The sequence below is a fragment of the Bos indicus genome, chromosome 1 (genome assembly GCF_029378745.1).
Source record: "Bos indicus isolate NIAB-ARS_2022 breed Sahiwal x Tharparkar chromosome 1, NIAB-ARS_B.indTharparkar_mat_pri_1.0, whole genome shotgun sequence".
NCBI classification, from domain to species: domain Eukaryota; kingdom Metazoa; phylum Chordata; class Mammalia; order Artiodactyla; family Bovidae; genus Bos; species Bos indicus.
The window spans coordinates 60,676,191-60,820,369 of record NC_091760.1 but is presented as its reverse complement, the minus strand read 5'-3'; the positions used below and the strand labels follow the sequence as shown (position 1 = coordinate 60,820,369).

Sequence of the window (144,179 nt, the reverse complement as noted above, 5' to 3'; positions counted from 1 at the left end):
TTAGCTCTTTATGCTGTTCTGGGAACATAGGGAGCTTCCCAGGTGGCATTAGTGGTAAAGAATCTGCCTGTTAAGGCAGGAGACATAAGATCCCTGGGTTGGGAAGATCCCCTGGAAGAGGGCATGACAACCCACTCCAGTGTTCTTGCCTGGAGAATTTCATGGTTGGAGGAGCCTGGTGGGCTACAGTCCATAGGGTCCCAGAGAGTCGGACATGACTAAAGCGTCTTAGTATGCAGGCATGCTTGAGAACACAGGTGGTGCTCACTGAATACACACCTATCTTTCTCTCTCTCCCTCATTTTCCTTATTTTTTTACCCAAGTTTCTTCTTAATATCCCCTTCACTTCATTTTTTTGCACTTTCTCATCTTTTTTTTTCCGTTTCCCTTGCCCTTCTCTGTATGTCTTTCTTTTTTCCTATCTTAAAGGTTACATCATAAAACTGAAATATATTTACAATTATTTCTTTCAGTCACTGAGTTAATTACACTCTAATCTTAAATGATAATGCTATGCGTGTGTATATACACATACAGTATATTTTCCTTTAGGAACAAAGACTATAAAACAATTGATTTTACATGAGGGCACATTCCTCTGTGTTTTGTTTGTTTGTTTTGTTTTTCTTGTTTCTTCCTGTGGTTCCTCCTGTTACTCAGCCTCTTGGCTATTCAGAAGTAGTACCATAACCTATGAATGTGCTGCTGACCTTTCAAACAATCAATACATCTCCACGTTAGACATTTTTTAATCCTTTGAAATGGATGGAAACTGATGCCAAACTTTCCCTTTGCAAGTGTAAGCATTTTTAGAAGGAAAGAGGAAAGGAGCTGTTCAGTGTTATATTTTACACAATTAAACAACGAGCTATCTTGGCACAGAAGTCCAGGGAAATACATCACGTCTCTGAGAGATTCTTTTCTAAGGTCATTATCTACTCCAGCCACACAGCATCTACCTTTCTCTCCCATCAGGAGAGTCCAGGGCCCTTTGCACAATGCAGAGCTATCACATTGCACCGCTTCTTATCTCACAACCTATTCAGGGCTCATTTGTATGCCTGCAAAAGTGGGGTTCTGTCCCTCGGAGAGCTGGTGGGCATCCCATGGTCTGATTCTTCTTATCCTTGAACATTAGATACTCTGCTGCCATGGAAAAGCCACCAGGGATGTCAGTTGATCGACAGTCTTGGAAATTCCACTTTTATCTCAGTCGATTAGCAAGTTCTTTTTTTTCCTCTCTTTCCTACTGTCAGCATGAAAAGATGACAAGTTAAGGAAAATGTAAAGTTAATGCTGATGGAAAGGCAGCACAGAAATAGAGAATTGTGCTGTTCAGTATTCAGTAGTAAAAAGACAAATTTATACTACTGGTTTCCCTGCCACAAAAAAAAAAAAAAAAGCTATAGAGGCTCCAGCAGATACAGTTCTCTTAGATGAATTTTACTTTTCTATTGTCTTTTATTATGAAACCATGGGTGTGTTATGCTGGAACACTTCAACTTCTCCCTTCTTAGGGCCAGAGTTCTCATGTTAATTGCCTTCACTCACATTCCTGCCTAAGTGTTCCCTGAAATCTGTTCCTACATTTTCTACCTTATTGAACTCTCTCTCAAGTGTCACCGATGATCTCCAGTCTCTCCTCAGGTTTCATGCTTCTGAATGTTTTCAGCCTCTTTATGACTTTTGACACTATTGAGTACCTGCTCCTTCATTCTTGGCCTTCTCTTGGTTTCCATGACATTGTGCTCCTTTGTTCTTCGACTTCAGTGAATAGCTCTTCTTTGTTTGCTTTCTGGCTCCCCTCCCTCCTGCCATGGTCAAACTGTTTTCATCAAAGCTATTGTCTTGGCCTTCTGCTCTTCTTTATTTACACTATTCCATCTTCCCCTTTTCAATGAATATTCTTAAATATAGACTCCAATTGCCAACCCCAATGCTTCTCAATGAAAAGACAATATCTTAATTCAAACTGTCAAAGGAGTGTATTTACTTGGGTAATCAGTCAATGACATCTTAAATTTACCTTTTTTTCAGTACAATGAAAGTTTACCTCCTCATATTCTCTTCTCTCCTCCCACTAGGAAGCTCTAACTCCACCAAATACCACACCTCAAAACCAAATTACAAGAACAATTTTCAGTTCAGTTTGGTCACTTAGTCGTGTCCAACTCTTTGTGACCCCATGGACTTCAGCACGCCAGGCTTCCCTGGTCCATCAACTCCTGGAGCTTGCTCAAACTCATGTCCATTGAGTCAGTGATGCCATCCAACCATCTCATCATCTGTCGTCCCCTACTCCTCCCACCTTCAATCTTTCCCAGCATCAGAGTCTTCCAATGAGTCAGTTCTTCGCATCAGGTGGCCAAAGTATCGGAGTCTCCACTTCAGCATCAGTCCTTCCAATGAATATTCAGGGCTGATTTCCTTTAGGATTGACTGGTTGGATCTCCTTGCAGGCTATGGAACTCTCAAGAGTCTTCTCCAACACCACAGTTCAGAAGCATCAATTCTTCGATTCTCAGCTTTCTTCATAGTCCAACTCTCACATCCATACATGTCTACTGGAAAAACCATAGCCTTAACTAGATGGACCGTTGTTGGCAAAGTAATGTCTGTGCTTTTTAATATATGCTGTCTAGGTTGGTCATAACTTTTCTCCCAAGAAGTGTCTTTTAATTTCATGGCTGCAGACACAATCTGCAGTGATTTTGGAGGCTGCAAAAAATAAAGTCAGCCACTGTTTCCATTGTTTCCCTATCTATTTGCCATGAAGTGATGGGACAGGATGTCATGATCTTAGTTTTCTGAATGTTGAGCTTTAAGCCAAATTTTTCATTCTCCTCTTTCACTTTCATCAAGAGACTCTTTGATTCTTCTTTGCTTTCTGCCATAAGAGTGGTGTCCTCTGCTTATCTGAGGTTATTGATATTTCTCCCGGCAAACTTGATTCAAACTTGTGCTTTCTCCAGCCTCTCAGTTCACATGATGTACTCTGCATATAAGTTAAATAAACAGGGTGACAATATCCACCCTTGATGTACTCCTTTCCCTATTTGGAACCAGTCTTTTGTTCCATGTCCAGTTCTAATTGTTGCTTCTTGACCTACATACAGATTGCTCAAGAAGCAGGTAAGGGGGTCTGGTTCCCATCTCTTGAAGAATTTTCCAGTTTGTTGTGATCCACACAGTGAAAGACTTTGTAATAGTCAATAAAGCAGAAGTAGATGTTTTTCTGGAACTCTCTTGCTTTTTCTATGATCCAACAGATGTTAGCAATTTGATCTCTGGTTCCTCTGCCTTTTTTATATCCAGTTTGAACATCTGGAAGTTCACGGTTCACATACTGTTGAAGCCTGGCTTGGGGAATTTTGAGCATTACTTTGCTAGCATGTGAGATGAGTGCAATTATGTGGTAGTTTGAGCATTCTTTGGCATTGTCTTTCTTTGGGATTGGAATGAAAACTGACCTTTTCAATCTGTGGTCACTGCTGAGTTTTCCAAATTTGCTGGCATATTGAGTGCAGCACTTTCACAGCATCATCTTTTAGGATTTGAAATAACTCAGCTGGAATTCCATCACCTCCACTAGCTTTATTCATAGTAATGCTTACTAAGGCCCACTTGACTTTGCATTCCATAATGTCTGGCTCTAGGTGATGAAATGTATTAGTTCAAGAATTTTATAACACTACAGGGAGAAGGAAATGGTAGCCCACTCCAGTATTCATGACTGGAGAAATCCATAGACAGAGAAGCCTGGTGGGCTACAGTCCATGGGGTTGCAAAGAGTCAGAGGGACACGACTGAGTGATTAACAAACACACCCACATAACACTACAGTGCCTGCTACATTAAATTCAAACTCCTGTGCAGGGCTTTCAGGATTTTTCACATATGGCATTGATCTACCTGATTTTGGTTTCCATGACTCCAGTGTGAGCCCTCACTGCTGGCCACAACTTTTTGTGGACATTCTGCTCCACCTCCTCCCGTACTAGCTCTATCTCTCTAGGTGGAATTACTTTGCCTAATCAATGTATCTATTTGCAGATTCTAACTTTCTAACAGTTGTCAATAACCAAGTATTATCTGGCAATAATTCAGTTCAGTTCAGTTCAGTCGCTCAGTCATGTCCGACTCTGCGACCCATTGAATTGCAGCACGCCAGGCCTCCCTGTCCATCACCAACTCCAGGAGTTCACTGAGACTCACGTCTATTGAGTCAGTGATGCCATCCAGCCATCTCATCCTCTGTCGTCCCCTTCTCCTCCTGCCCCCAATCCCTCCCAGCATCAGAGTCTTTTCCAATGAGTCAACTCTTCGCATGAGGTGGCCAAAGTACTGGAGTTTCAGCTTTAGCATCATTCCTTCCAAAGAAATCCCAGGGCTGATCTCCTTCAGAATGGATTGGTTGGATCTCTTTGCAGTCCAGGGGACTCCCAAGAGTCTTCTCCAACACCACAGTTCAAAAGTATCAATTCTTTGTCCCTCAGCTTTCTTCACAGCCCAACTCTCACATCCATACATGACCACTGGAAAAACCATAGCCTTGACTAGACGGACCTTTGTTGGCAAAGTAACATCTCTGCTTTTCAATATGCTATCTAGGTTGGTCATAACTCTTCTTCCAAGGAGTAAGCGTCTTTTAATTTCATGGCTGCAGTCACCATCTACAGTGATTTTGGAGCCCAAAAAAATAAAGTCTGACAATAATTAGTGCTGTACAATAGAAAGATATTATATCTCAGTGGTTAAGATCTCAAAGTTGTGTTGAAACACAACTACTTATGATGTGACCTTGGGCAAATCACTTAACTTCTCTCAGCTCCTGTTTCTTCATTTATAAAATGGAAAGATATACTACTTACCACATAGTGTTGTTGGGTGGAATATACAAAATAATACATGTGAACTGAGCACTTAACACAGGGCTTGACCCTTAATATATGTGTGAATTTGCTCAGTCGTGTCCAATTCTTTGTGACCCCATGGACTATAGCCCAAGAGGCTCTTCTGACCATGGAATTTTCCAGGCAAGAATATTGGAGTGGGTTGCCATTTCCTCCTCCAGAATCTTCATGACCCTTAATAAGTGCTCTTTAAAATTAGTTATTATTGTTATAAAATGTATCTGTCTTCAACCAGCTGACTCGGATTTCATAATTTTTTAATGTATTAGATCAGTCTAGGCGGGAATGAAGATAACAATAAGCATGTATTAAAGACTAAACACATATGAACACAGGATACTACTGAGTTACCGGAAACGGGAGGGTCACACATGCATTAGATGGCAGGTAGCTGATGGCACCATGAGGGCAAGCTCTCTCTCTATTTTGCTCACCATTGTATCTAAGGTGGAGCACACTGAAGAGAAGAGAGTTGGTTCTTCATACATATGCAATGAGTGTACTACATAGAATCTGCAAATTCAGAATTTGAATCTAAGATTTAATGAATTTCTCAAGTAATTCCAGTTAGTAAGTTGAGGAGAGCCCCTTAAGAGACAACAAGATCTCTTCCTTGTTGGGGATCACAAGGAACTCTTCCCAATGGGTGACTGAAAGGACAAGAGTCTGGGCTTATGGTTTGCTATCTTCATTCACCAGCTTGGCCTCCATCTTTATTCATATTGATAAGAGATTCTCCTTGAAAATGGTGCAGCAATAATGCTTTATAAATGGCTATTAGTTCTGAGTAATCCCTTAGGAAAAAACATGACGCAGCCACAGAAACAGCATTAGGAAAACAAATGTATATGATAAAACTTAAATGATTCCATATATAATGTGTCTATTAAAGTATCTTCAACATCAACATTAAGGTAATAATATATCCCCACTGATTTTCTAATTATATACAGGCAGCATAACGTAGGTATACAAGAAGATCTGATCCCTAGATAAAATTGTGAAATGAAATAAATTTCCTTGGTATTCTCCGTATCTTCTCCCATACTTTCTCCCACATCTTCAAGTTAACTATTTTTCTTTCATCTTACTCTTGGGGAATAATTCTCAAGCAGACCGAAATGAAAACTTACCCAGTACAGAGCCAAACACAAGGTCTCCTTCTTCCAAAGTTTTTCAGGTTCAAAAATCACATTTTATTTTTGTCCCACCTATTCTCTTGCTTATATCTCTCATTTTCTACAACAGCTAAACAAAAAGAAATCAATTATCAAGGTAAAAACTATGCATAGTATGAATGACTGAAAAGCTCAGTATTTTCAGAGATGCATCTATTTTTAAAATATAAGCTAATTAACACACCTGATGGTTAGACAGCATCACTGACTCAATGGACATGAATTTGAGCAAACTGGGAGATAGGGAAGGGCAGGGGAGCCTGGCGTGCTGTAGTCCATGCGGTCACAAAAAGTCAGACATGACTTAGTGGCTAAACAACAACACACCTGAACCTCTGATTTTTGAGTTGTTAAAATCTTAGATTTGGATACCTCATGTAAGTCCTCAATTGGCACCTCAAAACTTAATCACAGGGAAAAGGTTCCTCTATTTTCCTTCCCCTTAATATCCCTGAAAAGACAAGCAAATGACAGCATTAGCTGTCTTTAGTAACTGTAGTCATCAATTAGTGATGGGTAATCACCAACATTAAGTTACTCCTCCATCTGCCTCTAGCACGGTAGTATATTAAGTGCCATACAGTTTTGTCAGTTCTATCTCCTGTTTGCACTTGCAGAGAATTTTTCTCAAGTACTATTGTAAGTGATTAGTAAAAAATATATAATAACACATGGTCCCTTCCCTAAAGAAAAGAGAGTCAATTTTCCATTTCCATTGTTCTCAGATGGAGGTTAGCAAACATGTTTGAAAAGGTCCAGATGATAAATATTTCAGGCTTTGTTGACCAAGAGGCAAAATCAAAACTATTATGCAGGTACTCATATGACAAGAAAGAAAACAAATTTCCATATATATTTTATTCATGAAATTATAAACATTATTTATAAACACTGAAAACTGAATTACATATGATTTTTATGTGTCACAAAATTTTTTTTTTTTTAATTTTTTTCCTCAACCATTTAAAAATATAAAATCCATTCTTTGCTTGTGGTCCTACAAAAACAGGCTGAGGGTGTGGGTTAGAGAGGGAGGGCAGGAGGGGTAGCTTTGGCTATAGCTTGTCAAAATCTGTTTTAGGAAATATCTAACATGGAATCTATTAATCTAAGTTTCTAACTTTAAAAGGAAATAACATTTAATATCAAATATCTTTGAATTGAAGAGAAGCGAAAAGCAAAGGAGAAAAGGAAAGATATAAACATCTAAATGCAGAGTTCCAAAGAATAGCAAGAAGAGATAAGAAAGCCTTCCTCAGTGATCAATGCAAAGGAATAGAGGAAAACAACAGAATGGGAAAGACTAGAGATCTCTCCAAGAAAGTTAGAGATACCAAAGGAACATTTCATGCAAAGATGGGCTCGATAAAGGACAGAAGTGGTATGGACCTAACAGAAGCAGAAGATATTAAGAAGAGGTGGCAAGAATACACAGAAGAACTGTACAAAAAAGATCTTCACAACCCAGATAATCACGATGGTGTGATCACTGACCTAGAGCCAGACATCCTGGAATGTGAAGTCAAATGGGCCTTAGAAAGCATCACTACGAACAAAGCTAGTGGAGGTGATGGAATTCCAGTTGAGCTATTCCAAATCTTGAAAGATGATGCTGTGAAAGTGCTGCACTCAATATGCCACCAAATTTGGAAAACTCAGCAGTGGCCACAGGACTGGAAAAGGTCAGTTTTCATTCCAATCCCAAAGAAAGGCAATGCCAAAGAATGCTCAAACTACTGCACAATTGCACTCATCTCACACACTAGTAAAGTAATGCTCAAAATTCTCCAAGCCAGGCTTCAGCAATATGTGAACCGTGAACTTCCTGATGTTCAAGCTGGTTTTAGAAAAGGCAGAGGAACCAGAGATCAAACTGCCAACATCTGCTGGATCATGGAAAAAGCAAGAGAGTTCCAGAAAAACATCTATTTCTGCTTGATTGACTATGCCAAAGCATTTGACTGTGTAGATCACAATCAACTGTGGAAAAATCTGAAAGAGATGGGAATACCAGACCACCTGATCTGCCTCTTGAGAAATGTGTATGCAGGTCAGGAAGCAACAGTTAGAACTGGACATGGAACAACAGACTGGTTCCAAAGAGGAAAAGGAGTACGTCAAGGCTGTATATTGTCACTCTGCTTATTTAACTTATATGCAGAGTACGTCATGAGAAACGCTGGACTGGAAGAAACACAAGCTGGAATTAAGATTGCCGAGAGAAATATCAATAACCTCAGATATGCAGATGACACCACCCTTATGGCAGAAAGTGAAGAGGAACTAAAAAGCCTCTTGATGAAAGTGAAAGAGGAGAGTGAAAAAGTTGGCTTAAAGCTCAACATTCAGAAAACGAAGATCATGGCATCCGGTCCCATCACTTCATGGGAAATAGATGGGGAAACAGTGGAAACAGTGTCAGACTTTATTTTTCTGGGCTCCAAAATCACTGTAGATGGTGACTGCAGCCATGAAATTAAAAGACGCTTACTCCTTGGAAGGAAAGTTATGACCAATCTAGATAGCATATTGAAAAGCAGAGACATTACTTTGCCAACAAAGGTCCGTCTAGTCAAGGCTATGGTTTTTCCTATGGTCATGTATGGATGTGAGAGTTGGACTGTGAAGAAGGCTGAGTACCGAAGAATTGATGCTTTGGAACTGTGGTGTTGGAGAAGACTCTTGAGAGTCCCTTGGACTGCAAAGAGATCCAACCAGTCCATTCTGAAGGAGATCAGCCCTGGGATTTCTTTGGAAGGAATGATGCTAAAACTGAAACTCCAGTACTTTGGCCACCTCATGCGAAGAGTTGACTCATTGGAAAAGACTCTGATGCTGGGAGGGATTGGGAGCAAGAGGAGAAGGGGACGACAGAGGATGAGATGGCTGGATGGTATCACTGACTCAATGGACATGAGTTTGAGTGAACTCTGGGAGTTGGTGATGAACAGGGAGGCCTGTGATTCATGGGGTTGCAAAGAGTCGGACACGACTGAGTGACTGATCTGATCTGATCTGATATGATCTTTGAATTGGGTACCCATGATCTGTGAGATGCAATAGATAAAGTACAGAGTATTTTTATCAAGACTGTATGCAATGATTGCAGCTATAAAAGGCTAAATTAAGTCCGCAAAAGCAAAAAAAAAAAACAAAGGAAATGTGTTACAGGCTCAGATAAGAGGATCAGTGGTAGAGAGTTGAAGGGATAAGAGAAAAAGGTAAAGGAGATTAAGAGGTATAAACCTCCAGTTATAAATAAGTCATGAGGACATAATGTACAGTATAGGGAATATTGTCAATTGCACTACTAACTTTGTATGGTGGCAGATGGTAACTAGACTTATGTGGTGATCATTCTGCAATGTAAAGAAATATCAATCATTATGTTTGTGTGCGTGGTTGCTTTGGACCTGTCCAACTCTTTTTGACCCTGTGGACTGAAGTCCACCAGGCTCCTCTCTCCATGGGATTCTCCAGGCAAGAATACTGGAGTGCATTGCCATTCTCTACTCCAGAGGATCTTCTCGACCCAGGGATTGAATCTGCATCTCTTAGATCTCCTGCTTTGGCAGGCAGGTTCTTTACCACTAGAGACACCTGGGAAGTCCATGTTTGTGTATCAAGGATTAACATAGTGTTATAAGTCAAAACTTCAAAAAAATCAAGCATACTCATAGACAAAAAGATTAAATTTACAGAGGTGGGGGAGGGGTCTCAGGGAGGGGGAATTGTTACAAGTAACTGACTACTAAAGATGCAATGTATAACCTGATAATATAATTATAACTGCTATTGTTTTATCAAAGTTGAGAGAGTAAATCCCAAGAGTTCTCATCATGAGGAAAATAGACATCTTTATTTTTTTAAATTTTGTAGTTATATGAGATGGTGAATGTTCACTAAATACTGTGTTAATAATTTCATGATGTATGTAAGTCAAATCATTATGCTATACACCTCAAACTCAAACACCATTCCAGTCAATAAAACTGGAAAAGAAAGAGAGGACTACTGGTAGGCCTGATTGTCAGAGGTGTTAGTAGAACTTGAAACAGTATTAGGATTTTTTATCCCTGTCTTCTCTCTGCTTCTCTCTGAGTGCAGATTCCATTCTAAACTACTACAGAAGGGTCTTCTCCACAAGGTGGAGAATATACCTACAGGCAGCCTTTTCACCTTCATGCATTGGAGAAGGAAATGGCAACCCACTCCAGTGTTCTTGCCTGGAGAATCCCAGGGACTGGGGAGCCTGGTGGGCTGCCGTCTATGGGGTCGCGCAGAGTCAGACACGACTGAAGCGACTTGGCAGCAGCAGCAGCAGGCTCAGGCGCCAGCCTGTTTATCTCAAGGGGATGGTTTTTCTGTGGTTGGCTCAGTAAATACAGTCCCAGGGAGGACCACAGCAGCAGATGCTGTCAGAACTTCACCCATATCCCCTCAGGGGCAGGTCTATTTTTTTTTTTCTTTTTCTTTTTTTTTTATACACATGTCTCCCAGTGAGCTGTCACTCTCAACAGCCAAAACCTGCATCTCTTTGTTGGAGGACTTGCCCTCAGGCAGCTGAAACTAGCTTGGTCCACCAACACCGATTTCCAGAAGTGTCTGGAGATTTATGTCCCTGTCAGATAGTCTTTAAACAATGACTGACAGGTGTGGGAATAGTCTTATCTCCCTTACCCAAAAGCCAGGTGTAGCCTACACAGTTTTCAGGGCTTTCCTAAGGGATTGAAACAAAGGTATCTGTGTAGGAAAGAGTTAACACGGTAAGACTGAAACTGCTAGCCTTAAAAAGGTCCACTTGCAAGGCTGGCCCTTGGTTGGTATTTGGGAACTGGGATTTCAGAAGGGTCTCCACTATTACCTGATAAGAGCTACTGTACCTAAACTGTACAAACCATGTGGTTCTTGCTGAACATCTGCTCTCCTTCTGGGAGTTTGGAACTTAGGTAAGTGCCAGGCTGAGGGTGCCAGCCCCCAAGAAAAGGCTTGGGCACTGAGCCTCTAATGAACTTCCCCGGTTGACAATGTTTTATGTGTTGTCGCAATCCATTCACTGGGGAAACAGTATATCTTGTGTGATTCTACTAGAGGAGGATTCAGGAAAGTTTATGCCTGGTCTCCTCTGAGCCTCTTCCTATACATCCCTTTTCTTTGCCCATTTTGCTTTGTATCATTTCACTGTAATAAATCATAGCTGTGAGCCTGATTGTATACTGAGTCCTATGAATCCTCTTAGTGAGTCAGAAAACTTGGGAGTGGCTTTGGGGACTCCTGACATAGCATCCTTCGTGGGACCTTGCTTGGTATTCTTTTTTCCCAATACCATATCCTTCCTCTCTAAATTTCTTCTAGATGTTTCTTGAAATATTTTCTAATAAATCATTTTCACAGTACTCTTCTCAGGGTCTACTCTTGGGGAACCCAATTTAAGACAGGTTCTATTTCAACCCTTAAGTAATGACTGTGATCAGGAAAACAAGGTGTTCTGATTGACTGTCCAAATATTGACCATGTGCTCATATGTGTTGCCAGGGAGAAAGGGGCCTTTTCACCAGAAGTGGGTGAAAGAGAGGGCAAGTGCTACACAGACACTAAACCACAGAAAACATGGCCTTTTCCTAGATTGAAAGACTTGTACACTAACGTAACATGAAGCTCTTGAGTGAACATCCTCATCTAAAAATGCCTTTCATTTATTGATCATTTTTTACAAAGTGAGATTTTATTACTTTATAATTGGTACAGTATAGCTATAGGATATGCAATTAGACAAAACTTAAAGCTTTCTTGAAATTAAGGTGCTTGCTCTTTTGCAAACGTTGCTCCTAGCTAAGGGACTTGTAGCCCTAGCTAAGCGCTAGGGCTTGCTCTTTTGTAAACTTAGCTCCTAGCTAAGTGACAAACAAGCTTTTCAGCACCTAACTCAAGTTTATACCTTGGAAAAAATGAAAAGTTATTGTATCACAAAGTTTCAGTGGAAATTCTGAACATTAAATCTGTAAAATCCAAAGATATATTGTACCTCATTTATTAAGCTAAAGTCTCATCTTGAGTTTACTGATCTTGCAAAAAATAATACTAACTAGATGGAATGTCACATCGGCCAGATGCATTCCCATATTCATAAACATTTTCTCAACAGGTGTTTTCCTCTCAATACTCAGCACATGTATTCCTTTCAGAAATATATTCCTGGAGCATCTCCCCTTTTATGTTTTTCTCAACTAGGGTTTCTTTTATCCTTATGTTTAAATTTCTGATTATAAAATACATTTACATTAAAAACATTTCAAAAATTATAGACATGTGCAAAGTGTAAGGGCCAGTCATTCACGATTTCACCTACCAGAGATAAGCACTGTTAAGGCTTTTAGATAAATAAAGACGTGCCTGCTTACTAAGAAAAAAGGTTCATATGACTAACACACTTTGTAATTTGTCCTTTTTTGCACTTAAAAAATGTCACAGGCATCTGCCTAGGTCATAATAATTGCATAGAAATCTACCTCATTTTTTATAATGGCCTTATAATATCCCATGCTATAACATCACCATTTATTTAACTATTTCTATATTAACAGTAGCATTTAGGTTGCTTCCAATTTTTTATTACCCAAACAATTGTTCAATAAAATATCATGGTACACATTTCTTTAAGAATTAGTAGTAGTATTACTGTAGGATAAATTCCTACAAGTTGATTGACTGTAACAAAACATATGGGGCTTCCCAGGTGGCTCTGTGGTAAAGAATCCACCTGCCAATGCAGGTTAGATCCCTGAGTCGGGAAGATCCCTGGAGAAGGAAATGGCGACCCACTTCCGTATTCTTGCCTAGGAAATCCCATGGACAGAAGAACTTGGTGGGATGCAGTCCATGGGGTTGCAAAAGAGTTAAACATGACTTAGTGACTAAACAAAAACAAAATATTTGCACATTTAAATTTTGAGAATAATTTTGAAATTGGCTCGAAAAAAGGCTAGACTCATTTTAATCCCCTCAATAATGTACAAAAGCGTTGATTTCCTTGAATCTTCACCAATGTTAAGTATTTTAGGCCTCCAAAAACTTTTCCAATGTGAAATGGAAAAATATCTTGTACTTTCAATTTACATGTTTTGATAATCTGTCTTCAAGTATCTTTTCAACTGTCAGTTATTTACACATCTACCATAATACATTAACTTGTCACATAATTTTCCTATTTTATAAATAGACTAATAACTTTTTTCTAATAAAAGCAATCATACATTTTCAATATTAATCCTTTATCATTCATATGTATTAATATTTTTCCTCTTTTCATTTCTTCTTTACTGTTTTTAATGCCAATGACTTTTTATTCCAGACACTCATTCAATTTGTTCATTTTATTCTCATGGTTTCTCACTTTGTTGTCATGTTAACAAAGGGCTTTCACCTCCATATTACAAAAATATTTCCCTGTATTTATACTAAGACTGGTAAGATGCATCTTTTCCTTTGTATCACTTTACTTCTACTTTGAAGCTTCACCTTTAAAATATGTGTCCCTTATCATCAAATCCCACTTAATCATCACGTAGTCTAGCTAAGTACATTTCTTTCCTTTCATCTTTGCTAAAGCCAATCTTCCATTCTCATAAATTCCTTATCTGAATTTCACCCAATTTACCTAATTGGTTCTTCTCTATTCATCTTAGACTTAAGGTGGTGAGCATGCTTTTTTGAGTGCGGATTCATTAATTACACACAGAGGTTGAGTTCTGCCCTTTTCACATAATGCGTTCTTTCCCAGATAAATTAATGGGGCCATGTTTCTTGCTCTATCACACAAAATTTCCAATTTACATTCATGTCTCTGTTTCTGTCCATGGGATTCTCCAGGCAAGAATACTGGAGTGGGTTACCATTTCCTTCTCCAGGGGATCTTACCGACCCAGGAATTGAACCCAGGTTTCCCGCATTGGAGGCAGATGCTTTAACCTCTGAGCCACCAAGCAAATGACTTTAATATATCATGTACACCCAAAATTGAAACACTGTCCCCTGTCTCTACTCATATAGAGACCCACCTCAATTGGGTACCACCTCTTGGGACATCGAGTTGCTAGCCTATTAGTTTCTGAAAACTAAGTCCCAAACACTGGATGGCTTAAACAACAGAAATTTATTCTCTCAGAGTTCCAGACTCTAGGAGCTCAAAATCAACATGTTGGCAGGATTAGGTCCTTATGAGGGCCCTGAGGGGAAAATCTGTCCCATGCCTCTCTCCTGGCTTCTGGTGGGTTGCTAATGATCTTTGGCTTTCCCTGGATCACTGAAGCATCACCCCCATCTCTGCCTTCATCTTCACATGGTATTCTCCCTGTGTGCTGTGTCTGAGGTTCCCCTTTTCTAAAATATCAATCATAGTGCTTTAGGGGCCCACCCTACTCCAGTATGACCTCATCTTAACTACAAGGATGTATTACTGTGCACGTTAGGGCTGTGGACAACTGAAGCTGATCCAGTTGTCTTGGGGAATCCCTGAAGGTCCATGGAGAAGAGGTCTGAGAAATGCCCACCTGACAGGCAAAAGAACTATGTATTAATTCATAAGCTCTCATCTTCCATATCCTATTAGTTCAAAGTTTGCCCCATTGTGTGTGTGTGTGTGTGTGTGTGTGTGTGAATGGCTGAGAAGATTCTGTACATAGCCCCATGAGGCCTAGGAGCCACAGATCAGAAAGTAAGAAATATGTGGTGAAACTGATTTGACATGCTGTCAGATGATACCTTTGTGCAGGTGGTTGCTACAGCAACGGCTAAAGTAAATGGGTGAGGCAATATGATGTGATGTGGGGCATTAGACATCCAAAACAAATGGGAGAAAATACAGGGTTGTCTTAAAATCAGCTCCTGTTCATAATCTCTGCAGGGAGAATAGGAAGGATCCTGAAGGGACGTCCTTTCCAGCACAGAAAAGAAATGGACAGTTTTGTGGTGCAACATTTGGAAGTTTTATTGGTCACAATGAACATATAGAGTTTATGTCACTGATGCTGGTGGGGTCTTTATAAGAAATAGGGAACACAAGACAAGGAGGAGATGTGTATAATGAGACAAGAAAACAGTTATGTTCTGTCTGGGAAATGGTGAGTTAGAAGTGCCACAGGGCAGTTCAGATAGCAATGTTTATCAGTCAGTCCAGAATTAGAGTTTAGGAGCTTAGGTATGACCTCAAGCCAAAAAATAGGAAGCCATCCATAAAAATGTCTTAATAAAAAAGTCATAAACGTTGAAATTATCAGTGAAAATTGCAGAGGAAAAAGAGAAAGAAGCTAAATAAAATAAAGTAACATTTATATTTAGAGTTTGGAAAGATGAAGCATTAGAGAATGAGTCATAAGATAGATGAAACAACTAGGAGAATCAAAAGAAGACTGGTTATAGAAGTTAAGAAAAAATAGAATTTTGAGGAAGAAGAGGTCAAAAATGTCAAATGCTACAGAGCCACAAAGAAGTTAAAGGAATTGAGTGTAACTAAGTCTATAGTTGGAGAAGGCAATGGCACCCCACTCCAGTACTCTTGCCTGGAGAATCCCAGGGACCGTGGAGCCTGGTAGGCTGCAGTCCATGGCGTTGCTGAGGTCGGACACGACTGAGCGACTTCACTTTCACTTTTCATTTTCATGCATTGGAGAAGGAAATGGCAACCCACTCCAGTGTTCTTGCCTGGAGAATCCCAGGGATGGGGAAGCCTGGTGGGCTGCTGTCTATGGGGTCGCACAGAGTCGGACATGACTGAAGTGACTTAGCTTAGCTTAAGTCTATAGTTATGGGTTGTCTATGCTGGTAAACCAAGGGGAATTGTTGGAGCAAATATCTAGATGATTCCATAGTATGTGTATTATTTGCCCAAAAAGTATTCAGTACTTCACTCAGTCACCACAAAAAACTTATGTTATAGTTGGCAATGCAAGAATAGAACATAATGTCAGATAAGAATACAGTAAAATTAAGTTAGGTCTATTTAACGTTTTAAGGGCTTAGAGAGAGAACTATCTGTATAGTATATGTGTGTGTGTGTGTGTGCATGCGTGTGTATGTGTTTGTGTGTATGTACAGTGTACAGGTGGCACGAGTGGTAAAGAACCTGCCTGCCAATGCAGGTGACATAAGAGATGCAGGTTCGATCCCTGGGTTAGGAAGATCCCCTGGAGGGCATGGCTACACACACCAGTATTCTTGCCTGGAGAATTCCGTGGACAGAGAAGCCTGATGGGCTATAGTCTATTGGGTCGCAAAGAGTTGGACATGACTGAAACGACTTAGTATACAAACATGTTCCATCGTTTTTAAGGAAATTTTTTATTTTGAGGTATTTGGAGGGTTAAAAAAAAGTTGCAAGAAATAATACAGAGGGATGCCATGTGACCTTTACTCAGCTTCCCCTAAATTCTAACACCTTTCAAAGCTATGTTACAATATCACGACCTGGATATTGATAAAGAACATTTCCATTCCTCTTATTGCTCAGTAGTGTTCCATCTTCCAACACCCTCTTCCAACAATACAAGAGATGTCTACACATGGACATCACCAGATGGTCAACACCGAAATCACATTGATTATATTCTTTGCAGCGAAAGATGGAGAAGCTCTATACAGTCAGCAAAAACAAGACCAGGAGCTGACTGTGGCTCAGATCATGAACTCCTTATTGCCAGATTCAGACTTATATTGAAGAAAGTAGGGAAAACCACTAGACTATTCAGGTATAACCTAAATCAAATCCCTTATGATTATATAGTGGAAGTGAGAAATAGATTCAAGGGATTAGATCTGATATAGAGTGCCTGATGAACTATGGATTGAGGTTCATGACATTGTACAGGAGGCAGGGGTCAAGACCATCCCCAAGAAAAAGAAATGCAAAAAGCCAAAATGGCTGTCTGAGGAGGTCTTACAAATAGCTGTGAAAAGAAGGGAAGTGAAAAGCAAAGGAGAAGAGGAAAGATATACCCTTTTGAATGCAGAGTTCAAAAGAATAGCAAGGAGAGAGAAGAAAGCCTTCCTCAGAGATCAGTGCAAAGAAATAGAGGAAAACAACAGAATGGGAAAGACTAGAGATCTCTTCAAGAAAATTAGAGATACCAAGGGAATAGTTCATGCAAAGATGGGCTCGATAAAGGACAGAAATGGTATGGACCTAACAGAAGCAGAAGATATTAAGAAGAGGTGACAAAAATACACAGAAGAACTGTACAAAAAAGATCATCATGAACCAGATAATCATGATAGTATGATCACTCACCTAAAGCCATACATTACAGAGTGTGAAGTCAAGTGGGCCTTAGGAAGCATTACTATGAACAAAGCTAGTGGAGGTGAAGGAATTCCAGTTGAGCTATTTCAAATCCTAAAAGATGATGCTGTGAAAATGCTGCACTCAATATGCTAGCAAATTTGGAAAACTCAGCAGTGGCCACAGGACTGGAAAAGGTCAGTTTTCATTCCAATCCCAAAGAAAAGCAATGCCAAAGAATGCTCAAAGTATTGAACAATTGCACTCATCTCACATGCTAGTAAATTAATGCTGAAAATTCTCCAAGCCAGGCTTCAACAGTATGCAAACTGAGAACTTCCAGATGTTCAGGCCGGATTTAGAAAAGGCAGAGGAACCAGGTCAAATTTCCAACATCCGTTGGATGATTGAAAAAAGCAAGAGACTTTCAGAAAAACATCTGCTTTATTGACAATGCCAAGGCCTTTGACTGTGTGGATCACCACAAACTGGAAAATTCTTGAAGAGATGGGAATACCAGACTACCTGATCTGCCTCTTGAGAAATCTGTATGCAGGTCAGGAAGCAACAGTTAGAACTGGACATAGAACAGCAGACTGGTTCCAAATATGGAAAGGAGTACGTCAAGGCTGGATATTGTCACCCTGCTTATTTAACTTATATGCAGAGTACATTATGAGAAATGCTGGGCTGGATGAAGCACAAGCTGGAATCAAGATTGCTGGAAAAAATATAAAAAACCTTAGATATGCAGATGACACCATTCTATGGCAGAAAGCAAAGAAGAACTAAAGAGTCTCTTGATAAAAGTGAAAGAGGAGAGTGAAAACGTTGGCTTGAAACTCAACATTCAGAAAACTAAGATCATGGCATCTGGTCCCATCACTTCATGGCAAATACATAGGGTAACAGTGGAAGCAGTGGCTGAATTTATTTTCTTGGGCTCCAAAATCACTGCAGATGGTGATTGCAGACATGCAAATAAGGATGGTTATTGCTTGGAAGGAAAGTTGTAACCAACCTAGACAGCATATTCAAAAGCAGAGACATTACTTTGCCAACAAAAGTCCATCTAGTCAAGGCTATGGTTTTTCCAGTGGTCATGTATGGATGTGAGAGTTGGACTGTAAAAGAAAGCTGAATGCAGAAGAATTGATGCTTTTGAACTGTGGTATTGGAGAAGACTCTTGAGAGTCCCTTGGACTGCAAGGAGATCCAACCAGTCCATCCTAAAGGAAATCAGCCCTTAATATTCATTGGAAGGACTGATGCTGAAGCTGAAACTCCAATACTTTGGCCACCTGATGGGAAGAACTGACTCATTAGAAAAGACCCTGATGCTGGGAAAGATTGAAGGCAGGAGAAGAAGGGGACGACAGAGGATGAGATGGTTGGATGGCACCACTGACTCAATGGACACGAGTTTGAGTAAACTCCAGAAGTTGGTGATGTACAGGGAGGCCTGGTGTGCTGCAGTCCGGGGTTGCAAAGAGTCAGACATGACTGAGCAACTGAACTGAACTGACTGAGTATTCCATGGTATGGATTTACAACAGTTTGTTTAACCATTCATCATTTGGGTTGTTTCCAGTTTTGGCTATTACATTTAATAAAGCCACAGTAGACACTGGTAAATGGGTTTTTATATGAATATGTCTTTACTTCTCTGAGATAAACACTCAAGTGGGAGATTTCTGAGTCACATAGTATTTGCAGGTTTTGTTTTTACAGAAACTTTGAAACTGAGTGACTATGGCATTTTATACTCCCACCAATATATTGAACTCCATTTGATATATGAATGACCCAGGTTTTTCCCATCTTTACTACCATTTGATTTAGCCACCATACTTGACTTTAGCCATTCTGATAGATATGTGTTGTTACCACACTATGGTTTTAATTTGCATTTCCATAATGGCTAGTGATGCTGAACATCTTTCTATGAGTTTATCTGCCACCATGTAAAAATCTTTGGTTAGAGACAGTCTGGTCCTGGAACAAGCCTTCTATTAGAGAATAGAAGACATATAGAGAATTCTTTTAGAGAATACAGACATTGTACCTTGCCCTTTCTTTCTTTTCTTTCTTTCTCCCTTCCTCCCCTTCCTTCTTCCTTCTTTCTTTCTTTCTCCATTTTCTTTCTGTTCTTGCTTTGTGGAAGGAAGGAAAAGGCAATCTGAGGGAGTTGAAAGCCATGGAAGATTACATTGGCAGTAAGTTATAATAAAAGAATAATGTAAGCTAACATATAAATATCTTGAAATAAAGAAGTGTCAAGTGCTTTACCAAACTAACTCAAATTTTCACATCTAGCTACCATCCCCAGATGTATATCTCCATCTTCAGTTCCTCAACATATACACCAGTGCCTGGCAAATTATAGGCCTTTGAGGAATATTTGTGAAGTGAATAATTGATAAATGAGAAAAAAAATTAGCCAGATACAGGTATTTTAATAAAATATAGAAACGATATTCTAATTCTATTAAGCTATAGTTGATAATAAATATACTGTTGTATTATATAAGGATATGTGTGTGCGTGTGTGATAAGTTGCTTCAGTCCTGTCTGAAACTTTGTGACCTTATGGACTATAGCCCATCAGTCTCCTCTGTCCATGGGATTTTCCAGGCAAGAATGCTGGAGAGGGTTGCCATGCCCTCCTCTAGGGGATCTTCCTGACTCAGGGATCTAACTTGCATCTCTTGTGTCTACTCCATTGGCAGGTGGGTTCTTTACCACTAGAGCCATCTGGGAAGCCTAATATAAGGGTATACTGATATATATTATCTGAGTAATTAAAAGGGCATAAAAATATAATGAACAATAAGGCCTTTCTTGAAAACTCTTTTAATTTCTTCACTAAATTTATCACTTTCTGACAAAACATTATATATTCATTTATTTATGTTTATTATCCATATCTCTCAGTATTTGAGAAGACCTATAAAGGTAGAAACTTTGTCTTGCTCACTGCTACATTTCTAGCACCTAGAATGATACTGGCATTATGATAGGTGGGCAATAAATATTTGTCAAATGAAAGAGTAGTTGAGGGAGACTTGTATTTAATTACACAGAAAGTTTTTAAACATATTAAAGCAAAATGAAGCTTTTCTTAATATGTGGGTGGGAAGAAAGCTGTGGTCAAATAGATAGTTTCACATTTTAATCTATAGGTCAATGCATTGCTTAAAGTTTTGGAAACAAGAATGTAAGCGAATATTTGTTTAGCAATTTAGAAAACTATGTCTAAAAATTATCCAGTTTTTACCTTGCATATCTATTTTCTAATTGAACTCACACAAAATAAATTTTGAATATAATAGCATTATATTCTATTATATAGACATAAAAGAACCATAGTTATTCCACCTTCTTTTCTCCCATGTTTTTTAACTTTATACTAATGAACAATTTTTGAGAAATGAGAAAACTTGTTCAGCTGTACTTAAACCTGGTTTATTTTATCTATAAATTTAGTCATTCAATAAACACTAACATAAGACACTGCTGAAATCTTTCAGGGATACAAAAATGGAATTGAACTCACACATAAGCTTGGAAAGAACTTGGAAACTGTCATTTGTATCCTCACAACATAAAAAAAAAAAAAAAAAAAAAAAACCACCTGAAAAACATTAAAATTAACTTGTCTTGGGCGGGTCTATCAAAGTCACAAGGCAAATGGTCATCTTGAAGTCTAGAGGGACAAGCAAACACTGAGAATAACAGATCATCTTACCTGGAGTAGGAGCCTCCGGAGTCAGTAAATTATCACAAAGGTCAAAGGGTAAATCTAATGAACTCCCGGAGGCTGAGTGTGGACTATCTTGAGTGAGAAACTCCTGGAGCTATGGTCTTAGCAGTAGTAGGATACATTTTGTGGGTTTACACCTTAAAATGGTTTGCCTTGGAAATGAACAAAGATCATTCTGTCATTTTTGAGACTGCCCAAGAACTGCACCCAAAAAGATGCAAAAAGACAAAACGGTTATCCGAGGAGGCCTTACAAATAGCTGAGAAAAGAAAAGAAGCTTAAGGCAAAGGAGAAAAGGAAAGATATACCCATTTGAATGCAGAGTTCCAAAGAATAGCAAGGAGAGATAAGAAAGCCTTCCTAAGTGATCAACGCAAAGAATTAAAGGAGAACAATAGAATGGGAAAGACTAGAGATCTTTTCAAGAAAATTAGAGATACCAAGGGAACATTTCATGCAAGGATGGGCAAAATAAAGGATGGAAATGGTATGGACCTAACAGAAGCAGAAGATATTAAGAAGAGGTGGCAAGAATACACAGAAGAACTATACAAAAATGGTTTTAATGACCCAGATAACCACAATGGTGTGAATCACTCACCTAGAGCCAGACATTCTGGTGTGTGCAGTCAGGTGAGTCTTAGGAAGCATCACTATGAACAAAGCTAGTGGAGGTGAAGGAATTCCAGTTGAGCTATTTCAAATCTTAAAAGATGATGCTGTGAAAGTGCTTCACTCAATATGCCAGCAAATTTAGAAAACTCAGGAGTGACTACAGGATGGAAAAGGTCAGTTTTCATTCCAATCCCAAAGAAAGGCAATGCCAAAGAATGTTCAAACTACCACACAATTGCACTCATATTACACACTTATAAAGTAATGCTCAATATTCTCCAAGACAGGCTTCAACAGTATGTGAACCGTGAACTCCCAGATGTTCAGGCTGGATTTAGAAAAGGCAGAGGAACCAGAGATCAAATTGCCAACATCCGTTGGATCATAGAAAAAGCAAGAGTGTTTCATAAAACATCTATTTCTGCTTTATTGACAATGCCAAAGCCTTTGACTGTGTGGATCACAACAAACTAGAAAATTCTTCAAGAAATGGGAATACCAGACCACCTTACCTGTGTCTTGAGCAATCTGTATGCAGGTCAAGAAGCAGCAATTAGAACTGGACATAGAACAACAGAAAGGTTCCAAATTGGGAAAGGAACATGTCAAGGCTGTATATTGTCACCCTGCTTATTTAACTTATATGCAGAGTACATCATGTGAAATGCTGGGCTGGAGAAAACACAAGCTGGAATCAAGATTTCCAGGAGAAATATCAATAACCATAGATATGCAGATGACACCACCTTTATGGCAGAGAGCAAAGAAGAACTAAAGAGCCTCTTGATGAAAGTGAAACAGAAGACTGAAAAAGTTGGCTTGAAACTCAACATTCAAAAAACTAAGATCATGGCATCCTGTCCCATCATTTCATGGCAAATAGATGGGGAAACAGTGGAAACAGTGACAGACTTCATTTTCTCGGGTTCCAAAATCACTGCAGATGGTGACTGCAACCACAAAATTAAAAGATGCTTGCTCCTTGGAAGAAAAGCTATGACCAACCTAGAGAGCATATTAAAAAGCAGACATTACTTTGCTGACAAAGATCCATCTAGTCAAAGCTATGGTTTTTCTAGTAGTCATGTATGGATGTGAGAGTTGGACCATAAGGAAAGCTGAGTGCCAAAGAATTGATGCTTTTGAACTGTGGTGTTGGAGAAGACTCTTGAGAGTCTCTCAGACTGCAAGAAGATCCAACCAGTCTAACCTAAAGGAAATCAGTCCTGAATATTCATTGGAAGGACTGATGCTGAAGCTGGAACTCCAGTACTTCAGCCACCTGATGTGAAGAACTGACTAATTGTAAAATAGCCTGATGCTGGGAAACATTGAAAGTGGGAGGAGAAAGAGAATGACAGAGGATGAGACGGTAGGATGGCAACCCTGACTCAATGGACATGAGTTTGAGCAAGCTCCCGGAGTTGGTGATGGACAGGGAGGCCTGGCATGCTGAAGTCCATGGGGTCACAGAGTTGGACACTAGTGAGCAACTGAACTGACACCTCAAAATCAACAAAACAAATGCTGGTTCTTTGAAAATATCATTAAATTGATAAACCTCTAGTCAAGTTTACCAGGAAGAAAAGATGGAAGACAAATTATTGATATCAAAAATAAAAGTAGTTTTCATTATTTCTGATTCATAGACATGAAAAGAATAATAAAGGAGTACTGCGAACAGCTCTATAACCAATCATTTGATAACTTAGATTAAATGGACCAATTCCTTTAAAGATACAAACTGAAAACTTAATAAAATTTTATTTTATAAATAAATGTTTTATTTTATAATTTTTTATAAAATAAAACTTTATACATAAAAGAGAAAAAATAGACAATCACACCAGCCTATATTTATAAATTAAAGATATTAAATCAATAATTAATAGCAATTAATAGCCTTCCAAAACAGAGTATCAGACAGCCCAGATCACTGAAGGAAGGAATGATACAAATTCTACCAAATAAATGATAGCAATTCTCAACAATCTCTTCCAGAAATCAGAAGCAGACAGCACTTCCTATTTTGTTCTGTGAGGCCAGCATTACCCTAATACCCATACCAGATAAAGACATAATAAGATTGGAAAACTATAGACCAATATAGACACAAAAATCCTGAACAAAATATTAGCAAATAAAATCCAACAATATATAAAAAGAATTTAAAACCACAGCCAAGAGGAATTTACTCTACTTATACAACATTGGTTCAGCATTTTAAACCATAGGATTATATCAATTGGTAAAGGAAAAGTCTTTGACAAAATCTAAAGCTTATTCATTACAAAAATTCTCAGTATAAACTATGAATAGAGAGGAACTTCTTCAAGTCTACAAAGAATATCTACCAAAACCATGCAGTTACATCATACTTGATTGTGAGAAGCTGAGGAACTTCCCTCTAACTGAGAAAAGGCAAGGATGTGTCCTCTCACTACTCCTACTCAGCATTTTACTAGATGTTCTAACCAGTCCATTTAAACAATAAAAAGGGGGAAATGTAAACAGATCAAAAAGAAATAAAAATGCCATTGTTCCCAGACAACAAAACTGTCTATGCAGAAAATCCCTAAGAGTTGAAAAATGGAAAAAAAAAATGGAACTAATAGGTGATTATAGCAAGGTGCCAGGATACATCAAATATTTGCTGCTAAGTCACTTCAGTCGTGTCTGAGTCTGTGCGACTCCATAGACGGCAGCCCACCAGGCTCCTCTGTCCCTGGGATTCTCCAGGTAAGAATACTGGAGTGGGTTGCCATTTCCTTCTCCAATGTATGCAGGCATGCTAAGTCGCTTCAGTCGTGTCTGACTCTGTGTGACCCAATGAACAGCAGCCCATCAGGCTCCTCTGTCCACGGGATTCTCTAGGCAAGAACACTGGAGTGGGTTGCCATTTCCTTCTCCAACATCAAATATACACAAGTCAATTGTTTTCCTTTCCACAGGCAATGAACAATTGTAATTTGAAATTAAGAACACAATGCTATTTAAAATATCAACAAGGATGAAAGATCCTGCATGCCGCAAGGAGAATACTGAGTGGTGCAACTAAGACCTGACACAGCAAACAAATAAATATTTAAAATTTTTATAAATAAAACAGAAACAAAGATTGAAATTCTTAGCAATAAATCTAAAGAAATATATATAGGATCCGTATGTGAGAAACTACAGAATTCTGATCAAAGATCTAAATAAAAATACCATGTTTAAGAATTAAAAAACTAAATGTTGTTAAGAAGTCATATATTTTCAACTCCTCTATACATCCAATACAATTCTAATCAAAATCCCAACAAATGGCTTTGTAAATATCTGTAAAGTTATTCTAAAATTTATATGGAAAAGCAAAAGACCCCAAATAGCCAATATAATACTCAGTTCAGTAGCACAGTCATGTCTGATTTTTTGTGACCCCCTGGACTGCAGCACACCAGGCTTCCCTGTCCATCACCAACTCAAGGAGCTTACTCAAACTTATGTCCATTGAGTTGGTGATGCCATCCAACTATCTCATTCTTGGTCACCCCTTCTCCTCCTGCCTTCAATCTTTCCCAGCATCAGGCTATTTTACAATGAGTCAGTTCTTCACACCAGGTGGCTAAAGTACTAGAGTTCCAGCTTCAGGATCAGTCCTTCCAATGAATATTCAGGACTGATTTCCTTTAGGATGGACTGGTTGGATCTCCTTGCAGTCCAAGGGACTCTCAAGAGTCTTCTCCAACATCCCAGTTCAAAAGCATCAATTCTTTGGCACTCAGCTTTCCTTGTAGGCTGCAGTCCTTGGGGTTGCTAAGAGTTGGACACGACTGAGCAACTTCACTTTCACTTTTCACTTTCAAGCATTGGAGAAGGAAATGGCAATCCACTCCAGTATTCTTGCCTGGAGAATCCCAGGGACGGGGGAGCCTGGTGGGCTGCCGTCTATGGGGTCCCACAGAGTCGGACATGCCTGAAATGACTTAGCAGCAGCAGCAGCAGCTTTCCATACATGACTACTGGAAAAACCATAGCTTTGACTAGATGGATCTTTGTCAGCAAAGTAATGTCTGCTTTTTAATATGCTCTCTAGGTTGATCATAGCTTTTCTTCCAAGGAGCAAGCGTCTTTTAATTTTGTGGTTGCAGTCACCATCTGCAGTGATTTTGGAGCCTGAGAAAATGAAGTCTGTCACTGTTTCCATTATTTCCCCATCTATTTGCCATGAAGTGATGGGAGCAGATGTCATGATCTTAGTTTTTTGAATGTTGAGTTTCAAGCCAACTTTTTCACTCTGTTTCACTTTAATCAAGAGGCTCTTTAGTTCTTCTTTGCTGTCTGCCATAAGGGTGGTGTCATCTGCATATCTGTGGTTATTGATATTTCTCCTGGCAATCTTGATTCCAGCTTGTGCTTCCTCCAGCTCGACATTTCACATGATGTACTCTGCATATAAGTTAAATAAGCAGGGTGACAATACCCAGCCTTGATGTACTCCTTTCCCAATTTGGAACCTTTCTATTGTTTCATGTCCAGTTCTAATTGCTGCTTCTTGACCTGCATACAATTTCTCAGGAAGCAGGTAAGGTGGTCTAGTATTTCCATCTCTTCAAGAATTTTGCAGTTTGTTTTGATCCACACAGTCATAGGCTTTGGCATAGCCAATAAAGCAAAAGTATATGTTTTTCTGGAACTCTCTTGCTTTTTCGATGATCCAAGGGATGTTGGCAATTTTATCTCTGGTTAAAGAAGAACAAAACTGGAAGACTGACACTATACAACTTTCTGTTTTATAGACTTATTGTAAAATTATAGTTATCAAGACACTGCTTTTATGAAATAATAGGTACATTGACAAATAGATCAGAATAGGGAGCCCAGATATATTGTCAACTGATCATTGAAAAGGCAGAAAGGCAATTTAATAGAGATGAGATGAAGTCTATTCAACAAATGATGTTGAACAATTGAATGTTAATTTGCAGAAGAAATTAACCAGACATAGACCTTGCATGTTCAGTCATGTCTGACTTCTTGCTACCTCATGGACTGTAGCCTGCCAGGCTCTTCTGTCTGTGGATTTTATCCACAAGAGTACTGGAGTGTGTTGCCATTTCCTCTTCCAGGGGATCTTCCCATCTCAGTGATCTAACCTGTATCTCTGGCATTGCAGGCAAATTCTTTTCCAGTGAGTCATTGGGGAAGCCCAGCTCTTACACTTTCACAAAAAATTAACTCAAAATGGAACATACACTTAAGTATAATATTCAGAACTACAAAATTTGTAGAAGGACACATAAGAGAAAATCTAGGTGACGCTTGGTTTGGTGATGAGTTTTTAGAAACAACAACAAAAGTAAGATCATCCATTAAAGAAAAAAATAATAAGCTGGATTTTATTGAAATTAAAAATCTCTGCTCTGTAAAAGACACTGTTAAGAGAATGAAAAGACATGCCACAGACTGGCAGAAAATGTTCATAAAAAACATATCTAGTAAGGATCTTGTAACCAAAATATGAAAAGAATTCTTAACATTCAGCAATAAGAAAACAAACAATCCAATTAAAAAATGAGCAAAACATCTGAATAGGCACCTTACCAAATAAGGTATACAGATGGCAAATAAGCATATAAAAAGATACATTATAAGGCATCAGGGAACTGCAAATTAAAACAACAATGAAATACCATTACACAGCTGCTAAAATGGCTAAAATCCAAAACACTGACAACGCCAAATGTCCATGAGGATTTGGAGCAACAGGAACTCTCATTCCTTGCTGCTGGGAATGCAAAATGGTACAGCTACTTTGGAAGACAGGTTGGCAGTTTTTTTATGAATCTCAATACAGTCTTACCATAGGATTCAGCAATCACACTCCAAGATATTTAACCTCATTTGAAAATCTACATTCACACGAAAACCAGCATGCAAATGTTTATAGCAACTTTATTCATAATAGCCAAAAAACAGAAGTAACCAAGATGTCATTCAATAGGTGAGTAGAAAAACAAACTGTGGTATATTCATAAAATAGAACATTATTTAGGAAAAAAGAAACGAGCTACCAAACCATAAAAAGACACGGAGGATTGATTTTAGCCCTCTTGTGAGGTCATTATTTCTTAGTTTAAGATTTTAATTATATTCATAGTGTAACTTATCTCAAGTACTTTCAGATCAAAATTTAATGAGATGTAATTAGAGGTATTATTTTTATAAAAAAAGATGCAAAAATATCTGGTTATATTAGATATACAAATAAAACCTATTGAGTCAAAAAAAAAAAAGACATGGGGGAAACTTAGATGCAAATGGATAAGTGAAGCCAGCCAATCTGAAAAAAATACATGTGATCCCAATTATACAACATTCTAGAAAAGATAAAACTATAGAGACACTAGAGCCATCAGTGGTTGCCAGGCAATTGGGGGAAGGGTAGAAGGCTTGAAAGGTGGAATGTGGGAGATTTTTATGGCAGTGAAACTACTGTATATAACACTAGATATTATGTCTTTTCTAAAAAAATGTATAAAACTTTACAGCACAAAGAATGAACATTAATGTATGCAAATTAAAAAAAAAAAAACAAAACAGCTTAGGAGTTTGCTCCTGCTGCTGCTAAGTCACTTCAGTCGTGTCCGACTCTGGGCAACTCCAGAGACAGCAGCTCACCAGGCTCCCCCGTCCCTGGGATTCTCCAGGCAAGAACACTGGAATGGGTTGCCATTTCCTTCTCCAATTCATGAAAGTAAAAAGTGAAAGTGAAGTCGCTCAGTCGTGGACCCTTAGTGATCCCATGGACTGCAGCCTTCCAGGCTCCTCAGTCCATGGATTTTCCAGGAAAGAGTCCTGGAGTGGGGTGCCATTTTTAGTAAACCTCATAAAGGACTGCAGATTGTGACAAGTGGACCTGTTTTATTAATGTATAAAAGAAGCCTGAAGAGAGTGGGTGAAAAACTGCTGACTTAAGCAACTTTGTAAATGAAGGGAGTCTTTAAGACTAGAGGCAAAAAGAACTTCACATAAGCTCTGTACTTTGGTTGATAAAGTTATGTCCCATAACAGTATGGGTTAACAAGTCTGAAATGACTGGAATCAAATAAGTAAGTGGGTGGTGGTTGGTGGGAACCAGGTTTCTCAACATTGGAGTGGGAAGATCTCGATAAACAGGAGGAGGCTAGAATAATCCATGTGGTAATGTATTAAAGTTGGAGACATCAGTATGAACCTACATTTAGCTTAATACAGATATAGATGATTACATATAGAAATAACTATAGATACATGTATATATCAATACATGGGTTAAGATACAGACATATTTCTTTGCTATGTCAGATGACAGTGTCTAGCAACAGTGACATGATCATACTTAGCATCCAGATCTTGTCCTCTAACACCATTTTCCAGTAAGAAGAACCAGGGATCCTTGGAAAAGTGGCTGATTCTAGTACTGAGGCAGGACATAAAGATATGCCTGGAGATTCTTATAGTACCAGGAAGTAAAGGAGTGCTCAAAACACAAACAACACCCCACATTGATGGAAACATATTGAAGAGACACAGAGGCCAACGGAAAGAAGCCCCAATTTGAGGAAATAAAAGTGCTTTTGGACCATAACACAAAATAGAAAAGAAATATCCATAAGTCCGTACTGATGTAAGTAAATGAGTAAATTAATAAAGAGAGAAGACAAATATCTCTTTCAAAAGAATTCCAAAAAGTGTATGTAGATAATCTGCCCTCACGGAGGGTCCATAAATTCCTATTGCCTATGTGTGGGCAGCACACGGTGATTTCCTTCTGAATAACACAAGTTGGAAAGGGGAAGAAAGGCAGTACTTTACAGTGGAAAAACCTGAAAAACAATAATACTTCAGCTAAATGAACAAGATCATACCAATAGTGATGAACCATGCTAAGAGTATGTGTCTTTGATACGATGTGTCTTCCCTAGTAGGTCAGACTGTAAAGAATACAACTGTAATGCAGAAGACTCAGGTTCAGTCCTTGGGTTGGAAAGATCCCCTGGAGAAGGAAATGGCAACCCACTCCAGTATTCTTGCTGGAGAATTCCATGGACAGAGCAGCCTGGCGGACTACAGTCCATGGCATCACAAAGAGGTGGGCACGACTGAGTGACTAATACTTTGATATGATGTAAAGAAACTGGCACTCTATCTCAGGTTTTCCTTCCTCCAAAATGCATAACCCCAGTCTAACCATCAGAAAAACAGACAAATTTTACTACAGGGGAATTCAATAAAACACTTGACTAGTGCTCCTCAAAACTGCCAAGGTTATCAAAATCAAGGAAAGTCTGAGAAATTAGCTTAGCCAATAGTAGCCTAAAGTGTTGAAAGTGCTAGTTGCTCAGTTGTGTCTGACCCTTTGCCACCCAGTGGACCATAACCAGCCAGGCTCCTCCGCCATGGAATTCTCCAGTCAAGAATAACGGAGTGGGTAGCCATTTGCTTCTCCGAAGGATCTTCCTGATCCAGGGATTGAACCTGACTCTCCCACGTTGTAGGCAGATTCTTTACCATAGCCTAAGCACAAGCTGAAATCAAGATTGTTGGGAGAAATATCAATAACCTGAGATATGCAGATGACACACCCTTATGGCAGAAAGTGAAGAGGAACTCAAAAGCCTCTTGATGAGAGTGAAAGAGGAGAGTGAAAAGGTTGGCTTAAAGCTCAACATTCAGAAAACTAAGATCATGGCATCTGGTCCCATCACTTCATGGGAAATAGATGGGGAAACAGTGGAAACAGTGTCAGACTTTATTTTTGGGGGCTCCAAAATCACTGCAGATGGTGACTGCAGCCATGAAATTAAAAGATGCTTACTCCTTGGAAGTAAAGTTATGACCAACCTACATAGCATATTCAAAAGCAGAGACATTACTTTGCCAACAAAGGTCCATCTAGTCAAGGCTATAGTTTTTCCAGTGGTCATTATGGATATGAGAGTTGGACTGTGAAGAAGGCTGAGCGCTGAAGAATTGATGCTTTTGAACTGTGGTGTTGGAGAAGACTCTTGAGAGTCCCTTGGACTGCAAGGAGATCCAACCAGTCCATTCTGAAGGAGATCAGCCCTGGGATTTCTTTGGAAGGAATGATGCTAAAGCTGAAACTCCAGTACTTTGGCCAACTCATGCGAAGAGTTGACTCATTGGAAAAGACTCTGATGCTGGGAGGGATTGGGGGCAGGAGGAGAAGGGGACGACAGAGGATGAGATGGCTGGATGGCATCACTGACTCGATGGACATGAGTTTGAGTGAACTCCAGGAGATGGTGATGGACAGGGAGGCCTGGTGTGCTGCGATTCATGGGGTCACAAAGAGTCGAACACGACTGAGCGACTGAACTGAACTGAACTGAACTGAAGGATATATGAAAACTGTAGTATGGTATTGTGGGATCCTAGAACAGAAAAAAAAAAAAAAGACATTTGGTAAAAACTAGGGAAATATGAATAAACTAAAGGACTTTATTAATACTAACATATCAATACTGGCCCATTAATTGTGGCAAATGTCCACATTAAGGTAAGATGTTAACTGGGGGAATTGAGTGTGATGTGTATGAGAACTCTGTACTATCTCGTTAAATTGCCTGTAAATCTAAAATTGTTCTTAAAAGTAAAGTCTGGTCTGAAAACTAAGTGATATAGTCAAAATAATTAATTAATTAATTAATTTAATTAATTAATTAAAAATTTGGGGGAGAGAAAAAGGAGCAAGCCTCGTTTTGAGGTTTGGACAAATAACTATAGAACAAAATAGTTCTATATATAAAGAGTTGGATACAACTTAGTGACTGAACAACAAAAACAAATTATGAAAAGTCAAAGCAGAACAAGAAAGACGTGAATAATGGAAGGGCATTAACAAAAGAAAAGACATTCCAAATGGAAGAAAACTACCAGTTTAGCTGAAGAATAGTTCTGTGTGGTAAAAAAAGAAAACAAAAAAACACAAAACCAGAAATGTATTTACACTCAACTGAACACTTTGAGTGTCTAATTTAAAAGGTTGATAACTTATTAAGAATTACAGTATTTATACTGCCTATCAATGCTCTTTAAGACCAATAGTTTAAATAAAGCATATTATATTTTTACTCAAATTCAGGACATCTAGAAGAACATTACTGAGCAGAGTTAATACCTTGGTTAGACAAGATGAATGAAGCATTTTGGAATAGATCTCAAAGAATTCTATCTCTAAAGTTATAGGGGAAAATGTCTTAAATTTCAGAAATAAAAAATTGTACAGGCTAATATAAAGTCAACGTATGTTTGATTATTAATATTTCTCTTGTTTATATAACCTGCGCTACTAAAGTATAATGTCATTTTAATACAAAATCAAGAATATCAAGGTTTTATCCAGGTTTCTTTCACTCAAACAAAACCCCCAAGTTAAAAAAAAAAAATCAAACAAGTTTCAAATGCTTACATAGTATCTTAAAAAACAGTTACCTTGAAGACTATATAGTGACTCAATACAGGTCTTTTAAAATTACATCTGGTTAAAGCACAGATTTGGAGTCAAATAGAACTGAGTTTTAAACCTGACTTCACCATCCACAATTTATGTGACCTTCAGTGAGCTACTTCACCTATTTGAATCCCATTTTTCCTCTGCTGTAAATGGCACAATCGTTTTTCCTTAGTTTTCTTACAAAATTTAAATGAAAAAGTATGTATGTATCTCAACTTCTGCCACGTAGTAAGCTCCAATACAAAATACCCAATGTTAGGTATTTTAAAATAATAATTAACAAGGCACTTAGGAGAAGGGGACAACAGAGGATGAGATGGTTGGATGGCATCATCGACTCAATGGACATGAGTTTAAGCAAGCTCTGGGAGTTGAGGATGGACAGGGAAGCCTGGCATGCTGCAGTCCATGGGGTCACAAAGAATTGGACCTGACTGAATGACTGAACTGAACTCGTAAACGCTCTAAAATAGTATTCTTTATTTTGCACCATGCCTTTCCATATGTGAATAGAAAGGACTGTCTTATAAAAGGCATGGGTGAAGACACATCTACATTTTATAAGCCTCACTCAGCAGAACCTTGAACTTCTAATGACCTTAGCCATCATTCTCAGATGGCCTCCTTTTCCTTTGGTCTTTATGATAAATAAAAGAACACAACATTATTCTCTCCCATCTCACCCTGTAGCTAAGATGCTGCTGCTACTGCTGCCTTGCAGGATATGGTGTGGAGTAAAATGCAATTAATTAAGGAAATGTTAAATGCACTTTGATTCCAAAAATATAGGGTGATAATTCAAGTCCAAACTTGTTTTCAAAATGCAGCACCTCAGAAATAATGAAATTGTGAGTGGTGTGAATGAAATATCTGATACACCAGATATTCTACACAGTCAGTGCCATTTTTATAATCAGGGAAAGACCAGGTTTCCAGAACCTGTGAACAGTATTGGATAATCAATAAGCAGAGCATCTATGGAACCAGAGGTTTATCTAAACACCTCCCCACCCACCTTTTTTAAGCATTTGAAATCCAGTGTCTATTCATTGAATACCCAGAAGCTTTTCTTCTATATGAAGCAATTACAAAGTCTGGGCATTACTGTAAGCGGACATTTTTTTATTTTCAGTTGCAGGCTAGCAGCCATACGTTAATCTCACAAATTTATGAGGACATGGCTGCACAGGTGGTGATTCCAGAACACAAACATGGGGTAGGAATAAGCCTAGGTATATTGAAAGAAAGTCTATTTGTTAACTAAAGAGGGGGAAAATGGAAACATAAACAGAGAGAAAGGGTAAACTTATGAAAAGATTATCTTTAAAGAGGTAATTAAGGAGATGTAACAAAAATAAGAGTATATAGCAGAAGGCTTGACATTGTCTGTACCCAGTCACTTATGTGTTGTGTTTGAGACATAAAATACCAAAGAGAAAAATGAGCAAAAGAAGAGAGCATGTGTGTGAAGGAATACTACATTCTTAAAATTGAAGCAATAAATTATACCTGGAATCTCCTCAGAGATCTGTAAATAGGAAACTGAAAACATTTCTTCTATTTATTTTATAAGTATAATAAACTTTATTAGCTTTTAGTATTGGAAACTTGTGCAATATTTATAGGCTGCTTACTTTCAATGTTATTCAGGAGATAGTATCAGGAGGCTAATGAAAAAGAAAATTAGGGTGGGGTTAGGGGTCATTTTTGCTCCTGTACAACAATCGAGATTAATCATAGAGATTTATCCTTTTGCTTCCCAGCCCATTCACCAGAGCCAATAGAAGATGCTGTCCAGCCTGTGATATAATTGGGTGGTTCACAGGCACACAGCTTCCTGGCTCTACAGAAGGTCATTACAGATAGACTCCTTGCACCGACACAATAGCAGCTGTTCTTGAGGCCTCCAATGAGGAGCCATTAATAGAGGAGAGACTGAGCAGAAAGGAGACTTGAGATGGCTTTGTGTCATGTGGCCAGATCAATACATGTTCTTTGCAAAGCAACTCTCTCACAGAACTCTTCAACCACTTGTCAATGGTAACAGTTGATGTGCACTCTGGACCTTAGGTTTAGACTTTAGAACACTTAGAAGTGATAAGGACAGTTCATCTGGGACTTGAATCTCTTTATAAAAGCAAATTTCAAGTTGTGGATCAAGGGCTGTATATTTAAGACCTAGGCATTCTCAAATAACCTTTACAAAATGCCTCCCAGTCATTTCTGGGGTGTCAAAACCTTCTTGTCAAGCACTACGAATTTATATAGTCTTCATGGATTCCCCAAACTTTTCAGGGGCTATATGCGTAGTAAGAAGACTCTTAAGAGTCCCTTGAACTGTATGAAGATCAAACCAATCAATCCTAAAGGAAATCAACCCTGAATATTCATTGGAAGGACTGACGCTGAAGCTTAAACTCCAATCCTTTGGCCCCCTGATGCAAAGACTGACTCGTTGGAAAAGATCCTGATGCTGGGAAAGATCCAAGGCAAAATGAGAAGAGGGTAGCAGAAGATGAGATGGTCAGATAGCATCACCAGCTCAATGGACGTGAATGTGAGCAAACTCCAGGAGATAGTGGAGGACAGAGGAGCCTGGCGTGCTGCAGTCCATGGGATCACAAAAAGTTGGACACGACTTAGCAGCTGAACAACATGGGTAACGGCTGCGTCTACCCCTGAATCTTTATAGAAATTTGTACTCATTGGTCAGCTGTTTTCACCTTTTCATACCATTGGCACTGTTTCGCTGTTTTCTATATAGCAACATTCCTCACAATTTTGTTTCAAACTGTTTCTAAATCTCTCTTAAATATACGTATTGCTCATATTTTAATAAAGATCAGTGTTCTAATAAGTTTAGGAGATTCAAAACAAACAAAATATTTTGCCTTAATATTTTATATTGCTACTGGGAATTTTAAAAACAATTCAAAAACAGTACTTTAAAACCTCAAATTCTTTGACAGTCTGCTTTGCAGAGAATTAAAATTAAACATAAAAATAGAAATTTTATTAGAATAAGCAATGAATATGTTCTATGAACCCAATCTGGAGGCAATTTCAGAGGGAGGTCTAGACAGAAGCCTTACTTGGTGTTATGGAAACATCTGGAAAGGGTATCATGTACCAGAAACCCATAGCCAATGGCCAACTTCAGATCAGTTGATCTGTGCAGAAACAAATATTGCACTTGGGAATTATATAAGACACCGTATTTCAAGTCTCACATACTGGAGTAGAATTGGGCTGTGCTGTCAGTCAAACTAATAACTCCTGAGATTCTAGACAGCAAGAACCAAGTTTCCATACTACTCTGATACTGCACCTGAGAACTACAAGGAGAAAAAAAAGTACACACACACACACACACATTTGGCTGTGCTGGTTCTTTGTTGCTGCGCGGGGGCAGTCGTGATGCGCGGGGGCTCCTTTCTAGTTGCGCTGTGCAGGCTTTTCATTGCAGTGGCTCCTCTTACTGCAGAGCACAGGGATCTAGGCTGCATGGGCTCAGTTGTTGCAGCTCCTGGTTTCTAAAGCACAGGCTCAATGCATATAGTGCACAGGCTTAGTTGCTTCATGGCATGTGGGATCTTCCCAGACCAGGGATTGAACCTGTGTCTCCTGCATTGGCAGGGGGGGTTCTTTATCACTGAGCCACCAGAGAATCCCAAGAAGAAATATATTTAATGAAGTTTTTTGATCTTGTCTTTGCTTCTTTTTTGTTGTTTTTTATTTTATTTTGGATGGACAACTGCACACATCCCTGAGAGTCCACTTCACCAAAACAATCAGAGTAATAGTGGAAGAGAGTGGAAGACTGTATTATATCCTCCACACTTCTGGTTCTTTTAAGACAAAGTTCTCAATCTCAGGTCCATTCCAGAGTCTCTAAGCTCCCAAAAATTAGGATCTCTGCTGGAATTTGGATCAGCTATTTGAGGGGAGATTTGTGAAGTTAGTGGGGAATCCTGTTCAGGGCTCTGCAGGTTCCAATCAATCCTAGGAAGCTGACAGGTCTGATTTCATCCAAATTCCCATTAGAAAAATCCTCCAGGAGGGCAGGGGAATTGTATGAATTTTTTTCAGTATGCTGTATCGCCAGTATCTTGTGCTCAATAAATACTTGTTGAATGAATGAATAAACCCCATGAACTTTCTGGGAGTTAATAAGAAAATTTAATTATATCTCAGGTTTCCTGGGAATTGTGAGAGGGCCTGCAGGCCACAAGGATGGCTGGTTTGGGAAGGAAATGTTGGCAAGTACAGCACTATTTGATGGGGTCACAAGCAGGCATTATTAAGAATACAGCCAACACAGTACAGCTTCTTAGAATACATACATTTAATACATTTTTAAGTTTTGGTTCATATTATATTTTTACTTTTTTATTGCTAGACTGGAAAGCAAAAGGGGCTTCCCTGATGGCTCAGATGAATCTACAGGTAAAGAATCTACCTGCAATGTGAGAGACCTGGGTTTCATCCCTGAGTTGGGGAGATCTCCAGGAGAAGGGAATGGCTACCCACTCCAGTATTCTTGCCCAGAGAATTCCATGGACAGAGGAGCCTGGCGGGCTTCAGTCCATGAGGTCACAAAGAGTTGGAAAGGACTAACGCACACAAGAGAACAAAAGGCGTAAGATTTAGCAGGTAATAAGGAAAGGCAAGGCACATATGAAAATCACTTCTCTTTTGTTCTTAATTTGGCAAGTATTTGAAGACCTAAACAGTAGAGATAGTTTTAATGAATTATCTTTTTGACTGTTTGACCAAGCTTCCCCTGTGAAGATATTTTTTTGATCATTAGTAGATACAACTTTTACTAAAATTACACCAGGTTAGGTCAAGTTCAACCAAAATGAATTCAACCAAATATCACAATAACAGACTGTACAGATATGTAACTGCTGCTGCTGCTGCTAAGTCACTTCAGTCGTGTCCGACTCGGTGCGACCCCATAGACGGCAGCCCACCAGGCTCCCCCGTCCCTGGGATTCTCCAGGCAAGAACACTGGAGTGGGTTGCCATTTCCTTCTCCAATGCATGAAAGTGAAAAGTGAAAGTGAAGTCGCTCAGTTGTGTCCAACCCTCAGCGACTCCACGGACTGCAGCCCACCAGGCTCCTCAGTCCATGGGATTTTCCAGGCAAGAGTACTGGAGTGGGGTGCCATTGCCTTCTCTGAGATATGTAACTGGACAGAGACAATTGTCTGTTGTTTGGGACTAATTTTTCTAACATAACCATTATCATAAAGCCTTTAGCCACGTCATCTAGCTGATGGGCCGCTTCTATCAAAATGGCAGCTATTATCTGAATGCTTCTTAATGTTACCTGGTGGCTATTCTTACCTGAGAGGTTGTCATGTTTTTATTTTCACCTAGGAGCAGATGTGCTATTCCAATGAGAATCTTCAATCATCCATAAACCACATATGAAGAACATTAAGGCACCCTGAAAACAACCACTGTGACTTGAAATATACTAGTTCATAGTAATCTAGTAGAATGACACTGAAACGCTGTATTGAAGCATTAACAATCACAAGCGTGAAGCACCTTCTCCATTTAAGGAGAATTGCTCCTCCAGACATTTGTTTTTTCTAGCATAACCTGTGACTCATGCAGGCTCCATACAGCTGGTGCCATCGCAGTGGAAAAGGAACCCTCAGGAATATGTAGGTCTGTAGCCTGCTGCAGCTGTGTCAGTTTCAAATGTTATATAACAAACCTGGAGTTGGCAGCAGTCTAAACGCCTTCTCATCATATCCATATGCACAAAGTTCTGGGGTACCATTGCCGAAGGTCTGCACATATAAATTTCATTTATACAAATTACACAAATTAGAAGTGTACATAATAGAGTTATGCCTTTATGACCTTCATAATCAATATTGTATTACATTAAATCTAAATGTTACTTGATGATTTAATTTAGAAACATAATTTTAGTCATCTACTCTCTAAAATATCTATTTGGTCAAAGGATATGAGTAAATATATGGATACAACCATGTTTAAGTCTACAGAGCTTAGGCAATAAGTATAGTCAAATATCTGGCAATATAAAAAGAGGGAAACTAAAGAATGAGTCCCAATATGAACAATATTTAATTGGAATGCAATTCACTGACTGACTAAAACTGATAAATTTAGTGAGAAAGTCAAATTCTTGGTTATTTGATACCCAACAGCAACTTAGAAGCAACTGGGCATTTGTCTAAATTCTTCATCTATTAATCCAAACATTTGGCTTTCTGACTACATATTAACATTATAATAGCTCTGGCTACTACATACACACATGGCCAGCCTTGTATGGAAGTAAACAAGAGTGGTGATTTCAAAACAACCATAACTTTGAGGCGAACATGAAGTCAGGAGATTGACAAGCTGGGTGGGAGTATGCTTAAGGCTTGTCCTGCCTACTTCAAGTGACTTTTTGTGCAGTTCTGCCCACCAAAGCTTTCAAACCACATGTGACCTGTAGTGGTTTCAGTATAAATATTTCAACCTCAGGAAATGACATTAGGTGAGCTCCTAAGGAGGCCTTAGGAGTCTGAGGCCATTTTGGCTGAGAGAATTGCAAATGTAGCTCCCAAATCCCTTTCTGAAAGGGACATGCTCCAGAGCCAACTGTGTGTGACTCAGTCCATTTCATTAAGCAGAATTTCCCTTTCATCCGTAATTGATTAAATAATAATCCAAACAGCTCTACCCTTCTTGGACCCAGATAAAGTGCCATAACTCTTTGTACTCAATCTCTACAGTTCCAGGAAATCACTTCACCTAATCATTTGTTCTGTTTAGTCTCATTCAGTCTTTTTAAAATGTTGGTTAGAACAGCCAAACTAACTTTTTCAATTACTCTAAGAGGCATCTGCCATATTCACCAGCAAAAGAAATGACAGCTGTGTTTTAGAAGCCAGTGAGTAGATCTTGAAGGCTCAGATAGTCGTCACTATTTTAAATTTATTATTTGTGAAATAGCAGCTACTTAGGCAGGGATAGACTTAGAAAAAGGCATAGATCTTAGTCAAGAAACTAATGACCTATGTCAGACAGATAGAGCAATTTAATCATAAAATACATCTGCAGAAAGGTGGATCTTAAAACTCAGGTTGAAGTTGTGCCTTGGATTTTTTTCCATTTGGAAGGGGTAGTGGAGAAGAAATTTTAATGATGGAGAGTCAATGAGGCTCTTCACCAAGAAAATGAGGAGTTGAGTTATCCAGAAAGATTGGAGACGCTTTCATGACGTTATGCACTTATTTCATTCCTAGAATTTGTCACATCTTGCTCAATAACATGCTGATTGCATCATATCTCCCTACCCTGTTCTAGAGTACACACAATATATGTTGATTTTCTTCAACTCAGAGGCCAGTTCTTCTTACTAGAGTACATGGTATACATCTCAGTGAATGCTGGTTGAATGAATAAATAAAGTTTAGTCTTTCAAGGATATCATGTACTCTGGGGACATAACAAGTCCTGAACATTTTTGTTTTTAAATGTGTTAAGAGGACAGGCTTGAGCAAGCAGTGTTAGCCTATGGACAAAAAGCTATCAAACAGAGTCCCAGTAAGGCAAAGCATATAGGGATGTTGTTCTATGTTTTAAAATGTAATTTATTTTGCCATATTTTGTTGATATTTCACTAAACATCTAAATTTCTTTTCAGTGATTATAATGACACTAACTTTGAGATCTTTATAAAACTGAGGTTGGACATGAAACAGTCATCTTATCTGAGCCATGCATATGAAAATTAATTTGCATTTGCAATGTTCCTTATTTTAAAGGTTATATGAAGATATCTGCATAGCTATTAATACATAAATGTTTTCACATTTTCATAATGCAGTAAAAAGGACTGTATATGGTTCACCCTTTAGGCATATTATGAGCAATAGGAGCCAGATTGAAGATGGATGGGAATAAGTATAGCCAAGACAGAGAGGGGACACCAAAAGGCAAAATGAGACAAGGATAAAAATAAAATTTTCTGTCTTCTTGGAGGTTCTCTATGCTAGCTAAACATGTAAAAATTGAGCTAAGATACTAAGGCATGTGTCTAAATTGTATGGTTAGCTCTTCTGTGATGTATGGACACAGATCCCCATGTACTCATCAAATGTCAACCTAGCCATACTTCATTTGTTTTCTGGAGTAAACTTGTAGTTTAGGCTCTAGAGGTATACTCATTTATACTCTTATTCCTATTCCCAGAATAGAACAGACAGAATAAGCAGCCTAAGGAATCCACAGCTTAATTGGGTATAAAGATAGGGGCATAATGACAGCTAGCATGCCAGGGCCCCAGTGGTGAGTAGCAAAATAAAACTGGATTGATTTCACAGGGACCCTCCCCGATGAGCATACATGAGAGTAACTCATTTTGTCTGTTTCCTTACAATGCCATTTTTCAGAACTTTGGAGTTGAATCCTAAATATGTCTTTCACGCTGTCTTCCCAACTAATTATGGTGAGTGACACAGGAAGCTGATTTGTGAGAGTCCATTTATATCTTAATAGCATGTCAAGGGAATCTCAACTTGTTGGGATACAAAATTCAGGTTTCTCCTCTACAGGATTCTGACTGGAAATAACACAGTAACCATAGAAACACATCTTCAGTGAATGGTCATGAGAGACACAACATCACAATAACATTCAAAAACAGAAAAAAAGCAAAGAAAATTCCCTGCCAAATTTGATATACAGAAAGATTTTTCTCAACACAAAAGCACTGTAAAGTACTCAGATAAGAGAATTTAGTGTTGTTTTTTTTTTTTCCCTGACTTTCACAAGTAGACACCTTTCTATCTGTCATTCACTCAACAAATATTTTTGGAATGTCTACTACATTCCAGGTACTATTCTAGACACTACAGCAAACAAAGCAGACCAAGTAATACACACAAAGAAGAAAAACACTTGGAAAGGGGATAAAGCATTATGACATTGCAAAGGATGCTGTTTATTAAGGTGTGGCCAAGAAAGATCACTGTGAAAAGGCAACAACTTAGTTGATACCTGAAGCAAATGAGGGAACCAAGCAGATTTCCCATTCTTGCCAGAGAGAACAGTCTGTGTAAAGGCCCTGCTGTGGGAATACTGGTGGGTGATGGAGCAAAAGGGAGGAGAACAATGATGCTGCAACAGTGTAAAGGAGGGTAAAAGAGTTGGGTGACGGGAGTGAGGTATCAGGCTCAGATCAAGTAGGTACACACAGGCCATAGAAAAGACCTGAGTTTTGACTTTGCTAAAGGAATTGATTGGGGCATTTAACCAAAAGAGTAATTAATATGATCTGTCTGGAGTCTTAAGACTTATACTAGGTACAATATGGAGATTATAGTGGGGACAAGGTGAGAAGTATGGATTAAGGGTATTATTACAACAGTCCAAAAATGAGAAAATAGTGACTTTGGGCAGGATAGTAAAAGTAAACAGAGCAGTAGTCGAATTCTCAATATATTTTGAAGGCAGAACTGATAGGATTTTCTGATGAAATGAATAAAAGTGGCTAAAACAGTGCACTTCTGGCAGATAACAAATAAATAAATATTAATCAAATAAAATGTCAAATCCAATTTGCTTGGATTATTTTTTCCAGAGAAAATTGAAGTTTCAAAAAGTAAAATTACTACTTTTTTCCTAACAATGATAACATTTCATGTTTTAATAGTTAGCCCTCTCCCATGGCACTTATGATGTTCTTTTGAAGTGTCGGTTCATCTAGACTACTGCTGCTGCTACTGCTAAGTCGCTTCAGTCGTGTCCGACTCTGTGCGACCCCATAGACGGCAGCCCACCAGGCTTCTCCATCCATGGGATTTTCCAGGCAAGAGGGCTGGAGTGGGGTGCCATTGCCTTCTCCGGTCTAGACTATAGTCCTCAGTTATTAATTAGCTATAAACATATCTTGTAGATGTGATTAAAGCCCATAATTCATTGACTTTTTATACAGGAGATTATCCTAGATAATCTGAGTAGGCCTGATTCTTACCAGCTGAAAGGCCTCAAGAGCAGAGCCCATACTTCCCTGATGAAGAATGAAGAAGAAATTCTGCCTGTGGACATTAGTTTTAGCTTGTGCCAAAGATTTCATGGCCTGCCTTTTAGGTTTCAGACTTGCCTAGCTAGCCTCCACAATCACATAAGCCAATTTCTTACAATAATTCTCTTAATGTACTCTCCTACTGGTCTGCTTCTCTGGTTGAACCCTGACTGATAGTGCTGAGTTAAATTCTTTCAGTGTAAATTTCCAAAGGGAAATAAATTATTAGCCAACTGTATGGCACCCCACTCCAGTACTCTTGCCTGGAAAATCCCATGGACAGAGGAGCCTGGTAAGTTGCAGTCCATGGGGTCGCTAAGAGTCAAACAAGACTCAGCGACCTCACTTTCACTTTTCACTTTCATGCATTGGAGAAGGAAATGGCAACCCACTCCAGTGTTCTTGCCTGGAGAATCACAGGGAAAGTGGAGCCTGGTGGGCTGCCATCTATGGGGTCACACAGAGTCGGACACAACTGAAGCGACTTAGCAGCAGCAGCAGCAGAGCAGAGGTAACACTAACTCTTGCAGTCTGCTCTACTAGTTTGCTGCTGCTGCTGCTGCTGCTAAGTCGCTTCAGTCGTGTCCGACTCTGTGTGACCCCATAGACGGCAGCCCACCAGGCTCCACCGTCCCTGTGATTCTCCAGGCAAGAACACTGGAGTGGGTTGCCATTTCCTTCTCCAATGCATGAAAGTGAAAAGTGAAAGTGAGGTCGCTGAGTCTTGTTTGACTCTTAGCGACCCCATGGACTGCGGCCCACCAGGCTCCTCCGTCCATGGGATTTTCCAGGCAAGAGTGCTGGCGTGGGGTGCCATTGCCTTCTCCGCTCTACTAGTTTAAACAAGCATAAAAAATATGGTTGGGAAGAAAATACAGCCATATTCATACAAATAAAATGACTGATAATATGGTTATGCAATAGTAGAGCCATTATGGGACAAGAGTAAATTTTTTAAAGCTAGCAATAAGTCAACAATTTCTGGTCATGTTTGAGAGAGCCATCTAGAAGGCATAAATCTCCAAACAGAGGTAAGCACAGAGGGCTGAGTGTCTGGACCGTAAGGAACTAGACTGTGGAGAACTTCTCTGAAAAAAAATGATAGCTAGTAGATACTCAACGAAACATTGGTAAGCAGGCATTTGTATGATCAGTAGTTTTTAACCATCATTATATATCAGAGACATCAAGGCAGTGGGAGTGGGGTTGAAAAATACAGATATTAGGACTCCAACCCAGAGACTGCGATTTTCATTGTTCTGGGAGCAGACCCTCAGCATTAACTTTTTTAATGAGTTAAATAATTCTAATGGGAAGGAAGAGTTGTAAGTCACTGGCTTAGGTGAAGCTGAGGAGGATAGACAAGAATGCTTCAAACAGTTATTAGCATGTTCAAAAGCCTGAAAGCAGGAAGAGAATTTACCTCAGGTCCAATTGTCAGCAAAATAGGAAGATACTTGCATGCAGTACAAAGGCTGAACTTTTGTACTCCTGTATCATCAGTTGATTGGTTTGGACTGCTCCAGGGTAAGGCATGTGGCTTTGGACAAGGCAGGTGCCTTCAACCAAGGACAGTTTCAAGAAAGCATATCAACTACAGACTATCAGCAGCCTACACACTCACAGCTGTGGCGTGTATATATTATGAATAATTCTGAAAAGGGATCTAGGTGGTGTAACAGCACAGGTAAGCCCTTGTTACACTTGGAGTCACATGGTGAATTCATCCCACCTAAACTCACGTACAGAGCCAACCTGTCAAAGAACCAAGCATGTCCTTTTCCTTCTATATCAGCTGGCCAAAAAGGAAGCACCTTCCAACTTTTAGAATCATGAATTATTAGAGCAAGAAGGGTTTTTTAGGGTCATCTGCCATTCTGTAATTATGGTGACACTGAGAAAAGCATCAATAACTCTAGTTAACTAGATTGGACTTCCCTTGTGACTCAGCTGGTAAAGAATTCGCCTGCAATGCAGGAGACCTGGGTTTGATCCCTGTGTTAGGAAGATCCCCTGGAGACGGGAAAGGCTACCCACTCCAGTATTCTGGACTGGAGAATTCCATGGACTATACAGGCCATGGGGTCACAAAGAGTCGGACATGACTGAGCGACTTTCACTAAATAACTTAGTTTTGCTGGAAACTAGCCATATAACTTGATGAACCCATTTTTTTTCTCTGACTTGAGTTTTAGTTCTAAAATGCTACCACTGGCCTAGAAGCTATATCATTTATCTTTCTCTCTCTCTTTAGTCTTTATTGATATTTTCTGATTACAAAATTAATATATAGTATTTAAAAACTGGGCTTCCCTGGTGGCTCAGATGGTAAAGCATCAGCTTGCAATGCAGGAGACCTGGGTTTGATCCCTGGATTGGGGAGGTACCCTGGAGGAGGACATGGCAACCCACTCCAGTATTCTTGCCTGGAGAATACCAGTGGACAGAGAAGCCTGGTGGGCTACAGTCCATGGGGTCACAAAGAGTCAGATATGACTGAGTGACTAAACACACCCAGCACACATTTAAAAATTGAAACATTATAAACCATGTAATAATTAGAAAGAAAAAATGCCCCACATCTCTGTTCTGTGGATAGAGCCTATGTTAAATATATTTGACACATATTTAGGGTTCTCTTTTGTGTGTGTGTGTGTGCTAGAAGGAAAGATGTCTTACAGAACAGTTTTAAAGATCTTTTTGAAAAATTAGTTATACTGAGTGATTCCTATCATTCTTTAAACTGATTTTTCTAGAGATCAGTTCTCTCCAAATGTATGTGAACTAAAAGTGGAGTAAGGGCAGCTTTTTCTTCTCTTCTTTATGCCTCCCTGTCTTTGCATTAGAATGTGTCATCTGATTCTACAAAAGTCTGCAGACAAGGGGTAACATACCCTATTTGGCTGATTCAATATGGTCTGAAATACCTGCTGGTTATATTGTGACTCCTAGACCGGAACGCTAATGGGCCTCTTTGGCTCCTATGGCTGTATTTAGTTGCAGTGATATACCTGAACTGATCCAGGCAGATGCCCTGAATTTCCCAGGATGAAGTGTCATGGTGGACAGACACTCCATTGTATATAGACTATGGCTTGGCTACCAAAAGCACATGTCTGGAATGAATTTCTGGACTTTATGTTATAATGAAGCCAATGCCATAGGACTAATTAGCAAATATGAATCCTAACCTGCCTATGTAGTTGTTCTCACTAACTAATGTAAAATTAAGAGAAAAGAGATAAAATGGCAAAATAGATAAATAATTCTATCATACCTGTCTCAGTTACTACAAGAACCCAGGAGGGACACAAAGTTTTATTCAAATGTCAAGCTTAAAATAATTGTTTATATTGCAGTATTGTTTCTTGCAGTATTTAGGAAGGTATTCTGGATACTTCTGTCATTAAATTCTGCCTAAGTGAAATTATCATAGCTGATGTCATGATGGTGTGATCACTCACCTAGAGCCAGACATCCTGGAATATAAAGTCAAGTGGCCTTAGGAAGCATCACTATGAACAAAGCTAGTGGAGGTGATGGAATTTCAGTTGAGCTATTTCAAATCCTGAAGATGATGCTGTGAAAGTGCTGCACTCAATGTGCCAGCAAATTTGGAAAACTCAGCAGTGGCCACAGGACTGGAAAAGGTCAGTTTTCATTCCAATCCCAAAGAAAGGCAAAGCCAAAGAATACTCAAACTGCCGCACAATTGTGCTCATCTCACACTCTAGTAAAGTAATGCTCAAAATTCTCCAAGCCAGGCTTCAGCAATATGTGAACCATGAACTTCCAAATGTTCAAGCTGGTTTTAGAAAAGGCAGAGGAACCAGAGATCAAATTGCCAACATCCACTGGATCATTGAAAGACAAAGAGAGTTCCAGAAAAACATCTATTTCTGCTTTATTGACTATGCCAAAGCCTTTGACTGTGTGGCTCACAACAAACTGTGGAAAATTCTTAAAGAGATGGGAATACCAGACCACCTGACCTGCCTTCTGAGAAATCTATATGCAGGTCAGGAAGCAACAGTTAGAACTGGACATAGAACAACAGACTGGTTCCAAATAGGAAAAGGAGTACGTCAAGGCTGTATATTGTCACTCTGCTTATTTAACTTATATGCAGAGTACATCATGAGAAATGCTGGGCTGGAAGAAGCACAAGCTGGAATCAAGATTGCCGGGAGAAATATCAATGACCTCAGATATGCAGATGACACCACCCTTATGGCAGAAAGTGAAGAACTAAAGAGCCTCTTGATGAAAGTGAAAGAGGAGAGTGAAAAATTTGGCTTAAAGCTCCACATTCAGAAAACGAAGATCATGGCATCTGGTCCCATCACCTCATGGCAAATAGATGGGGAAAGAGTGGAAACAGTGGCTGAGTTTATTTTCTTGGGCTCCAAAATCACTGCAGATGGTGATTGCAGCCATGAAATTAAAAGATGCTTACTCCTTGGAAGGAAAGTTGTAACCAACCTAGACAGCATATTAAAAAGTAGAGACATTACTTTACCAACAAAGGTCCGTCTAGTCAAGGCTATGGTTTTTCCAATGGTCATGTATGGATGTGAGAGTTGGACTATAAAGAAACCTGAGCGCAGACAAATTGCTTTTGAACTGTGGTGTTGGAGAAGACTCTTGAGAGACCCTTGGACAGCAAGGAGATCCAACCAGTCTATCCTAAAGGAGATCAGTCCTGGGTGTTCATTGGAAGGACCGATGTTGAAGCTGAAACTCTAATACTTTGGCCACCTGATGTGAAGAGCTGACTCATTTGAAAAAACGCTGATGCTGGGAAAGATTGAGGGCAGGAGGAAAAGGGGACGACAGAGGATGAGATGGTTGGATGGCGACTCAATGGACGTGGGTTTGGGTGGACTCTGGGAGTTGGTGATGGACAGGGAGGCCTGGCGTGCTGCGGTTCATGGGGTTGCAAAGAATTGGACACGGTTGAGCAACTGAACTGAACTGAACTGAATTGATCTGAACTGAAGTTATTTTGGCCACATTCATTGGGTGAATATAGTTATGGTGTTTCTTACTGCTCGAGGATATTCCACACTGAGGGATTTTAATACTAGTCCCTCTAGTTTTATGATCAGATATACGAGAAGGCGATGGCACCCCACTCCAGTATTCTTGCCTGGAAAATCCCATGGAAGGAGGAGCCCAGTAGGCTGCACTTCATGGGGTTGCTCAGAGTCGGACAGGACTGAGCTACTTCACTTTCACTTTTTACCTTCATGCATTGGAGAAGGAAATGGCAACCCACTCCAGTATTCTTGCCTGGAGAATCCCAGGGACAGGGAAGCCTGGTGGGCTGCCGTCTATGGGGTTGCACAGAGTCGGACACGACTGAAGTGGCTTAGCAGTAGCAGCATACATATGATCAGATATCGGTATGGTGTAGAAAATGTTTCATCCCTTGGGTTTAATAATCAGACAATCAAGTTATGTATTTACTTCTTTATCAGTTGACAATTTGAAAAAAATCCTTAAATTGTTTCTCACATTAAATTAATCCAAAAGTAGGCTTCTTGATGCTCCTGTACCGCTTCCCTCTCCTCTCTCAGTTTTAGAGTTCCTCCTTTTCTATTGCTGAGGCTCACACTCCTTTGGGTATCTAACCTCTGCTTTATTTCAAGTCCCCTGTGTTCTCAGCTTTACTGTCAGGGACCCACTTCCAATTCTGTGTGCCTCTCAGGCCTGTATTATTAATGCTAACAATAAGGAAACTTTTATGCAAGCAGATTTCTAGAACCTGGTAACATTACAAAAACAAACAAACAAAAATAAGGCTGATGACATTTCTATGATTATCCAGTTCCACCTGGTTTGGATTTGATAGCCTGTTTGATAAAGCGCAGCAGAGATAACAGTAAGAGAAGATGGAGGTGTTTGAGAAAAATCACACGGTGCATAGGATCACACCTGCAATTCCTAGCCATGCTCCTCCTGCTAATCAAATTGGTGATGCAATCCTCTCGGAGTCAACTCTCTCTCCAGAATGACAGAGAATACATTTGAATGCTTCTTTCTCTGCTCAGATCCACAACCTCCTACTGCTTGAATAGTCACTACTGCAAAAGAACCCAGTGACCCCAGGCATTCAGCCTCAGCCCAGTAGCTTGTTGGTTTTTTTTTTTTTTTTTTTTTTTTTATCCTTGCTGCATTGAATTGCAAATCCAACCATGCCTCAGTGAAAGCACTTTTATTTCTGACCTGCATCCTAACTCCCCTCCTCCTCAGGGACACCAAAACCCTGAGGAAATGTAGTCAGCCCCAGATAAGGCAAGACTCTGATCAGATTAGCTCCCTGTTTAATAAGACTTTGAGGTAGGCACCCCAGCTGAGCTCCATCCCATTTCACATAAGCAGAAGAATTGAAGAATCGATGGCTGAAGACCCTGATTCTGTCGAGTAGAACCTGTGAAGATAACTTTGGGCCCAGATACTCCATTTTTATCATGAAGATCAGGGCAGAAGGCATATTTGCATGTTTTAATAGGGAGATTTAAACCGTAGAAAAAAGAGCTGAAAAACCTTACCAAGGGGAGGCAATAAAAGTATGGACTAATAAAACTTTGGATCCTGTTTACTTCTTCTAAGCATTTATCCCCAAAACAATTATTCTGATAGCATAGGGTCACAGTCCTTTCACTCTTAAACCCTCTGGCTTCTTTTCCTAATATGTAAAATGTATTGAATGATTAACACAAGATGATTCTTAAAGCCCCTTTCTGCTTTGAACTCTCGTGAGATCCTTAGGCCCTATCAAGTTTTTTTTTTTAACAGATAAATTGTTTTATAAACATTTTTAATTAGAGCACAATTGTTTTACAATGTTGTGTTGGCTTCTCCCAAAGAACAATGTGAATCAGCCGTAAGTATACATATGCCCCCTGCCTCTTGAACCTCCCTCCCACCACCCACCCCATCTCACCCCTCTAGGTTGTCACAGAGCACCAGGTTGAGCTCCCTGTGTCATTCAGCAACTTCCCACTGGCTATCTATTTTACATATGGTAATATATACGCTTCAATGTTACTCTTTCAATTTGTCCCATCCTCTCCTTTCCCCGCTGTGTCCACAAGTGGATTTTCTATATCTGCATCTCTATTCCTGCCCTGCAAATAGGTTCATAAGTATCATTTTTTTTTAGATTCTATTTGCATTAGTATATGATACTTGTTTTTCTGACTTACTTTTCTCTGTATAACAGGCTCTAGGTTCATCCACCTCACTAGAACTGACTCAAATTTGATCCTTTTTATGGCTGAGTAATGTTCCATTGTATATATGTACCACAACTTCTTTATCCATTCATCTGTCAGTGGACCCTATAATGCTTTTATGGAAAAGATATTTTGAAGAAAGTATGAGGAGACTTCAATGTTGGTGTTTATTCAATTCCTGTATTTGGCAAACATTAATTCAGTGCTGATCACATGAAAGCACTCAGGTAAATAACCACAGCACTTAACTGCAAAGAACTTATATTTTACTGGACAGACAGAACCATAAAGCATATTCATAATCCAATGTGGGCAGTATAGAATCAAGAGTACTGCAGTGGGGTGCCATTGCCTTCTCCATAGATGATATTATGAGTATACAAAAGAGAGCTGTGCTACAGTTGGCCCTATGAGATCTCAGAAAAGAGCCTGTTGAATTTGTCTGGTTGTTTTCCAACCCAAGTATGTCATCACAAGTAGAGGCTGGCTGAGACACCTTTATGTATTTGGTTATGTATCCTAAGGGAAAATAGGTAACCAGCAATATTTTAAAATATTAATGTATTGGTTCCTCAAAATATGCCAAAAATTAGGGCTGGAGGGTTTGTTATTGAATGTTTTGCTACTCTTTGACTTTGTAGGTTGTTGTACAGTGTGCTTCCTCAGGTACAGACATAGGCCTTTTCTCTTTCTTAGACAATGTCACTGTGATAGAAAACATACTGGATCACGAATCAGGATACCTGGGTTTTGGTTTTGGCTCTGCCACTAATTAGCAAAGGCACCTTGGCTAAATTACTTAAACTCAATCTTTTCTATTAAATGAAATGGTTGGATGAAATGATATCCAGGTTTCCTTCCAGTTTTGATAGGATAATTTCTGTTTCCCTGTGACTCCCTTATAGTTTCTGATCTCAAGGGTATCTATGAATGTGTTGACAAAATAGGCTCAAAACATCAGAAATTAGTATGCGGATGTGTCCCAGGTTGGGTTCCCTGGGGAGCAGGCTCTGCAGATTATTAAGCAGATGATTTATTGGGAAGGCTTTTGGGATGGATTCCAATGGAAGGAAAAGGAAGGAAGCAGGAATGAGCAGAGTGACAAGTAGAGCTTTGATGCAGTCTCAGAGGAAAACACAGATGGGGTGAAACTTCAGAGATATCCTGAGTTGGACAGAGGGCTATGCCTCCATACCTTGTGTTGAGCAGTCATTGGATACAGCCTGGGATGAAACAACTCTCTTTAGTCAAAATAATTCTCAAAGAGCGCTGACAATCAAGGGCTTTCTGCCAGCAGCACTCTCAGTAGCTGGAAGAAAAAGCCCTTCATTCCTGAAGAGGATGGTACATCACAGCATCTTCCTCAGAATGTCTGCGTGCTCTCACTCTGGTGCACATTGATAGAATATATTTGAAAATACATAACACAGTGTCCATACTCAATAGATGTTCATTTGCCCATCTAGTCCACCCACCTACCAATCCATTCTTGTTACTTTTTTTTCTTCTCCAGAGTTTATAGGATTGAAAGGAGAGAATCAGTTGGTAATTTCTCTTACTAGCAAGAAGGGATTTCTGTTTAAGGAAGGAGATTAGCCCTATTGATTCACTTCTATTTTGAAGCTACCCTCATTCTATGATTCTATACTAATTAATAATAACTATTGACTTGGGCTTCCCTCATAGTTCAGTTGGTAAAGAATCTGGTTCCATTCCTGGGTCAGGAAGATCCACTGGAGAAGAGAAAGGCTACCCACTCCAGTATTCTATGATTCTACGCTAATTAATAATAACAATTGACCACTGCTATGATTTGCAGTTTTTGAAAGGTGCTGTTTTATTTGATCCTCACAACTAACTAATGTGCCAGGATAAGCTAGTATTAATAGCCTCACTGTAAAAATGAAGAAGCTGAGCACAAATCTAGTAACTTGTCCCAAACTGGGATGAAATGTTGAACTGTTGAATCCAGGCCTGTTGATTCCTGGTCCAGGATTGTTTCCGTGATGCCGGAATCAGCAGAGCCTCACAGGCTATGAAGCAGCTGATAAGACCCAGGCCTGGGGTAGCCTGTCTCCCTGGGGAGTCTTTTCTCAGCAGAAGCTGAGTTACTAGGCAGCACTAACTTGCAGGTAGACAGGAGCCCATAGGCCCCTTCGCAGTGTTTCAGTTCCCTACATTTCAGCCTCCTGCAGCTCTGAGCCTGTGCAATCCTATGTGTATACTGTCAGTGGACCCATTAAGCTTGTACAGTAGAAACTGTTTCCTTTGACTTAGTGTGAATTTATGATGAGGAAAAGTCCAGGCAGGAAGATAAAATGTGTCATCATCCCATAGACAGTGCTTCTCAAACCTTAACCTGCATTTGAGTCCCCTGGAAATCTTGTTAAAGTGCAGATTCTGGTTCAGTAGATCTGGGGTAGGAACTGAGAGCCTTCATTTTAAGCACATGCCCAGGTGATGCTGATACTGCTGGCTCAGGGACCATGGTTTCCTTCTCTTCCAATCACAGAAACCTGCGATCTTTCACAAAAGAAGCCCAAGACTGGTACTAGCTTTAAAGGCTAACTGAAGCTGATAATCCTAAAGAAACAAGTCATAATTATATTGTAGTTGTAGTTTCTTATTTCTTACCACTTCTTCCTAACCTCCTGTGCTTTCTAAGGGAAAAAGGAGGAAAAGATGGTAGCAGAGAAGGGAGAAAGGGAAGAAAATAAGAGAGAAGGAAAGAAAAAAGAAAACTGAATTGAGAACGTAGCATGTGGTCAGAACCAACTGAGCATAGATTTCTGTGTTGCTAGCAACAGGTGCCCCTGGAGCCTCTTCTTATTCGTCAGGATCAACATTATCCATTTTGTAAAAGAGAAGAGGCAACCATATGGATAAAACCTGCAGATGCCAGAAGGAAAGATGCTTGTCTGCAGCATCTTTCCCTCTGGTAAGTAAGGGGAGTCCTTGGGGTTAGAAGCCCAATGGAAAGCCCCATGATCCTGTTAAACCAGCTCCAGTTAATGGGCTGTGGCTGGGTGTTTGTGTAGCAAAGTGCCCCTCGCTGCAGTCCCTGGGGTGTTGGTTTGCTCCTTGATGGCTTCTGTACTGGAGAACAGGGCTTCATTTCCGGGCTTCTGGAGGGCTGATGGAGGAGGGGGCGGGTAGAAGCAAATGCTTTTGATTTTTTTTTTTCCCCTAAAACATTCAAATTGCATTTTCCTAAGGGGGATGAAATATTTTCTGAGTTTTTGCTGTATAGTTTCTTCAAGCAATAGAAGGAGGGGGCAGGGAATGGAGGCTGGAAACAGCCTTAGTCAGGAATGTTCTCTGGGGTATTACCCGGCAGAGTTGGGGGGAGGGAAGATTTTTTTCTATGAGGCAAGCTCTCTAAAAGCAAGGAGAAGAAATTTGAAAATTGGGCCTGCTCACCAGGGAAAAACTGTCAATGTGGTGGTAGAATATACATGTGAATGGAATATTGAAAACAGTCTTGGTCAAAGCTCCAGTTTTGTGCAGAGCAGTGTCTTCCAGACTCTCCATCCCAGTCTCAGGGTCGAGCTGTTGAACAGGCCAGGGTTGGTGCTGACACAACAGGCTTTGTCTGTCTGTGTCTTCTAGGGTGTGTGTGTAGAGGGGGTGGGTATTGGGGGGAGGGAAGGGTGTGTGTGTGTGGTGGGGGAAGGGTGACAGCAAGGCTTTCCAGGAGCAGGTGTCTCTGGAGACGTTGGGTGGAGCTGAGTTCAGGCCCTGGCGCCAGCCTTCCAGAGGGAAATCAGAAGCATGGTAATTAGGCATCTCCCCCCTCAGGCAAATGGGGAAGGAGTTTGCTTTTCTTAAACACCAGCCTGCAGAGATGAAAACCAGGAGCAAACAGCAGGATTCCCTGCCACCGCCCCCCACCCAGGGTTCCTGAGGCCGCTGGTGAGAGGTGGCGCTTCCCTGACCATCTGTCACCAGCGCCACTCACTGTTGGTTTGAGCATCCTGGTCTCTTTCTCAGAGAACTCTTTTTTACCCATTTGTTTGAATGATTTATCATGAAGAAATCACATTCTATCCCTGAACACTGAAAACTGCTGTGACTTTCTGAGGAAAAATGGCACAGAGAGAGGCAGGGAGATAGAACAGGGATGTGTCATTTTGCTTAAAAGAAATCTCCATGGAACTGAAAATAACTGAAAACTTAAAAGTCTGTTTTAAGAGAATGGTTGCAGTGTTATAACTGATTTGCATATTGTTATTCTATCGGGTTCTGAAAGAGGACCAAGGTGGGCACTGTGATTGCTGTTTCTTCGTGAATGAGGAGACTGAGAATCTGAGAGGCTGTGATTTGTCCAAGGTCACACAATTAGTAAGTGGCAGGTCTGGGACTCAATTAAATGTGCCTTCTGTATTATGACTTTATTATGACAGCTCTCCAGAAATGAGCTGTTCCATGGCTTGGCAATAAAAGAATCCGCCTACAGGGTAGGAGACTTAGGAGATGGGTTCCATCCCTGGGTTAGGAAGATCCCTTGGAGGAGGAAATGGCAATCCGCTCTAGTATTCTTGCCTGGGAAACCCCATGAACAGAGGAGCCTGATGGCTTACAGTCCAGGGGTCGCAAAGAGTCAGAGGCGACTGAGCATGCGCACACGCTATATGCTATATCACCTTCGCATGGCAGCCCTGTCTGCCTTAGGGCCCATTTGACTATTGCCTGTAGAAAATAGATCATCCCCACCCACTTTGTAATTCTGAGCCATATCCTTGGTTTTTATTCTCATGAGGTTTATTTTTTTTTTAAAGATCAAAATTTCCCATAGTGATATAAGGGGAGGTTGCCAAGCCTGTCCTTCTACCCACTGTGATTTCAGGGGGATCCCTGGGTATCAGTTATGCACCCTGGTTTGAAAATGATCTCACACACCAGCTTTCATTACATTTTGGTATAAAGCAAGTTGGAGGCAGTAGAGTAAAATAGATATTAGCATGAGCTTTGGAGTCAGATTTCCCTGAATTGTTCAGCCCTGCCACTGATTAACATTTCTAGGCCTTAATTTTCTTAAATGTGAAGGAGGAATAATAATAATAATAATACATCTGTTAGAGGAGCTCTGTGAGGGTTAGAGTAAAGAATGCATGTGAAATGGTAAGGAGGGTACCTGGTCCCAGAATGTTGAGTGCTAAGTCGCTTCAGTCTTGTTTGACTCTTTGTGACCCCATAGACTGTAGACCACCAGGCTCCTCTGTCCAAGAGATTCTCCAGGCAAGAATACTGGAGTGGGTTGCCATTTCTTTCTCCAAGGGATCTTCCTGACCCAGAGATCTAACCCATATCTTCTGTGTCTCTAGCAAGGGGAGGCAGATTCTTTACCACTGATACATAAGAGCTGTCTACATGCTGAGATGGAGAATGGAAGCTACAATGATATAAATGTCATTGAGAGTCCTATTTACCCAGATCACTTTACTATTATAGTATTGAAAGGGCTTAGTGATTATTGTTTATTATTTTTAACACCCAAAGTCCTGTATTAGAGATTACAATCAGATCGAACCAGGTAAATCCAAAATCCTTTTCTAGCTTTGATCACTGTTGGATCTGTGGCCTCAGGCAAATTACTTTAGTTATCTCATTATATAAAACTGCAAATATAATCTATCCCCTTTGTAATTGTGGCATGGAATGGAAATAATGGGTATAAAGTGACTCTTGATGACAAATATGTTTTAGATGCACAATAAATGGAATATATTTATTATTAAAATATTGAAATGTTTATCAAATATTTAATATAATGTTAAAATATTTACAGGCTATTCTTCCATAAACCGCATGCTAAAATATGAATATATCACTGGGGAAAATAATGCACCCAGTTTATTGGTTTAATTGGCTTTCACCTTAGAAAGAATTGGTGAGGTTTCAAGGTATAAGACAAAGAGAGAAGGGTGTAGGGGACAGTGAGCGGGTCCCACAGACTAGACTGGAAACAGATGCCTACCATTAAAGTGTGCCAGTTGTACACATGATGCTGGTGGTGGGGACTGTGGTGGATCAGACCACAGAACTTCTAGCTCTGAGAAGCCTTCTTCTTCACAACAGTACTAGGTGGGCATCGAAATTCCACAAATATTGTGTATCAAGTATCAACCAAAGTTTATAAAACTGAAGAAAGAAAGAGCTTGGACCTGAATCCAAAGCCCGTTCTCCCCTCTTGTATCAAAATGCCTCATTACTTATTCTTTTTTTTTTTCTCAGTTCGTATAATTTACTGCAGTTAGCACACAGTTTAGAAATTCACCAATTTATTCTTTAACAACACAATGTAAATGTTGTTTTGCTATTAAACACATATTCCAGGAATTCATTCAATATTCATTTAACCAGTATTTGTTGGAAACCTCTTATTTGCCAGGGACTATAGAGGAGTATGTCAAGGCTGTATATTGTCACCCTGCTTATTTAACTTACATACAGAGTACATCATGTGAAATGCCAGACTGGATGAAGCACAAGCTAAATCAAGATTGCCAGGAGAAATATCAACAACCTCAGATATACAGATGACACCACCCTTATGGCAGAAAGCGAAGAGGAACTAAAGAGCCTCTTGATGAAAGTGAAAGAAAAGAGTGAAAAAGCTGGCTTAAAATTCAACATTCAAAAAACAAAGATCATGGCATCCAGTCCCATCACTTCATGGCAAATAGATGGGGAAACAATGGAAACCATGAGAGACTTTATTTTCTTGGACTCCAAAATCACTGCAGATGGTGACTGCAGCCATGAAATTAAAAGACACTTGCTCCTTGGAAGGAAAGTTATGACCAACCTAGACAGCATATTAAAAAGCAGAGACATTACTGTACTGACAAAAGTCCATATAGTCAAAACTACAGTTTTTCCAGTAGTCATGTATGGATGTAAGAATTGGACCATAAAGAAAGCTGAGTGTTAAATAATTGATGCTTTTGAACTGTGGTGTTACAGAAGACTCTTGAGAGTCCCTTGGACTGCAAGGAGATCAAACCAGTTAATACTAAAGGAAATCAATCCTGAATATTCATTGGAAGGACAGATGCTGAAGCTGAAACTCCAATACTTTGGCCACCTGATGCAAAGAACTGACTCGTTGGAAAAGACCCAGACGCTAGGAAAGATTGAAGGCAGGAGGAGAAGGGGACGACAGAGGATGAGATGGTTAGATGCCATCACTGACTTGATGGACATGAGTTTGAGCAAGTTCCAGGAGTTGGTGATAGACAGGGAAGCCTGGTGTGCTGCAGTCCATGGGGTTGCAAAGTTGGACACAGCTGAGTGGCTGAAATGAATTGACTGATAGAGGATGAACAATTCATAAGACAAAGCCCCTCACCTCCCAGAGCTTGCAACCTGATAGAAGAAATAATTGCAATACAAGGCAGAATGTAAAAGATGCCAAAAGAGAAGTATGTCTCTCTGCTTCCCCATTTCTCCTTCCCACAGATAATCAATAATTAATCCTACTTTGGATTTTGCTCATATTTGTCTTCCAAGGAAACCAAATGTTTTGCATATATTATTTTGTCAACCCTTCCAAAGGTACAACAGCTTCATAGTTCAGTTCCAAAAACCTATCCCCTTGTAAAACCGTGTGCAGCCAATCTCACTTTCTCATGTCATTCAGAGCAGTGACACAGTGTCTAGCAAATTAGCATCAGTAATCTCAAGTAAACAGCACCAGCACTAAGGGTCACACATCTCAGCTTATTTAGGTCTGTATGGGCACATAGTCCCTTTTTTCTTTCAAATATTAGGAACTGATAAACCAGTCAGTGGGGCGGTAATTGGACTTCCCAGGTGACAGTAGTGGTAAAGAACCAGCCTGCCAATGCAGGAGACATAAGAGATGTGGGTTCACTCTCTGGGTCGAGAAGCTCCCCTCAAGGAGGGTATGGCAACCCACTCCAGTATTCTTGCCTGGAGAATCCCATGGACAGAGGAGTCTGGTGTGTTACAGTCCATGGGATCACAAAGAGCTGGACATGACTGAAGTGATTTAGCATCTGTGTACACTCAGTCAATAATTAGGGGAGAAATAAAAAGAATGAATCAATTGTATTCCATTTGGCCAACAGTAGAAGGCAAGCCCGCAAAGGAAGTTAAGAGGTACTGGCAGCATCTGAATGCTGAGTTATAGTGAAGGCTACCCTGATGGAAGACTGACTGTGTGCTGGGCATAGTGCTGAGGGCCTTACTTTCATCATCTAACACACACACAAGTTAAAGAGGGTTGTACTTACTTTTGGTTAAACACTCTTATTATTGCCATTTCCTTACAAGCAAAGGAACTGAGACTCAGTTTGGTTAAGTAACTTGGTTTCAGCCAGTAAATGAGTCTGGAGTGAGCTGGAGCTCAACCATAAATCTGATTCTTTAAAGCTCGGGTCCTAATGACTATGCCACACCCTTTCCTAAGATTGGGAGATTCAAGAAAAGCTGCATGTATTTAAAGCCGGGGTGTCTGAGGAGTCTGTGGGAAAGGACTTGGGAAACATCCAGGTTTCAGGTGAGGCCATGAAGCATGTAACAGTAAGAACTCTTGTTTTAAAGGACTGAAGCCCAACTCAAGCTATCATAAATTACTGAGGAAGTTTTTGTCTCAGAGAAGCAAACTCTGGCAAGAGTGGGAGACAAGTGGATCCCGTGGTATTCATCCAGGGAAGTAAAGGCTTCAAGTGTCCGTCTGTCTCTGTTCCCTCATACTGCAGCTCTGCTTGTCTGTCTCCTTTCTTCAACACCAGCTCACCCCATAAGGCTGAAACCACGTCTATCAGCTGCCTCAGAATTTTATCTTTAAAACTTCAAGTCCTATGAGGAAGAAAAACTGTTCCTCATAAGATTCAGTTAGAAAAATCCCTAGAAAATTTCTGATTCGTTTCACCTAGCAATTGTTTACCTCCCTGTGGCTAGGGTAGCACTTTGATTGGAACATTCCCATCAACAATAAGATAGGAGTAAAACTGTTTCCTCTTGTAGAAAAAGAAGAAAAAGAAATATGGGGGGAGCAGGTCAAGATGATCGAGGAGATCAAGAGTAAGAGGATGTGGAGCTCACCTCCCCCCATGAGCCCATCAGAAATACATCGACGTGTGGAACAATTCTCACGGAAAACTAACTGGAAACTGACAGAAAGAAGCCTGTACAACCACAATTGAATTAAAAAAAAAATACATTATCCTATCAGGTGGGAAGGGAAGAAAAGCCATCTAGCAAGGACATGTGCCCCTGGGAGTGGACTCAGGGAAAAGGAGATTACACAGGTGGACACCCATCTTGGGGAGTGAGTGGGTCAGGCACAGACTGGGAGGTCCCAGTCCTGGGGTCCTACTCAGAGGAGATAAGCCTATTGACTGGTTGGAAGACAGTTGGCACAAATAGAAGGGCTATGAAAGCCCGGACTCCACTCGTGAGTCACACTGGCTAACCCTACCCTTAAAAACATGTTGAAGGATCTTCTCTAAATGGAAAAGAAGTAAGAATATATAGGAAAGGGAAAGTTTTTACTTGGAAAGGCAAATAGTTAAGAACTGAAGATCAACAATGTAAATAAGCCAGTACTTTGACTAAAATACAAAAAGAAAAATGTAAAAGCAGCTATGATTACAGTAAACATTTGAGGGAAAAGCAAGAAGATGTAAAATAAAATGTGGAAGAGAGAAATGAAATATGCTTGAACTTGAATACCAGTTTTAAAAAGTATATACAATTATAGGGCAATGTATATGAACCCTATGGTAACCACAAATCAAAAACCTATGATAGACAACAAAGACAAAAAAGAAATGAACCCAAGCATGCTACTAAAGAAAACCATCAAATTACGAAGAAAGAAACAAAAAGAAGAAATGAACAGAGATGAACTAAGAAAACAACCTGAAAACCAGATTTAAAATGCAAATACGTACATACTTATTCATAATTACTTTAAATGTCAGTGGACTAAATGCTTTGGGAAAAAATGACATAGGATGGCTTATTGGATAAGAGAAACAAGACTCTTTGATATGCTACCTACAAGAAATTCACTTCAGGGCTAGAGGCGCAAACGAAGTGAAAGTGAGGGGATGGTAAAGGAGTGGACCAAATTAGGGCTATGGGATTCACAGCCTAGTGTGTATGAAAACATAAGCAGCAAGGGTAAGTAGTATAGCACAGAGAATTATAGCCATTATCTTTATGGAGTATAAACTATAAAAATATTAAATCACATTGCTATACATCTGAACTAATATAATATTGTAAATCAACTATATACTTCAATTTTTTAAAAAAGAAATGTTGAGCTGAAAATAATAGCAAATTAATAACAAATGTTTACTATAAGTTGAAACCAGATTAGCTATCAGAAGCTAATTATGTATGGAAAATACACCTTAAGATTTTTTTTTTCCTACCTTATAAGCCTTCCTGCTGCCACATGCTAATCCACACCAATCTAAGATCTACAACATCAGAGGGTCAGAGAATCCTTGCGTCTCAAACCATTGCTTCCATGATTCATACATATTGTTATTCCTTTGGCTATTTGTTATACACAAACTCATTCTTTCTTAGATTATGCTAGCTGTTTCTCTGAAGTGATCTTCCCCTAATTATTTAGATCTCAACTCAAATATCACCTCCTTATAGAGAACACCCCTGACTACCTTAAGCGCATTTACCTTTATTTATAATTTTTTGGCTGCACCACACAGCATGCAGAATGTTAGTTCCCCAACCAGGAATCAAAACTGCAGCCTTTGCAGTGGAAGAATAGAGTCTTAACCACCAGACCACCAGGTAAGTCCCCTGACTACCTTTTTAAGACAAAGCAATCCTTTGCCTTTTTTATCACATCATAGTGCTTAACACCACTGATATTCTTATTCTCTTTTCTCCTGTCCTCATTCCTTTTATGTTCTGTCTCAGTTCCCTTAAAAAAAAAAAAAAAAAGAGAGTTCTATGGGAGCAGAGATCTTTTCTGTCTTCTGTCCCTTCATAATGTCCACACCTACAGTAGTCTGGCATTCTGTGTAGGCCCTTAACACATTTTTGTTAAATAAATAGTAGAATGGATGAATCCTAGCCTTAGAAGGGACTATAGCATTTAACATGAAGATTTATATATAAGAGGTGCTTCAACTGTGTTTTTGAATTAATTAAAAACAGAAGAATCCAGAAAACCTATATTATTGGAATATGTTTGAAATATTGCTGAAATTAGAATGATATAATCAAGAGTTCAAATCCTCACACCAAGGTTGAACAGCAAACATCCACCTTTCCTTTCTACATTCTTATCAGATTATATGAGCTATGTGAGAGGGATATTTTGGAAAGGCCTGGCTTCTTGCACAGCTATCACTTTACTGAGCGTATCTCATATGCCAGACATCATATCAGGTACTTTACATGCATTAGCTCCAACTCTGAGAACCAAAACTGTAAGTAATTGTTTAGTCACTAAGTTGTGTCTGACTCTCTGCTGCCCCCATAGACTGTAGCCCTCCTCTGTCCATGGGGATTTTTCAGGCAAGAATGCTGAAGTGGGTTACCATTTCCTTCTGCAGTGAATCTTCCCTATCCAGAGATCAAACCTGCATCTCCTGCATTGGCAGGCAGATTCTCTACCACTGAGCCACCAGGGAAGCCCCAGTAGGCAATTTGCCCCAGGTCCAAATGTTTATTAAGGGCAGGAATGGGATAAGAACCCCTTCCACTCCATCACAGTGTAAGTGTTTTCACAAGTACTCTAGCACAGCAGTCTCCAACCTTTTTAGCACCAGAAATGAATTTCATGGAAGACCATTTTTCCAGGGACCAGGAGCAGAGAGGACGGTTTGGGGATGATTCAAGTGCATTACATTTATTGTTCACTTGATCTGTAATCTGATGCTGCCGCTGATCTGAAAGGAACCACCAGGCCTTGGCCGGAGGTTGGGAACCTCTGCTGTAGCAGATCAAGGAGGAGATTTCAGAGTTGTGTGTTTGATGAGACTTAATAATTGGTATATGCCCACAAATCCGTCTCATTTTTATCTGTGCCTGGCATGTGGATGAAGAAATGAAACTTTGTTCGTGGTTTTCCCAGTTCTTGTGTCTTAGGACAGTTTAAAAGTATGATTCTTAGACCAATGTGATGGCTTATCCTAAGGACATATTAAAATGCAGATTCTCAGGCTCCATTTTTGACTTACTGAATCAGAAACCTGGGGATGGTCGGGGAGGGCAAAACTCTGTTTTAAGTCCTCCAGATGATCCTGATTCATACTAGTGTTTGAGCATCACTGCTTTAGGGCATCTTTTCAGAAGACAGTTTCAGCCGAAGGATACCTAGGTATCAGTGGAGAAATGGGGGTAGAGTGACCAGCTGTCCCATTTGTTCAGGACTGAAGACTTTTCCAGATGTGGGGTTTTTAGTCTTAAAACCAGGACGGTCCTGGACAAAGTAGAATGACTTAGTTATTATATTAGTTTTTATTACTATCATAACAAATTACTGAAAACTTATAGCTTGAAACAAAAACATCTGTTATTTTTACAATTCTGCAGATCAGAATTCCAACATGAGTGTTACTGGGCTACAATCAGTGTTAATGAGGCTGTGTTTCTTTCTGAAGGTGTAGAAATAATACTTTTTTTTTTTTTTTTAAGTCTCTAGAGGCCCCCTTGCTCTGACTTCAAAGCCAGCAATGCTATTTTTCTGTAACTAGCATCCTGTAGTCATATCTTCTTCTGACCATAGCTATGAAAGGTTCTTTGATTTTGAGGAAGGACCCATGTGATTAGATAGGGTAATCCAAGATAATCTTTCCTTCTTAAGATCCTTAATTTTCTCACATTTGTAAAGTCCCTCTTGCCATGAAAGGTAGCATATTTATAGGTTCCAGGAATTGAAATTCCTGGATTAGAATGTTGTTTGGGAGCCAATATTCCGCCTACCACAGTTACCATGACTGGAAGTCTGGAATGTGGGAATTTTCAGTATTGAAACCAGTGAAGTCCTAGGCAGAACCAGGACAAGTTGGTCCCTTAATTGGGTGGTAGAGGGCAGAGAAGAGCTTTATTGCTTGTGGGAGTGGCCACATCATGCTGCAGTGAAAAAGACTCTAAAAGCAAGCTCTGAAGTCAGACAAAAGTCAAAAGGAGGCAGGTCTGTTATGAATTGCCTATTCTGTGATTTTGTGTAACCTGATCAAACTTCCTCTTTTTCATGCTTGTGACATGATCTCCCATTTGTGGATTTTTTTGTGTGTGTTGAGTATAACCACACTAATTTATTGTTATTCACTAACCATGGGTAATTCACTGTTGCTTATAAAATGCTACATTAACTACTACTACCATTTAGTTATCAAGTTTTGAGGGAAACAAAAACAAATCATGACTTTAATTGTCTGAATCTGGCTCTGTGTGTGTGATCAGCATGTGATCAGGGCCTTGCTGAGCCCTGAAGAGAACTGGGAAAACATATTAGCAGCAGTGCAGGCTGTAGTAGTAGCTCTTGCAGGGAAGTAATGTTCCATGAGTATTTTATTGTACAGAGCATACAGTAAGGATTTATCTATTCCTTGTAAATATCTGACTGTCTCTAGTTCTACCATCTCTTCAGGTGAAACACCTCCAAAGAAAATGGCTTCTAAAGTGTCTGGAAATAAATGCACATATAAAGTAGTGTTCATGCTGCTGAAGCTTTGTGAATTTAGTAGAAACATGGGTATATGAAACCAACAAGTGTTCCTCTTCATGTTAACCAGGAGACTGGGGGTGGAAGTGGTTGAAGGTTTTGCCCCTGGAGGTCATAGGTGCTATCCTCCTCTACGTTATGACACTGACCCTTTTCTTTAAGGAGAGAGCATAGTCCTTGTAATGAAGATTGACATGGAAGGACTCAAATGCCAAATCTTCCCCTTATTCACTGTGTGAGCTAAGGGACATTTCTCATCTTTCTGATCTTAATTTTTCTCATATTTAAAAAATAATAATACCTTATATTTGTGTGAAAGTTAATACTGTTGTTTTTGCTGTTGTTTAGTCACTAAGTCATGTCCAACTCTTTGCAACCCCATGGACTGTAACCTGCCAGGCTCCTCTGTCCATGGGGATTCTCCAGGCAAGAATACTGGAGTGGGTTGTCATTTCCTTCTCCAAGGGATCTTCCCAACTCACGGACTGAATCTGCATCTCCTGCATTGGCAGGTGGATTCTTTACTGCTGAGCCACCAGGATATATTTGTTGTGAAAGTTAATAATAACATACATTAAGTAAGTATGAAGTGTCTGGTGCAGAGTTGTTAAAAATAAATAGTGATTATTAACATTATTGGTTCACTTTTCAAAGACATCTCCGGTAATAATTGCGGGTTTGTCAAGGTTGTTTAGTGTCAGTTCAGTTCAATCGCTCAGTCATGTCTGACTCTTTGTAACCCCATGAATCCCAGCACGCCAGGGCTCCCTGTCCATCACCAACTCCTGCAGTTCACTCAGACTCACGTCCATCGAGTCAGTGATGCCATCCAGCCATCTCATTCTCTGTCGTCCCCTTCTCCTCTTGCCCCCAATCCCTCCCAGCATCAGAGTCTTTTCCAATGAGTCAACTCTTCGCATGAGGTGGCCAAAGTACTGGAGTCTCAGTTTTAACATCATTCCCTCCAAAGAAATCCCAGGGCTGATCTCCTTCAGAATGGACTGGTTGGATCTCCTTGCAGTCCAAGGGACTCTCAAGAGTCTTCTCCAACACCACAGTTCAAAAGCATCAATTCTTCAGCGCTCAGCTTTCTTCACAGTCCAACTCTCACATCCATACATGAAAAAACCATAGCCTTGACTAGACATAGTAGTAACTATTTTCACTCCTTGAAAGGCCATTCATTTAACACACTTTCTATTCTGTTTCAGGCTGAAACTGAGGGGGTAAAATTAATAAATAAGTAATCCACATCTTCTAGGAACTCTTAGTCTCCAAGGAGAAATGACACTTGCTTGAATGGGAAGCATGAATTAGTGATGTTTGGAGAAGAGAGCACGCCACACTTTGGGAGCAGCATGACTGAACCAGAGCACAGAGGTGAGATCCAGCCTGGTGTGTGTTTGGAATTACACGTAGCTTGCTATGCTGCATCATATTAGGAAGGAAGTAGTCAGTTGAAGCTGAAGACACTAGCTGAAGCATGAAAGACCTCCTGCATGTTGGCAGGAAGCTTAGACATTATCTGTGCATGGTGGGGATCCATCAATGGTTTTAAGTAGGGAGTGATGTGATCTAATTAAGATTTTAAAAATGTCACTCCGGCCATTCTATGAAGAATGGATTGATGGGAGGGAAGGATGAAAGGAGATCAGTGAGTTGGCTTTTTCAACTATGTTATCTGCATTAAACAAGAATGAACTAAGGTTATTTCATAAGACTTCAATTAAAGAACTAAAAAGAGTGTGAGCAGGGTTAAGGGAACCACCAAGACTGTTAAAGTACTCTGGGACTAGCAACAGTGGGAATGGTTACCAACCCCAGGCATGAGGGGTGGAAGGAAGAAAACAGTAAGGGCTGGAGCACCCGATAGGAGCTGAAACCTTCTTAGGGCATGTCCTCCAGAAGTTGACCCCAGAGGAGGATTACTGCATAAGTAATTTATTCAGGAAGTGCTTCCAGGGGGACTTGGTAAGGAAGTAGGGGAGAAAGATATGCATAGACGCAGTTTCCCCAGCATCTGTTGGAAGGAAGGTGCTGCACAATGAGTTAAGGTGGAAGGGAGTCAAAAGGTCTGGTGCCAGGTCCTCGGCCATGTAAATCATGCATATCTCTTATCTTTAATTTGACCATCTGTAAGATAGGGAAAATGCATCCTTTCAGAGCCATTGTGGGCATGAAATAAGGAAGACTAAGGAAGGGCTTTGTGAGAGGGTATGCTAATGTCAGGTGCTCTGATGTAGGAAAACTGTAAATATTTTAACCTGATTAGTCTGGGGAATATGGGTTCAGAACTGGGGCCACGCGTGGGGGCTGCTCCTTAGGTCTCCTGGGCCCTGAGCCTGTGCTCTCGGCCTCATTTCAGACAGTATTTGGACACTATGACGAGCAGAAAAGATACTGCTGAATAAATTTTTATGATGTTAAGAGTAATTTGGAGAGATGTTTTTAAATATTGTCATTTTAAAAAATTGAGTATAGCACTTAAATAATGGTATGTACGTACAAAGTACTATGGTGATTTTATTTTTAAAAGCAAAAGTATCTTTCAGTAACTGTGAAGCTGGGGAGATCCCAGCTGGGAGAACGACGTCAGGTCTCATTGTCCTCTCAGCCCACTGAAGCCCCTCAATAAAATGGTTTAAACCTCCCCCCGCCACCCAAAAAAATAATCAAACTTATCTGATTTAAAGGCATTATTACAGTATGGCTCTGTTGGCAATTAAAACTGTTATCTTATTGGAAAGCTGAGGGCATATCAAATGAATAGAATTGTTGCTCCCTTAAATGATGTCAAAGTCTAGTGTTATTATTGGCATTTTATGTTTCCCCAAACTTTTCTATAAACATCTGGGCCATAGAGTAATTTCTTACTAAATAATAACATCCATGAGACTGTGAGAAACTTGGTAAAACTTTGATGTGAAGAACCCTCATTATTTCTGAATGAGAAAGAGATTATCTCGAGGAGAAAGGCAGAGTAGCAAAGTGCCAAGGCATCTGATTCCCTTATGATCAATGCACAAGTTAACTTCCTCTGGTGACAGCAGGAAATACTGGTAACCTTGGCAACACTGGTGGCCCTTCCCATCCTTTTTTAATTGAAATAGCTGTTGCTAGGATACACCCTAAAGCAAAACAGAAGAGAAAAGAGGGGGAGCAAGAGAATGAGAGATATGAGAATGGAAGGAGGAGAGAGAGAAAAAAAATAAGAAAGACAATGAAAATGAGAGAAGAGGGTAAAATGAAAATATTGGGTGGTATTTGAAGGGCAGACTTTCATTGATTACTACCAAAATGAAAGAGCATGGGGTGGGGTAACGGTAGAATGTTAGTTCCTGATTTACTAAACATCAATAATGCATAATTCATTTTGAGTTTTCTCATGCAAACTACATATCCTTAAATGTGGGTGTTTTCATATTGGGTTGGAAAAGAAATGTTTATTAGCTCTCTGTCCCTTACCAAACTCCCATCTGCATTCTTTCTTCTGAGGCCTCATTTCTCCACTAGTCTGAAAGTAAAATAACTGCAAAGAACAACATTATATTAAAATGCAGTGAATGCTCCCTGTCAGGAGGACACAGGTGAAGTTTCTCCGGCATCTAGGGGAGACCATGACCCCATCATCCATGCTTCTGCCCTCACAGCTTCCGTCCATGCCTATGCTTGGCTATTGCGTGAAGACAACTTCAGCAGCTGACAACCTCTGAGTTCAGGGAACAGGTGATGGTTGCCCTGGGTGATTGTAGCTTTTGGTAGCCTGGGAGTCATATTATGTAAAACTTACAATTGAAAAGAACTGCCAGCCCTGATGAACATTCGCCTCTCCTGTGGTATGGAGAAGAGTTACCCTGGCCTCATCCCCCGTTTCTAAAAAATGAGTGGGTCAGCCAAGGTAGTGCCAAAAGTAATTAGGTGGCTTTGACACCTTAGGCATTTTGCTACAATTGAAGGGGTTTTGTGTGCTTTGTTCACCGTGGTATCGTCAGCACCTAGATGGGCACCAAGAACACGGTCGGAGCTCAGTAAGTGCCGATGAATGAAAGAAAAGAAATCACTTCAACTTCCTGGGTCAGGGTCATCTTACCATTTTCAATTTTAGTTTAGGGGGAGCCAAGCCCTGACCTCTACAAATGGAATACCCAGGATTCAGCTTTTTATTAGAGTACCTCTTCTCTCATCAGGCGGATTGATTAAAAAATGGGTCTAGGATGAGTCAGAGATAATGGGACAGAGTGAGAATTTTTCTTAGAATTTCTAGCAAGAAACTTTCACTGTCTTCCCACTGGATGTGAAAGAGAATACGGAGCGTCCGCTTCTGCCTCGGCAATTTGCCATCATGGTGGCTTAAGACAAGAGCTAATCCTAACAGAGCAGAGTCAAAAAGTGAGAACTCCAACTCTCCTCCCAGAGGACTGCTCCCAAGGTCTCCCAAAGCGGCCCACCCCTGCAAGGTCACAGGAACCAGCATCAGCAGTTCCCATGCTGCACTGGAGTCACAGGTGTGCAGAGATGCTGAGATGCCTTTTTCCCAATACAGTGTCTTACTTTTGTACCTGATAATTGAATCAGCATTGCTCTCTTACCAAATTAATTTTTTTAAATGGCTCCATTTGCTTCTTCTGGAAACTTCCTTCCACATAGATGTAGTCTCTAGTACTTGGGATTTGACTGAAAAAGAGTTTTTCTCTCTTTCACATCTTTACCCGCATTCCATAGATGCTCCTGGATTCTTTGAATTTTCACCCAAACTCCCTTCTTAAAGATATCATCAATGAACACAAATCAATAAAACAGATACCAAGAAGCTTCTCACCCACCAACCTTTACAGTCCTTCAGACATAACTCAGTTTCAGGACCCACTACTCTAAGCAAAATATAAGAAATTCTACAGGGCTCAATCATTGTTAACATTCTATGGTTTTGAATAATTCATGATTTATATATAATCCTAAAATTTATAACTTAATTATTTTTATACCCCTGTTATCTGCTAAGTCGCTTCAGTCGTGTCCGACTCTGTGCGACCCCCATAGACGGCAGCCCACCAGGCTCCCGTCCCTGGGATTCTCCAGGCAAGAACACTGGAGTGGGTTGCCGTTTCCGTCTCCAATGCTTGAAAGTGAAGTCGTTCAGTCGTGTCCGACTGTTCATGACCCCATGGACTACAGCCCACCAGGCTCCTCCGTCCATGGGGATTTTCCAAGCAAGAGTACTGGAGTGGGGTGCCATTTTCTTCTCCAACCCCTGTTATCTGCTAGGCATTAATCTAAAGAGTAGGTACTACCTTCATGGAACTTACAATCTAGTGGGCTTGGGGAATGAGTAAATAATAAACAAGTGAAACAAGTAAACAATAAACAAGTCTTGTTTATTGTTTGCTACACAGATACAAAACTGCTACACAGATAACAAAACTGGGTGATGTGACAGAGCTTTTCTGGGATGTCTGAGATCCACCTTAGCTAGCGTGGCCAAGAGGCCTCTTTGAGGAAGTGACAGTTGAACCAAGATCTAAATGATGAAAAGGAGTCCATTGTATGAAGACATGGTGGGGAGGTGGTTCTAGACAGACAAAAAAAGTCTGTAAACCCTGAGTAGAGAATGAACTTAAGAGTTTGGAAAAAACAGGGATATGGTACTGAAGGAAGACATGAAAGTATAATATTTGAGGCAATCAAGAGCTTTATTTAGACATATTATGTTTACGTAGCAGGTTGAATACATTAGGTTGTAATACAGGAGAGAGGTTAGAGATGGAGATGTACATTTAGGATTAATTGGACTATAGATAGTACTTTAATTAAAGACTAAATGAAATCACCTGGGGACAGTGTGGCTGGAAACATGCAGAGGGCCAGAGAATTCCCACATATAAAAGAGGCTAAGCAAGCAGAGGAGGAGCTGCCAATTAGAATCTGGTAATGAAAATCCATAAAGTTGGAGAAAAACAAGAGTATAGTGTCAAACAATCAGAGAAGGGAAGAGTAAGCTGCATTGACTGTTGCTGAGATGTCAAGTTAGACGTGTACAGACATGTAACTGTTAGATTTGGTAACATCAGTTCCCTTGCCAAGAGGAGTTTCAAAGCCATGGTAGGCTGGAAGCAAGGCTGAACAGAGCTGAAGACTAAATAGGTAGCAATAAGGAGAGACATCAACCAAGGACTATTCTTTCAAGAAGTTTGGCTGAAAAAAGAAAAAAATGGTGTAGTATTTGAAAAAGATTTGAGTTCAAGAGGTTTCCTCTACTTCCAAAGGTTGGAGACAATAGAGCATTTTTGAATATGAAATCAATGATTTAGCATGAGACTTCCAACTTCCTGTCCCAAATTCAAAGGGCTTGGATGAACAAAGATAGATAAGTACTCTCTGAGAACCCTCGCAGGTCCCAAATATTGCAGTCTCAATCGTGTGCCCCAGTAGATCATTATATTTTGGTTTGTTGTTGCCTGACTTTTACAACTCTCAGATATTAAGCCAATTCCGAATCAGTTTCTTTATCAAACTGCTAATGCAACATTAGTTTCAGTCATCAAATCAAAGAAAAGTTCTCCTGGGTAGCTATAAATGGAAAAGGCAGAAATTAAATTTAGCCTAATATTAATATTTTAACAGAAAAATGAGTAGAAAAAGAAAAATAACAATGAAAACAAGTAATCCCTGCCAAAGCAATCCTATTTATCTTTCCATTTCCCACTATTTTGGTGTAAAAATAGTTTACCCTTTTCGTTTCAGGTGCTTTTGGGAAATGAGGAAAGCAGTCTGGGGCTAGGACTTGATATTATACCTATAACAGAATATAGACTAGGTTTTAGCATTTTTTAAACGTTAAAAGCAAACAAAAAAATGGATTAAAAGTTACGAGCAATTTCTTCCTTCTAGGAAGAAGTGGGAATTAACTTTGAGCAGAATATCCTTTGTTTTGGAAAGAGCTGTCCTCTGAAGATTCCTACGTTAGAAGAACCCCCACTGCCACCTGCCAGGGGGAAGAAGTGTCTACACTAATAGTAATGTTCTTATCCTGTTTTCTTATTTGGGTTGGTCAAACAAATGTTTATTTATCTGCTGTAGATGTCCATGATTGTTGGGTTAAAGTTGGGAATGGGTACTGGTCATGTAGAAAAGTAGTGTTTTTTACAGTCTGATTCTTAGACCACTCACATCAGCATTACTATGGAGTTGGCTAAAAGTCTTTGTAGATGGGCCCACATTACTTATTTTTGTGACTATTGTGTGGATATTCAACACATTTTTCAGACGATCCTTATCAGTAGTATGCTCCTAAATGTTTACCCTATTGCCTCTTGAGTTGAGGGTGGGTAAAGAAGCAGCACTGATGTATATTATTCACTGATTCCTCCTCTTTCACTCCAAATAGGGAAATTAGAAGAATTATTTAACAAATCTGATGGCAAGCGGAGTTTGGTGATTTTATTTTTTATCAAGGACTATTTTCACTACTCTATAGATCAGGCTTGCAGCTGACATTTATATTTAGCAAGTTCTGCTTTCACCTTGCCTCCTCTCGTCTCAGAAAACAGATAAATCTTCCTGTTTGATAGTTGCTGCCAGTCACACCTTTCTTCCTCTGTTTCTCCCCTTCTCCCTCCAGCTAATCCATCTCTTTGCAGAGTATGTATCCCTTCCTCCCACAGCACTAGGTGGGAGGAAGGGATACACTTTTCCCCCTAAATTGTGTTTGTAGCTTTGTTTTCAACATGACTAACAAAACTGGGATTTCCAGGGCTGCTTCTCTGCCTTCCCTTCTTGAAATGATATCTACATAAAAAGGGGCCATAAGAAAGCAAGAAACTTAAAGAACTGATCAGACCCAGGAGAGGAAGTCTGCTATCTAAGACTAGAAGTTCATTAGCTCTCATCTCTTCACTCCAGAGAGAAGTCACTGAAAATTTCACCTCCCCTACCACAGAGTCAAATACATTGCCTTCTTCAATCTGAGGCTGACCTCTGAGCTGAGGTGCAATCTTATCACCCACCTCATCACCCTGTCACCTGATAATGAAGCCCTGTCAGAATCTTCTCAATAGACCTTATAATGTCTATGCTTCTCAACACCTGGGGCCTAACCTCAGAGCAATGATCTCAAAAAGATGACCCTAAAGTTCCTTTCATTGGTTATAGGATTAGCATTATACATCAATGTCCTTTTCTTTTCCCAGTAGGTTATGAGTTGGGTGGTTACAGAGCCAAGTAGCACAAGGAGTTTAAGGATCAAAATTGTTTATCATGACTCATCCTGCTGTGATATAACAACCAAAGAGCTTAACAGTTCAGCCTTCAATTTTTTCCAGCTATGAAAGACAAATAATAACATCATAAAAGCTCCCCTCCCACCATACACACACTCATTTCATAAGTGTTTTTAAAGGAAAAATGGGGACAGAAGTTTTGTCAGTTCAGGATTAATCTTTGGGTTGACTTGAGAACAAAGTTGGATGGTTTAATGTGCCATATAAAGGTTTAACATTTGCAAAGAGTTCTGCTTAAGTGCTTTGTATGAGTCATCCCACCTGTTCTTTCCAATAACCCTGTCAGGCCTTTACAGAAGAGAAAACAGGTTCAGAGGACTTGAAGTGATGTGGGTGGAGCTAGAATTCAAACTTAGGTGAACTGGCTTCCCCTAATGACCCTCAACTCTATATCTCAGATATAAGATAATTCTCTATCAAGATTTTTCTCTTGAGCTCCAGAATGTATGTCTAAGTACCTGTTGGGCATTACTACCCTTTGGAGATTGACACTGCAAGACAAAGACTCTCCCTGATCTGAAAGCCGCTTATCCATCAGGCCTTATCACTTATCCCCTCTCCCTCTCATACTCCACACCTGAGCCCTACTGAGCTACTTGCAGTTCGGCAAAAACAAAAGCACATACTGTAATGGCTCCTGTGTTATCCCATGTGTATCTTTCCTTTGGGATCGAGACATACATTTCCACAACTCGCAGAAGTACTGGCTGTTGCCGACACACAGCTGAGAATTCCTGAAGGAACTGCCTTACATCAAAGGAAGATACCATGCACAAAGTTGCACCCCAATCCAGAAGCAGCATATACCCCATGACTGGTCAGTGGAGGTATATAAAGCCAAGTACTCAAAAGGGGAGACCTCTGAATGCCATTCCAACTCAGTGCTTCCCCATAGGATGGGCTGAGTCCTCTGTTGGTACCACATTGCTGTTCAGCTTCCCCCCTCTGCCTAATCCTGCTCTCCTTACTCTTTTATAAGCATTTTCCTTCCTAAGAGCCCTCTCCATAATAGTGCATTCAAATCTCTGCTTCACAGTCTGTTTCCTGGGAAACAGTTGGTACCAAGACTTGTCTTTGAAGTGCTCTTTTGGAGCTATATTAGTCTTTGAATAGCTGACGATGAGAAACCTGTTACTGGTGGTACATCGAATGGAATTTGGGTAATTCCTAGAATACTGTAACAATGCAAAAGTTACATCTTTCACTGATGGTAAATTGGAATGGGAACTAAAAGAGAATATACTGCAGGTGCACTGCTTCAGATAATCGAGAGGTTCTGGGAACTCAATGATTATAAAAGCCATGGAATCAGGTGGGTTTGCCTGGGTGCTACCAAGGCATTAGTGAAAGACGATGAAGGACTGAGAGCAATTAATCTCAAATTCAGGACAAAATTAAAAAGCCAGAGGGCCTGAGGGCAGAAAGGCAGAGGACCAAACCCAGAATGTGATTTAAAGTGTAGTAGATTCCAGAGAACATTGTTGACCTGGAAAATCTACTTCACCAAGGTTACAGCCTTAACTGAAAAGGAGTAAAGCTCTGAGGCTTGGGATGGGGTTATTTGGGTTGATACCCTTGAAAATCTTGAATCTCTAGTCTCCTCTGAACCCCTAGAAATGCTGTAATTCTTCAGGTTAAAAGCTATCACATTCTTTTTTCTGCAAGACATCAAGATAAGATATATGCCTACACCTCCTTTCCCTTCCCCTTCACTTCATCACTTTCCCTCTTGGCCACCAAAACAATAACTAGGGTCACAACATAACTGGCTTGTAAAATGTTTGGTCTGTCTACTAGCAGAAGGAAGGAACTATGTATCCAGAGAGCTGTAGGCCCCAGCCAACATGTGTCAACAGGACCAGGAAATAATGTATGGAACTTGAGCCTGATCCTGGGTCCAGGTAGTAGGGGAGGGGAATGAAAGCAAAACAAATTTGGATAAGGGATAATTTATTTATGTGGGAACATTATCCTCTGATGCAGGATTTAACACCCTGTCAGTGACCCAGGAGACAGTGCTTACATGCTGCTTGAATGGTCCTTAGAAGCTTGGGGAAATCTATTCAGTTCAGTTCAGTTCAGCTATTCAGCTCAGTCATGTCTGCCTCTTTGCAACCCCATGAACCGCAGCATGCCAGGCCTCCCTATCTATCACCGACTCCCAGAGTTTACCCAAACTCATGTTCATTGAGTCAGTGATGCCATCCAACTATCTCATCCTCTGTCGTCCCCTTCTCCTCCTGCCTTCAATCTTTCCCAGCATCAGGGCCTTTTCAAATGAGTCAGCTCTTCGAATCAGGTGGCCAAAATATTGGCTTTTCAGTTTCAACATCAGTCCTTCCAATGAACATCCAGGACTTATCTCCTTTAGGATGGACTGGTTGGATCTCCTTGCAGTCCAAGGGACTCTCAAGAGTCTTCTCCAACACCACAGTTCAAAAGCATCAATTCTTCTGTGCTCAGCCTTCTTCATAGTCCAACTCTCACATCCATACATGACCACAGGAAAAACCATAGCTTTGACTAGACAGACCTTTGCTGGCAAAGTAATGTCTCTGCTTTTGAATATGCTATCTAGCTTGGTCGTAACTTTGCTTCCAAGGAGTAAGTGTCTTTTAATTTCATGGCTGCAATCACCATCTGCAGTGATTTCGGAGCCCAAGAAAATAAAGGCAGGCACTGTTTCCACTGTTTCCCTGTCTATCTGCCATGAAGTGATGGGCCTGGATGCCATGAGCTTAGTTTTCTGAATGTTGAGCTTTTAGCCAACTTTTTCACTCTCTTCTTTCACTTTCATCAAGAGGCTCTTTAGTTCTTCTTCACTTTCTGCCATAAGGGTGGTGTCATCTGCATATCTGAGGTTATTGATATCTCTCCAGGCAATCTGGATTCCAACTTGTGCTTCTTTCAGCCCAGTGTTTCTCATGATGTACTCTGCATAGAAGTTAAATAAGCAGGGTGACAATATACAGCCTTGACGTACTCCTTTTCCTATTTGGAACCAGTCTATTGTTCCATGTCCAGTTCTAACTGTTGCTTCCTGACCTGCATACAAATTTCTCAAGAGGCAGGTCAGGTGGTCTGGTATTCCCATCTCTTCCAGTTTATTGTGATCCACACAGTCAAAGGCTTGGCCCTTGCTAATTAAAAATACTGGAACTTCCATGGCACATGGTGAAAGAAGAGATCAAAAGGTTCAGAGAAGGCTTGCTAGAGAGGATGTACTATGTAAAGCAGAAACCCACTGACTAACCATGATTCACATAAGGGTCCATAGGACACTCCCTTTACCATAATGATAAAAAATGCACTGATGAAAAAGTCACCAGCATAAATAAGATGCTCAGTGTTTGCTGTCCTCTGTAGGCTAGTGCTGAAGATAGAAGATGCAATTGTAGATTTGGGAATCCTGATGGTAATGAAGAGAATGCCAAAATAATGCAGGTTAGGTGGTAGCACCTAGCTATCTAAAACAAGATCACAATCATCATCATAAATGGACAGTCTGAATAAGAGCCAGGAAGACCTAACCCACACAGGGCCAAAGAGATGGTTAATAGAACACAGTGTATCTCTAGGCAGTCAACAAGGGTATGCTTGATCTATTCAGGAGGTTAAGGGAACTTAGTCCAATAAAAAGTCAAAATCCCTTGTTCAGTTTCTGAGCCAATTCTCAGCCCCAGATCCCACTACTTGAAGAAGTCAGGTCTTCAGGAGGAAGAGATCTGAAATCACATATTAAGTGTACATGAGAATTCCCTCAGTACTTCCTCAAGGCATCTATGACTATTTTAGTAATCATGCCCCAAGAAAAATGGGAATATCCAGTCATTTCAAGTCAGAGAAGGCAATGGCACCCAACTCCAGTACTCTTGCCTGGAAAATCCCATGTACGGAGAAGCCTGGCAGGCTGTAGTCCACGGAGTCGCTAAGAGTCAGACACGACTGAGCGACTTCACTTTCACTTTTCACTTTCATGCACTGGAGAAGGAAATGGCAACTCACTCCAGTGTTCTTGCCTGGAGAATCCCAGGGACGGGGGAGCCTGCTGGGATGTCATCTATAGGGCTGCCCAGAGTCGGACACAAGTGAATCGACTTAGCAGCAGCAGCAGTAATTTCAAGTAGTATGATACATAGGTTCTAAGTGAACAGTGAGAAGGGACCTGAAAAATTATGTGGCATTAATTAGAGTATGAGTATATGAGAACCAAATAATAAATAAACACCTGGTCTAATTCCATTTCAGTGAGTTCACTAGGTTCATGGACTCAATATGTAATAATTTCCTTAATCCCCAAATGTAAGGTTGGAACAGGCACACTTCATATTTGGCAGAATTTCTGCATTGGTTCCTTGGCCTTTGGACGGCACATGCCTTCTTCAACCATCCAAGATTATTATCATATTTGTGAGCAACCTAATGTATTCATGGGCTTTCCAGGTGGCTCAGTGGTAAAGAATCAGTCTGCCAGTGCAGGAGACAAGGGTTCAACCCCTGGGTCGGTAAGATCCCCTGGAGGAGAAAATGGCAACCCACTGCAGTATTTTTGCCTGGAGAATCCCATGGACAGAGGAGTCTGGAAGGCTGCAGCCCATGAGGTTGCAAAGAGTCGGACACCACTGAGTGACTGAACAACTACAACAACCCCTAAGTAAAAGCTCAACACTTTTAAGTCCTCTTTGGATTCTGGAGTGACATATTTAATACTCAGAAATTTGCTTCATCCCATTCACCAATGTGATACAGAAAGACTATGAGCTTTGATTAAGACCCAGGTCAGAAAGGCTCTGTAGCCTGAATGGCTGATATATGGGCCTGCAGTACTGCAACACTAATGGTATTTAATAGTTATCTATGATGGGAAAAGATATTTGAAGTTTTTGATTAGTCCCAGTAGGCAAATTTTAAAGTGGACTTCTAATATTTTAGAGTAAGGCTATAACATCTGCAGTAAACTGCTAGAAATCAAGATAGCATTTGCAAAATAAGTCTTGCTATGCTCCTGGGACCTGATAGAGGAAAATCATGGGATGTCAACTGATTATGGAGCCAAGACTGCCCATCCTGAGCTGGGTCTTTTTGACCCATCAAGCCATAAAGTCAAGCTGAACTAAGACGGAAGGGGTATGTATATTCATTGGATTAGGAATGGCAGAGCCATAAGGCACAAAAACGTTGTAAGGAGCACAGCCCTCCATGGTATCCACTGCTGTGACAGTGACACCTCTTCCTCAGATTGCACCTAGAGCTACACTGTCCTCAGTGGAAATGTCCTCAACCGGGTGGTCATGTTATTTATTGATTAAAATAAGACATTTTATGATTGGCAGAGGAGTACAATTATCAATTATTCCTAGACATCAGGTATAAACCAGAATCCTCTAGGTACACTGGGTTTTATGGTGACCCGTCCTTATTTGACAACCACTTTCCAGACCCTTACTAGGATTTCAAACTTTTAACTTTATATCCAGTTGCCAGTATTTTTGAGAGTAATAGGTGATACCAAAGGAAATAAGATTTAGTCTGTTGGTAACTTTTAAACAGTTTTAGAGACATATGAAATAGGGCAGCAAAATTTAAGCAGCTTGCACTCTTTCTGTTTAATGACTGATTGGGGCCAGGCTTAGAACACGGCAATAAATGAGTTCTAGAATTACCAAATGCGGTAAGTTTTCAAGAAGCGAAACAATGGTAGGTAAAACTTCTGGGTAGAAGAGAGGATAAAGGACTGATCTATGATGGGCATACTGTCTAGTCACATGGTCCCCTCCAAAAAGTATTTATAACAAAGTCACAAAAATAGTAGTTTAGGCATCAGAATAAGTGGATGACTTTGAAAAAATATATTCAAGGTAAATATCATCCCTCACTGTGACAAGAGAAGTACTAATATGTAACAATGCTATGCAAATATCACTTCCATATTTCCTGGCTTGCAGGCTGTTAAATTCCTAGTCATGATAATACATATTAATGGGAGGTTGGAAGTTAAATAAACATAATTTGAGCAAGTCAATTCTCTGTGGTATGCTTTTTGTAACGGATAAAAAGCTAACTGAAATGATTAGTCACTGTAGAAATAAGGTATTGATCATGTAATAAGATGACTTTGCTTTCAAACAGCATGAAGCCCTATTCAAAAGCAATCAAATATACCATGTTATTGGGTCCTCTCAGCAGCCCCGAGAGCCAGGAATTATCTTATTGTCCCAATATTATAAGTGAGATGACTGTGGTCCAGGGCAATTAAATAATTTGTTTATTGTTTTACCTCTTTGTTTTACCTCCACTGAAGAAATTGAAACTAGAACCCATATCCCCAGGTATCCCCTATCCACCTCATAATCCAGTGTTCGTTGTACTTGAGTGCCTAGAAAAAGAATTGACCTTGTGAAAGCTGTGGGTTTAGTGACATCTGACCATCCATTTTGGCTGAAGTCCATTTCTTTGGTTTTCATATCCCCTAGGGATAATCCATCTCACTCATCCCCGTCACATTCACCATCTGACCTGCCATGCTCTCTGAAAATTGCAACTGTGTTTTACCTTTGGAGCAACCAAATTCAATTATAGTTTCGGCCTTTGTGTTTCCTCAGCCTTTTTTCCTACACAAATTGATGGTGACAGCAACGATACCAATTCAATTACATACCATCTTCTGGTTCCCAGTAATGATTCTGAGTAGGTCAACAGGGACTAGCCAGGAACAAGGAGGACCATGAATTAAAAGGGAAGGATAAGGAGTGAAAGCCCAAATTAGAGACCCATTTTCACTTACTGGGAAAATTTGAGCCAACTTCTCTCATGTAATAAGCAAAATAAATCATGGAAAGTGAAAGGAAAGAGTAGGTTGGCCAATTTATGAAAGAGTAATTCTAGAAAGGATTAGAGAGCTTTACAATTATATTGCCTAGGTGAGCAAAACCTGAGTGATACAAAATAAAGCATTGTCTTATCAAAAAACTGGGTGTTGTAATAAACATATCATAGAAGGGTCAATTATTTTTGGCACTTCTGTTCATACAAAATATATTTCTTTATTGAATTCTCAGCACATAGCAGGTTGTTCTAGAGTAGAGAGGCTGCTGAGAACAAAATAGTTGAGCCACTGCCCTGATGGTGGTTACATTCCAGTGAGGAAGACACACGGGTCACACAGCTGCTACGAAGAACAAAAGGTAAAGGGACTGATGGTCATGTGATAGATAAATGCTATTTAGGTAGAAGGGACAAGGAGGGCCTCTCTAAGGAGGTGACATTTGAAAATTGAATGAATTGAGCCACAAGCATGTAGCACACGCTTCCAAATCCATGGAGGTGTAGACGGTAATGACATTTGTTTAACCTTTGTGTATATGTTTAGTAGCAGACTTTAAAGGTTACTATTTTGATAGCTGTCACCTACCCTGGAAATGACTGTTAAGAGACAAGCAAATAATTATCTCCCAAATGCTAAACTGAATCCTCTACAAAATGAAGCCAGCTTACCAAATTGAATGCTTTTTTTTTTTTGCTCCTTTGACAATCCTTTAAAGCCAAGTCTTAAACAGTCATTCTCTTTCTCTTGCTCTATTACTTGTTACCTGATTATCCACTCTTAGTCAGCTATTTATTTTTTCTGTGTTTATAGACTGCTTTGTGGACTTCTATATTATCTTGGGCAAAAAGCCTAACAATCAATAATTTAGTCTGTCTTTTTTCTTTAAATCAGAGTTTTGGCTTGCACATAATAAACCAGTGTGCACTTACAATTAAATCAATTCAACAAATATTTGTGGCCTAAATATTATTAGCAAGATAATGTTTTTAGCACAAAATGGGAGAAAAAGATGAGCAAACACTGTTTAGCTCTTAGACAACATACTATGTGCATAGTAGATAAGTGTACAAATAACATGAGGAAGAAATGAATTTCTCAAAAAAAAATCTCATAAAATTGAGAGACATTAGGTGAGGAACATAAATTACTTCAAGAAGGAGGAATGATTTGAAATGAGTCTTAAAAGCAAGGTAGGATTGCAAACTATAAAGAGAGACCCAGAATTCATTTCAGAACGAAGGTACAGTAAAAATAAGTAAATGAAGACAAAAAGAGGTAAGGCAGGTTTGGAGGACAGATACTCCAGATTGGTTGAAAGGCAAGTCATTGGGGTAAAGAGTGTTAAGTAGTTAGATGGTGTCAAATAGGCCAGGTCAACATTATGAAGAAACTGGAATGCTGGAAAGCAGTGGGATTTCCCAAAGGGTTTTGAGTTGGGAAGTGTCACTAAGTATATCTAGCATTGATGGAGGAAGTAGATACAGGTGGGAGACTGGCGTGGAATGTACTTCTAAGGCACAGAGGAGAGATCATGAACGTCTGAGATGTAGAGCAATGGTACTAGGAACCATAATTTCTGAAAAGAAACACAAACTTGTGATGGTATCCTTAAGGGATCTTGGCAATTGATTAGATGTGAGGCAAGGTAGAGAAAAATGTAAAGATTATTTTTTAATAATAATGGCATCTCTTGGGATGAGTTATTATGAGCAAATGCAGAGTTCAGTTTAATAAATATTAAGGTATTGCTAGGACAGGCAGGTGGAGATGAGTAGATGGAAATCTGGGATTGGACCTTGTGGGAGATTTGCTAGTAGAAATCATTTCAAAGGTGAGAATTGTGGCCATGGAAGGGAATCAAAACACTGGGGAAATAACTGTAGAAAGAAAAGGGCAGAAAGCAGGGGTCTAATTTTAGAGGTACTTTTTTATTTTTTGGTTAGTGGCAGCAGGAAAAACAACCAGAAATGTTAAGAAATACGGAGCAATAAGAGGTAGGATAGCAACTTACTTATGGAAACCAAGGAAGGTAACAGTTACAAGGAAAAAAGTTTAGTCAATAGCATCAGATATATCCTTGGGACTGAGGAACTAAGAAAAAGAACTGAATTTCCTAGAACGAACAAAAGATCATGGCATTTATTTCTTAGTGATGAAGGAAGGCTTATTTCGAGTAGGGTGTGTATAAGCACATGTGTACACAAAGGAAAAGGAGCTAGAGAGCTTATGTAAAAACCAAAAACAGGATAAGAATTATTAACACAGCACAAGGTAAAAGGAATAAACTAACATTCATTCCGTGCTTACTTTGTCCCAACACTATGCAAGTTATGCTCACTCAGTCCTGTCGGACTCTCTGCTACCCTTTGGACTGTAGCCCGCCAGGTTCCTCTGTCCATGGGATTTTTCAGGCAAGAATACTGGAATGGGTTGCCATTTCCTCCTCCAGTGGATCTTCCCAACGCAGGGATTGGACTCATGTCTCCTGTATCTCCTGCATTGCAGGAAGATTCTTTACCTGCTGAACCATCAGGAAAGCCCTACTATGCAAGATACACTTATGTTTTCTTATTTGGTACTCATATCAGCACTGTGTGAAAGATGTTATTATTATTTTCTACTATAGATGAAAATACAAGGTGCAAGGAGGTTAAACAAGATGCTCCAGGACATACATCTATATCCGCAATAGCTGTGAAATTCTAGCCATTGTGTGGCAGGGGCCAAAGGCCACGCTTTCTCTATGACAGCATAATGCCATCTTGAGGCAGGAGGCCTAGGACTAGGTTCAGTGGGTTCGGCAGGGAAGAAGACCAGAACCTCCTCCTCGGAAATGGAAACAAAAGAAAGGAGGGGTGGTAAAATATATACTAAAGCAGAAGTCATCTGCTGTGAGTGACTGACCAGCACCTCCGTGTTACAGGCAGAAAAGTGGAGGAAGGACTAAATGGTTCACGCTTCCTGTCTTGAAAGACAGGAAGTCTTCCTAGAAGACTCCTGCCTACATTTCAGTAGCCCAAACTCATCAACACATTGCTAAACCTACTTGCAAGGTAGGCTCAAAAATGTAATTTTTATTTCAAGTTGGGATAATGACTAGAGCTTCACATGTGTTAATGGCCATCCTAATCACCTGGAGATTTGCCTAAAATTGCAAACTATGAGCAGAGGCTCAAGATTCTTTATTACATACAAATTCTTGGTGATTGCCTGTCTGCTGGTCTGTAAACCATATTCTGAGTAGTAAAGTTGTGGACCAGTGGTTCTCAAACATTATTGTGCATCAGGATCACCTGCTAATTGTGATAAAACAGATTTCTGGGCCCCACCCTCAGAGTGTCTGATTCAGTAGGCCAAAGTGGGGCCTGGGAATTTGCATTTCTTAGAAGACTCCATGGGATGCAGAATGTTGCTGGTGGGTGGGACCACACAGGAAGAACTACTGATATGACTTCTTTTGGTGACAGATGGTTGAGACAGTGGATGACAGAAAGGTATGGCATCAAGACGGGAGCAGGGTTTGTTGATATTTCTGCCTTCATTTTACTGTTGGTGATCGCAGTGCCATTATATTCACACTCTCACTGGGTTAAAAACAAATGTCCACCATCAGCTGGCCTGATATATATTCTCAAGTTTTCTCCCTGTACAATTTCTCCATGTTAGGAGGAATCCTAACCAAACTGCAGTGCTGATTCAGCTAACCGTCAGTACTGAGTTTCACAGTGTGTGAGTGAAATCAATATGTAATACGAAGAAATTAAAATATCCTAGCGTCTCTAGTCAGAATAGTCTCCCCACATTAAAGGGAGACTGTTTTCTTCATAGCTGGAAAATTTAAGGTACTCCACTCAATCTCTTGTTTGTTTTCTATGTCCAAATTACTGGGTTACCTACTGATTAGCAGACCTGGCCAATTAGTCTGATGATCTCATCACATAGTTTCAACTTCTCCAGCTGTGAGTTACTTTTTATACTGACTCTTTCAATTAAAAAAACTCCCCCAGCTGAGACAAATGAGGAGTAAAGTGATAATGCCCACCAGCAATTTATCTTGACGACTTCTTTAGAGCAGCCTAAGTGGTACAACTGAGCCATGGGGTAGAATTCAGGGAATGCATTGTGCTGCTGTATTTTGAGGCACTGAGGAAGTCCACAGCTCCTGGCACATGTAAATAAAACTGGTGCTGATTTCAACTGAATCTCATTACTACTGCAGGCGGTATATATGAATCTATGAAAACAGATGAGATTACTTTGGGAACATGCCCAAGATGTATTCACTTATGTCCTGGAGAGGTAAGAGTAAGAACAAATCGGCAAAGAAGTAGGAAATGAAAATGAGTAAGATAAGTCCCCTTCACAAGAACGTATAATCTTACTTTGTCTAGCCCTTATTCCTACCTCCTCAGAGAAAGTTTTTCTTCCCCTGAGAGAAAAACTCAGAGGTGATTTTGTTTTTCCATAGGTCCCTTCTATGTTCAGAGGGCAGTAGGGTAAAAGATTTGTCAAAGAATCCTCATAGTTCCAGCTTCTACATGGCTTTTGGTCTTTAATGGACACTGTGGTTATGTTCCAAAGAGCCCCTAAAAATAGAAAGAATTTAACCTGCTGTCTTAAGTCTTTAATGAGGGCCACTTCTCTAGGCATGGTCACTTCAGACTTTTATTTTCAAAAGAAAAGCCACCTTAGAAGCTCGATGAGAAAAGAAGAATAGTCGTAGAACAGCCTGGAAAGCTAAAAGCATCTTTGCCATTCAGACCCTGACTGCATTAACAGGATGGCGGGCAATCACCTTGTGCCTTGTTCAAAGCCTACCATCTCTGCAGGCTTCCAACTCCTCCCCTCAAGCTTGCTCTCTGATCAGTAAGATTCTCTGTGTCTTTGCGTAAAGGTCATGGAATCCTAACAGCTGCAAAACATTTTGAAGGGGGATTAACTAGCTTGATTCCAGCCTACTGACTGAAATACATGACTCAGAATGAGAATCTCAGATTAATACTATGGATTGTCATCCCAGATGCCAGGAAATTCAGACACCTATGTAACCCCTCTTGGAAGAGGAACTATCTGTATCATTTCCTCAAGGCTCCTGGAGAGAATAAGCAATGAAGTGCTCAAAATTCCTCAATGGAGTTCACTTTCAGCCACAAGAGTTCCAAAGACAATCACAAGGACCAAATCCATTCAGTGTCATAATGACTCAATTTTCTAGAGACTGTATCTAAGACCAATGTAGGAAGAGACTGGATGTGGACAAAAGAAAAACACACACACAAAATTTGCTAAATTAACTGATTAAATGAAATAAACACAGAAACCACAGCTGGTTTCCAGTCATCGGCCGAGTTTGTGAGGAGGGCTAGCTCTGACAATTTGGAGTGTGGTGTAGACCTAAGGAGTGTGGGAGCAGCAATATGTTTATTTGTGCTTAAATAGAAACGCAGATAGCTAGTCCAAGCAAGAACTTCCTCCACAGAAAGAAACTGCAAATAACCCATCCCCTGGCTGCCAACTAGAGGCTTATTTTAGGAAAAGTAAGTAGGAACAGGCGGCAAGGCCAGTCCAGGAGAATTTAGAGGTGTTCCTCCCACACACCAGGCGCTCATTAGCATGTCTCCTCGGCTTCTGAACCATGTAACAGCTGCAGACAGACAATAGGGGGAACTGTCACCGAGAACCAAAAGGGTCCTGGAAAAGCCTGTTAATTAAGAAAAGATGGAGGGGGATGTGTTTTTAGAAAGCAATACAACTCCTGAACAGAGGGGAAAAATTTAATAGAGAGTTTTGAAAGACAATGACTCAAAGGAAAATAAATCAAAGTAAAATACGTTATCACTCTTCAAGGTGAAACCACAGTTACTTGTTCCTCAAGCATTTATCCCGCACTTACTGAGAAATGCTGAATTTCATGAGGGGAAAAGAAATAGGATTAGACAGTTTCTATTCTTCAGCAATTGGCATTTATTTGCAAGGATAAAAAATTATACCAACAACTGCTATGCAAAATTACAAGTTTTGGTCACTTATAAGGTGGAACATACCAGCTGTTTAGAACTGTTGCCTTATTATAAACACATTGCTAGGATGAGTTTAAAAGGATGACAACTTAAGATGCCACCATTGACTTTGGAAGAACAGGAATGTTAAATGTAGGTTGCAGAGCCAGGTTGACTGTCTTTTTTCATTTTTCTTTTCTTAAAATCCATCAACTCAAGAAAATACCCCTCTACTTATTAGCAGCTCACCCCCACCACAAGCTACATGTTATTTACCCAGCAGAGAGTTCAAGGTCACTGCCTAGAATGGAAGAAACAGGAATGGTAGGCAATGCAAGCCCAAGAGCAGCCAAACAACGCAGGTAAAAGTTAGACCAGTGCAAACAGAAGCAAGGACAAAAGGCAAATGCAAGCAGGATTCCTGAGGGACTTAATGGAAAAAAGTTGCTTACAAAAAAAAAAAGAGCGAGGGAGAGGAGCCATTACAGAATTAAAATTCACATCACATTTGATGAAAGAGGACAATAAAAATAATTTACTGATTAATCATTGTTACTCATAATCACCACCTTATGAAGTGGTGACAGCAGTCCCATTTTCCAGATTCAGAAACTTGCTATGGAGCAGAGAGACAGGAATCTGCAGAGCCAGAATTAACGTATCAGCTGATAAGCTAACCACTACAGCATCTGGACTCTCAGTTCCGCTGGACTCTGGAAACTGCAACTAGATACCAATAGCAGTGGATTCTGGAAATTTCCATCCAATGCCCATGTTTCTTCTCTTATCACAGGCTTTAGGTTGGGCCATGTGCATCTAGCTTCTATAGGTAAAGGATAGCACAAAGTCAAAGTGAATGGCATCTTCAGCAGACCACAGACATTGCTATATGTGCCATTTTCAACCACTTGACTCCATTATGTCCCTCCTCTGGAAGTGTCAGCCTGGAGCCTTTGTTCTTCTGGGTAGGCCAGAGTACACGGAGGAAAACGAAGCTTGGCAATTTCAAGTAATGCCCTGATGTGCAGAGAACCAGGCTCACACCTTCGAGAATAAAGGCCTTTCTCAGAGGTGCTTCAGTACAGCTAGCCCATAGCTACCTGCCCCTTCGGTCTCTGCAGGAAAGAGGTCAGGTTCCAGGGCTCATGTGGGCCCTTAATTCAAGTGAATGGACATCCAGGAAGTTGGGGATAAGGAACGAAACATTCAGTTACAGCACAGGGGCAATACTAACAATGTTTATTTGCAGGTTCCAATGGCTAACTTCAACCAGTTTTAAAAAATCAAGTTTGAAGACAGAGTAACAAACATGATGAGAAATATCCTAGATTCTCACATGTCTTATGACTGGCTCTGAAATGGATCTGATAAGCTCATGGTTGTGCGTAAATTAAATTGTCTGAAAGGAGCAACTCCTGGAACTGAGGCTCAGTTTATTATTCTGTTGTTGTTTTTAATCTCCATGTTGAGTTTGCCTCCTAACACACCCAGAGAGGGTATCCAAGTGAGAGACTGAGAAGGAGGGCGCCAACGGAGCGGAGATGTGCTTAATGTAGACACCATTAATAAATCACTGATAGTTAAGATATAGATTGGATGATGGGTGGCAGATGGGAAGGAGGTACGTCAAATTGCTTTTCTCATATAGATTATTGGATTAACAAGGAAGCAGCAGGCAAGTGGCAAACTGGTGTAACAAATTGCTATCATAAAAAAAAAAAAATTGAACTTATCCCAGGATGGTAATAAGGCTCTGTAGGCCATTAGCCCTTCGGAGAGGTGCTAGAAGTGGGAATATCCCTCTGAGATGGTAATACAGAGAAAGCTCTCCATACGCCTCCTCCCCTCACTATTGTACCTAAGCACATCCTGGTGAGAGGAGGGGGATGGGACACAGCCAGACAGCAGAGGGAAATGAATTAATGAATGGGTTAGCAGGTGCATGCCCCACATGATAAGAGATGAACAGAAGTATATACACCACACCATTCTGGCAACCAATGCTGGTTGCAACCAATACTGCTCGCTTTATTTGCCCCCTGCAGACCCTCCTCCAGCTTCTTATTTTGAAAATTTTCAAACCTACTGACAAGTTGCTGCTGCTGCTCGGTTGCTTCAATCATGTCCGACTCTGTGCGACCCTATGGACTGCAGACTGCCAGGCTCCTCTGTCCATGGGATTCTCTAGGCAAGAGTAGTAGAGTGGGTTGCCATGCCCTCCTCTGGAGGATCTTCCTGACCCAGGGATAGAAACTGAGTCTCCTGCATTGCAGGTAGATTCTTAACTGCTGAGTCACCAGGGAAGCCATTGGCAAGTTGCACTGATAATAAACTTAGCACCTGATAATATTATGCAGGCTTCACCAGTTGCTAATATTTTGCCACATTTGCTTTGTCTTTCATTTTCCTTCTCTCTTTTTGGTGAACTATTAAGTGGTAGACATCAAAATGCTGTGGTGGTATGTATTTTCTGCAAACAAGGTCATTCTCCTACATATTCACAATGGAATTGATGATTTTCAGGAAATTTTAGCTTTCACAAGTAATATTATACAACGTACAATCTATGTTCAAGTTTCCCAAGTTGTTCCAATAATGTCTTTTATAGCTTTATTAAAAATCCAGGATTTGATTAAAAAAATGTATTGTTTAGTAAACATATCTCTTAAATAATTTATATTCTAGAACTGTGCCCAGCTTTTCTTTTTAACTGTTAAGACACTGACATTTTGAAGTGTCTGGACTAGTTGTTTTGCAGACCATTTCTCAATTTAGATTTTTCTGATTGCTTCCTCACGATTAGAGTAAGGTTAAACATTTCTGGCAGGATGTGTCTCTCGTAGTACATCACTTCAGGAGGCATATGCTGCCAGTTTGTCAAACTTGGTGATTGTAAGTTTCACCATTTGGTTAAGGTGATGCTGTCAAATTTCTCCATTGTAAATAGAGCCTGTTCCTTCTGTTATTAATAAATAATTATGAAACTGGGTGATTGTAAGACCAATGTTTTACACAATAGTTTTAGCATGTTTTGATGTTTTTTGTTTGAATAAATTATTACAATAGTCATTGATAGCCTTAGAAAATCATTTTACATTCTTTCTACGCTTAAGAGTTGTTATTCTTTTGTAGAAATAAATGTTTCTTTTTATTTTCTCCATTCACCTCCATTATTTTTGCTACCACTATGGCCTCAGAGAGGTTTACTATAATCCATTCTGGCCAATATTTATAATAATATTCTAGTTGTCACAGATTTGTTCAGTGTAAGCCTCTTTAATCTGGTACCAATGATTTTTTGACGTTGTCTTATCAGTGTTTGAGCACTTCTTTACTTTTTGATTCAGTTCAGTGCTCCTGGCTCACCCTGTACTTCACTGCCCCACATTTAGGGTTTGTCAGTTTTCCAGCGAGTCCTGGTTCCTTTGAATGGAAGTTGGCAGTTATAAACCAAGATAAGGTGATCAGATCAGTTCAGTTCAGTTCAGTCACTCAGTCATGTCCGACTATTTGCGACCCTATGAATCGCAGCACGCCAGGCCTCCCTGTCCATCACCAACTCCCGGAGTTCACTCAGACTCACGTCCATCGAGTCAATGATGCCATCCAGCCATCTCATCCTCTGTCGTCCCCTTCTCCTCCTGCCCCCAATCCCTCCCAGCATCAGAGTCTTTTCCAATGAGTCAACTCTTCGCATGAGGTGGCCAAAGTACTGGAGTTTCAGCTTTAGCATCATTCCTTCCAAAGAAATCCCAGGGCTGATCTCCTTCAGAATGGACTGGATGGATCTCCTTGCAGTCCAAGGGACTCTCAAGAGTCTTCTCCAACACCACAGTTCAAAAGCATCAATTCTTCAGCGCTCAGCCTTCTTCACAGTCCAACTCTCACATCTATACATGACCACAGGAAAAACCATAGCCTTGACTAGACGAACCTTTGTTGGCAAAGTAATGTCTCTGCTTTTGAATATGCTATCTAGGTTGGTCATAACTTTCCTTCCAAGGAGTAAGAGTCTTTTAATTTCATGGCTGCAGTCACCATCTGCAGTGATTTTGGAGCCCAGAAAAATAAAGTCTGATACTGTTTCCACTGTTTCCCCATCTATTTCCCATGAAGTAATGGGACCGAGTGCCATGATCTTCGTTTTCTGAATGTTGAGCTTTAAGCCAACTTTTTCACTCTCCACTTTCACTTTCATCAAGAGGCTTTTTAGTTCCTCTTCACTTTCTGCCATAAGGGTGCTGTCATCTGCATATCTGAGGTTATTGATATTTCTCCCAGCAGTCTTGATTCCAGCTTGTGCTTCTTCCAGTCCAGCGTTTCTCATGATGTACTCTGCGTAGAAGTTAAATAAGCAGAGTGACAATATACAGCCTTGACGTACTCCTTTTCCTCTTTGGAACCAGTCTGTTGTTCCATGTCCAGTTCTAACTGTTGCTTCCTGACCTGCATACAAATTTCTCAAGAGGCAGATCAGGTGGTCTGGTATTCCCTTCTCTTTCAGAATTTTCCACAGTTTATTGTGATCCACACAGTCAAAGGCTTTGGCATGGTCAATAAAGCAGAAAGAGATGTTTTTCTGGAACTCTCTTGCTTTTTCCATGATCCAGCGGATGTTGGCAATTTGATCTCTGGTTCCTCTGCCTTTTCTAAAACCAGCTTGAACATCAGGAAGTTCACGGTTCACATATTGCTGAAGCCTGGCTTGGAGAATTTTGAGCATTACTTTACTAGCGTGTGAGATGAGTGCAATTGTGCGGTAGTTTGAGCATTCTTTGGCATTGATAAATACATTCATTGCTACTTAAGTATAATTACTTTTAAGCTCTTTCTTTGAGTTTGTACTGATACTTCGAAGTCTAATCCAATACAGCAGAGTTCTCCTTCCCCCTTTCCCCAGTTTTTGCCACTCTCCTACCATGAGAATTCCATGCCCTCCAAACACCAATATATTTGCTTGTTTGCTCAGTTGTGCAATACCCACAAAATTGTTTCAAACTATTCAACCACCAAAAGTTTCTTTTCATCTTTAGAAAATATACCACTGAAGGTGGGATGCAGTCAGAGTAAGGTTCAAAGCTTTTACTGGAATTAATTCTGGCTTTGCTTCTTCTACATAGAGTTCAATTCATGTGTTTGTATTCAATTTCTAGATTTTACTATATGCTTGATAAATTAATAATGTTTTCTGAATATACAAAACATTAATGTGGTTTAAAAGTCAAAAATAAATTGAAATGTAAACTTGGAAAATATCAATCCCTCTATTATCGCTTTGTTTTCACCCATCTCCAATAGACAACCAATTACCTTAGTTTCTGTGTTAACCATCTTGTGCTTCCCTTCGAAGATGTTTATTTACATGTCTGTGTGTTCAGATTTCCTTTTGCTACAAAAACAGTAGCAGACCATTTTTACCTTGTTATTTTTCTTTTCAATATGAAAATTTGAAATTAGACACATCTTTCTAAATTCCTTCACTCTGTTCTATTCAACTTCTCAGGTAATGAAATTGTATCTTGGCTCCAGCTAAAATGAGTGGTTCCTGAAGAAAGAGGTTAAGAACATGAAAGAGATGAGGATTGTGTTAATTTTCTAACTGGCATAGGAATTTATGTGCAAGTATTTCACTTAATATATTTCTAAGTGTGCTTCAGATGGCCCCTCAATTCATAATCAGGTAAGGGTGCTCACTAAAAATTCTTATTCCCAAGCTCTACTCCAAATCTACCAAATCAAATTCTCTGTAGGGTAGAGGTCAGGAATCTGCATTTTCAAACTAATGGGTGATTCCATGGACCTTCAGAGAAGCTTAGGCTATTATGAGAAGAAAAAGAAAAAGACTCTGTCTTTTCACTTGAGTGTTTAAGGCCTAAGGCTGCTTTTCCTATAAGAGCATGATTGTTGTTTTTTTTTTTTTTTTTTTTTAAGAAGTTGGTTTCTTTTGGAGTAAGGTCTAAGCTTATCTCCATTACTGGATTAAGCTAGCTAGCTAAACCCTGTATTCCTCTTGGATCTTTGAGATGAATCAGAGTTGGATGGAGCATACTAGAACCACACAGAACTTTCCCCTAACTTCTAAACCTCAGAGTAGAATTTCCAGGGAACAGTGGCTTTCCAAATGTTCCAAGTTTCAATCCATACCACATTTCTGCCAATGGATAACAGAGGAAAAAGGTGGATGGCAACTTTAAGTATCTCAAAACTCTACTATTTCCATTGCTTCTTCCATGCTCCTTAGCTCTTCCATATTCTCCAGTATGGATTTGAAGATGCCCAAGTGCACACTATCTCATCTAAAGTTAACAGTTTTGTTTAAAAATGAGATATTCTTGGGGGAAGGTAGGGGAAATTAATCATCAACTCCATTTTGCAGCTATGAAAATTGAGATGCAGAGAAGCAGGGTGGTGAGAGGCTAGTTGAGAGAGCCCTTCACAACACTGTGAAGTGGTTAAACCTTGTCTTTAATCATTTACTTTGAACAGCCAGTGTTTATCAAGTGCCTACTATGAGCCAAGGACTTTCCTCCATGCTTTTCCTTCTTCAGCTCATTTAATTTTTATACCACCTATACAAAGCAGATACTATCACCATCTGTCTCTTACAGGTGAATACACTGAACTTACAGATGGTATTACTTGTCCAATTTGCATAGTGAAGCAAGAGCTAAATCTATGTTGCTGTAACCAGAACCCAAGCCCTTAACTGTTACATAACTGAAAAGGGCTTCCAGAAACATGGTTCTTTATGATACTAACCCAGGTGCTCAGTGTCAGAGTCTGTTGATGGCTGTCCTAAGGATTTCCACTTAACAGTTGACAAGCTCTTCCCCATGAATTCTTAAAAGGGCAGGGATTCAAGAAACTTTTTTGTGACCTTAGCCAAGCCTCTGTGCTTTCCTAGGATTGTGTCCTTATGCTGTGAAAATGAGAGGGAAGAAAAAACATTTTTGAAAGTATATATACATATATGCACACACTCACAGACACATATATATGTGAAAGATATAATCTTTCACTACTGATATAATCCAAATGCCTAATTTACATTTTCACACTAAGGTTTTAGTAGTTTTGTTTGCTTCTTCTTTATTGCTTTAATATTTGAAGGTGCCCCTCTTTATTCCCAAAAGAGGCTAATGTATTAACTCCAAGAAGTCTCTAATAGCGCAAATTTTCAGACAAAAAATCCAAACAGTATTGAAATGCTGCTGTATCCTGATTACATTTCTTTTCCTGTTCTGAGGACAACTGTGTTCAGAAAAACACTCTCAGAGATAGGCTGGATAAATTGGGAAAAAGGCCCAGCTCTGAAACAGGATTGGCAGAAATGAGGTGAGAACACGGGGCCCACAAGCCAGCTGGCATACATGGCAGGGGTCCCTCCCAGGCATCGGAGATTCAGGGCAACCATAGAAACCATATGTGTGAGAAACACTGGCAGAGGAGGGATAGTATATCAGAATTGTATCCACATAGGGTAAATCCCAGGAGATTTGATGTGCTAGTGGTTTCCAGGCCCCGATCTTCTGGTGCTGGGAGGCAAAAACTCCTCTTGTACCCCACCAGTTAATGAGACAAGAATCGCTTCTCTCATTCTCACCCTGCATGGTGTTTTCTGTCTCAGGCACCCCTTTGCTGATGGTTGCCGGATAGAAATAACCTGTCATCGATTTTAAGGTTTATGAAGACAAGACAGACCTTACTTTGCTATGCCTCACAGCTCATGGCTCTTCTAGACAGTGGGTTCTAACTGTACATTGTATTAATTGAAGAATAGAGAATGAAGCCAAGTTTCCAAGGTGGAGAAATCCAACTTACCTTCTAGGTAAAATGAGATAACATGTAGCCCGTTCTTCTATTGCTTGTAATTCATTAAATCATTCAACAAATATTTATTGAATAGCGCTTACTTATGTATCAGGCACTCTATTAGAAGCTGAGGCAGTAAACAAGTCAGGTAGTAAGTCCTACCCTCTTGGAGTTGAGTACATATTGGTGGAGGCATGGAGTGAAAATGTAAACAAATAGGAATTTCAGATAATGAGAATTGCTATAAATAAAATTTTGATATTGTGATTTGTAACAAAAAATACATATTTGATTATTCAGATGACCACAAGATATTAATACTTCTCACATATATTTGTTCTTCCTCCACAGTTCAAATTTTATAAGTGTTGCAAAAGTGATAAAAGGTCTCTTTTGACATGCTGATGAGATCACTTTTTAAAAGCACCTAAAGATGGGGGCTGGTGCCAGTGAACAACCCTTGTGATTAGAGGGTTGGAACTTCCAGTCCTACCTCCTGACCTCAAGGCTGGGAGAGAGGCTGGAGACTGAGTTCATTCATCAATGGCCAAGAATTTAATCAATCATGCCTATGATAATGAAGCCTCCCTAACAGCCACAAAGGATGAGTTTGGAGAGCTGCAGGGGTTGATAAACATGGGGAGGTGTGGAGAGAATGGCATGCTCCAAGGAGGCATGGAAGCTCCATCCTCTTCCCCACTCCTTGCCCTATACATCTCTTCCATCTGGCTGTTTCTGAGTTATAACCTGTTATAATACACAAGAAGAGATAAGAAAGCCTTCTTCAGTGATCAATGCAAAGAAATAGAGGAAAACACAGAATGGGAAAGACTAGAGATCTCTTCAAGAAAATCAGAGATACCAAAGGAACATTTCATGCAAAGATGGGATTGATAAAGGACAGAAATGGTATGGACCTAACAGAAGCAGAAGATATTAAGAACAGATGGCAAGAATACACAGAAGAACTGTACAAAAAAGATCTTCACAACCCAGATAATCACAATGGTGTGATCACTGACCTAGAGCCAGACATCCTGGAATGTGAGGTCAAGTGGGCCTTTGAAAGCATCACTACAAACAAAGCTAGTGGAGGTGATAGAATTCCAGTTGAGCTATTCCAAATCCTGAAAGATGATGCTGCGAAAATGCTGCACTCAATATGGCAGCAAATTTGGAAAACTCAGCAGTGGCCACAGAACTGGAAAAGGTCGGTTTTCATTCCAATCCCAAAGAAAGGCAATGACAAAGAATGCTCAAACTATTGCACAATTGCACTCATCTCACATGCTAGTAAAGTAATGCTCAAAATTCTCCAAGCCAGGCTTCAGCAATATGTGAACCGCGATTTTCCAGATGCTCAAGTTGGCTTTAGAAACGGCAGAGGAACCAGAGATCAAATTGTCAACATCCGCTGGATCATGGAAAAAGCAAGAGAGTTCCAGAAAAACATCTATTTCTGCTTGATTGACTATGCCAAAACCTTTGACTGTGTGGATCACAATAAACTGTGGAAAATTCTGAAAGAGAAGGGAATACCAGACCACCTGATCTGCCTCTTGAGAAATTTGTATGCAGGTCAGGAAGCAACAGTTAGAACTGGACATGGAACAACAGACTGGTTCCAAAGAGGAAAAGGAGTACATCAAGGCTGTATATTGTCACCCTGCTTATTTAACTTACATGCAGAGTACATCATGAGAAACGCTGGACTGGAAGAAGCACAAACTGGAATCAAGATTGCCGGGAGAAATATCAATAACCTCAGATATGCAGATGACAGCACCCTTATGGCAGAAAGTGAAGAGGAGATAAAAAGCCTCTTGATGAAAGTGAAAGTGGAGAGTGAAAAAGTTGGCTTAAAGCTCAACATTCAGAAAATGAAGATCATGGCATCCGGTCCCATCACTTCATGGCAAATAGATGGGGAAACAGTGGAAACAGTGTCAGACTTTATTTTTCTGGGCTCCAAAATCACTGCAGATGGTGACTGCAGCCATGAAATTAAAAGACGCTTACTCCTTGGAAGAAAAGTTATGACCAACCTAGATAGCATATTCAGAAGCAGAGACATTACTTTGCCAACAAAGGTTCGTCTAGTCAAGGCTATGGTTTTTCCTGTGGTCATGTATGGATGTGAGAGTTGGACTGTGAAGAAGGCTGAGCGCTGAAGAATTGATGCTTTTGAACTGTGGTGTTGGAGCAGACTCTTGAGAGTCCCTTGGACTGCAAGGAGATCCAACCAGTCCATTCTGAAGGAGATCAGCCCTGGGATTTCTTTGGAAGGAATGATGCTAAAGCTGAAACTCCAGTACTTTGGCCACCTCATGCGAAGAGTTGACTCATTGGAAAAGACTCTGATGCTGGGAGGGATTGGGGGCAGGAGGAGAAGGGGATGACAGAGGATGAGATGGCTGGACGGCATCGTTGACTCGATGGACATGAGTCTGAGTGAACTGCAGGAGTTGGTGATGGACAGGGAGGCCTGGCGTGCTGTGATTCATGGGGTCACAAAGAGTCGGACACGACTGAGCAACTGATCTGATCTGATAATACACCTGTGATCTAGTAAGTAAAATGTATCTCTGATTCCTGTGAGCCACTCTGACAAATTAGTGAAAACCCAGAAAGAGGCCATGGGAACCTCTACTATGAAGCCAGTTGGTCAGATGCAGAGGTTACAACCTGGGGTTGCAAATGGCAACTGTAATGGGGTGGGGGGAACCCAAACCCATATTGGAATGAAGTATATAAAGAAAATTAAAGCAGGATAATTGAATAGAAAATGATTGAGACAGGGCACGGGAAATACCTTAGGCAGGAGAATCTGTGAGCTGGTGAGGATATAAGAAACTCTAAGCATGTTGGTCATAGCCTTTAACTAAAGAGGGTCTCAGTGAAGCTTGGAAACTATTTCTAAATTCATCAAGATTTTTTGATACTAGTATAAAGGCAATACATGCACTTACTAAAACATTTTTAGAGCATAGTAGGATATGGACCTGTATTTGGGCAAACTTCGGGAGATGGTAAGGGACAGGGAGACCTTGTATGCTACAGTTCATGGGGTCACGAAGAGTCGCACATGAACAGCAACAATAACAACAGGATATAAAAAACCCAATATCCTCCTCTTAATCCTACTACTCAGGGAGATATTAATATTATCAATATATATAATATTTTACATTATAATAATATTATTATCTTGTATATTCTAAAAAACTCCTATCTTTGTATATGTAAATTCATGTATATGAGTAACATTTATATACAAGTGGTATCATATTAGCTTATTCTTTCGAACCGCTTAGACCCCTTTCAAGAAAGAACTTCTTGCCTAGTTCTAAGGGATGCGATGAACTGATGCCTCTGGCCTCCTTCTTTTAAGGGTGACCTCAACTTTTGAGCCAACAGTGTGGTTCTGTCAGTGACTGAGCTAAACTGTGGTACAAGGTCCACCCATTTCTACTCAACTGACACATCTCTAAGGCACATTTAAGTTACATCTAAGTTACTTTTTGCTTTGCTCCGTTTTGCTATTAACAACTATGCAGCAATTATCATCCCTAAACATATATGCTTGGACTGCAAGGAGATCCAACCAGTCCATTCTAAAGGAGATCAGTCCTAGGTGTTCATTGGAAGGACTGATGCTGAAGCTGAAACTCCAATACTTTGGCCACCTCATGCGAAGAGTTGACTGATTGGAAAGGACTCTGATGTTGGGAGGGATTGGGGGCAGGAGGAGAAGGGGACGGCAGAGGATGAGATGGCTAGATGGCATCACCGACTCGATGAATATGAGTTTGAGTGAACTCTGGGAGTTGGTGATGGACAGGGAGGCCTGGCGTGCTGTGATTCATGGGGTCGCAGAGAGTTGGACACGACTGAGCCACTAAACTAAACTGAAACATATATGCATGGGTGCCTATTTTTCTCCACCTTCTATCTAATAATGTTCACTATCTAATTTTTAATTTGTGCCATTCTGCTAATGCTTTATTTTGCAACTTCATCATTCCGAGTATATTCAGAATTGCTCTATATCTTACTCATCATTTGTGTTTATCTCTGAGCTTCCCCTTTATGTTCTCTGCCTTTTTAATACTAGGTTGTTGGTATTTTTCTTATTGATTTGCTGGAGTGTTTTGTAAAAGAAATTAACTCTTTTCCATAAATATTGCAAATACTTGTTCTTGTTTGTGGTTTGATTTTTAAATTTTTAATGGCATTTCCCTTATTCAATAGTTTTAATTTGCATGAAGTCAAATTTATCTTTTTTCCAATATAGCTTCTGGATTTTGTGTCATGGTTATAAAGCTCTTCTCAGCTCTAGTAATATTTTCAAAATAAGTCTTTATCTAATTATAATATTTTTATATTTTTTTCCTTTAAAATTTGGGTTTAATCTGCAATTTTGATATAATGAAGTAGAATTTCAGCTTTTTTTCTTTTGCCAAATTATCCTCATGGTCTCTAAATATTCCATCTCTTCTGTGCTAATTCTAGATTTTTCTTTTATAATAAAGTCAAACTATGTATCTATTTGGTTCTATTTCTAAACATTGTATTCTATTTTACTGATCTACTTTGGTAGCCTTCATGGATACCAAACTTCTTTATTATTGTAGATTTATCATCTTTTAATAGCTCATAGGAACTAAACCTTCTAATTTTTAACTCCTTTTAAGTTATCTTCTTTCTTTAGAATCTCCCAGGCTATTCACTCATGTTTATTAGTAATGTTTATTTCTTACATTATTTTCTGCAGATATCTTTTGCTTTTGGGTGAATAGCTAAAATGTGAATCTAAAACACATTCAATTTTAATCTTTGATTTGTTTGTCCAGGTGAAATTCAGCATTATTTTAAGTTCTCCCCCCAAATGTTGTTACTTCAAATGGGATAGAATTGGATTTTTAGAGTAAACAAGCTTTTCATATTATACTATAATCTTGCAAGATGTTACCATTGGAGGAAAGAAACGGTGAAAGATACATAGACTCTTTCTGCATTTTTATCTTACAACTGCATGTGATTCTATAATTACCTCAAAATTAAAGATTTTCTTTCTTTAAATACCTAGTGCAATGTCTGACACATAGTAGATTCCCCGTATTCTTTAACATAAATTCTTACAGGTATTCTTCAGTTTGCATTCATAAATGTATCTCTCAGGCAAAGGTTAAATTAGTGTTACATTCCCACATCTCTAGCAGACTGGTTTGAAAAACAGCAATTAAGCAGTAAGAGAATGTGCACTAAATTATAATAATTGTCTTCTGGATCATAGGATCTTCTTCATTAGGGTTCTTTTAATTTTTGTAGCAATTTCTATATTTAATCTTTTTTCTTGCTTTGAAATTTCTCCATAAATCACTAGCACCTCTTTCCCTTTTCAAATTAGAAGAAATGGACTATATACATGGGTTACATGTCACTTTGCATTTTTAGTTTTGAAACCAGAAAATCTTCACTTAGCACTTTTCTAGGAAATGCAGATTACTAACAGGGTCAGTCCTAAGAAAACATTGCTGCTGCTGCTGCTAAGTCCCTTCAGTCGTGTCCAACTCTGTGCAACCCCATAGACGGCAGCCCACCAGGCTCCCCCGTCCCTGGGATTCTCCAGGCAAGAACACTGGAGTGGGTTGCCATTTCCTTCTCCAATGCATGAACGTGAAAAGTGAAAGTGAAGTCATTCAGTCGTGTCCGACCCTTAGCATGGACTGCAACCTACCAGGCTCCTCTGCCCATGGGATTTTCCAGGCAAGAGTACTGGAGTGGGGTGCCATTGCCTTCTCCGAAGAAAACATTAGGAGGTCAATAAATCCTGCCTTGAACAGCAAGCTCATTTCCCCTCTGATATCATCCCTCAGAGAATTCCTAGGGGAGGGGCTATAGTTTCCCTTTGCTTCCTAAAGTCTCTCTAATATTAGCTCATTTAAACTAGCTCTGGGTCTATGCTCAACATGTATTCCCCCACATACAGTGTTGTCAAAACTTAATTCTCTTCTATCTATGGAAATCTTATTTCAGAAATTCTGTTTTTTTGTTCAGAATATTTTGTGTAAGACATAAAGGGCCCTTGAGAAGAGGTAGTATAAATGTGAAATCAGCTGCTGGTAGCAACAATCTTCTAGGCTAAGGGCCTTTCTATTAACATGTGTGAATCAATTTATACATGTCCTAGCTAAAGGAGTTGTTCTATTCTTCTAAAGGGTGAGAAAGGATGAGCAATAAATTCAGCAGAAATGCACACTGGGAAATTCCTCTAGTGTTGGTCAAACTGAGGATTTAGTTCTGACAAGATCAGTAGTTTTATCTTATCTATCTCTAGTACAGAATTGGCCTTTGCTATGAAGAAAAATTATGATCAACCTAGACAGTATAATAAAAAGCAGAGACATCATTACTTTGCCAACAAAGGTCCGTCTAGTGAAAGCTATGGTTTTTCCAGTAGTCATGGCTGGATGTGAGAGTAGGACTAAAAAGAAAGCTGAGTGCCAAAGAATTGATGCTTCTGAACTATGGTGTTGAAGAAGACTCTTGAGAGTCCCTTGGACTGCAAGGAGATCCAACCAGTCCATCCTAAAGGAGATCAGTCCTGAATATTCATTGGAAGGACTGATGCTGAAGCTGAAACTCCAATACTTTGGCCACCTGATGCAAACAACTAACTCATTTGAAAAGACCCTGATGCTGGGAAAGATTGAAGGCAGGAGGAAAAGGGGACAACAGAGGATGAGATGGTTGGATGGCATCACTGACTCAATGGACATGGGTGTGGGTAGATTCCAGGAGTTGGTGATGGACAGGGAGGCCTGGTGTGCTGCAGTCCATGGGGTCACAAAGAGTCAGACATGACACAACTGAGCAACTGAACTGAACTGAACTGATGAGAGAAAAATAAAAACAGAAAAACTAAGATCAGTGATTGAAAATAAGACCAATGGCTAATAGAGATAACTCTCTAATAATGACACAGAATTTATCATCTTAGACAGAGAAGGTAAAACTACCAACCCTTACAAGAAAAAGCCCCCAAGGACTTTTGATACAAGGTAAGCAAAAGTGAGTGAAGTTGCTTAGTCATGTCTGACTCTTTGCAACCCCACGGACTGTAGTCTACCAGGCTCCTCCCTCCATGGGATTCTCCAGGCAAGAGTACTGGAGTGGGTTGCCATTTCCTTCTCCAGGGGCTCTTCCCAACCCAGGAATCAAACCTGGGTCTCCTGCATTCCAGGCAGACGCTTTAACCTCTGAGCCACCAGGGAGTGGTAGATAAGCAAAACTAAATCTCAAATTTCAACAGAGAACCGGATTCAGATTCAGGGGAATAATCTGACTAAAGCCTATCACTGGCTCAGTGGTAGATTTAACTATATTTAATGATCATTAGGAAAGTGTAAGAAAAGTATTATTTTGAAGAAAAAAACTTCAAACTTTTAAGTTTTCTTAAAACTCTTCTCTGTCATACTGGCCCACAATAATTTCAGGTGCTTATTAGAGCACATTGCTCTTGATATAAAAACACTAAATATTTTTTCTAATCTCAGTTTAACCAGTCCAAAACTTAGGCCCTTGGAGACATCATAATAGACAATGGTCATTGGAGTTAAAAAAGAAAAGGGGTGGGGGGGGGGTTAAATCATAGAGCTATTAACTAGCTATGTAATCTTGGGAAATTTACTTAGACTCTAACAGTCTGTCTCTTAATTTGTAAAATTAAAAAAATATAATCAGTAAGATTTTATGGAAGAATTAGAGCAAATATATGCAAAATGGTTAGTACATGCAGAATTCTCTCCCTGACCCCCTAGGGCTGGGGTCAGGGAGGGAAATGAGTTACTAGAACAAATAAGTTTGGAGAGTGGCCCTACAACACTGAGACCCAGAATCCTGCAGAAGAAGCACTGCCTGGCTGATGCTGATGACTCTGATGCTCAGAGAAGGGTTCCCTGGAAGCAGGACTCAGCTGGTACAGATATTTGTGAGGAAGAAGGCTGAGTATGGGCAAATGGAGAAAACAACTGCAAACAGAAACAAACTGCTATAAGCCATTGCTGCTGGGCCAAGACATGGCTTGGGTGAGAACAGGAAGCCAATAGGAAGAAGAGTGACCATTTTCTTTCCCTCCTCCTGCCTTCTAGAATCCCTCTAGTATTCTCTGTTGACAGAACCTCGTGATAACCAGCTGGCAAAGCAGCAATGCAGTCTGTGGAGTCCCAGACACAGCAAGACCAGAGTATAGAAGATTATGTTTGAATCTGAAAATCAGTACCTTGATAACCAGCACATTATTTTGTTTTTAATCATTTGTTATTTACCCATAAATTGTGCTCACAGTTGTCTTGGGTCAACTTCAATAATGATATCTATTCATGTATCCATTGAAATAGTGACAAGGGAGATTTTTTAAAAAAGATTAAATGTCAAAAAAATTTGACTCCTGGACTTGCTCTCCCAGTATCTGGTATTTTCTTTAATTTAAGGAAAAATAAATAATGTATTTTTGTTGCCTTTTGTGAGGCATTATAAGGGCCATCTAATATTATTCATTTGTTTTGTATAGTATCTTAGTAATTTTTTTTACAGTAGGAATTTTTGGCTAGCTATATGCAACCTGTTTTTGTTTTCTATGAAATGGGAGTCCTGGACCAAATGACCTTGATTCTGTGTCCAATATGAGTTTGTCCATCTCTGCTAATACTTCCTCCACCAAGCAAGGCCTATCTTTCAGTAAGTAGATAACTAAGTGTTTGGCATTGTCCTAAGCCCTGGAGTGGATTTCCTGTTTTCAGGATACTATAATCTATAAAGGAGACATAAAGACAGGTAGAAGATTATATCATACTCTTCTAGGTGTCCTGAAAGAGGCACACAATGTGTTAGGCAACCATGGAGGAGGGGTGTTTAATCCAAACTAAATGTGGATGTTGAATCTTGAAAGAAGAATGAGAATTAGGCAGCTGAGAAGAGAGAAAATAGGAATAAAAGGAAGAAAATGGGAGGTCTTTCCAGGTAGAAGGAATAGCATGTGCAAATGTGAAGACATGGGAGGAAGCTCTTCCAGTACCCGCCAACATGAGCATAAAGCCGAAGAGATCACAATTTGTATTGTACACTTTTAGCTAGAATTTAAGAATTACTAGATAGCAACATTTTAAAAGCACTATTATTTCACATAACAGGAAATCCAAAAGAAGGTATTTCTAGAATTGACTAAGCAGTTTAACAATATCAGAGCTCCTCTTTTATGTTGTTTTTTTTGGCAAATTCAATCTTCTGTGATTCTCTGACCTTTCTTTTCATAACTCCAAGCATCATGTTCTCAACGCAATGCCCAAAAGTGAAATCAAAGGGCAAATCTTTCTCCAAAAAGAAAGAAATCATCTTTCCCCCAAACCTCCATACTATTCTGAATTTCCCCAAAACACACAGCCTAGAATAAGAGACGCATAGAGGTGGTTTTTGTGGGGAGAAGGGCTAGGATGACTGAAACAAGAGAAGAGGGAAAGTCAGTGTATAGATACATTATTAAGCTGGCTACTGTCATAGGCAATTGTGTCTTCAGAGGCCTCTGAAGAACCATGTAGGCCATCCTTCAGGACTGTCCATTCAAGACACAGAAGAAGGGAACACTTATCTCTTAGCTCCTGTCCCCCACTAGACAAGGGTTGACCCAGGAAGTTAACCCTGTTGTACTTCTGTTCTACGAATGCATGAATATGTCTATACCTCACAGGGAGGTACAGAGATGGTCCAAGGCAGAAGATGAGAAATTGATAAAGTGCTGTGAGCTATACTGAGATAAATGCCTGCTTATTGCAGCGATGGCCAGAGCAGAGAGGTGAGCTGAAAGTGAGCCAGGTCCCATAATGATGTCTAATACACATCCCAGTGGACTTTTCTTCCATCTTCACTGTGAAGGATTATACCCTGACCCATCTAAGAACTGCAAAGGTGTTAAGGAGAAGCAACAAAAAGAGCTGCAGGCTTATCTTCCAAAACATTCAATTAATAGATAATGCCTAAAACAAACAAAGGAGAAGAAAATGGAGAAGGAAATGGCAACCCACTCCAGTGTTCTTGCCTGGAGAATCCCAGGGACAGGGAAGCCTGGTGGGCTACTGTCTATGGGGTCGCACAGAGTCGGACACGATTGAAGCGAGTTAGCAGCAGCAGCAGCAAAACAAACAAAAAGAAATAAGTAGCAGAAATTTAGATGCATTAGCAATACAGAGGTATATTTCAAAAGAAACAGTTTTAGTGTCAGAATTTTCCTTGGCAGAGCAGGAAATGGGATACAGACCGCTGTTAGTTTTTTTTAATGTCATATGTTCTTTGATTCCTTAAATAAAGTTCATTTTAAACTTTGATTAAGAATAATTAAATGTTAAAGATGTATGTGGAAATTAACAAATGCTGCATAACTTCCATGATTCGTATACCTTATGCTTTCAGATGCCATAGGTGTCCTTGAGATGTCGAGCTTAGGTTAGAAAGAGCAGAGTCAGGGAATACTACTAGAGCATAGTACCTAGCTCGTAGTAGTACAGAGTCAAGAGATGTTTAAGAAAGAAATGGAAAGTGGGAAGAAAAGAACGGAGGGCTGAGGAGAGAAACCTCTGATTAGTACCACCACCATCACAAGCTCATTCCTCTGTGCATCGGAAAGGTGTCCAAACACAGCAAAGCCAGCCTGGAGCTTTCAGCTTAGAAGCTTCACTATGAAATATTTTTAACCCATTTACAATAAAGACAAAAACGGATGCCTAGGACTTCGTTTTATCCTTCTGTTCTTGATTCCAGGTGGATAAAATTAAGTAATGGCATAATGCTAGAGTCTTAAATATCAAGGCTGTGCTGGTTATGCACATAAAGAATTCCTCTGATGAACACTTGTGCCAGGCAACACAACAGCAAACCATCATCCTTCCCAGAACTTTGTTGTTGAGTCTTCAGATGCTGCTATATTCGGTAACTCCGTAGAAAACAGTAAATGAAAAGTGGAAAGATGACAATTCTCTTCAGTCAAAAGAAAACAATGTATTCTTTTTAATGGCTGAGTAATACTCCATTGTGTATATGTACCACTGCTTTCTTATCCATTCATCTGCTGATGGGCATCTAGGTTGCTTCCATGTCCTGGCTATTATAAACAGTGCTGCGATGAACATTGGGGTACACGTGTCTCTTTCCCTTCTGGTTTCCTCAGTGTGTATGCCCAGCAGTGGGATTGCTGGATCATAAGGCAGTTCTATTCCCAGAGGGAGGGTAGGGGAGGGAGGAGGGAGGTGGGTTCAGGATGGGGAACGCGGATATACCTGTGGCGGATTCATTTCAATATTTGGCAAAACTAATACAATATTGTAAAGTTTAAAAATAAAATAAAATTTAAAAAAAAAAGTTAAATTCAAAAAAAAAAAAAAAGAAAACAATGAATTTCTGAATTTAATATACTGGAACATCCTTTAATACGATGACATGATAGCTTCCACCTTTATGTCCCTAGTGCTTACTTACTACGGTGCCTTGTATGTAGGAGGTGCTTTATAAATTATTGTTGAAGTGGATTAATTGTATGGAATAGTGGAATTTATGTGGCATGTTTCCCAGTTATTCTAGCTCCTATTTACCCCTGCTATTATTTATTCCTTACACTTGTGTGTAGACCGGCATGTTTTCTATATTTCCTGTCACAAACCTCAGTAATAAAGGAAAGAAGAAAGAGGTAGGATGAAAGCAGAAGGGGGAAAAAAGATGGAGGAGAGAAAGACAAAGGAGAGAGGGAAGGAAAGGGAACTGAAGCTTTGGACAGGGATCCTGAGCAAGAATTGGTGGAGAAGAGAACGAACCAAGGGTGATTAAAATTTCTCTCTCAACATTCTTCCACCCGTGGATTGAGCCACGCTAGTTCATTCCACTTATCAACATCTTCACATTTCCCTGTCTCCTTTATGTTCATTAAAAGAAAAAAAAATCCCCATTGTAAGCCTCTATTAAAAAAAAAATCTGAATACACTTGTATCCTTTAAATGTCAATATCTTCACCTCCCAAATCCTTTGATTAGTTTTGTATTCTTAACATATAACTAATATTAAATAGGCTTGCCTCGGTGACATGGAAAACAGTTTTGTTTCCCAAGCCTGACTTACTAGGTTAGAATGCTATATTCAGCACAAGCTAAATACCACTCAGCAATGGAATGCTGTGAACAAAAGCTGCTGCTGCTGCTAAGTCGCTTCAGTCGTGTCTGACTCTGTGCGACCCCATAGACGGCAGCCCACCAGGCTCCCCCGTCCCTGGGATTCTCCAGGCAAGAACACCGGAGTGGGTTGCCATTTCCTTCTACAATGCATGAAAGTGAAAAGTGAAAGGGAAGTTGCTCAGTTGTATCTGACTCTTCATGATCCCATGGACTGCAGCCCACCAGGCTCCCCCATCCCTGGGATTCTCCAGGAAAGAACACTGGAGTGGGTTGCCATTTCCTTCTCCAATGCATGAAAGTGAAAAGTAAAAGTGAAGTCGCTCAGTCGTATCTGACCCTCAGCGACCCCATGGACTGCAGCCTTCCAGGCTCCTCCGTCCATGGGATTTTCCAGGCAAGAGTACTGGGTTGGGGTGCCATTGCCTTCTCTGGTGAACAAAAGCTACTAGGCTTTAAAAGACTGAAGCACAGTATATTAGACTGGATTTGAATTTCCTTTCTACTTTTAATATTTGTCTATCTTTAATGAGAAAACTCTTGAAACTTTGGTGACACAAATGAAGTGTGATGTGGGGTCCTTGGAGGAATTCAAGATGACAGAAACAAAAATGATTCCAGATTAGTGAAACGAGTACCAGTATGAAACCCCAAAGGAGCTGAGATTACATGTCTTAAAGAAAAAAAATGTAGGAAGCGTTGGTTAATCTTTAAGATATCATTGGATATTGTAGGACTGATAGTGGGTGATTATTTTCTGTTCCTATTAAGGGAAGAACAAGTGCTTTATTATCAACCAAAATGATTAAATTTAAAAGAATCTCTTAACTCAAAGGTTAGTGAAACCCTAGACCATATTACTATACCAAATCCTCTGGGAGACCTTCTGTTGAATTCTGCTGTTCAAGGAAACAAACTTACTTTGGGGTCACAGTCTAATTTCGTATTCTGCAGCCTTTGAGGTAGAATGTCAGCATGTGGCTTTTTTATTTAGTCATGTTATATAGAGTTTGCCTTCCTCTAGGATGAGGAATTCATACAGTTAAACTAACCATAACATCCAGCTTACCACAGTATAATTCAGAAAAGTGAATTTTATAAATCCAATCACTTTGATTCTCAGGCTGGTCAGCCAGTTCTTAGCCTGAGTTCTTAAGGATACTGCATCTTGTTATACTCTAGATGTAATTCTAGTTTTTAGCAACAGCTGAGCGCCAAGTTACATGTTCCCCTGAGTTTCATTCCCAAAACAAGTCTCCCTCGAATCAGTTTTCTTACTTAAAATGCCCACCACAATTATTATCTTCCTACTTATCTGTACAGATTGTTATTATTTTCATTCACTGTTTTTCTGTTATGTTCTGTTGCTGGTCAGGCTCATTATAAAATTCACATTTAGAAACCCAAATTTTCATCAGTATATTTCAGCTAACTCAACGGATGGGAGAGCAATTCACAACTAATGGGGAAGCAGGAAAATCCATCAAAATGATTGGCATTCTCAAGTCTCCATCTTTTTCCCAGCTTTATCTTAGGTCCTCGTGTTATTCTATTCCACTTAGGCTCCATGATTTTAACTATTACTTATTCACTGATAACTATATATGTTCAGCTTATCTCTTGAGTTCCTGATTTAAACATCCAAATGAATGTTTCAAGTTGTACTATATCTCAAATCCAACTTGTCCAAATTTGAATGTCATAGCCTTCTTAACCCAGTTCTCTAAATCATAAACTTGGTTGTCATTTTGAATTCATTTGTCTTTTACCAACCTATAAAAAAATCACCAATTTCCATCAATTAAACTTTCTTAATAGTTTTCAAATACATACTCTTCTCCCCATCTTCAGCATTATTATTTTAAATAATAGTTTTTTGCCAGGACTCCCTGGTCCAGATTTATCTATTTCTGCATTTATTCTTATCTCGACACATTTCATTTATTCAACAACAACAACAACAAAAAAAAACTCTTCAGAGGCCTACTACATGCCTAACTCTGCATTCAATGTTTAAAAGGAAATATACTATTTTCAGGGATAGTTTGAGATCAGTGGGAGAAATGAACAAAAGTAGATGAAGGCAGTGAAGCCATTTAAGATCAGTTATCTGTTTTAATTAAAAAGAAAGTCACAACTTTCTAGTGAAATAAATGGAAAAGGAGAGGGACTAAAAAAGTAATATATGCCTTATTTTCACTGAAGTCTGAAGCAATCAGAAAACACAAGCTACAGGTGCTGTAATAGCCTAAGGGGGAGATGGTATTGATGTTGTTATTGCTTCATCTATATTGAGAATGAAGGTGAGTGATTAAGCTATGAGGGAGAAGCAATAACTTGACCCAGGTTTTGATAGGTAGGGCTGGGTGCCCCCCAGAAATCAGATTATCGTTTTCTGCTATATTCAGTTAGCAGTGCTGAGCGTGGTGCACCTGCTTTCCACTTCTTGCTCTGCCTAACAATTTGCTTTTTACATTCCGGAAACTGCATTCCATAGAAGCACCTGATTAAGTGAGCAATGAGCAAAATTAGATAATGATACAGTACCCAAATGAGTCAGTAAGAATTCAACCGAGCCACAGTCTAAGCCTGAGGAAAACTGTTTGCAACAATCCATGTTTATGAGGAAATGGGAAGAGCTAGGAAGCATAATGTAATCAGTGTTCAATGTTATTGTGTTGGTTCAGACAGCAAAACCTTACTAAAGATGTCAGAAATTTCATCAAACCTGGCATGAACTTAGTGCAGCATCTTGATTCTACACAGTGGATTCTGTAGAACCATAAACCATGGAGCTGAAACAAGCCTCTGAGATAGTCTGGTCCAGTTCTTTCACTTTGCTGCTGCTAAGTCACTTCAGTCGTGTCTGACTCTTTGCGACCCCATGAACTGCAGCCAACCAGGCTCCTCCATCCATGGGATTCTCCAGGCAAGAGTACTGGAGTGGGGTTCCAGGTGAAGAAACCAAAGCCTAAAGAAATTGAGAAAGTATGTGTCTGAAAATTACTTTGTACATCCTCCTTCAGTGGTCTGGGTGAGCAAAAATTATGTCCTTACAGTTCAAATACTCTAATCTTAGTCCAGGTCATCAGGATAGCACAATTCACTAAACCTGTCGGGTCAGGAATCACTGATTTCTCTGTCCACACCATAAAGGCTACATTTTCAAGTTGCTAAAAAAAAAAAAAAAAAAAAGGGCAGAAGAACATGGCTGAGATTGTTTTTAATAGTTGCAGCACTGATTTCTGATCCCAGTGTATTTTCTTTGGAAATTTCAGCTGTCTCTTAGAAGGTCTGTAACAGGTATTATTCAGTTGCCCTGAATATTTTATTTCATGATTTTATTTCACTGTGACCTTCACAGATTGATGTATTTATCTGACATACTCCTTTTTTTCAGCTGCTCTTTCCAAGTAATAAAGGCTAACTAGGTTAAAACATTTCAAGGAAAATACTGGGTCAGGAAGATCCCCTGGAGAAGGAAATGGCAACCCACTCCAGTATTCTTGCCTGGAGAATTCCATGGACAAAGGAGACTGGTGGGCTACAGTCCCTGGAATTGCAAAGAGTCAGAAACGACTGAGCAACTAACACACACACACACACACCCACATACACACACTGCCTCAAAGGGGCTTCCCAGGTGGTGCTGGTGGTAAAGAACCTGCTCAAATGCACAAGACCTAAGAGACTTGGGTTCAATCCTTGGGTCGGCAAGTTCCCCTGGAGGAGGGCATGGCAGCCCACTCCAGTATTCTTGCCTAGATAATACCATGGACAGAGGAGCCTGGCGAGCTATAGTCAGTCCATAGGGTTGCAAAGAGTTGGACATGACTGAAGTGACTTAGCATGCACACACACACCGATCAAAAAACATGAAAAATTTACCAGATATATTTAACATACTGATTTGTACATATGCACATACAGACACACAGCCTCACTATTTAGTCTAGCATTCATCTTTAATGTATATATATGTAAATATATAATGTATATATATGTAAATATATGGTGATAATTACAGGAAACTACCCATGTTTTACTTCTCTTAGACTATAATGATATACTTGCAGGTGACTGAGAAACAAAGGTTCTCTTCTCATTTTTCTTCTTTTTTCAAAATATAGCCCTGGGAGAAAGATCCAGGTTAATCCTTTCTTGACTGGAGGGCCCAGGACATGAAGAGTCTAGAGTCAGTGGAACACGCAAAGCTCATCCCTGCTGGCAATGAGCTATAGGGAGTCACTCAAGCCAGAAAAGGCAATTTGGACTTCAAATTCTGCTGTCTGTCCAGGTAGTGTCCTTTCTGCTGAATCCAGAGAATTCTTGCCAAGCTAGACACTCACAGATTGTAGTGTGGATTTCTGCCCAGGGAAGCTGGATGGCTACCAACTCCTGCTTCACAGAGAACCATCTATACTCCTGAAAAGTTTTCTCTTGGTCATGAATCACACACACAAACAAATGAAGTCTGAAAGGAAGTTTTACATGTGGGAAAGTAGCCCTGGGAAAAGGTAACAATTGCATGGCTAGGAGAGATGACCTACCAGATGAGAAGTACAGACTGGGTCAATCCTAGAAAAACTTTGGGGAGAGGGTAGGTACGTTGGTGCAGAGAGTTGAGATTTACTTGTTATCCTTCCAACCCAGCCTCTTTACTCATTCTTGATACCCTAATAAAATAATTGACAAAATTTATTAATCATCAAGCATATATAAGACTGGTTAGATACTTCATGTAACTCTAAAGAGGTATAAAAATAACTCCTGCATGTAAAGAGCTTATTATATAGTTGGGTAGAAAAGACAAGAAGGCAAGGAAGGTGGAATGTGATTTAAAAAAAACCAAATGAATCCTGCAAAGATTCTATTTCAGGTGAGAGAATCCACAAGAGACAGTGTGTTTCAGAAAAAGAACCACATGACTTGAGCTAGAATTGAAAGACGGTGTGGTACAGACACCAGTTGCCACTCAACATCTATTTTCCTTTTTATCTTTAGTAAGAGAAACCTAACTCTATTTGTACGGAAACCAAGTCAAAAGACATTTCCCGGTGTCTTTGCACCTGGTTGTAACCATGTGATTAGGTTCTGGCCAATGATATGTAAGCTAAAGTGTTGTGTGGACAACCAGAAAGGCTGCTTAAAAGGACGTAAATCATCAGGCACCAATTCTATGTGTTCTCCATTTTTCCTCTTTCTCACCTGAAACTTTAATATGGCAGTTGAGCAGCAGCAGCCATTTGGAACCGAGAAGATAACCTTGAGGATAAGATCCACATTCTGAGATGATGGAGCAAAAGGGCCACACTACTAAGAGAATCTGCAGGCTTCTAAAGGTAAAAGTCTAGACCCGAGGCTTCCAAACTATGGTCTTGGCCAATCGGAAACATTTTTTCCCCTCAAAATTGGAAAGGATAAGTCTTTATATATGTTTTAACATAAAAACAGAATAAAAGTAATCCTCTATCATTATTGTCATTTCATATCAATAAACATTTTACAATTAAAAAATAAGGTTAATCTCACAGCAATCATAAATTGAATAATTTTAACATTAAGAAAATTCACATATTACCCTATTTTTAAAATTTATTTCAATATGGACCATCATCAATCCTTTGATAGATCAACAGAAGTCTATACACTAAGGCTTGGAAATTGTTCTCTAGATTTTAGAAATTTTATTCTAGAGCAGTATCTCCCCTGGAAAAGGAAATGGCAATCCACTCCAGTATACTTGCCTGGAGAATCTGATGGACAGGAACCTGACAGGCTACAGTCTGTGGAGTCACAAGAGTCAGACATGACTTAGCAACAAAACTACTACTATTAGAATTTACATTGGAGAAGGAAATGGCAACCCACTCCAGTATTCTTCTCTGGAGAATTCCACAGACAGAGGAGCCTGGTGGGCTGCAGTCCATGGGGTCACAGAGAGTCGGACACGACTGAGTGACTAACACACACACTCACACAGTGTCTCCCCAAATATGACATTTAAAATAAATTTGAGTTGTAAATGTGATGATTTGGGGTGCTATGTGAGAAGGTTTCATATCATGCCTAGAACAGGCAATAAATAACGTTGAATCAAATAGTGAAAAAGTTATCATGCCTTTTTCTGTTTTCCTTCAGCCCTTCCAACTAGAGAGGAAGACTCAGTTTGATACTACTCAATCAGTGATCCAATACTAGGGTAATCTTCCATTTAATAAAGAGATAATGGATATCAATATCAGAATCTGGAAAGATGCAGGAAAGAGTAATGAGATATTTAATTAACATTGCTTTGTTTCCATTATATTTATAGTTAGCTTTCTTTTTATAATAAAAAGTTTCCACATTTTAAATAGTGATAAAAAAATTCCCTTTTAAAGAATACAGACATAAAGTTCATGGTTTTTAAAATCTATATAAAAATATACTAAGTAGCTAATCATATAGTGTTACTTGAATACACTAAAACTAATGAAGATGTTACATGAATGATTGAGTAAATGGAAACAATTATGTGAGGGCCGTAAAGAGTTATCTGGTCGATGGCTCTGTCTCTGAAACCAGGACAGTCACTCAAAATGAAACAACCCGGCTGAACTAGAAGGTTTGGTCTCATCCTTGCGTTCTCTTGGGCATGTCGTTGGCTTTGCTTTTCCTGACTTCCTTTACCCTGATCTTGTTAACCTGATCCTAAGTCTTACCTACTCTTTATCTGAAGCTCTAATCCACAGTTCTGAAATTATACCCACTTTAATCCTCCCGTGTCCCACTCTGGGCAGCTATAATAACTGCTGCTGACAATTTATTCTACGTGGTAGATGTCTCATTCTGAGCCTCTACCACCACCTTTACTAACATACTCACCACTCTTAGTGAACTCCACCTCCATGCCAGAACTCATTGTCAGTCTGAGACCCCAGAAGTATCATCAGACTTCCACCAAAAATTCAAAAGGACAGGTTATAATTAATGCACTTTTCAGAAAAACTGAGGAAAACAATGTTTCTATGTTCTTACTGAACCAATCCATTTCAGCTCATCTTAGTCATTAGTTCCACAAACTAGATATTTTCCTAAAGTACTATCTTATAAAAAAATTGATTCCATGGAGTGATCATTATACCTTCCAGAAAAAAAAAAAAACCAAATCTCCTTCTAGTAGAGCTTAGAGAAATATTCACCTTCCTTCTGCTCTATGAAGCCCATCAAAATTTCAACTTTTCAAACAGACTTCCTTTCAACAGTCTATGCTCTTTTCTCCCATAAGAGTATTGTTCTTTGACTCCAGAATCTCATACTTATTTTACTAGCTCTTAAATAAATTTAAGAATCAGGCTGAAAGGGTCCTTACAGTTTGTCTAATTAACCTTCCATACAGGGTTAAAACTCCTTCTACCAAAACCTCTACTGGGAAATAGTTTTTGCTTAAAAATGTATTAAACCACCTGAAAGTCTTATGGCATTAGTTGTTTTTCTAAAAGTGATTAAAATTGCACTGGCATATCTGCATGCTCAGGCCGAGGCCGGTCAGTCCACAAGAGATGGATGGCCAGGGCTGGTGAGATGTGTTATCTGTGGCGATGTAACTATATTTCTTATTGTAGAACTAACTGACCCATATAAAGATGAACTGATGACTTGCCTCTTCATCACTTGGAACCAACACTCATCTGGACCAAATATTAACAATTATGGTAGTTAAACAGTTATATGGGAAAGATAGATGTCCTGAGATGAAAAAAAAATCACATTAAGCTGGAAACATTTAAATTATTATAAAACTGCAATGTTGCATTTTAACAAAACTGCAAGTATTTGGCAAGACCTCCTGGTTTCCATTCAAAAGAGAGTGGAAGGGTATTAACACTAAATGATGTCATTAATTATGGTAGGCATTTTCATCTATTTTACCTTATTTAAGCATAATAATTTATAGAGATTCAGTGTTTGAAGTCACTCATTCAAGGTCACATAGCTTAGTAAGCAGTTGATCTGTGATTCAGAAGTTTCACCCTAACTGTGGATTGACCCATTATTCACTTGTCAGAACTCATGAAACTATACTATACAGAGTGAACCCTAATGTTCAGTTCAGTTCACTTCAGTCACTCAGTCATGTCTGACTCTTTGCAACCCCATGAACCACAGCATACCAGGCCTCCCTGTCCATCACCAACTCCTGGAGTTCACCCAAACTCATGTCCATTGAGTCGGTGATGCCATCCAACCATCTCATCCTCTGTCGTCCTGTTCTCCTCCTGCCCTCAACCTTTCCCAGCATCAGGGTCTTTTCAAATGAGTGAGCTCTTTGCATCAGATGGCCAAAGTATTGGAGTCTCAGCTTCAACATAGTCCTTCCAATGAACCCCAGCATTGATCTCCTTTAGGATGGACTGGTTGGATCTCCTTGCAGTCCAAGGGACTCTCAAAAGTCTTCTCCAACACCACAGTTCAAAAGCATCAATTCTTTGGCACTCAGCTTTCGTTATAGTCCAACTCTCACATCCATACATGACCACTGGAAAAACCATAGCCTTGACTAGATGGAGATTTGTCGACAAAGTAATGTCTCTGCTTTTGAATATGCTATCTAGGTTGGTCGTAACTTTCCTTCCAATGAGTAAGCATCTTTTAATTTCATGGCTGCAGTCACCATCTGCAGTGACTTTGGAGCCCCAAAAAATAAAGTCAGCCACTGTTTCCACTGTTTCCCCATCTGTTTGCCATGAAGTGATGGGACTGGATGCCATGATCTTAGTTTTCTGAATGTTGAGCTTTAAGCCAAATTTTCCACTCTCCTCTATGTTAAGTATGGACTTTAATTCAGAATAATGTTTCGAGGCTTCCATGGTGGTTCAGAGGTTAAGAATCTGCCTTGCAATGGAGGGGACACAAGTTTTGTCTCTCGTCAGGGAAGATCCCACTTACCTTAAGGCAACTAAGCCTGTGAGGCACAACTCCTGAGCCTGCATGCAGCAACTACTGAAGCCCATACCCCTAGAGCCTGTGCTCCACAACAGAAGGAACCACCACAGTGAGAAGCCTGAGCGAAGCAACAGAAGAGTAGCCCCTGCTCATTGCAACTAAAGAAAAGCCCATGTGCAGCAACGAAGACCCAGTGCAGTCAAAAATAAATGAATAAAATGCTATAAAAAATAATGTATCAATATTGGTTCATAAATTGTAACAAATTTATCACGTTAATTCAGGATGTTATTATTAGGAGAAATTATGAGTTAAGTATAATAGAATTTTCTGTATTTCTCAATTTTTCTGCAAAACCACTATTGTTATAAAAAGTCATTGATTTTAAAAATAATTTTAAAATAAATAAAATATTCATACACACACATTTAACTAATCATTCCTTCTCCCACTCTCCCCTAAACTCACTCCAGTCGGGTTTTCCATGGTTCCACCTCTGCATGGACACTGAGCACATCAGGGTCATCTGCGACCTCCATTTCCATGTGTGTAATCCTCAGTATTCATCTTACTTCACTTATCAATAACATTAGACACATTACTCACAACCTCTTTGTTGAAACACTTCACTTTTCTTCCAGGTATCACATTCACATGTTTGCTTTTCGTTTTTGTTTTTTCTCTTCCTTGACCTCTCCTTTTCAGCTTTTGCTGATTTCTTCTTTCCTCTCTGACCTCTTAACATTGAAGGGCCCTAAAATTTAGTCCTTTTGACTTCTTCCCTTTTCTATCTACCTCACTTCCTTAGTAATTTTATTTAATCCAATGACTTTATATTATGCTGGTGATTCTCAATTATTTTAATGTTCAGAGACCTATTTTTTTCCCTAAAATTTAAACTTACGTAACTGTTTAATATCTTGTACTAGTTAGGGCTCTCCAGAGTAACAGAACCAAAAGGAAATTTATTATAAGGAATTGGCAAATGGGCTTACATGATTATGGAGGCTGGCAAATTCACATATGCAGTGTGGGCTGACAGGCAGATATCCAGAGTCAACTGTTCAGAAAAGTCTGAAGGCAGTCTACTGGAGAGTTCCCTCTTGCTGGGGGAAATTAGTGCTTTTGTTTTATTCCCTTCAACTGATTGGATGAAGCCCACACATTATGAAGGGCAATCTGCTTTATCCAAAGTTTACCAATTTAAATGTTAATCATGTCCAAAACATTCTCCAAGTAAGCACTTGTAATTAACCTTCACGCATCTCAAACATAATTTGACAAATCTCCACTTGTTTTCTTTCCCCAACTCAGGTAATGAGAGCTCCATCCTTCCACTTGCATCAGCAAAAAACTATGAAGTCAGTCTTGGTTTGTCCTTTCTCTTACAACTCACACTCAGTTTTTCTTCTCTCCCCCTCCACTGACACTATCCTGGCCCATGCTGGTATCATCTTCTTCCACAAGTTTAGCAAGAGCCTTTTACTGGTCACTGGATATTTCTCTTACCCTCCTCCTCAGTCTGCATTACTGTTTCTCAAGCTGTATTGTGCATACACATCACCTGGGGATCTTGTTAAAGACAGATGCTGGTTTAGAAGATCTGGGGTGGGGCCTGAGAGTTTCCATTTCTGACATGCTCCAAGTGATGACCATGTTCCTGGTTCATAGATAACACTTTGAATAGCAGAAGTCAGAGTGATGCTTTTAAAACACAATTGAAATCATGTTTCTCTTCTGGCTCAAAATAATCCAACTGTTTTTCCAATTCACTCAATGTAAAAGCTGTACTCCTTGTAGGGGCCAACTATCCTAAATGATCCAAACTCTCTGAGTCCTCTCTTTCACCTTCATTTACTACTATTCTCTCCTTTGCTGATTCTACTTCAGGCACACTGGCCTTCTCATGTTTCCCCTTGGTAATCACAAGTTTGTTTTCCAGGTCCCTGAGTCTGTTTCTGTTTTGTAGACAAGTTCACCTGTATCACTTTTTTTAATTCCACATACAAGTGATATCATACGATATGTGTCTTTCTCTGTTTGGTTTATTTCACTTGGTATGATAATCTCTAGGTCCATCCATGTTGCTGCAAATGACATTTCATTCTTTTTCATGGTTGAGTAATATTTCATTGTATAGATGTACCATTTTTTATCCATTCATCTGTTGCTGGACATTTAGGTTGCCTCATGTCATAGCTATTGTAAATACTGCCTCAGTGAACACTGGGGTGTGTGTATCTTTTTGAATTATGCCCAGACATATGCCCAGGAGTAGAGTTGCAAAAAAATGAGTCCTACTTTAACTACTCTGCTTAGAATTAAACATACTTTCCCTACTCCCAGCATTTCCCACCTTCCCTGCTCAGTTTTATTTTTCTCCATAGTACCTTATCACCTTTACCACACAGGCTAATGTACACGTTCACTAGCTGTATTGTCTATCTCCCCATCAAAATATACTCTCCTTGAGGGCAAGGATTTTTTTTTCTATGTGCTCACTATTGTATCTCTATCACTTACTAACAGTGCCTTGTACATGGTGTATACTCAATAATCATTTATTAAATACATAAATGAAAGAGTAAATGAATTCCAAAGGCCATGCTTGTTCCAGAATATGATTGTCTTTCCCTGAATCAAAACCTTAGCAAAGCTTCAGAAGAAACAGATTCAAAAGAATGTCTATAATAAAATTTTGATTTAGAAAGACAAATGCAGGTAATGCTTATTAAATACATATGACTAATGCCACCAATGTCATATAATGCAAGACAACATAAACAGTGTGAGCTTGCTCTTATAAGAATGTATACTGTGAACAAAAAGAGAAAGGAAGAAATTTTGTGTTAGTAGTGATGAGTCATGGGTAATAAGTGCATTTACACTTTTCAACATTTTTATAAAAATATAAATAAATTTGTAATAAAGATTTTAATCTATGCCACGTAATTTTTGTTCTATAATGTCAAAGTTTAAACAATTATAGTTTCACTTATGATGGGCTAAAACAGAAATAAGCTGCTACATTAATGGGCCCTTTGTTTCAAACCTCAAAAGCCATCTAGTTATTTCATGCTGAAGATATTTGGATGAAAGAGGAAGATCACAAAATCTCCAGAAGCACACAGTCAGAAAATCAGGCTGAGGCTCAGCTCCAAGGTTGATTAGCCCTGAATAAGAACCAGATCACCCATTTAGTACCCTGAATGTGTGATCTACCCATTACAAGGCACAACAGACAGCACAGTTTTCACAGCCTAGGAGACCCAGAAGGGTACCATAGGAGCAGCCCCACCACTGCCCCTGACTCTCCACACCCCTCCCCCACACTCCGCCAACACTGCAAGCAAGAGAGATTCCAGGCAGCACCCCCTTCTTAGGTCACACACCTGTGCCTAGTGGCGTGGGAGGTGGGAGAGCCATTTTGGACTCTAATGCACCTAAGGGACTTACCAAAATATAAGAAAAGCATTTAAAATGTATTGAGTAACTACAGTTATGACGAAGGTCTACTCTGTGTGCCAAACCTGACAAACTCAGCCTTCAGACCCTCAAACTATTAGGTCTCTGGGCTCAAAGCAGTGATATGCAAGAAAACGCTGAATGACTAGCTTTTTGGACAGGAGGCACATGATTCCTGTGCTGCGCTGTGCTTATTCATGTCTGACTCTTTGTGACCCCATGGACGGTAGCCCACCAGGCTCCTCTGTCCATAGGGATTCTCCAGGCATGAATACTGGAGTGGGTTGCCGTGCCCTCCTCCAGGGGATCTTCCCAATCCACAGATTGAACCCAGGTCTCCCGCATTTCAGGTGGATTCCCTACCATCTAAGCCACCAGGGAAGCCCACATGATTACTAGTGCGTGCCAATTTCCATGCAGTAAATACTTCAAACGTAGCTGACATCTCGCTATCAACATGTCGTCATTGAATCCAGGGTTTGGGGAAGAGATTGTGCATGACTTCATTCCAAATTGTTTCCACAACACAGAGATAATAAATACAAATCTGCTCAAGAGTAGAGCTAATAGCAAAATGCAGTAAAACATGTTTGGAATCCTTATCATCTTTGTTTCAATATATTTAATTGAAAGTTTGTATAATTTCATTTTTAGTAATGGATGTTTAACAACTGGCTCAGGATTTCTGAAAGTTTAAGAATTGGCTCTTGTGAGCTGAACTGCTGACTCCAATACACCATGGGTTCAAAGTAGATGATGTCCTTTTTTCTACATAGCTGGTATCTTTACAGTGCGTGCATGGATGCATGCTGTCTTTTTAGTCATGTCCAGCTCTTGCAAGCCCATGAACTGTAGCGCACTAATCCTGAAAGATGATGCTGTGAAAGTGCTGCACTCAATATGCCAGCAAATTTGGAAAACTCAGCAGTGGCCACAGGACTGGAAAAGGTCAGTTTTCATCCCAATCCCATAGATAGGCAAGGGCAAAGAATGCTCAAACTACTACACAATTGTACTCACCTCACACACTACTAAAGTAATGCTCAAAATTCCCCAAGCCAGGCTTCAGCAATACATGAATCGTGAACTTCCAGATGTTCAAGCTGGTTTTAGAAAAGGCAGAGGAACCAGAGACCAAATTGCCAACATCTGCTGGATCATGGAAAAAGCAAAAGAATTCTGGAAAAACATCTATTTCTGCTTGATTGACTATGCCAAAGCCTTTGACTGTGTGGATCACAATAAACTGTGGAAAATTCTGAAAGGGATGGGAATACAAGACCACCTGACCTGTCTCTTGAGAAACTTGTATGCAGGTCAGGAAGCAACAGTTACAACTGGACATGGAACAACAGACTGGTTCCAAATAGGAAAAGGAGCATGTCAAGGCTGTATATTGTCACCCTGCTTATTTATATGCAGAGTCCATCATGAGAAACGCTAGGCTGGAAGAAGCACGCTAGAATCAAGAATGCCAGGAGAAATATCAATAACCTCAGATATGCAGATGACAGCACCCTTATGGCAGAAAGTGAAGAGGAACTAAAGAGCCTCTTGATGAAAGTGAAAGAGGAGAGAAAAAGTTGGCTTAAAGTTCAACATTCAGAAAACAAAGATCATGGCATCCAGTCCCATCATTTCATGGAAGATGGGGAAACAGTGGAAACAATTGCTGACTTTATTCTTTTGGGCTCCAAAATCACTGCAAATGGTGATTGCAGCCATGAAATTAAAAGACACTTGCTCCTTGGAAGGAAAGTTATGACCAACCTAGATAGCATATTAAAAAGCAGAGACATTACTTTGTTAACTAAGGTCTGTCTAGTCAAAGCTATGGTTTTCCCAGTAGTCATGTATGAATGTGAGAGTTGGACTATAAAGAAAGCTGATCGCCGAAGAATTGATGCTTTTGAACTATGGTGTTGGAGAAGACTCTTGAGAGTCCCTTGGACTGCAAGGAGATCCAACCAGTCCATCCTAGAGGAGATCAATTCTGGGTGTTCATTAGAAAGACTGATGCTGATGCTGAAACTCCAGTACTTTGGCCACCTGGTGTGAAGAGCCAACTTATTTGAAAAGACCCTGATGCTGGGAAATATTGAGGGCAGGAGGAGAAGGGGACGACAGAGGATGAGATGGTTGGATGGCATCATGGACTCAATGGACATGGGTTTGGATGGACTCTGGGAGTTGGTGATGGACAGGGAGGCCTGGCATGCTGTGGTTCATGGGGTCGCAAAGAGTTGGGCACAACGGAGTAACTGAACAACACCAACAAATAAGTAACATTTATATGGTGGATGATGATAAGTGCCATGGAGAAAAACAAAAATAATGAAAGTTATGGGGAATCCAAGGATAGATTGAGGGGTGGGGCTGTCACAGAACTAATTGGTAATCTGATACTTGAGCAAAGCCCCAAAGGCAGTGAGGAGACTAATATGAAAAGGCAAATGTATAGGATGAGGTCCTCCTCTACTTTCACAGCACAGCATAAGACAGGATTTTTTTGGCTGATGTTTCAGACATGGATTGTTGGATTCCAGTATGTCTGTTTCTCCAAACAGCGGCCACCCCCAGAGCAGTTGCAGTCTCTACACATTAGTCTCTCCTTTTTCTTCCTCCTACTTTCTCATTCAAACTCTGGCTCCTCTCACTCCTCTCTGACTCATCCTGCTCTTTTATTCTTGGTCATAATTCTGTGTTCTGACTCATTCAGTTCTAATCACTGAAAATTTACTTCCTGTGTAACCAGCACTATGCTAAGTAAGAGGAAAGATTACAAAATAGCCCAAGATCCTTGAGGGCCTTCTGTCTAAATACAGACAAAAGAGACATAAACAAGCCCCTTCTTTTGACAAACACTGTGCCAAAGTGTTACTACCTATAAAATGATCTCTATTTTTCAAACAAAGAAAATGTATAACATCAAGCAAAAGGGAACATAATATGATATACATCAAATTGGAAAGAGGTTTATTCATTATCAATACCTGTACCTTTTTATTATTCCCCAAATCCTAAAAATGACATTTTTCTAGCAGACAGGTAGTAACAGGATATGTATTATTCATGCACTCAAAGCACCTACAACATTTGTATTTCAGCAAAATACCCACCTCTCTTCCAGATCACGCAGTAACAATTATGGACTGGCTAAAAATGGAACAACTGGGTTTTGTTGTTGATCATAAAGGTGAAGTTTATTGATTTAAAAAGAATTTGTCCAAATTGGACATTTATTTATTTGTGTTTCTGATTTAAAAGGGGGCAGTGTTTTGCAAGCAGGGATATATGAGTCAGAGAAAACATTTCCAGCATCCTGGTTTGGTTGAAAAGAAAGAAGAAAAGGGGATTAGCAATTGAACACCTGCTTGATGCCAGGCAAGGTGGCAGATACTTTCCAATATATTATTCTATTAATATATGCCATTTCATGATACACACACATATATACACAAATATAGGAGGAAGGTTCTATTACTATCCTGAGTTTAAATAAAAGGAAATTGAGTTTCTAAGAGAATATAAATAAGTCTTCAATAAGCATAGCTTATGAGTAGCAGACATACGATTCCAGGTATGTCTGGCTCTGAGAACCATGGTTTCTCTACTCTTTATGCTTCTCTCAGATGAGAACCTCATGTTGATGAAGCCATGAGGTTGATCCTTACCTTGTGCTGGCTTAACTCTGAGCCAAAGCCTACTCTCTTCCACTGTCCAAATTCAGGCCAGAGCCTTATGTATCCAAAGTGTGGTTCAAAAAGACACCAAATAAGAGTGTGTAAGCTAGATGATAAGAAACCCATCCTGACCCCTGGATAAAAAAGGGTAAACAGATACATTGCTGATGTGTCATCAGTGCCAGTTTTGTTGTGCCCAAAGGCTAGCAGGACTTGACCTTTGTCTTTCTATAAATTTAAGTTACTTTCTGTCCTTTAAATGATAAGGTATCGTCATTCACAATGTCAAAGAAGGCAGTTATAAAGATTCCAGCGGTCTACATCAGGAGAGGACCTAGCCAGATGCATTTTGATTAATCATAGCCTTCTTAGTAGAACTGGTTATTCGGTTGTTCAGTCACTCGGTCATGTCCAACTCTTTGTGACCCCATGGACTGCAGCACTCCAGGCTTCCCTGTCCTTCACCATCTCCCAGATTTGCTCAAATTCATGTTCACTGAGTCGGTGATGCCATCCAACCATCTTGTCCTCTGCCATCCCCTTCTCTTCCTGCCTTCAATCTTTCCCAGCATCAGGGACTTTTTCAATGAGTCAGCTCTTTGCATCCAGTGGCCAAAGTATTGGAGCTACAGCGTCAGCCCTTCCAATGAATATTTAGGGTTGATTTCCTTTGGGATTGACTGGTTTGATCTCCTTGCAGTCCAAGGGACTCTCAAGAGTCTTCTCCAGCACCAGTTTTCTTTAGTGCTCAGCCTTCTTCATGGTCCAACTCTCGTATCCATTCATGACTACTGAAAAAACCATGGCTTTGACTATACAGACCTTTGTTGGCAAAGGGATGTCTCTGCTTTTTAATATGCTGTCTAGGTTGGTCACAGCTTTTCTTCCAAAGAACAAGCATCTTTTAATTTCATGGCTGCAATCAATTCATCTGCAGTGATTTTGGAGTCCAAGAAAATAAAGGCTGTCACTGTTTCCATTTATTTCCCATTTATTGGTCATGAAGTGATTGGACTGGATACCATGATCTTGGTTTTTGAATGTTGAATTTTAAGCCAGTTTTTTCACTCTTCTCTTTTACCTTCAACAAGTAGCTCTTTAGTTCCTCTTCACTTTCTGCCATAAGAGTGGTTCATCTGTATATCTGAGGTTATTGATATTTCTTCCAGCAATCTTGACTCCAGCTTGTGCTTCATTCCAGCCTGACATTTCTCATGATGTACTCTGCATATAAGTTAAACAAGCAGGGTGACAATGTACAGTCTTGACATACTCCTTTCCCAATTTTGAACCAGTCAGTTGTTCCATGTAAGGTTCTGTTGCTTATTGGCCTGCATACAGGTTTCTCAGGAGGCAGGTCAGGTGATCCAGTATTAATATCTCTTTAAGAATTTTTTGCACTTCGTTGTGATCCATACTGTCACAGGCTTTAGCATAGTCAATGAAGTAGATGTTTTCTTGGAATTCTCTTACTTTCTCTATGATCCAACAGATGTTGGCAATTTAATCTCTGGTTCCTCTACCTTTCTAAATCTAGCTTGTACATATGGAAGTTTTTGATTCACATACTGTTGAGGCCTAACTTGAAGGAATTTGAGCATCATCTTGCTAGCACAGGAAATGAGTACAATTGTGTGGTAGTTTGAACATTCTTTGGCATTGCCTTTCTTTGGGATTGAAATGAAGACTGACCTTTTCTCATCCTGTTGCCACTGCTGAGTTTTCCAAATTTGCTGGCATATTGAGTGAATCACTAAAGCATCATCTTTTAGAGTTTGAAATAGCTCACCTGGAATTCTATCATTCCCACTAGCTTTGTTTGTAGTGATGCTTCCTAAGGCCCACTTGACTTTGTAGTCCAGGATGTCTGGCTTTAGGTGAGTGATCACACCACTGTGCTTGTCTCGATCATGAAGATCTTTTTTGTACAGTTCTTCTGTGTATTCTTGCCACCTCTTCTTAATATCTTCTGCTTCTGTTAGGTTAATACTGTTTCTGTCCTTTATTGTGCCCATCTTTGCATGAAATGTTCCTTTGGTATCTCTAATTTTCTTGAGGAGATTTCTAGTCTTTCCCATTCTATTTTTTTCTCTATTTCTTTGCATTGTTCACTTAAGTTGTTCTTATCTCTCCTTGCTATTCTTTGTGACTCTGCATTCAGATGGGTATGTCTTTCCTTTTCTCTTTTGCCTTTCACTTCTCTTCTTAGTAGAATAACCAGCCAAAAATTGCTGACCTTACATGTCTGCTACTCCACTACTGCCCTTCTACTAGGGATCTCAGTTGTGAGTTCTGAATTCCAGTCTCCATTACTACTGCTTCAGTGTAGAGAATGATGCTGAGTGTGTATGTTTATGCTGATAACTGGATACTCATATGGCAATGATTAGAGTGGTTAATTAATAACATAAACTGAAGGGGTTCTAGGGCTCCTCCAGGAGAGATTAAATGAATCTAAATCCCAACAAACTTAGATATATGAGGCTATGTGCCAAAAGCAACAGCTAAAAATAAGTTAAAACTAATTACTTCTATAGAGGTGGAAATTGGAAGGAGGGGGTGAAGACACTTATTTTTCATTATAAACTTAATAGTACCATTTTTTAAACTGTAAACATACATTATTTCTGGCAAAAGCAAAATAGTTTTTACAAAAATGAGGGCAAAATAAATCCATTTTTAGGCATTAAAATGATATAATATATGGGAAAAAAAAAAAAAATAATAAATCCCAACAAACAATAAATTAGTTGTCTTCAATCCGTGCTGCAGCTTATGTGGTCACTAAATTTGATCAACATATAAAACTTATTTTTTACAACTGAGTGAACACATGGTCAGCAATATCTGTGAAACAGATCATGAGCTACGTGGATTTTGACATAATTTGCGGAATGAGGTACAACTTGATGACAAATAATAGATAAGAGGTATAGCAAGAGGGCAGCCTGTGGTAAGGAGATATATGAACTTTATTTTGTTAGTGTGTAAGACATTGTGATCACACAGTGCTAACACCCAGTCAAAGGTTCTTTAAAAAGGCTCTTACAGCTTATGGGTGAATCCAGAAACCACTTCTAAGGAATTAGTTTTATTTATTTATCCCTCCATTGATTTAATCAGATTTTTCTAAGTGTGTACTATGTATGATGAACAGTTTTAGGAAACTGCTTCAAAAGAGACTAGCCCCAGGTAGAAACAATACATGTATTAATGGCCATGGAGCTCAACCATGGCCTTGAATCAGATGTGAAGAGCATCATAATGCATTGCACTTTTCCAGTTCAATGTGTGTTTACAGGACTCACTGGGGACCTTCAGTGTCTTGTAACTTTTAATTGCCAATGAGCCTCTGGCAAGTGTGGCTTACCCTAATGGACTGAAGATATATAAGATGCTTTCCGTTACCTCCAGAAAAGTGCCCCAGTCAATGGCAAATCTTTTTTATTGGCTTTTACTAGGTCCTTCTCTCTGTCCTCAAAGCAGGGGAGGCTACTGGAAAGAGATCAGTGAGGGTTTTAGGGAGTACTGATACATGCTTTTGAAAATGAATAGAGGGGGTGACTTCTTTTGATACCATTGAAAATTACTTGCTGGAATCAAGCTGATATGGATCAGCCACAAGGACTGTATTACTGATGGATGACACAAATGAATTTTCAGCAGCATCTAAGTCTATTGATTCTACCCCCTTTATATTTTGAAAGTGTTGTATGACCAGTAGCCTGAAGCTTTACCGCAGGGCAGGATATTTCGTAGAACTGAATACCTCAGAAAATGAATACATATCTGCTCACTTTACTGCTACAGGTATATTAGTTTTCTAGGTCTGCCAGAAGAAAATACCTAAAACTGGGTGGCTTAAACAACAGAAATTTATCATGGCATTTCTGGAGTCTAGAAGGAGATCACAGTGTCAACAGAATTGTTTCTTTCTGAGGGTTATGGAATTGTTTTATGCCTCTAAACTTGTTCCAGTGATTTTGTGGCAATGTTTGGTATACCTTGGTTTAGGGTAGCATCACTCTGATCTCTGCCTTCATCTTCACATAGAATTCTCCTGGTGTTCATATCTAGAAGCTCCACCCAACTCCAACATGACCTCATTTAATTAATTTACATATGCAACAACCCTGTTTCCAAATAAGGTCATGTTCTGAGGTGCTAGGGGTTACAACATCAACATATAAATTTTAGGGAAATATAATTCAACCTTTAGAGATTCCCTGATGGCAACGATGGTGTGTTCACTCACCTAGAGCCAGACATCCTAGAATCTGAAGTCACGTGGGCCTTAGGAAACATTACTATGAACAAAGCTAAGGGAGGTGATGGAATTCCAGCTAAGCTATTTCAAATTCTTAAAAATGATGCTGTTAAAGTGCTGCACTCAATATGCCAGCAAATTTGGAAATCTCAGCAGTGGCCACAGGACTAGAAAAGGTCAGTTTTCATTCCAATCCCAAAGAAAGGCAATGCCAAAGAATGTTCAAACTATCACACAATTGTACTCATTTCACATGCTACCAAGGTAATGCTCAAAATGCTGCAAGGCTTCAACAGTACGTGAAATGAGAACTTCTAGATGTACAAGCTGTGTTTAGAAAAGGCAGAGGAACCAGAGATCAAATTGCCAACATCTGTTGGATCATAGAGAAAGCAAGGGAATTCCAGGAAAACATCTACTTCTGGTTCACTGACTATGCTAAAGCCTTTGACTGTGTGGCTCACAACAAATTGTGGAACATTCTTAAAGAGATGGGAATACCAAACTACCTTACCTATCTCCTGAAACCTGATTGTGGGTCAAGAAGCAACAGTTAGAACCACACATGGAACTAGTGTTGGAAATTGAGAAAGGAGTAAGTCAAGGCTGTATATTGTCACAATGTTTATTTAACTTCTATGCAGAGTGTGTGTGAAAGTCACTCAGTTGTGTCCAACTCTTTTCAACCCCATGGACTGTAGTCTGCCAGGCTATAGGAATTCTCCATCTCCATGTCCATGGAATTCTCCAAGTCAGAACACTGGAGTGGGTAGCTGTTCCCTTCTCTAGGGGATCTTCCCAACCCAGGAACTGATAACAGTTCTCCTATATTGCAGGCAGATTCTTTATTGTCTGAGCCACCAGGGAAACCCAAGAATACTGGAGTGGGTAGCCTATCCCTTCTCCAGCATATCTTCCCACCCCAGGAATCAAACCGGGGTCTCCTGCATTGCAGGCAGATTCTTTACCAGCTGAGCTACCAGGGAAGCCCTCTATGCAGAGTACATCATGAGAAATGCCAGGCTGGGTGAATCAAAAGCTGGAATCAAGATTGCAGGAAGAAATATCAACAACCTCAGATATGTAGATGATACCACTCTAATGGCAGAAAGTGAAGAGGAATTAAAGAGCCTCTTGAAGAGGGTGAAAGACAAGAGTGAAAAGGTTGGGTTAAAATGCAACATTCAAAAAACTAAGATTATAGCATCTGGTCCCATAGCATCTCTTCATGGCAAGTAGAAGGGGAAAAAGTGGAGGAAGTGACAGATTTTATTTGGGCTCTAAATTTACTGCAGATGGTGACTGCAGTCATGATATTAAAAGATGCTTGCTCCTTAGAAGAAAAGCTATGACAAACCTAGACAGCATAATTAAAAGCAGAGACATCATTCTGCTGACAAAGATCCATATAGTCACAGCTACGGGTTTTCTGGTAATCATATGTAGATGTGAGACTTGAACCATAAAGAAGGCTGAGTACTGAAGAAATTGATGCTTTCAAATTGTGGTGCTGGAGAAGACTCTTGAGAGTCCCTTGGACAGCAAAGAGATCAAACCAGTCAATCCTAGTGAAAATCAACCTTGACTATTCATTGGAAGGATTGATGCTGAAGCTCCAATACTTTGACCACCTGATGTGAACAACCAACTCATTGGAAAAGACCCTGATGCTGGGAAAAAATTGAAGGCAAAAGGAGAAAAGAGTGGCAGAGACTGAGATGGGGTTAGATAGCACCACTGACTCAGTGGACATGAATCAGAACAAACTCCAGGAGGTAGTGAGGAACAAGGAAATCCGGCATGCTGAAGTTCCTGGGATTGCGGAGTTGGACATGATTTATCGACTGAACAACAATGATGGATCAGGCGGTAAAGAATCTGCCAGCAATGCAAGAGATGCAAGAAATGTGAGTTCAATCTCTGTGTCCAGAAGATCTCCTGGAGGAGGAAATGGCAGCCAACTACAGTATTCTTGCCCAGAAAATCCCATGGACAGAGGAGCCTGGCAGACTCCATCCATAGAGTTGTAAAGAGCTGGACATGACTGAGTGACCGTGTATACTATACTATACACTTGATTCAACCTTTAATGATAGGGAAGGAATAGGCAGAACTTATAACCTGTTTCTAAGATCATGGCCTCTGGTCGCATCAGTTCATGGGAAATACGTGGGGAAACAATGGAAATCGTGACAGACTTTATTTTCTGGGCTCCAAAATCACTGCAGATGGTGACTGCAGCCATGAAATTAAAAGACACTTGCTCCCTGGGAAAAAAGTTATGACAAACCTAGACAGCATATTAAAAAGCAGAGACATTACTTTGCCTACAAAGTTCTGTATAGTCAAAGCTATGGCTTTTCCAGTAGTCATGTATGGCTGTGAGAGTTGGACCATAAAGAAGGCTGAGTGCCGAAGAATTGATGCTCTTTAACAGTGGTGTTGGAGAAGATTCCTGAGAGTCCCTTGGTCTACAAGATCAAACCAGGCAATCCTAAGGAAATCAACCCTAAATATTCATTGAAAGAACTGATGCTGAAGCTGAAGTTCCAATACTGTGGCCACCTGATGCAAAGAGCTGACTTATTAGAAAAGACCCTGATTCTGGGAAAGATTGAAGGCAGGAGAAGAAGGGGACAACAGAGGATGAGATGTTGGATGGCATCACCGACTCAATGGACATGAGTTTGAGCAAACCCTGGAAGATGGAGAAGGATGGGGAAACCTAGCATGCTGCAGTCCATGGTGTTACAAATAGACATGACTGGGTGACTGAACAACAACAACAGTATCTTGCTTCATGGAATTAATACAATGCAATATAAACCGTAGAGTAATCTCAGAAGCCACAATGATGACTGGACTCCACAAACAAGGCTCACAAAATTTGCAAACCTGACTCAAAAGTGTAAAAGGTACAAATCAAGTTATTACCTTTCCCAATTTGGCAACACTGTCTTGTGGCCATTTTACACGATCTGGGAGATCTGCTTATTCAGGTTTACTTGTAGAACATGCTCTTGTTCAGTTGTGTCTCACGGTTTGCAACCCTATGGACTGCAGCCCTCCAGGCTCCTCTGTCCATGGGATTTTCCAGGCAAGAATACTGGAGTAGATTGCCATTTCCTTTTCCAGATGATCTTCTCAACCCAGGAATAGAATGCCCTTCTCCTAAGTCTCCTGCATTGCAGGTGGATTCTTTACCGTTGAGCCACTGGGGAAGCCTCACTTGTGGAACACTTAACTAAATAGTAGATCATTAAGGCAGAGAAATTTGCTTTTGCAAAGTAATATTTACATCATATTCTATTTTTCATATTGTTTGCTTTAGAATCGCACAGACATGTAGATAGAAAATACTTGTATATAATGAAACAAAACTATAGAAAATATTTGTAAGTCATTTCTCATAGAAAAATATTATTATAATAGTAATTATTAAACTCTAGAAAATCCAAAGAAGACACTAAAATTAAACTGTGAAATTGTATCTTATATCCCGTGGCAGTCCTCTTAGCAGTTTGGCTGAAATTGTCACTGGTCTCAAGCTATGCTAACATTTCTACCTGTGCATGCAAGATAAATATTCTACTTTTTCATACTTTATTTCATTTTTGAACTTAGCAGCTGCTTCCCCTAAATCTTTGCCAGGTAAGACTCAAAGAGTTTTTATAATAGTCCAGGTGGAAGAGATAATACGGCCCAATTTAAGAGTTGAAATCCTGGCTTATCATTGGAACTCAGCCTAAAATCTGCTAGGCCATGTGGTTGTCAAGCAACCAACTAATATCCTATAATGATCTACAAATTGATGCCTGTGCTGAATGAATGTTCTAGTCCAAACCCAAAGCTTTACACAGTTAATTGAAAGCTAATGTCCTCATTAGTGGCTGTTAGAGAGGCTCAACAAGTGCAGTTTGCATGTGCTAAGCATTGAATATTTATTAGACATGTTGTTTAATATCAAGTAGGAGGAACTGGACAGTCCATCTGGTGGTAACTATAAGAATAAAATGATTGTTTGGAACTGCTCAAACCATAAATATGTTCAGGAGAGCTGATGCCCACCCTACTGTTCACCACAACTGGCACATCGTCCTGGTTCCTGACTCTTATTCTCTCTTAGCAGGGTCTCAGTATTACCAAGTCCAGACTACTTCCAACCCAGTAGGTAGTGCTCAGACCTCTTATTATAGTCCCTGTCAATCATCTACAGTACATCATAAATTAGGTGGAAAAAAAGAAATCTCTGTAGTTGATGTCTATAAGGCCCTTTTGGTTGATATTAAATCAGGGTAAATTTAAAATACATTAATGTTTAAAAAAATTATATTTTTCTTAATTGCTCTTCACACAACTAACCTGCATTTTTAGGATTCATCCTGATATGTTCTTACTTTGACTGGTTGGTTGTCTTTTTTTTCAAAATTTATTTTTAAGAGACAGCTACTTTAAGAAAAGTCCTCTAAAAAACGTTAAGGGTTTGGTGCTTGCTAAATTATTCAATTGATGTACTGATCAACTCATGAATTTAGGATTATGTTAGATTCTGTAAGGGATAAAAGAGAAATAGTCCATGCAATCCTTTTCCTCACTGACATGGAACCAACCTTCTTTTTAAGTGTCACAAACCACTTAAAAAAAAAGATTAAAGTAGGCCTCACAATAATTTCTCTTTGTTACCCAGTTCCTTCCACAGTGTTCCCGAAGAACTACTTGTATTGCCAGCCCCATAACGTGTGCTGTGTGCTTTGTTGTTCAGTGCTGTCAGACTCTGAGACCTCATGGACTGCAGCCCACCAGGCTCCTCTCTCCATGGGAATTCTCCAGGCAGGAATACTCGGTTGGGTTCCCATGCCCTCCTCCAGAGGATCTTCCCAATCCAGGGATCGAACCCAGGTCTCCGACATTGCAGGTAGATTCTTTACTCTCTGAGCTCCCCATAATAGCCTAACTTAATTCTGTCTGATATAGTTTCTTTAGGCCAAGAGCAATATCTTCCTCTTTGTACCAGTGGATCTAGCATGAGTGAACATATGCTCAGAACATAGCAGGTGCTCAATGAGTACTTGATGAATGAATGAATAATCGAATAATTATTTTATACTCTCTCTTCTAGTACCTGGGTCTACTAACACATCTGTCATGCTTCTGGATATGCTTAAGGACATTTCTATGGCCTCTAAAGAGAAAATTCTATGTGAAATTAAAGCCCTAGGTTGGTGTCAAAATTGTGCCTTATGATTAACCTCAATCAATCAACTTAGATATAAAGCCAGTCCATTAACAAAGACAAATATCTTTTTGGTAGCTTTGTTTATTAGAACTATCCAACTATCCTTCTGAGATGATATAAATATTCTGTATCCAAGCAGTAAAATCCAATACCCACTAGCCATACGTGGGTGATATGACTGGGGAACTACATGTTTTATTTTACTTTATTGCAATTAAATTAAATAGCCACATTTATTAGACAATTCTAATTCTATATGGTTCAGAATATTAATGGACTTCAGTGTTTTGCTATTAAGTGAATACTGATGCGCCGCCATAGGTGGTAACACAATTTAGCTTCCTGACTTGTAAAGGTCCATATTTCTAGTACACTTCTTTGTATAATGAAGTCTAGATTTATTATAGGAAACTTCCATTCTGTAGCCATAATGTAGCACAACATTTACCAATTTTCTTAATTGTCTGATGTCACTGAATAGCACTCTGATTTGATAGCAGCTTCCCTGAGTCAGGAAGATCCCGTGGAGAAGGGAATGGCAACCCACTCCAGTATTCTTGCCTGGAGAATTCCATGGACAGAGGAGACTGGCAGCATATAGTCCATGGGGTCGCAAAGAGTTAGACACGACTAAGGCTTTCAGAAAACAAAGAAAAAAGAAAAAAAAATTCTACCATTTCTCAAAACAACTTTTTTTTTTTAATTTTAGGAATATTATAATACAAAAATGTGTTTTTCTTACAATTTTAAAGTAGAAAATTATTTAAACTTCTGATGTAGAAAACATACGATAATTCCACTTGTGACTAGTTGTTTCTAAAAATATGTTACAATACATACCACATTCTTGAATAAAGATTTGATTTCTCTTTGAAAAACAAAGTTTTTAAACCCATTTATGCCTCAAATATTAGTACTTTTTAAACTTTAAGCTAATTAAAAGTTTCATTAAATGTGCTAGCTTTTTAACACTGAATTTTGGGGAGCATTGGTGTTATTTTCTACCTTTCTCTCTGTAATTTTTAACCTCAAATTTCTCTCTGTTTTTACACCTGGCTCCTTCACTGAGTTCTTAAAATCTCTTCACCTCAGAGAGATACTTCTGCCATTGATTCATTAACTAATTAGAACCTTGTTCTTTGTCTTTAAACTGATAATTCTTTCACTCTTAAAAATAACGAAATTTGGTTGATTTTAAATTCACATAGCTTCCAGTTAATTTTCCACTTCATCTCAGTAGCCCTCAATTTTTAAAAATAGGTATTCCTTAAAAAGTCCTTTCATAGAAAATATTGTAGGGTAAAAATGTACACTTTGAAAATTCAGAAAGAAAAAAATTATTTCACTAAAATGATAATTTGCTGAGACAAACAAGAAAATTATTTTTAGATATGCAAGAGCTGAGGGGCAAGGGTCTCTGTGGCTATTTTAACATATTCCCTATGCTAAATTCAAGTCCTAGATGTTACACCAGGCACAGAAGCTGTGCTCTCCTAGATTAAGGTAATGATAACATTCATAATAAAATAATAATGTACCCCTATGTGTCAGGCTGTCTCTCTTTCTCAGTCTCTCTCTGCCTCACACACACCCCATGCCCCACCATGGGACATCATTACTGTCATTTCTCAAAGAACAGAAAATAGAATCCAGCAGCCACAGCCAGTAACCCTTAGTGGTAGAAGTAACCTCCACAGCTTTTACTGACTCTCCCAATCTCTCCTTGAAATAACTGCCTAGAATTCAGAAGACTTCAAACTTCCAGACTTCTAGCTAGCCAGATAAATAATATTTATTCAGTTTCCTCACATATATTGGTACTATTCTTGGTATAGAAGGAAATCTATGTACTATAGATCCTTTTTTTTTTTTTTTACATTTATGCATATTATCCTGAAAGTTATTTTTTTAAAAAACAGTTTTGTGGAGATATAATTCACATACCATAAAATTCACTATTTAAACACATAAAGTACAAAATTCTTGTGGTTTTATTATATTCACAGAACCACACACAATCTAATCCCAGAACGTTTTCATTAGCCCCCAAAGAAACTTCTTACCAGTTAGCAATCACCCATTTACCCCCAACTCCAGTCCTTGGCAACCACTAATTTATCTTCTTTTTCTACGGATTTGCCTCCTTGGGAAATTTCATATAATGGAATCATACAATATGCAGCCTTTTGTGATTGGCTTCTTTCACTTAGTATAATATTTTCAAGGTTTATTCATATTGTAGCATGTAACAGGGTCGGCGGAGCCTGGTGGGCTGCCTGCCGTCTATGGGATCGCACAGAGTTGGACACGACTGAAGCGACTTAGCAGCAGCAGCAGCAGCAGCATGTAACAAGCAATGGCACCCCACTCCAGTACCCTTGCCTGGAAAATCCCATGGATGGAGGAGCCTGGTAGGCTGCAGTCCATGGGGTCGGTAGGAGTCAGACATGACTGAGCGACTTCACTTTCACTTTCATGCACTGGAGAAGAAAATGGCAACCCACTCCAGTGTTCTTGCCTGGAGAATCCCAGGGGCTGGGGAGCCTGGTGGGCTGCCGTCTATGGGTGGCACAGAGTCGGACTTGACTAAAGCAACTTAGCAGCATGCAACAAAGATTCATTCCTTTTTGACTGTCAGTATTCCATTACATGAACATACTCCATTTTATTTATCCAATAATCAGTAGATAGATATTTGGGTTGCCCCCACTTTGGGGCTATTATAAATAAGCCACTATGAACATTCATCTTTAAGAATTTTGTATAAGCATATATTTTCATTTCTCTGGATTTAGACTTAGGTGTAGAATTGTTGAGTTATATGGTAAATCTGGTGTAGAACTGCTGAGTCATATGGTAAATCTATCTTTAACATTTAAGGAACTGCCAAAGCTGTTTCCCAAATGCACTATTTTACACTCACACCAGCAATGTGTGAGGGTTCCAATTTCTCCATATCCAGCAGGATTCATCCTTACATCTTATCACATGAAACAGTTTAATAAAGGGGAATTTCACACAAACATAAAATTCAAGGACACTTTTCCAAAGGTTAATCTGTAGTACTATTGAGTTATCCAGAATGAAAAAGGAAGAGTTCAACAGAACTAATATTGGTCAATTTGAGTCCTGGCTTGAAAAATACCTCATTTAATAAAATAACTATTTTAGAGGTTCTGTCTCAAGTGTAGAATCTAATCAATTAGAAGTACCTGTTCAATTGAATTTCTTGCTTCAATCATTGCATATGATTTCTTTTTGCTTAGTTAAGGACTTTAGCTCTGGGTCCCAGACAAAGTTTGATCATGCCAACCATATATAAAGTACCTTACAGAGGACCGAAATAGAAAATGCTCTGAATGTATATAACTGTTATTATCTTCATAGTTATTGATATTTTAAATATATCTACCAAAACAAGTACTCATTAACCATGCTGAAAGTTTAAATTTTGTCATGACCCAACCTAAAGTTGGCCTTTCTGTCTACATTTTCTAAATGGTAGAAATTTCAAAAGATATTCTTCATGTCTCCCTACAAGAACAAATGAAAATCATCTCCAGGCAAAATGGCTTTTATACATTCTAAGCTTGTATAATCTCTAAAACTTTGACTTGAAAAATGTTTAATTTGGATGATATAGCATATTCCATAGTGTCTAGCAAAGTACTAGACACATATTGGGAACTTAGTAAGTACTTAGGGAAGAAAGAAGGGAGGAGAAAAGGGGGAAAAAAAGAAAAAGAAATAAGGAAAAAGAAGAGGTGGAAAGAAGTTAAGTAAGAAATTTAAGGATGCCCCTGTGATATAGAAAAGTGGGTATTCACTAGAATATAACAATATCCAGAGACCAAGGGTCTGCACAAATTATGAACCTCCATAACATACTGTATAATACCGCAGTATGTGAAACTTCATTAGTACTTGCCTATATATGAAAAGAGATGATTATAACTGAGTTTAAGTAATCTGGTAGATACCTGTCTCTAGTGACTAGATAAAAACCTGGGGTTGTCTAGAGGAATGGTGATGTATTATCATGAGGCCCATCAGGAAAGCTTAGAGGAGAAGATAGCTTTATAGGAGGGCACCAGAGGTAAACAAATCAGTTTAAGAAGGCATTAATGCTGAATAGGTTAAAAGAGAGAAAGGCATAAAACATATAACTCCAGTAAGCTGTAGAAAAATATGACTTTGCAAACTAATTTGGAATTCTCTGATACAGATTTCAGAGGTTCCCACGGTCATCACCTTCAGTCATAGGAAACTTCTCGCCACTAAGTTTATCCTGTGTGAAAAGAGAAGAACACATAAAGTAGGGGCACAATGATTCAGGAGTCAAGCACTTAAGAGTAGAAATCAGTTCCTTCAAATCCCAGAACTACAGAAACAGATCAATGATGAGTGTGACAGAATAAGCCTCTCCCCACCAAAGACCAAATGTCCACAGCCTTTAAACCAGTCTTCTGTCAACCGTCCTTCATCTAGAGTGCAAACTGGAAATAATTCAATCAACTCATTTGTGTGAAATACTATATTTACTCCTCTAAGTATATTTGGGTTTTATTTAGGATCAGTTCCTTCTGGTCAAATAAATGATGCTGTGTTAGTATTCACCCAAGTGTCAGTGAGGGTCAGATGAGAGGATGCGTTTTGAACAGTCAGGGAAAAGGAGTGTGGAGAAGGAAGCAGAGAGGATCTCGGTAGCTCCTCAGAGCATACACCATAGTTAACACCTTCCCTACCTTTTGCAAAGTAATTGCTACATATCTTATAGGGGGAGGGGGCAGAAGGAAACATACCAAGTAGATATCGAAGCTATCAATTATTGTGCTCTGGAGATGTGGTCTGATTTCAAAGGGTCAAGAAAACATGAGGAAGTATAGAATACAGGCAATTAGATTGGGGAAGAGTTCATGGTGTCAGTTTCAGTTTCTGGAATCAAGGTCAAGAGATATGGATTTGAGTTCAACAATGACAAAAAATTTGTGTAATTTACTTCCTCTCTCTCTTTTTTTCATTATCTGTAATGTTAAGGCATCATTTTAAAAAAGACAATCATATTTGTTGTACAGATGTAAAATCAACACAGGCCAAGATTTTGATGAGGGAACCAAGAAGATACCACAACTGGTTAAAAACAGAATGCAAGGTGCCACATAATTGGAGTCAGGTAAGGAATGCTGAATTTACAAACGCAAAACTAGTAAAACTAATCTATATCCATAGAGCGAAAACTAACTGGACTCTACCACATGCATTTCTATAAATCGCTATTATTTGCACTACTATCAGTTTTTTATAAATTAACTTTTATCTTGGTAGAGTCGTAAAATATTCTCATCAAAGATAAGAATCAAACAGGACACTCATCAAATTTTAGTCTTTCACAATTTTTCCTTAAACTAGATTAGATGATCTCTTGGGCTCTTTCTAATTCTAATATTCAATTAGTTTCCACAATCAGTAAAGGGAATAATAAAATAAGAAAAAGGGTAAGAAAACCAATGAATAGAGAAGTCGGAAAAAACTTCATTTCCACACTGATAACCTGGTCTCGTCACCAATAACCTTCCGCCTGTCTTGTCTCACATTCTGGAATTGTGTGCTTATTATTAATAGGTACCATACTCGTTTAAACAGAAAGGGGGAATATCATAAATCACAAGAGACTTTAACCTTATTATACTCATGGATGAAGAGCAAAGCCTTCATTGCACATTTGCTGGGTGCCAATGAAATACCATGGTCCTTGGTTGAAGTTAAAATCTGTTCTTGGTTAGACTGACAAGGGTAATTAATGCTTCTGTGGAAAAGCCCTGATGCTGGTTACTTTATGTCACATGAAAAAAATTCCCCTATTCACTCCTCCCTCGTCTGCAGTTAATACTGAGTTATGAATCACCCGGTGACAGCCCTGCAAAGACAAGCAAAGTGGGGGGCCTGCAACAAAGCACATATCCAGGACTGCAAGAAACGGCACCTTCACCTCCCCAGAGCAGAGCTCAGGAGGCCTTGACTCGCAGGTTATAGTCCAAGAGGATATCTCTTCCCAGGCTACTGATGATGTTAGCTTTGGGGTCATTTGGCCAGGTTTACCTCTCTCCCTCACACACATCCCTTCTTCTTCTCTCTCTTTCATCAGGGCATGTCATTTAGTAGCAGGCCACACAATTAGGTGTTCTGCTTTTGTTTTTTTACCATAACAATCATTATTTCAAGGTCTATTGAAGAGAAAAATTATCTTGGTAACTAAATAGCAACAAACTGGTAGTAATTTCAAAGGAATTTGCGTTTAAAAGAGGAAGTTTAAACAACTTTTGAATAGGGGAACTTTCTTGAACAATCAGTAGGTTTCACAGATGAGGAAGTGGGCTCAAAAGTGGTCAGGAATTAGCCCAGTTAGTAGAGGATGCAGGTGAGATTTGTCTTCCTCCAAAATCTGATCCAATTTTACTGCCTAGCAATGCTGACCACAAAAGAAAGAGTTTCTTACAGAGGGAATTCCTGATAATGAGAATAATGAAATTACAGAGTTGTGAGGTCTTGCAGAGAACTCCCAGACTTCACTGTGTTCATTTACTCTGCTCAAGGAAAACCTTACTGCCCAGAAAAAACTTTGGTAAAAAGGAAACCCTGTTTCTTCTCTTTGTGAAGGTGGGCTCATTGAGGGGGAAAAAAGTAGAGCAGTGAGTGGGAAGCAGAGGAGCATCAGTTCTGTGCTCTCCTCAGGTCTTCAGTTTCTCCCTGCACTCATGCATAGGTCTGTCTTCACCACAGCCTGGACAGAGTGTCTGGTCATGCTCAGAATGGGAGAGCATAGAATAACTCACCAGTTAGTTCTCTGAGGGATGTAGAATCACTGTTAACCCGCCCACGAGTGTGGTTGGGGTCAGTAGGGATTGAGGGATGAAGCTATATGAAAAGCGAAAGTGAAAGTTGCTTAGTCATATCTGACTCTTTGAAACCCTATGGACTGTAGCCCGCCAGGCTCCTCTGTCCATGGAATCCTCTAGGCAAGAATGCTGGAATGGGTTCCCACACCCTTCTCCAGGAGATCTTCCCAACCCAGGAATCAAACCCAGGCCTCCTGTACTGCAGGCAGATTTTTTACCAGCTAAGTCACCAGGGAAGCCCTTCACACAGTTAGTGCTATGACTGAAAGGAACAATTACATGGAGCTCATACAGGAATTATTTAAATTAGCAATTTTAAATTTGCTAAGATTTATTGAACACATCCTCTGTGTCAGACATGCTATGTTCATTATGTCATTTGATCCACTCAAAAGCCCATGATGTAGGCCCTGATGCTATCTCATGTTATAAGTGAAGATGGTAATTAACTTGTGTGAAGTCCCATAGTTAATAAACACCAAAATCAGGCTTCAAACCTGGGTGTGACTGATACCAGGCTTCCATCTTAAGCATTGTACACAGAGCTTCATGAGGTTTCCCTGGTGGCTTAGATGGTAAACAAACTCCCTGCAATGCGGGAGACCTGGGTTCGGTCCCTGTGTTGGGAAGATCCCTTGGAGGAGGGCATGGGAACCCATTCCAGCATTCTTGCCTGGAGAAATCCGTGGACAGAGGAGCCTGGTGGGCTACAGTCCATAGGGTTTCAAAGAGTCAGATATGACTAAGCAACTTTCACTTTCACTTTTCATATAACTTCATTCCCCCAAATCCCTACTGACCCCAACACACTCGTGGGCAGGTTAAGATGATTCTACATCCTTCAAAGAACTAACTGCTGGTGAAATATTCTATGCTCTCCCATTCTGAGCATGACCAGACACTCTGTCCAGGCTGTGGTGAAGACAGACCTGTGCATGAGTGCAGGGAGAAACTGAAGACCTGAGGAGAACACAGAACTGATGCTCCTCTGCTTCCCACTCACTGCTCTACTTTTTTCCCCCTCAATGAGCCCACCTTCACAAAGAGAAGAAACAGGGTTTCCTTTTCACCAAAGTTTTTCTGGGCAGTAAGGTTTTCCTTGAGCAGAGTAAATGAACACAGTGAAGTCTGGGAGTTCTCTGCAAGACCTCACAACTCTGTAATTTCATTATTCTCATTATCAGGAATTCCCTCTGTAAGAAACTCTTTCTTTTGTGGTCAGCATTGCTAGGCAGTAAAATTGGATCAGATTTTGGAGGAAGACAAATCTCACCTGCATCCTTTACTAACTGGGCTAATTCCTGACCACTTTTGAGCCCACTTCCTCATCTGTGAAACCTACTGATTGTTCAAGAAAGTTCCCCTATTCAAAAGTTGTTTGCTGCTACTGCTATATCACTTCAGTCGTGTCCAACTCTGTGGGATCCCAGAGACGGCAGCCCACCAGTCTCCCCCGTCCCTGGGATTCTCCAGGCAAGAACACTGGAGTGGATTGCCATTTCCTTCTCCAATGCATGAAAGTGAAAAGTGAAAGTGAAGTCTCTCAGTCATGTCCGATTCTTAGCGACCCCATGGACTGCAGCCTACCAGGCTCCTCCGCCCATGGGATTTTCCAGGCAAGAGTACTGGAGTGGGGTGCCATTGCCTTCTCTGTCAAAAGTTGTTTAAACTTCCTCTTTTAAACGCAAATTCCTCTGAAATTACTACCAGTTTATTGCTATTTAGTTACCAAGATAATTTTTCTCTTCAATAGACCTTGAGATAATGGTTGTTATGGTTAAAAAAAGAAAAAAAAAAGTGACTCAAAAATTGCAAGAATGAACATTGAAGAGAGAAATGGAAAAATACCAAATCATTACCCTTAAAACCACAAAAAAACACCTCAAGAGAAGAAGTGATTCAAAACCTGTATCACAGGGAGTCAAGAGAGGAGGTGAAGGAATGGGCATTAATACAAAGGATTGATAATGTGAAGGACACTAAAGCATCATATGTTTATTGCCTTGGCAAAAATCTTTTTTCAATCTGCAATATCACCTTCAGGTTTTATACACATCTTCAACACAGCAGACTTTTGGGACCATGCAGAGCCTGAGGACAACATTACATTTAAAAAGTATCCTTATGACTGTGTCTTTAAACAATACCAAACAGATATATTGCATTTATTTTTCATTTTGTTTTTCACTTACAAAAAAGATATCTGGCATAACCAACTAGCAGAATACAGCTGTGAGTCAAAAGACTACCAGCCCAGAAAGATTACTGAGGCCAAAAAAGCGATATAAGAATGGTCATCTATCATTGCCCCCTCCAGCTCACTGTGTCACCAGCATCACTCCCACACACACATACTCATGTCCAGTAATTTTTAACTTAACAAGGGAATGGAAGGCATAACTAAACTCTGTGTATGCCTGTGTATGATTCACTTCTGTTAATTAAGACCAGTGTCTTGCATTGTTGGACTCCCAGGGATTCCCCAAGGCCCAACCTGTCACTAATTCTGTATCACTTCTTTTTTTTTTATAGCTCGGTGGCTTTTCTCTTTGATGCCCATTTGGAAAGAAATTTAAAACTAATTATAATTGATGAGTCTATTTTGTTTGTGCTTCAAAGAACTAACAGGAACAGAGCCCAAAGAGGAAGAATGTTACTGGGATGATTCCACATTTAACTAAGAGATTCTTGGACTCTCAGTTATGAAAAATAAAAAAATGGCCTAAATGTCACAGTGAATATTTATTGAGCACTCACAGGTTCTTCCCTCTGAAGAGGGTTTTTCCCAAAGTCCATGGGATTTGCCAGGCAAGAGTAATGGAGTGGGTTGCCATTGCCTTCTCCAAAGATGGCCTAGTATGTGTCTAATTAATTATTTTTTAGCCTAAGTTATTTAGAATTCATACAGCTATTTGCAGTCAAAAGCATTTTAATAAAGAAGCTGTTATACAAGTTTATCTTCCCTTTGTTTATTGTAGTAGGCAGAATTCTAAAATGGCCCCCCAAATTCCACAGCCTGGTGTGCACTCCCTGCATAATTCCTTCCCCTTGAGTGGATGCAGAACCTATGAATATGACAAGATACCACTCCTATAATTAAGTTACTAATGATTGAGTGAGTGAAAGTTGCTCCGTTGTGTCCGATTCTTTGCAACTCCATGGACTGAACAGTTCATGCAATTCTCCAGGCCAGCATACCAGAATGGGTAGCCTTTCTCTTCTCCAAGGGATCCTCCCAACGCAGGGATCAAACTCAGGTCTCCTGCACTGCAGGCAGATTCCTTACCAGTTGAGCCACAAGGGAAGCCCAAGAATACTGGAGTGGGTAGCCTATCCCTTCTTCCGGAGATCTTCCCAACCCAGGGATCAAACTGGGGTCTCCTGCATTGCAGGCTGATTCTTTACCAACTGGGCTATCAGGGAAGCCCTAAGTTACTAATAAGATGACTTTAATAAAAAATGAGATTATGGGTGGGCCTGACCCAATTAGGTGAACTCTTAAAGGAGAGTAGGTCCTTTTTGAAGTTACAGAGATTTTAAGCACTTATGAAAGAGATTGTGTGGTAAGTAATTGTGGGTGGCCTCTAAGGTCTCAAAGTGTACTCTGCCTAAGAGCCAACAAGAGTAAGGCTCAGTCTTACAACCATAAGGAACCACAAGGTTGAATTCTGCCAACAACCACATAAGCTTGAAAGAACACTCTTACCTCCAGACAGGAATGAAAAAATTAACACCCTGATCTTTTCCTCATGAGACTGACAAAAGACCTAACTAAACTATGCCTGGACTGCTTACCCACAGAAACTGAAAGATAATAAATTATTTTGTTTGTAAGCCACCAAATTTGTTGGAATTTGTTACACAACAATAGAAACCAAATACAGTTATCCATTATTTTGCCTGACATGATCTGTGACTCTCTTCTGTCTCTGCAGTTATTTGAAAATTGCCAGTTTCCCATGGTTGTACCACTGGGACACTATCTTACTTTCTACTTCTCTTCTTCCCCTTCCACACCTCTGCCCATATGTGGTTCAGCATTCCTGAGAGTTTGAACCAATCAGCCAAGGTTAGGTGGGTGGTGGTTTAGTTGCTAAGTCCTGTCCAACTCTTGCAACTCCATGGGGGTAGCCCACTAGACTTCTCTGTCCATGGGAATTCCTAGGCAAGAATACTGGAATGGGTTGCCATTTCCTTCTCTAGGGGATCTTCCCAACCCAGAAATCTAACCCACATCTCCTGCATTGCAGGTGGATTCTTTACTGACTGAGCCACCAGGGAAGCCCCAGTCAAGGTTGCTGCTACTGCTAAGCCACTTCAGTCATGTCCGAATCTGTGCGACCCCATAGACGTCTTCAGTTCAGTTCAGTTCAGTCTCTCAGTCGTGTCCGACTCTTTGCGACCCCATGAATCACAGCACGCCAGGCCTCCCTGTCCATCACCAACTCCCAGAGTTCACTCAGACTCACGTCTATCGAGTCGGTGATGCCATCCAGCCATCTCATCCTCTGTTGTCCCCTTCTCCTCCTGCCCCCAATCCCTCCCAGCATCAGAGTCTTTTCCAATGAATCAACTCTTCGCATGAGGTGGCCAAAGTACTGGAGTTTCAGCTTCAGCATCATTCCCTCCAAAGAAATCCCAGGGCTGATCTCCTTCAGAATGGACTGGTTGGATCTCCTTGCAGACGTCTTAGGAGAATTAATAAACTATGGTTCAGAACCTTGGAGAGCAGTCCCTGTACTGTCTGCCAATCCCTTCCTCCATATCTGTGCTCTCCACCAGACTGTCTAGCCATAGCTCCCTCAAGAAAATGAATTCTGTTGTACTCTCCGTACTCTTCCTATTCCATGGTATCTGTAGAGAATACCTACAGACAGTAACCAATAGAGGAATAACATTGCTACATGCATCAATGTCTGCTTCTGTCCATAATTTAGACTTATCTTTGCCAGAAAACTTTCTATACTACTCCAGTCTGCACTGACATCTCCCATACTTACCTTTTACAGTATGTGTATGCATTATACAACTTGTATAAATTATCTTAATCCCCTCCCTCAATCTAATGTTCTTTTATTACATGGTTACAACTAATTCTTTCAGGGAATGAATTATATTTTGTACATTTCTATAGCCTCAAGTACAAATCACTAAGCCTTTATTGGTTAATGGAGGCCATACACAATAACATTAACTTTAGTTTAGTTAAACTTTTAGTTTAAGTAAAACTTTGATGAGGAAGGATTTCTACCCTGGTGTACACTCCCTTTATAATTCCCTTTCCTTGAGTGTGGGCAGAACCTGTGACTAGGATGGGACTTAAAATATCAAACTGTGATTTTGTGGCCAATTTCTTCATTAAATTCTATCTTAGACCCTGGTCTATAAAGGACTAGATCTTCCTCAGGAACTGAGGAAGAAACTCATGGACACTGGCCAATCCCATGTCCAAACTTCCTCAAACATCAAAATGATAGGAGAGCCACAAAGAGTTACATCAGACTGAACAAAGCACCTTGGGTCCCTTTCTGTTTATTGGAGGTAGGGTGTCTACAGTGGTGCTGCTGGTGGGCAGTCAGCATGGAGAAAGGAACCAGCCAGATCAGAGAATCTGAAAAGGAGTTTCCCAAGATTTTTTTCTACCCTCTGTGGGAGTGGCCATGAAGGTGTCCAGATATAACTTATGCTTCCATATAGAGCAAAAGTATGCTCCTTAGCAAAGGGACATTGCACAGACTCATTTTAAGCGTTCTGGGTACTTAAATTTTTGCTTGTGTGATCCTTCTATTTCTGAACCTCCACTTCAGATTATGCAATTCTTGTTATGTGACTGTGCACTGTAGAACCTAAGATTTTTCCATTTCTGTTTATTTAGGTGCTTCCTGAGAACAGGCATGACTAATTCTGCCACATGTGTAGAAAGGTCAGTTCTGTAGTTGCTATACAATTTTCTTGGAACTGACTGAAACAAAATAAAAATTCTTCCTCAAGAGAAAGTGATGCATGTAAACATATAACTATAATGCAGCATGAGAACTGACACAATGGAAACATTGCTACTGGCGAAGGTTGCTACTGTAGAATAGAGACAAAGGGAACGAGCTCCTTCTGGAGAAGGTTTTAGGTTGGAAGATAAATCACATAACAAATTGGGAAAAACATACAACTAGAAACCTAAAAGGCAACCCACTCCACTGTTCTTGCCTGGAGAATCCCAGGGACGGGGGAGCCTGTTGGGCTGCCGTCTATGGGGTCTCACAGAGTCGGACACGACTGAAGTGACTTAGCAGCAGCAGCAGCAGAAACTTAAAAAGTTAGATATTTGATGGAGTATGCTGATAATGGAGGAATCTATACAAGTGTGGGAGCAGGGGTATATGGGAAACCTCAGGACCTTTCTCTTAACTTTGTTGTGAACCTAAAACTGTTCTTTAAAAAAAAAAATCTTTTTTAAAAAAGTAAATGAATAGATCATTAAATAAAATTAGATTTTTATAAATAAATAGTAAACACAAACTAAAAATTCCTGAACAAAACCATTTAATGTGGGGAATGACCTAGAGCTCATTAAAAAGATTACATGTGCGTGTAAGGATTCATTAGATCAGTGAGGATCAAGAGTCGTGTTACTGAGTTTAGAGTCAGGTGGCATTGTCTCTCTTTCCCCAGGACATTATCCTTGCTCTCTGCTCCATAGGAACAACTTGGAGTGGTACTTTGTCTGCATGTCAAACTAAAAAGGCATTGATCCAAACAGATATCAACACACGATTGCAGAGGAAGCATCACTGAGTCAGTGCTGGCAAAGGAGGACCCCCAACAAAGGAACAGTTGAAGCTATGTCGTACAGGAAGCGTGTGGGCATAGGTGTGTAGGAAAGGATGTCAACGCCGTGAGTCAATGACTGAGGACAGGTTGGGGGGCTTGGGGGGCTCATACACACAGGCAAGACAGAGGAAGTGGTCCCAATGCATTATATAAATGAATGAAAGAGAGATAAACTGAAGCATAGAAGTTAAGTTAGAGGATACAGGAGGAAGGAAGAAAAAGAGAAACAAGCAGAGTCCAAGAAGTAGATGGTAGCACAGGTTCAAAAACAGACAGGGATACTACGAGAAGAGAGAGGAAGGGTGGAAAGTCGGGATGGGGAGATCGATAGAGGAGGTATTATCCATAATGGCAGGCCAGTGGGGGCAAAACTCCAATTTGCCTCTGGGTCTCACAAGACTGTCCATTCAGCATGTTCTATGGAACACTATGCCCTAGAAATATTTTCTATCTTTTTAAGGACAAGGAAGAACTTTTCACAGTGTTTTCTCCCCCTCCATCTATCCTGCCACCCCTC

The 144,179-nt window shown here is 39.8% G+C and overlaps 3 long non-coding RNA genes and 1 other non-coding gene across 4 annotated transcripts; 3 read left to right on the top strand and 1 right to left on the bottom strand.

Annotated features, from left to right (window-relative positions):
- The first annotated feature begins 62,544 nt into the window (after window positions 1–62,544).
- Window positions 62,545–70,577, top strand: LOC139178967 (uncharacterized). The gene is made up of 3 exons (XR_011563424.1): window positions 62,545–62,700; window positions 64,446–64,614; window positions 70,123–70,577. It is a non-coding gene; the product is annotated as an uncharacterized lncRNA (long non-coding RNA).
- A 10,533-nt stretch (window positions 70,578–81,110) lies between these two features.
- LOC139182798 (uncharacterized) lies at window positions 81,111–109,696 on the top strand. Its single transcript, XR_011566371.1, has 3 exons — window positions 81,111–81,389; window positions 108,490–108,656; window positions 109,588–109,696. It is a non-coding gene; the product is annotated as an uncharacterized lncRNA (long non-coding RNA).
- TRNAS-GGA (transfer RNA serine (anticodon GGA)) lies at window positions 99,353–99,424 on the bottom strand. The gene has a single exon. It is a non-coding gene; the product is annotated as a tRNA-Ser (tRNA).
- Window positions 109,697–129,242: 19,546 nt separating the features above from the next.
- LOC139178960 (uncharacterized) lies at window positions 129,243–139,571 on the top strand. The gene is made up of 3 exons (XR_011563407.1): window positions 129,243–129,617; window positions 135,014–135,111; window positions 139,367–139,571. It is a non-coding gene; the product is annotated as an uncharacterized lncRNA (long non-coding RNA).
- Window positions 139,572–144,179: the final 4,608 nt, after the last annotated feature.